The sequence below is a fragment of the Pempheris klunzingeri genome, chromosome 6 (genome assembly GCF_042242105.1).
Source record: "Pempheris klunzingeri isolate RE-2024b chromosome 6, fPemKlu1.hap1, whole genome shotgun sequence".
Lineage (NCBI taxonomy): Eukaryota > Metazoa > Chordata > Actinopteri > Acropomatiformes > Pempheridae > Pempheris > Pempheris klunzingeri.
Window position 1 is genome coordinate 3,740,138 of NC_092017.1, and position 144,179 is coordinate 3,884,316.

General features: G+C 45.1%; 3 protein-coding genes across 4 annotated transcripts; 2 read left to right on the top strand and 1 right to left on the bottom strand.

Annotated features, from left to right (window-relative positions):
- The first annotated feature begins 2,592 nt into the window (after positions 1-2,592).
- On the top strand, positions 2,593-9,069 carry hyi (hydroxypyruvate isomerase). Of its 2 annotated transcripts, none has more exons than XM_070832410.1 (8): positions 2,593-2,839; positions 2,991-3,102; positions 5,786-5,900; positions 6,426-6,504; positions 6,930-6,979; positions 7,062-7,131; positions 7,484-7,618; positions 7,697-9,069. In XM_070832410.1, exons 1-8 carry the CDS (start codon positions 2,641-2,643, stop codon positions 7,750-7,752), a joined length of 816 nt encoding a protein of 271 aa, XP_070688511.1. In that variant the 5' UTR covers positions 2,593-2,640; the 3' UTR covers positions 7,753-9,069. The 2 variants fall into 2 exon arrangements, with proteins under 2 accessions (XP_070688511.1, XP_070688512.1); XM_070832411.1 differs by having other exon boundaries at positions 7,484-7,600.
- A 1,000-nt stretch (positions 9,070-10,069) lies between these two features.
- On the bottom strand, positions 10,070-111,673 carry szt2 (SZT2 subunit of KICSTOR complex). The gene is made up of 74 exons (XM_070831567.1): positions 111,592-111,673; positions 110,781-110,906; positions 109,561-109,734; positions 105,371-105,541; positions 104,991-105,113; positions 104,108-104,270; positions 103,608-103,714; positions 103,055-103,265; positions 101,705-101,875; positions 101,351-101,582; positions 101,061-101,190; positions 100,045-100,190; positions 99,732-99,884; positions 99,050-99,164; positions 97,540-97,745; positions 97,000-97,236; positions 96,110-96,188; positions 95,897-95,982; positions 92,605-92,773; positions 92,383-92,500; positions 91,687-91,800; positions 91,385-91,588; positions 91,095-91,192; positions 87,256-87,394; positions 86,849-87,160; positions 86,462-86,669; positions 83,083-83,210; positions 81,653-81,911; positions 81,268-81,439; positions 81,054-81,146; positions 80,627-80,705; positions 80,054-80,344; positions 79,681-79,816; positions 78,759-78,875; positions 78,599-78,668; positions 77,673-77,858; positions 75,989-76,234; positions 75,491-75,731; positions 74,183-74,257; positions 73,444-73,582; positions 72,772-72,907; positions 72,549-72,669; positions 72,251-72,403; positions 71,390-71,492; positions 70,440-70,554; positions 69,357-69,444; positions 65,515-65,633; positions 65,196-65,360; positions 64,316-64,400; positions 55,099-55,272; positions 52,836-53,027; positions 51,917-52,116; positions 49,926-50,092; positions 48,664-48,761; positions 48,367-48,499; positions 46,647-46,777; positions 45,424-45,471; positions 44,031-44,152; positions 43,392-43,577; positions 38,904-39,159; positions 38,718-38,797; positions 37,369-37,494; positions 34,922-35,124; positions 34,262-34,358; positions 32,198-32,278; positions 30,676-30,750; positions 23,496-23,561; positions 20,963-21,176; positions 19,304-19,481; positions 19,090-19,212; positions 17,556-18,072; positions 16,355-16,465; positions 11,997-12,065; positions 10,070-11,908 (listed from the first exon to the last, which is right to left on the bottom strand). The coding sequence occupies exons 1-74, from the start codon at positions 111,613-111,615 to the stop codon at positions 11,765-11,767; spliced, it is 11,124 nt and encodes a 3,707-aa protein (XP_070687668.1). The 5' UTR covers positions 111,616-111,673; the 3' UTR covers positions 10,070-11,764.
- Positions 111,674-114,240: 2,567 nt separating this feature from the next.
- ddx10 (DEAD (Asp-Glu-Ala-Asp) box polypeptide 10) lies at positions 114,241-118,234 on the top strand. The gene is made up of 2 exons (XM_070832855.1): positions 114,241-115,628; positions 116,377-118,234. The coding sequence occupies exons 1-2, from the start codon at positions 114,294-114,296 to the stop codon at positions 117,538-117,540; spliced, it is 2,499 nt and encodes an 832-aa protein (XP_070688956.1). The 5' UTR covers positions 114,241-114,293; the 3' UTR covers positions 117,541-118,234.
- The last annotated feature ends 25,945 nt before the right edge of the window (positions 118,235-144,179 follow it).

The window sequence follows — 144,179 nt, forward strand, 5'->3', positions numbered from 1 at the left end:
GAAAAAAAGTCTATGGCGGCATGTGGAAAGACATTGATGAGGTGACAGTGGATGAATGTCTTGTCCCTTTCCAAGGAAAATGCCCCTTCTGGCAATACATACCCAGTAAGCCAGGGAAGCATGGCATAAAAATCTGGGCAGCCTGTGATGCAAAAACTAGCTATGCCTGGAATATACAGATTTACACAGGCAAAGCTGAGAGTGGCATCCCTGAGAAAAACCAAGGAAAACATGTGGTCTTCGATATGACTACTGGACTGCAGGGTTGTTTGTTTGACCTTGCAAATCTATATTTTTTTATATTTATGTTATATATATATGTATATATTTGTTCTGCTTTTCATTTTGTCTTTGTACTAAACTTCTATTGCTGAAAAAGAAAATTACTTTTTTGCCTTTTTCTTGAAGTAATGGGTCGAAATTGACCCGTAACACCATAGATGCTACTATCGTTAATAATATTAAAATGAAAAAATAAACAAAACAAATTTATTTAAGAGATGTGTTCTAAATCCCCTCAGTAATACTCAGGTAACACAGCAACCTTCTATTTATTTATATGATTCTCTTGAGGTTCATTTTACATTTTTTTAGAATTGAAATCGAGGGGTATACTGACAAAAAAAAAGGCCCAGGGGCCCACACCAAAAATATTAAAACCAATATTTTCATGGATAAGGAAGCCTAACAAGGTAACCAAGAGATGAGAAACAAATTGGATGATAGATAGTTGTTTTTAGTGTATTTTACAGCTGATTTAAGACATGGGTCAAAACCGACCCGTTAACATAAGAGATGGTAACAGGAAACTAACACAAGAGGAAGGTTAAATGCAGTATATTATGATCAGCTCTGCCTAGTGGAGGTAGAGCTGTGGCGCTGTATGCATCCTTGACATTAGCATACAGAAGGTCTATTGTTTTGTTGTCTCTGGTTTTACAGTCCACAAACTGCTTGAAAGTGGGCAGTGCTGATGACAGGGTGACATGATTAAAATCCCCAGAAATGGCAATGAAAGCACTGGGGTACATAGCCTGTTAGTAAACTGATTGATCATATCCAGTAAGGACGTGTTAATTAGGGGCAGGACTTCCTTAAGTAGTCCAGTAGGAATGGGGTCTAGGAGACAAGTTGACAGTTTGGATGAGGAGACTATTGAAGTTAATTCAGAAAGATCAATGGGAGAAAAACAGTCCAAATACACATCAGGTCTAACAGCTGTTCTCATGATTCCTAAGTTTGAGGTTGGATCAGACCCTGTTGAGGGCAGGAGGTGATGAATTTAGTCTCTAATAGTTAGAATTTTATCATTAAAGAATCTCATGAAGTCGTTGCTACTGAGCTCTAAGGGATCACAAGGATCAGTGGAGTTCTGGCTCTTAGCCTGGCTAACATGTGACTAACGACAACAAACAATCTGGATATTTGCTGTTGTTTAGCTGATCCTCACTGGTATAAATGGGATGGACAAAATAATAGAAACACCTGCCAGTGTAACAGCACAACAGACTACATCATCCAAAATGACCACAGAGCTGAATCTCCACTTCTCTAACATTAGAACCTGATGAAGGAGGATCTATTGTAGGGCTGTTTTATTTGACTGCATTAGTTTAGCAAAGTGGACATAATAATCTGGTAAGTGAGCATATATTGAATACCTTTTCCACAAAGTATAGAAGATCAGAATAACTTTACTGCAGCGAATGTAACGTATTTTAAAGCATTTCTGATACATCTGTTAGAGTGTGGTTTATTTTCCATATCAGGATGGCCAATAACCTACAGTTAGTCATAAGATCACAGTCCCTTGCAAACTAAAGAAAACCTCAGTGAAGTACATTGAAAATAATCACATTCGTTAGCAGAGACTGGTCCTCTACATTGTTCAGAGAAAAACAACATTAACAAAATGAAAAACTTTCTGATTGATTGACTGGTTGATTGTTTCTTTTGTAAAGCATTGAATCACATTAATACTGACTGCGTAGCTTTGGTTAAGGCACTGCCCCCCCCGACTCTTCCAGTACTGTCCTACAGCCTCATGCGCCTGCGCGTCTCACTACCCAGGAAGCACGTCGCCAGTCACGTGACAACAACAAGCCTCTCAGAGTGGTCAGGTCAGGCACGTAAAACGGGCGACTTCAGATTTTCAAAATAAAACGGGGATTTTACGATGCAAAGCGCAACCATGACATTCAACAGTGCTAGAAGAATGTATAAATAAATCGTTTCAACGAAGGAGCTATGTCGTGCTGGCCTCCAGTCTATAGATAGTGTTGTGCGTTTTCATAACACATTTAGATAGAAATGGCTATACATTAATCTGACCATATTTCATAGTTTCTATCTGACGTAGCTGTGCAACAGAACCGCAATTTTCTTAAATGTCAAGACATATGCACCACAGTTTGTCTGGGAACTTCCCATGCCAGTTTCCGCTGTGACACCAGCTTATCGCAGCTAGTTTACCGCAGCTAACATACCGCAGCTAGCTTACCGCAGCTAGTTTACCGCAGCTATCATACCGCAGCTAACATACCGCAGCTAGTTTACCGCAGCTAACATACCGCAGCTAGTTTACCGCAGCTAGCTTACCGCCGCTGACCGCACGGCCGTCGGCTCTGACCTGAGACCACGATGGCGCCGCTTAAGTTTTGTGCCAATATCTCTTGGCTGTTCTCGGAGCTTCCAGACTTCAGTCAGAGGATGTACGCGGCTGCCTCGGCTGGTTTCCAGGCTGTGGAGGCAGCCTGGCTCTACGAATCCGACCTGCAGGAGCTTCAGAAGGCCAGAGAGGCTACAGGAGTGGAGGTGGTCCTCATCAACACCCCTCCGGGTACACACACACACACACACACACACACACACACACACACACACACACACACACACACACACACACACACACACACACACACACACACACACACACCACTACTCTGCCATATAATTACTTATACCACTTCGTGTGTGTGTGTGTGTCGCAGGAGACCTGGGGGCAGGTGATCTGGGCCTCGGGGCAGTCCCAGGACGGGAGGCAGAGTTCAGACAGGGTCTGGATGTGGCCTTGAAGTATGCCAAAGCTCTGGACTGCAAAAGGTTAGGTTTGGTGCTGTGTGTGTGTGTGTGTGTGTGTGTGTGTGTGTGGACGCCCCTCTGAAGAACAAAATGAACTCTTCAGTGACTTTTCTTTTCCATCCCACTGATTTGTCGATGTCTTCAGAGACATGAGTGTACAGAGGCATTGTGGGTGTCTGTGTCTGTTGAACACTGCTAACGCCACTGAGTCTGTTCTAAATGTTCTTGTTGTCCTTGTGATATTTGGATCAAGTGTCGTTGCTGATCTGATATGTGTACCTCCATCCAACCTCTAAGGGAAACATCCGGTCGGAGGAGTGTGTGAACACACACGCAGCCGTCACACATCTGTTCCCACCGTCGATCATGTTTGTGATTAAAGGCTACAGCATATACGAGTGGAGGTAACATGTCACCAACATGTTTGGGGGGGTGGTTTGGACAAGGGTAGTCAGGGACAGAGGAAACATTAGACCTCCTCACTATAGACACACACACACACACACCACTCTATCATCTGCTGTCTGGTCATAGAAACTAGAGACCAGCCCACGCTGGAGTCACACTGTCAGTCACTGCGAGCACTAACTGGTAAACAGGCTCCTGAAATTTGACTGAGCTGTGGTGTTAAACCAGTACTGGAACCACACTGCTGGTCCCGTTCATGTCTCTGTCACTGGGGGTGATGATGCTGACTGGTCAAAAGTACAAATTTGTGAGAAGTGTCACAGTGTGTGAGGTGAAGTGTGCAAAGTAAGTGAAACTGTACAGAATAGACTTTAACAATTAAATAAGATATGTGCAATGTGCAAACGAATGACAGCAGCCTGTGCTGACTGAGCCTGCAGGGAAGCTAGCCTGGACACATCTAACTTAGGAGGAGATTAACAACACATCATTCAGCCATGACTGATAACTTGTCAGCCCATTGATCTGCCTGTGGGGGCTCTCGTGTGATTTAATATGAACCATGAAAACCCACATCATGGTATTGAACAGTGTTCCGTGGACAGCAACACCGTGCCGGCTCTTAATCACTCCAGTGAGCCCCTTTGGAAACATAAGGACAAGGTGCAGAACATTAACCTGGATGTTGTTTTCTCTCTCTGCCTGAGGAGCACGCTGCAGACAGAGAAGCCTTTAAACGAAGGCCTACAAGGGGCTCATTGCTTGAACACAAAAAACTTCCCAGCATTGCACAGAAACGAGCTTGAATGTTACATTAGAGACCAGAGACGCTTTTGTGAGGATTTTCTTTACTCCTACATCAAAAATACCAGTCCTGAGATCGCCACGGCAACCACAGCCTCATCAGAAGACTATCACCAGTTAATTCAAAGTCCACTTCATCCGTTCATGTTCCTCTACTCCAAAGCTGACGCGTGGCCAATGCTGAGGATCTGATGCTGGAGGGTCTGAGGCAGAACATACAGCCAGTGTTTCTGAGGTTCTGTTGAAATCTTCTGATCCCACACTTGGCTCACATTTCAGATTGTGAAGCTTTACATGTTACTGTCAACGCTGAACCTTCAGTCTTCATGATGCAACGATACTAAGGCAGTCAATAGTATTACGGAGGTACTTCTAGCGATCAGCGGTTCGACTCCAGCACGGCCTGTTTGGTTGTCTGCACGACACCAGACACCAGACACCAGACACCAGACACCAGAGCGAATAATATTTTCCTTTTGAAGAGATCTGACATTTTTATGTTCCAGCAAACCGTTCCTATCGTCTTAAAACATACATTATAGTGTCGCGGAGAAGCAAAATGATCTGCATGTTTATTTCCTGGTTAGCCGGTAAGGGGCCCTCAGGAGCCCCCCGCGACACGTCTGTCTGACGCACATCAGTTAGTCCACCAGCAGGTAAACCGTCACTCTGCAGCAGAGTGCAGGTCAGTGGGTGACTGCTGCTTTGTGTTCACTGAAGCCTGCAGAGTTAAGATACTATCATAAGTGATACACGTGCATTCCGTCCATCTACTGCTCAGCACTTAGTGTTTCAATCAATCAATCAATCAATCAATCAATCAATCTTTATTTATAGAGCGCCAATTCACAACAGCGTTATCTCAAGACTCTTTCCATAAAGAGCAGGTCTAGACCAAACTCTTTAATTAGAGAGAGACCCAACGATTCAGGAATTCAACATTAAGGATTCAAGAATCCCCACATGAGCAGCATCAGATATTAGATTAGGAAACAGTGGAGGAAGAACTCCCCTCCAACAGACCCAGGCTCAATGTGGGGGGCTTCTGTAGGGATCCGCGTTGGGTGGAGGTTCCTGCTCTGTGTGCAGTAAAACAGACCCAAAGGATCCGCAGGAATGAATTTGCACTGAGATTCATAAATATGTTTCCATTTTAAAATGCTTGACATACACACGAGATGTGTGTCAGAGATAGAAGCACATTTCATTTAGTTTACTTTTAAATCCCCACAAATCTCCTCCCTGGAAACTTCAGTGTGCTGTGTAACACGTTTGTTTGTGCAGACTACAGCTCCTTTCAGGGGGCTTTACACCTGATCTGACGGACGGTTAGAAAGTAATGGACAAAGGAACGTAGAAATGGGATTTAAGAATGGAACAAGGCTCGATTAATTCAACTCTCTTGCCATTGTACAGAGTGCAAGTGCTGAGACAATGAAATGCAGTAAGAATGAAACCTTTGTGCATCAAGTGTTTCCCTTGGATTCATCAGGATCCACCTGATGGCAGGGAGGCTTCCTATTGGCTCTCACAGAATGGAGGTTGCCAAGGAGATGGAGGCCGTCTTTGTGCAGAACCTGAACTACGCTGCTGATATCCTGTCAAAGGTGGGTGACCTTTCCTGTCCAGCACAGCAATGTGACGGCAGGACAACACCATGCCATGGGACACTGTGATCACAGTATTTATGTCCCCCCCACTCGGCATCAGGATACCCACTAATTGGAGTTTTGCCATTTTCTGTTACGTCCAGCTCTATAAAAGCAGATATGAGCTCTTGATGTCTCATCATGGTTTTTTGAGTGTATGGAACCCAGGAGACACACCGGCTACCTGAGCAGAATCTGTTAACAGGCCTGAGCAGCCACAGCCTGCGTGGGCAGCACTGCTCAGCTGCTGCTCAGCACCAGATCATTTCTGCAACACACACAGCGAAAACAGATTGTATAGCCTACTAGTGACATTATATGTCTATCACTACAGTTTCAATGTCTCTGTCTGTCTGTCTGTCTGTCTGTGAGTGACAGAGACAGACAGACCCTGTATGTATAATGTATGAGTCACTCACTGTTGGTGAGTCAGGGAATAATGGGATGCTAATGGTACTGTGATGTCACTGCTCCTCCTCACAGGAAGGAATCACCGGTCTGATTGAACCAATCAACTCGAGGATCACAGATCCCAGGTATTTTCTGGACTGTCCTCATCAGGGTAAGACACTGTGGCCGCTCACCTGCATGTTCCTCCCTCTCCGATCAGTTGCTGCTGTCCAACAAGGCAAATGCTGCAAAACCGCTGCTGTTAGGAAAGGATAAACAACCGTTGCTTTTAAAACACAAGTGTGGTTTGGTCCAGCGAGGCTGTGGGATAACTGTGAACAGCAAAAGCAGCGTTTAAATGTAGTAGTTCGTATTGGTCTGTTAGTAATGTTGCAGTGGTGTGAGCAGCTGTTCAAGTAGAAGAAAAGACAGGTGGTGTCCGTCACCTTGTAACCCTTTGACCAACAGGCATTATGTTGGATGTTAGTGAGTGAATGAATGACTGTAGTGACTCAGACAGAACAAGGTGTCCTGTCCTGTGATTTGACCTCCTGCCGTGAGTTACGTTTCAGCTGATTTCCATGTTTGTGTCTGCAGCGGCTGGAATAGTGGAGCAGGTTGGAAAGCACAATATCAAGCTGCAAATGGTGAGTGTTCTGGGAACGTGTCTTAGAATAAAAGAGCGATATGATGAAGCTCCTGACTGACCAGATGTCTGAACTGTTTCAGGACGTCTTTCACTGGCAGATCATGGATGGAAACCTGACTCAGAACATGCACAAGTATTTCCCCATAATTGGTGAGTAAGATTTAACAGAATCTAACCTCGTGAGGTTTGATCTTGCTATTGTCACCCCCCCCCCCGTAGCTCAATGCTGACTGGTTCAAACCGCAATAAGTCAGATAAGAGGTGTGGCATCCACACACACTGGGGTTTATGGGTTGAACTTGGACTTCATTCTGGAAGAAAGAAGATGACTGCAAGTTCTCTTATTGCACAAAATTTGGATTTTCAAGAATCGGAGGCTAAAAATGCCCATGTGTACATGTAGGTTCAGAGTGTGGAAATGCTTTAGGCAGCTTTAATACAGCTGGCTAAGGAGCAGCTGGAGGCAACAAAGACACAGAAGAAGCCTTGTGTTGTTCATCAGGTCACGTTCAGATCGCTCAGGTCCCACATAGGAACGAGCCCGACAGTCCTGGAGAGCTCAGCTACAGCTACCTGTTCACCACACTGGAGAAGCTGGGCTATCAGGGATACGTCGGCTGTGAGTACAGGCCAGCGGGTGAGTGCTCTCTGGGTTTCATTCATTATGGAATCCACTCAGAAAAACTCTGTTAATGATCATCTCTGGTCACTTTAGGTTCCACTAAGGAGGGACTAGACTGGATCAAAGATTACTGCACACACAGCAAGTGAAAAGCTGTCAGTGTCCACACCAACGACGCCTTCCTGGAGAAGCACTTTGTTCTTTTTCCTTTGAAGAAATTCCAGCGGCCTTTTATTTATCGTACAATACACTCAGTTGTCAGTTTCCTTGGTCCATCTAGCCAAACCAATGCAGTCCAGTCCAACAGCCCTGCAATAAATCCTCTTCCATGAAGGTCTGAATGTTCAGATTGCGTTGAAACTGTCACAGGATGTAGTTTGTGGTGCTGAACTGGCAAATCAGTCTATTTAGAATGTTCACATATCCAAAGTTACATCGGCTTTTTCCCCCCATTAACAGCTCAGCCAAACCATTCCCTCTGTGTTCAGTTGTACCAAAGAAGTTGTTCAGTGTATCTGAGGCCTGATGTTCCTGCTGTCCAGCACAGCAGCACTGACTGGCCCCCGGGTAGAGTTACTGCAGGGCTGTCACACGCGCTGGCCCCCACTAGATGTCTCTGCCTGTGGCTACGTGCTCTAATGTGAGTCCTGTGTAGCTGTTAGCTACCTAAACCTAAAGATACTGACTCACTAACCCTGATGACAGAATCTTAGGCTCAGGCTGAACTGGCACCCCAGCTGCCTCCCCCTCAATGAATATATCCTCCTGGAGCTCCGTATCCTCAGCAGCACTTCACTAAATAAATTCAAGAACACAATCAGCAGTGAGACACACCTTTGTTTTGGGCTGAAATTCTGAGAAATCTAATAGCGAACATTGAAGTGGTGTGTGAACTATAAAACATGCACATACCTCATATGTAAACCCATGTTTACCTTCTCCAACTGAAACCAGAACCAAAAACCAAGAACCATCCCAGGTCGAGGCCCAGAGGGCTACGTACTCGATGACTGTGATACTCTCCCCCTATAGAATTAAATTGTGCTCATTTGTTCAATGTATTTCTCTTTTCCAGGCTAGTAACGTGGGAAGCAAGGCACTATTAGTCAATGATAAAACAACAAATTACTTTGCCATTGTCATTTTGTGAATTTTGGAAAGGAATGTTAGAAAGCTGCTGCAGTGGCCGGCTGTCTTCATGCTCACCAGCAGCCTGCTGGGAGTCGTCCTCCTGCTGCTCCGGGCACAGAGGAGCTGATAGCGGCCCTTCTGCGGCCCCGTCCAGCTCTCCTCGGGTCTCCCTGTTTCCTTTCATTTGCACCTAAACAGGTGAAAGTGATTCACAATCGCTTTGCTTCCTGAGTGGACGGACTGAGATCCCTGAGGTTTAATGGACTTGGTTTTATACTGGGATGATTAAGTGTTTTTGAGCTGTGTAGATATAACTAATGAATAATTCTATTAAATTATCCTGATGATTTCTCGACCTTTTTAATGTCCTCATGTTTGTTGAATGAAAATATGAAAAAAAATAACACTAAAAACAAGACTAAACAAATGGGACTTCCAACATTTACACGGTTGAATTAATATCTAATTAATGGCTTACAGTCAGAAACAGCACAAAACGCTGCCCACACTTCCACTTAGCGTCCTGTCCTGACTACTGTGTGTCAGTGTGTGTGAAGCTCCTGCACGTGTTAAACACCTGTAGAGTGAATGGTAAATTCTAGATATTTCAACTACTCAAAGCGTTTTACATCACATCCTCATTCACACATCATTCATACAGGAGGGATCTTAGCTGGAGGAGACTGTTCTTTCACACTCATTCACACACTGAAGTTGCTTCAGGAGCAAGTTAGGGTTCAGTGTCTTGCCCAAGGACACTTCGACATGTTGACCCATAGGAGCTGGGGATCGAACCCCCGACCTTCTGATTGAGGGACGACCTACTGTACCACGGACCACTGTGGAGCAACATGTTTAGTTACAACATGCCTGCATTAACAAAACTTAAAAAGGTTTAAACATGTTTCTCCGTTTTAAATGTAAAGAAAAGCTGTGAACGTGGTGTCAGAGTAGGTTAGTGCTGCTGGGGGGCTGTGGGGGAGAGCAGCATTTGGCAACTATGTACATGCCACAAATGGTAGATTTCACCATTTTACAAAAAACACATCTAATTTTTTTAGATTTAGATGAAAATTACAAATGAACTTCTTCCAAATACTTTCACTGTTTTCTTGACAGCATCAGCAGCTGAAGCTCCTCAGTGTAACCTCAGTGCCCCTGCCGTAGAAGGGAAACATGGACTTTCTGTCACCGTCTTTCATGGCTCATACTCACACTAGAGGACCACAGTCCTTCCTTTTGGTAGTCAAGAAATTAAGTTGACGTGTTTTTGAACAGTTTTGGATAAGTGCAGCTTTAATTATCACACTGTAATAATGATTCAACACCTTCTCATTTGTTTTGCTGATTTATTTAGCATTTCACATCCTGTAAAAAGTGTTCTGTATATACATAATATACATTATACAGTTAAAGGCAGTGCAGTGTTCAGGGCTAATGTGTTACACTTCACAGTTTGCACATCCAGTGTTTGAGACGGAGTTCTCTGAGCAGCCGTAACATTTCCTCACAGCAAAGACGCTAAAACAAGGATTTGGTTTCCTTCCAGTGAACGTGTGTCGAACTCTAAGGCCGTCGATGAAGCCTTCGTGGTTGCTGTGATGTCACTCTTGGGTCAGCCTAGTTTTTCCCGCCCTGTTGTAAGCTGAGGTACGATTACCAGCTGTGCTCAGAGTCATCACCCTGACGTGATCTGGAAAGACTTGGCGCTCATGACAAGCTGCTATGCAAAGCATCAAAGTTAATATGACCCATTTTCTTCCACATGAAAGAGCATTTCTGTCACATCCCCCGAACCGACTGAGGCACTTTCACTGCAGAGCATCAGGGTGTGTGTTCTAAAGACTTTCCATGCACGGCTGAGAGAACGACAACAGTACACTTCAAAGGTTTGGGAGTTTAAGAAAAAACAGAGAATGGCACTTCAGGGCACCCGGTGCGGCAGTGGGGTTCAAGTGACAAACAGCTTTGAAAGCCTTCCCACTGTGCTCAGCGGCATCCCAGCTGTCTGTCACTCACAGGAAACACTGATGTGGTATGAAGAGCCAGCAAAAAGCTACCAGAAGGCACAAGATCTGAGGAAAGTCAGACGCTTCACTGACCAGCAGAGCCACAGTCAGGCCGATTCTCAGCTCAAGATGAAGAAGATGAAGTTCAGCTGCGTCTCCACTGTTTCCTTAACCATCAGGTCATCGGTCAAATTTCTGCTGAACCGTTTGGTTGGTTTAGTTGAGCTGCTGTTAGAAGCTCCTCACGGACTGTGGTGAGCTCGCTGGAATCTTACTGCAGAAGGACGTTACAGGCTGCTGTCCTGCTGCAGGATGGATCTAATGTTCCCTGGAGTGTGAGAACATGTTTCAGAAACGTGTATGTATCCCTTCTGACAGTGGCAGAGCCATGGTGCTGTGCCCCCCCTCCCCATAGTGCACTCAGGGAGACTCTGGTCTTTTTCCTGTCTCAGTGGACTTCACTCAGGCAGTTTTATCCCTATACTTGTGCTTCATATGTGCACAGAGGTTTCACGTGTGATGTGCTGTCACTGAGTGCTCTGCCTGCTGCGGCTCTGTGTAGCTGCTGGGTTCAAAAGTCCTCCACTGGGGGGGCCGATCCTCACTGGCTGACATGCTGGAGTATTTCCACATAACAAGGTGACACATATACACTGCTTCCATCTTTTATGGGTTGAATTCCATGTTGCGTTAATCCCTGCACACAAACACTGCGCTGGTCGTCATGCACACGTGAATTCAAGTATATCAGAGGATGAAGGACTCTGAAGCAGCTGAAGGAGGTTTCCACACATTGGTTAGCAGCCACTTCGTTTTTAATCAGATCTGTTAGCAACTGCTTTGGGGGCTGGTAGGCTGACTGATAGTGACAGTCCTCCATGTGTCCTGGGGGTGGGGGCATTGCTTCCAAATAGTAGCTACACTGTCCAGTGGGAGCCTTTTCTTAATGCTGCCTCACCTTAGTGGGTGGAGGCTTTTTCCTAGATGAACTCCTTTGTTTCCCTCCACTGCTGCTTCCTCTCTACAGCAGCCCTGTCCAGAGGTTATAGCAGGCCGTGTTGATCACTGACTCCAGGTGATGATACATGGACACCAGCTGAGGGGGGGGGCTGCTGCTGGCCTGCTGCTGTGATGGCAGCGGTTCCCGAAACACAACCTTTAGACTCTGAGAGGAAGATCATGGAAAGGAAACATTGCTGAGATGCTCAACAATCGCATACTAATACAATGAATGTGACGGTAAAAGAACTCACCGTTTTTCCAGCTTGGGTGTCCAGAAAGACCAAAACAAAGCAGTCAGTGAACTTCTGGTTCAGAACCGCCTGAAAGAAGATGTCAGATGTGAGTAAAGATGAGATGGACGAGTTTTAAAGTGAAGCTTTTCTCTAAGAACTGCAGTGTTCCACAGAGACAGACAGACAGACAGCTGACTACGTCTTCACTCAGGACTGTACATAGATACATACAGGGACGTTTATCTTGGGGGGGGTCAGTAAGAACACTCCAAAGGTGCCAAAAGGTGCTCATATTACTATCAAGGAGTGCATCTGCAGCCCGGACATTGAACTGTTTGCTGTTGGTCTTCGTCCACGTTGCCTGCCACGGGAGTTTTCACATGTCGTCATGGTGACTGTTTACATTCCTCCTTCTGCCAACCCGACTTCAGCGTGTGACGTCATCCACTACGCCACAGCCCGGGTACAGACTCTACACCAGAGTGCATTCACTGCTATCTCTGTCTTCAACCATGTCACCATGGCAAAGGCACTGCCCAACTTCACCCCATACGGGAACTGTTTCACCAGAGAGGAGAGGACCCTGGACTCTGGACTCACCTGATTATTATTATTGTTATTGTTGTTATTATTATTATTATTATTATATAATACAGCTCCTCACTCAGAGTGTATATGTTGTTATATATCATTATTATTAGTAGTGGTATTATTTGTATCATTATTATTATTATTATCATTTTATTACTTTTGTGTTTGAAGTTTATTCTTATTCTTTTGGAGCTGTGTGTAACAAAAAGCTATTTCCCCCTGGGGATTATTAAAGGAATTCTTTGTGTGACAGAAGAGTCGAGTGATGCATCAAACGCTCAGAGCCTGAACGGCCTGGCTGGAACAAGTCCCGTTCAGTCGAAACAGTGCTGCGACCAACTCATGACAGAACGTGGCACTTCAGGCAGTAGCTGGTACGGTAACATCATTTTTTAAATGAAGTAACTCAATTAGTCATACTGACAGCCTTCTTACTTTGTTTCTATTTTATGTAGCTCTAGCTGCAGAGATGTGTAGACTACACTAGTTTAGGCTCAATGATCTGCTCTGGCATGGAAATGTTTAAGGACGTCAAATCAAGTTTCTTCACGTGGAGATATTCTCACTACTTATCTTTAGTCAAGCAGAAAGAATAGAATATTTCAGTGAAATGAAACTTGTGCCCTGGCTCAGTAGATCTGAGCTCTGACTCTTGATGCAGCCTCCCTCTATGGTCGAGTCGCCTGCTTTGAGGCAGCTAGTTGGTTAAACACCATCTCCAGGAAGCCTGCAAATGGCCAGCAAAACGTTTTCCAACTAAAAAAAATAGAAAAATGAGCAACATCTCCATGAGTAGATGAGTACAGCTCCACTGCAGCAGACATCTGGCCTGCTCCCAACAGCAGCTTCCTGGACAAAGCCCACGACTTTGGGAGGCCAGAAAGCTGCACTGGCCTGTGAAAGGGTCAGGGGTTAAGGACACGTAGGATGCCGCTGCTGGTGACATTCATTCTTTGTATGGACTGTGGGCAAACAGAACAGCACTGATAATGGTTCCAACTTTATAAAAGCCTTTCAAAAATATCAGCTGGCGGAACTGCACAGTAACGATGATGCCAACAGTGCTGACGTGCTAACACCATCGTGGAGAAGTCATTTCCTTCACGTCCGCACCAGAGATGTGTCTCTTATACACTAAGCCAGGTCCCCAAGAAATTAGGGGCCTCGACAAGGGGCCTCAGAGACGGTGGACAATGTGTGCCATGCACTACGAGATGCGATTTATTCTATGATGCTCTGGCAAGAATTGTTGAAATAACCTACGAATACTATGAACTGAGCGCCGTCCTGTGATCGGCCGGTGACCAGTCCAGGGTGACCCCTCCTCTCACACAAAGACAGCTGGGTTTACTACATAATGTGTTCTTCACAGTTCTCATGTCTGCAGTATTAATCTACACTGTAGAAAATAATACAGATAAAGAAAAGCCATAGAATGGGAGGGTGTGTCCAAACTTTCAGCTAGTGTACGTACTGCAGGTGACAACTATGATGTGATGCTGGCTGCTGTCATGCTGCCCAAGTTCAAGTTACAGCGGTTTCAGAGCAGAAGAAGAAAGACATGGTCAAAGGGCTCCTAGCAGTAGAGTGTCAGAAGCTTGTCCTTGTCCCTCACCACACACAGCAGCACGCCAGCGCCGGTGGTCAAAGAGCAGCACATTTTGTCCTTTGAAGAGGACGACACCTAGATCACAGTGAAACCAAGGTAATGGCCGACTAGGAAACAGCAGACATGGGCAGCAGAGCCTCAAACTATTTTCCACCATAAAAGAAATATCTCTGAAGCAAAAACAGTTACTCTGTCCGGTGCGCCAAGTCTGGTAATGTCTCCAAAGAGGAACGAGCTGTCCGACCAAAGGTCTGAGAAGCTTTTCTTAATGAGAAAGCCATTGATTTCAAGCCATCATGCTGTGTGTGTGTGTGTGTGTCTCCCCAGTTGTGAATAAATGACTAACTTGTTTTGATATTTGAATCTGTCCACTTTGCTTCTGAATAATGTACTCAGCTTGTTCTTCAGTTTTTTTAGAATTCCTGGACAGAACTAAAAGTCTTTTGTGGTCAGGCTATGTTCTGTGTGCACTGTGCTGCAGCTAATGGCGCTTTTCCACTAGTACCTACTCGCCTCGCCTCGGTTGGTTTTCCATTACAATTGAGTACCACCTCAACGTGGGTGGGGTTGTCATAGCAACGCTGGCTGAAACTCTGACGTCATTTGTATGCGACACAACACACAACACAACTAAGAACTCGTTGGACCATGGTGTTGGTTTACCTGCAGCCATTTTCCACCTTTCACTTGTCGCTAAATGATAAAAACGCCCAGTCTGTTTACAGGGTTTTAAAAATGGCGGGCTTGATTTTTGTGAACGAGTCGCTCTCATGACTCCCTGGCCAATCAGTGGCCTGCAGTCTGTATTTCAGTAGTATTTTCAGCTCAACTCAGCTCGCTTGGAACCCCGGCTGAGGAGGTACTAAAATAGTACCTGGTACTATCGCTAGTGGAAAACCAAAAAGACAGAGTTGAGTCGAGCCCAGTAGGTACTAGTGGAAAAGCGCCATAACAGACGGCGGCTAGGCTTAATCTGTGTTTTTAGCATAGATGTCCTGGTATACAGGAATCTGACTGCATTGTGAATGATTCATACTTCCAGTTGGTTTTGATGAACTTAAATGTGACTGTGTAGCCTACATTGCCTAGTAAAGTTCAGTGATGTGAATGTGATTACAAATGAAAAGTCACAAGTGGATCAACAGTGTCATCATTATTCCTTACTACTGGTTTAGGTCTGTTCGTGGGATTTGCTGAAAATAATAAGAAAAAAAACACACCAGCCTTTCCTATTACACACTGACTCTGAGAAATCATGTTCTGAAGGATCACGCCACTTGGTTTGGGACACAACAGCACAAGTGAGAAAACAAATGACTTTCTGTTCACTGTGGCACAACTCAGGCAAGTCCCTAGTGTGCTTGTAGAGTGCATATTGTATGGAAATAAATGGAAGCCAATGGCTGCAGAGGAGAAATCGTATATTCAGCGTTTGCATGTAAAGTATGCAAGTGATTTGACCGGCACGAGATACGAGTCTGCCAGTGATTCTCAGGAGAGATTCTGTTTTGCAGCTTTGGTGAGGAATGAACGCTACACCGGAGTGACGAGAGCCACAACACTGATTACATCATGCCCAGTCTTTTTTAATACAGAACTGTATAAAAACATTTGCAGTTGATAGATAATGATGGACATTAGCAAAATTCTTCTGATCCCCAGCTTTCTCATTTACAGAGCAGCTGAATAGTTGAGTAGTGTCATAAACTCTGACAGACACCCCAGTGACCCCCCCCCCCTTAGAGTCCTGTTTTATATTCACATCTCTCACATTTTCAAACTGACCTTTCAGTAAAATTATTCTTCCCGTGTTTTATATCAAGCTACTTGGTGGAAGTGACACTTTGCAAACTTCCAATAAAAACAACCCACTAGAAACCAGACTAGTTCCACATCACATCACATCACAGGCCCCACCTGACCTGACCTGACCACCTTCTTTTACTGCAAACCATCCAAAATATTTCACGCTAGAAGTGAAATGGAAAAAGTGTGATCCAGACCACGACCACCTCTTGTTGTCAGACCACGGTTCAGCCGTTTGGTCAAGGCCGCAGTCTGGGGGAGGTTTCACAGGGAGGTTTCTCTTATTTTGGTTCGGAACAAAGTGAAAAATCCAAATGCTGGGACCAAACGAGGTAGATGTGAAAGGGCCCTGAAGGAGAACGGTTCTCACCAGATACTGGATGCCGTTGTCATCGAAGTGTCTGCAGCTCTGAGGGAAGCGGTTCAGGAGGACCTTGATCAGACTCTGGTACCAGGCTGGACTCATGGTCAGGAAACAGTCCTGCAGAAACACATCACACACTGCAACATCAACAACCTGCCCATCGTTTACCACAAGACAGTGTTTCTTTCTCCTCCAACTGCACAGTCAGTTAAAGTAGAATTCACAGCTGATCTCTATACAAACTTATGTTAACACCTCCGTCTCTATCAGCATCAGCTCACACTGTCACTAAGATGCTGGATCTACATTCTCTACAGCAGCCTGCACAATGCTGAATCAATACAATATCCCACTGTGTGAGAGAAGTGTTGACCTAACTCTGCGAACATTTATGAGGCCATAGACTGTGGTGGCTCTCGTTATATCGGCCTTTATCTACATCAGCTGGACTGATACACTATTTTGAAAGGATTAGTTCTTCCTCTCATGGATCAGTGGATCCATACTGTGTGACTTTATCACGTGTCATGTATCCTGTACTGTCAACAGACAGCAAAGCTCTGTAACAGTATGCACTTATATAAGTGTTTAACCCTGTCACTCGCTGTCTGTACTGAGTATAGTTTAGTTCATTTTATTCTGATCAATTAAGTGTCTGATTTTCTGTTTGTACTACTAGCAATACTACGGCCGCTGTGGCTCAGAGGTAGAGTGGCTTGTCCCTCAATCACTGGTTCGATCCTAGACTCCTATGAGTCAGCATGTCGAAGTGTCTTTGGGCAAGACACTGAACCCCCACTTGCTCCTGAAGCAGCTTCAGTGTGTGTGTACCAAGGTACCATTAGCACAACATTTTTGGTGCCGCCGTATGAGGCAGAGTATTAATTGTGCACACATTTTTGGAACCCCTACATTTACTGGTGCCGCCGTGTGAGATGAACCACTGAGCACCACATGTATGAATGAATGATGTGTGAATGGGTGAATGAGGATGTGAGGATGTGTAAAAGCGCTTTGAATAGTTGAAATAACTAGAAAGGAGCTGTACAAATAGAGACCATTTATCAGGGAGGGAGAACAGAATGAAAAGGAAATGACTGAAGAGGTGCTGGATTATTGCTCTGTATTGTCGTATGTGTTTTAATATTTCATGTTTGAACTATCACGGTTGTACGGGCGTAGAGTGACACCTGTAGCTGAATCTTACCAGCTGTGGGTCGATCTCCCCCACTGAGCGGCTCTGCACAGCCTCCAGCAGCTCCTCCAGCTCGCTGAAGGACAGTTTGGTCAGCTTGAGTTTGTCCAGGGCCAGGTGGTCTCCGTGGAACAGCCTCCTCCACAGGTTATCCCTGCGGCAGTGCCCCATGGCCTGCTCCACACTGGCCTGGATCTGTCTGCGGGCTGAAGCCACCTCATTGTTGAGCAGAGGGAACAGCGGGGAGGGGTAGAGCAGCCCCTGAGCCTCTGGTCCACCCCCTGCCAGAGGGTAAAACTCATTGCCGTCGCTGGGGGCACAGGCAGCTGCAGCTTCAGATGTCGTCTCCTCCCAGAGGTCCTGCTCGGCGCCGCGTGACCCGCCGGCCTCTGCTCGATCCGGGGGGAGGCGGCCACCCAGCTCACCAGGATCACGGTGGATCTGAGGGAGCTTCTTAAAGCGGCGCATGTCAGCAGTGAGACGGGGGAAGAGCTCTCTCTGGCTGGTCATGATCACATAGAACCGTAACCTGCCCATAAAGGTATGATGTCAGTCGATTAACACCTGTGTGACTGCACATGTTGGCCGCTGTGGAACAACCACCTGCAGTAAAGTGAATCCTGACCTGACTGGCTGGACTTTAAAGCAGGACTATGGAACTTTGGCTGAACAATGTCCACTGTGGCCCCACCTGAGAACTGTATAATGTTGGACCTGATTTCCTTTCCTGAGCTACCTCTGCATCAGTTACTTTAAAGACATTTCCTGGATGAGAGGCAGAACAGGTTATTTAAAGTCCCACTTTAAAGTTCAGAATGCTTACCATCACAGTATTTAGTCTTTTTTACAGTCTTTGTTTGAGGCTGATACCTATGATGGTGTTCTAGAGTTTAAAAAGCGTTCACACAAAAAATAAGCAAACAATATTATTAAGGATCCCAAACTTGTCAGCACTCTCGGGTAGACATACATATCTATACATACATAGTAGACCTTCCTTAGGAGTTGAGCAAAAGTCAACTGGACTTGTTGAAGGTACTTGAAGACGCTTCTTCAGTTCAGTTCAGTTCACTTCAGAACTGAAGAAGCGTCTTCAAGTACCTTCAACAAGTCCAGTTGATTTTGCTCAACTCCTAAGGAATAAGTATGACCTGGATGACTAAGAATCTTCACAGTAAATCACAATACAATAATATGGAGGTGCGTCCAATGTGAACAATTACTCCTCAAGTTTAATGGGTTTTTTGAGTTATTAATGTCCTGCTCAGAGCAAGTCTTCAGTAACCTTTATCAAAATATAAATATTTGTATGTGTTTCTGTAAAAAAAACTACTCAATATTCAGTTAAATGTCGATAATCTAGGATCATTCAGGCTCTACTTTAGATCAGGTATGAAAATAGTAAGACCAGTGTGAAAGATTCCCCATAGCATGTGCAAAGAGTCCTGGAGCTCCAGCTGTGCCCTGTTCTGGTCGCATCACGTGTTATTATTAGTTATCAGTTTACACGGTGTCTTCTTTAATCTGTTCTTTCACATCTCTGTACCTCAGCAAATGCCTCTCCCCGTCTGACTGCTCCTCAAATGGAGCGGCGTGATGACACACCACCAGGGACACATCAAAGTCATCATGGTGGTGCAGGCCCTCCAGATCCTTGTATGTGCCCGAACTAAGGCCAGAGAGAGGAGAAAGAGAAGGTTGAAACGAAGCCGTGTTTGTGAGGAGAATGTATTCATTCTGTCATTTGGATGGATTTTCACCTGTTCCACAGTGCCACTAGAGCGTACTCGTGCAGGTCAGGCGTCCCTTTCTTGTTGTCAGGGGCGACTGTAGCCTTGGACATGCGAAGCGGCTTCATGCCATAGGTGCTAGCGTGGTCAGTGATGTAGTTGTACAGCTGGTGAGCCGTTATCATTCCCGTGGAAATGGAGAAGCTGCCTGATGTACAGTCAGAGACTCTCAGTAAGATTATCACTAGATACCCCAGTCCTTCCTGCCAACCCACATCCAGCTTTAAAGCCCTTCATTGTAACCAAGATGCAAACAACAGCTGCTGATGAGGCCTAAGCCAGGATAATACACTAGTACATGATGCACAGAGAAAAACAAATGAACGCAGTTAGGATGGATCTCATCTCTTTTTGGCGGCAGGGAAACAATATTACATATGTTGTTCTCTCTCTTCTCTTTTGGCCTGTGATGAGCTGAAGGAGATGCCTGACATGCAGCACACATTCATAACTACCATCACACTCACAAATAAGGCACATATACACAGTATATATACACTGTCTATACTATAGAGAATGTTACAGTAGAGTAAAATATAGAGTTGAACAGCGACCAAAACAGCCAGAGGATTTAAAGTAACGCTGAATTATCCTGTAAGTTCTGAAACAGTTAAAGAGAAACGTGACCTCTGTAGGTTGAGCACTGTGCTGCACTTGTGCCCCCACCAGTCTACCATGTTGCACTGTACAATAGTATCTTGTGAAGTGTTGTACTGCAGAGGGTGGAGACGGAGCACGTGGCAACCACTAGATGGTAGCGCAAGCAGGCAAAGCTAACCACAATGTTACGTTTACCTCCCTCTAGTCCTGGGGAGCCAACCTAAGTGCTCTCTGGGGACCAACCCTAAAATGGTTGCACCAAGAACCGAAAAGTGTCAAGCATTTAGAGGTGTTTTGTTCATGTATTAGCTGATCAGACAGTTCTCTATATAAAAGCAATAGCTACCTCGGCCCTCTTTATCCGCTGTGAGTGAGTCACATGGTGTGGATGTAATGATGTGGACCGTTCACACCTTTGGTGAAGATTTGGTGAAGACACACCTTTTCTGCCTGTTGCTGGAGAGTCTACGTGTCCAGCACAGCAAGGTAGGAAGGCAGGGAGGAAAAAGCTTGTCACAGTGAGTGATGACGCCTCTCTGGACATGACCTGAATCATCATGTGGGCTTCAAAGCTAACAATGCTAGTGCTAGCGTAGAGGCCCTCACAGCAGAAGTGAGCGCCCTACACAGGAGGAGAGGCTGATCCCCGTCTTGGAGCTTTTAAGAGGCCAGACACCCAGAAGGCAGCAGGACCAGACGGCACGTGGACAAGTCCTCATGAGCCGTGCTGACCAGCAAGCACCGTCTTCATCCTCTCCCTGGCCCAGTCTGTTACCCCACATGCCTCAAAAAGCCCCCCATCGTCCCTGTGCCCTAGACTGCTCTCCCAGCCGGCCTGAATGACTACAGTGGCTCTCACCTGTGTGGTCATGAAGGGCTTTGCTGCCAAAACACTGTTGCTTATATTATACTGGAGTTAGAATGTAGAATATTTAATACGTTAAGCAGAGACAACTAAGCCTTTCACTGCAGAGATATGTTCAGCATGTGACCTGGGGCACTTGAAATATTTATCTACACCAAAGTCACCTTGGAAGACGTGGTTGCGGCCAAACTTGGGAATGTCTGGGTGATGGGAGATGAAGTCGTCCAGGAAGTCGGTGAGCTGGTAGCCCTGGCGTAGCGTCATGTGGCAGCCGACCAAGTACTGGTGAACCACTCGCAGGTGGAAGTCGTAGCTGAATGAGTGAACGTGCATCAGGTCCCGCACCTTATCACACTCCTCAGTGAAGAGCATGGAGAGCTAAAACAGAGGGATGGACACAGTCAGTACAGGCACAGAATGACTCGTACAGTAACATGGCAAAGGAACTCCCTACCAAACGCTACCAAACAAGCGTTTTCTCAATAGCTAAAGGTACTCTAACTCCAAAACCATGTCTGCCTGATTCTGTTCCTTTTCTGGAGTGATCCATGTAATGACAGTGGCCAGACACCACTCTCTCTGAATGATTATCTGTGTAATCATCCACTGGCGAACCTGCTTTGCATCTGAAGGGGAACACCCTACCATTCCAGCGGCTCCCAGCTTTGAATGCTTTGTGCTGTGCACCATTAGGCCCTGCTGCTCCGTGACTCCCACTTCTCCCTGAGAGCCTTTTATAAGCAACTTTGATATCAATCAGATTCATAATAGCATCTTATTTCATTAAATCCCACATCAAATGGGGGTTGACAAAAGCATTAATTAATTAATTAAAATGGCTGCAGTGAGGGGCTCCGGTGTGCAGTTAATTAAAGCACAGGAAGAGTTCAGCGCAGAGCCAAATGTTGCTCCTGCATTTACTTTCATCTGGACCATTTGCCGGGAATGTAGACAAATAGGCTTCATCAAATCAAAGAGGCTTGAAAAAGTGCACAGCTCTCTTCAGCTAGAGGAACCGTTTATCTCTGTGTCAGTGTCTGGAACCTTTCAACACCTTTTGTCAGTTTCTGAACAAATGCTGAGGCAGCAAAAGGACAGGAGCCTTTCACCGTCATCACTACCCTCAGCGCAGAGTTAGGAAAGGAGAATATTGTTTCGGGACGGAGGAATGAAGAGATGAACACATGAACTTTTCTCTCCCCGGTGGTGTTCTCAGTGTCTAGCAGGCAAATTAAGTGTGACCCCTTAGCCTGCTGTGGAGCCAGGAAGCCTCTGGGACCACAGAGATCCCTTTATCTCAGAGGTGGTACATCTCCTGTGTCCTCTGGACTATCAGGCTATCAACAGTTATTATTTCCTATCCTGTCATCCCAAACGGTTCATGTTCTAGCTAATTAAACACCCTTTGTGACTTTGACGAGAACAAATGGTTAGGTTGAGTCCCAGGTTGTCTCCTGTCAGCCTCACCCAGTAGAAGTGAGGTTAATGACAACGGCTCTGTTCATGAGAAACATCTAGTCATACAAGAAGAGGAGAATACACAAAGTAAGTTGCCTGAGGAAAAGACAAAAACAAACATGATGAAAGCTTAAAAACATCCACTGGCATTTCACTTTGAGGTTATACTCCATTTTCTGAAATATTTTAGCATGTAGTTTACCCATAGTTAGCTGAGACCCAGAAGGATATGATGCTGTCAGAACTGAGGGGAGAAGACACCTCCTGACTCTATAGAATATTTAGTCTAAAAACATTGGACTCATCCTGTAAAAGTCTTACTTCTTTTTAGCTTTGCCTAATTTAAGTTAGTAGAACCATGTAGTCTGATGAGAAGAGGCCACAGAAATGAACACTGGGCAACTCCACATCTCTCCATTTATTTTTGGCTCAGCTTGGTCTTGACTCGCTCTTATGAAAAGTGTCTTGAGATAATGTTTTTTATGAACTGGCACTATATAGAATAAAGATTGATTGATTGATTGATAAATGTTGCTGTAGGCTCAAATTAATCTATTATTTGAATAGCGGTTGAACCAGTTCAATGCCGTGATCATCTATAGCGAGCTGAGAAGAAGCAGTTTTCAGCCCTGTGCTGATCATTGATTCACCCTTTAAACACAAAGAGATACTAGAACTGATAGTGGAAGTAGGCCTGGAATAAAGTCCATGTTCCAGTCAAACTCCCCCACCTCCACCCGCCCCTGACCCAGCTTCCAAAGATGCAAGAGGAAATATAGTAAGATTATCAGAGAAAGGCAGAGAGGAGAATAGTGGCACACAAATTTAGAAAATCACAAGCCGAGACGCCCATGAAACCCAAACCAGCAAGCACAGAGAAGGCCAGCCTGTTGAAATTCAAGGTAGAAAAGCAAATCATGGGAGTTTGAGTCAGACCTCAACAAAAAGAAGACATTTAGTACGTGACCTTTGCCCTCGTGAAACCAGTCTCTGAGCTCCGACCTACAGTTAACACTGGTACTTGCTTTACAGTCAACATGTAGGTTGTAGCAATTGTAGCTCCCACAGGTATGAAAACACGTCATTAAACACTGAACCCCACTCATTCCTGAAGAGACAACAACACACATATGTAGATTTGGAAAGGAGGACACCAGTACTGATGGCAGCAAGCAGAGCGAGGGAGGGTGAAGCCTGATTGTAGTGAGACACCCCCCCTTGAGAAAGGCTGGGACATACCGCACAGTCAGATACTGGGGTGGCATCTGGGAACGGCTTGCAACGGGGTTTGGTGAGGAGGCTGCCCTGATGGAGAGATGACATGAGGTGGGACTAGGCAGACACACAGACAGATGGATGGAAGGGAAGACTGAGATACCACGAGAAGACAGAAGAACATGGTTTCTCAAAACTTTTCCATACTACAAAAATGCAATGAGACACAATAACATACACACATTAGAGCTGGGACCTCCATCTGAAAGACCAGTGCTCTGAGGTCAGCATGGGAAAATTATCTGTTTGGAAGATTTTGAACCAACTGCTTGACTAGTCGTAAACTCCACTGCTAAAAGCACTCCTCAGTGCTGTGGGCACAGTACCCACAGTCGTCAATGTGGAAAACAGACATGCATATAATGTATATCTTTGAACTGGTTTACCAAAAGTTTTTATATCTGCACACAGAGCTGACCTAGGTCTCAGAACTATGTCTACACTATATAAGCTCAAGAGCCAAGCAAGGTGAACACATCCAGCTTGTGGGTCACAGCCCCCAGTGCTCTGATCACCTCTGGCACCACTGATGCCTTTACTCTCCACATCTTTTTCAGCTCCTCTTTTAGCCCTTGGTACTTTTCAAGCGTCTCATGTTCCTTCCCCCTGATGTTGCTGTCACTTGAGATTGTTACATCTTTCCCCACTGCCTTCTTCTGTTTATCAATCAGCATGAGGTTAGCCATCACCAGTTTGTCAGTCTGGATCTGGAAGTCTCACAGGATCTTAGCTTGGTCAGTTTTAACCACTTTGGGTACTCGTACTCTGACCGTGGGACCACACTCAGTGTAGATGTTCCTGTACACTATGCCAGCCACTTGGTTATGGCGTACCATGTACGTTTTCCTGCCTGCATCTTACACCCTGCTATTATGTGCTGAATTATTACAGGAACATCTTTGCACAGCCTGCACCTGAGGTCCTGTCTAGTGTGGTAGACCCTCTGGGGTCCTGTCTAGTGTGGTAGACATCCACCTTTATTGATCTTGTGCTAAGTGCCTGCTTGGTGCTTCTGTGCTGTCTTTTAACAGCTTTTTCCAGCCACTGGCAGGATTTCTTGATATCAACCACTTCTTCTATCTGTTGGTGGTAATGGTGTGTAGTCCCTCCAGGAAGGTTCATCAGGTTTCTGCTGCCTGAGGTATTCACTTAGCATCTCATCTCCAGAGGCCATCATTCTGATGTATTTCTGCATCTTGGTCATTTCATCCTGGACAGTGGCTTTGACGCTCACCTCGCACCGCTTAGTACAGTCTCAGGGTGTAGGACTTGGGATGAAACCCTCAATGCATCCTGAGGAGCTTCCTTGTATTAACATCAGTGGTCTCTCTCTCCTCCTTTGGACAGCTTATTATACCAGCGGCGTACGTGTTGATGGGTCGCACCTTGTTCTTCCCATTCAGCCGACTCTTCAGGACCTGCCTTACTCTGTGGAGGTATTTGGCTGTGGCTGACTTCCATGCAGCCTCCTCATGGTTACCAAAAGCTTGCGGGATCCCAAGGTATTTGTAGCTGTCCTGATCATCTGCAATGCTGCTTTCTGGTGATTCAACCCCCTCGGTTCTGATCATCTTCCCTTTCTTCGATACCATCCGACCACAATGACATTCTGATGTGGTTGCGGTAGATCCTGGTGATATGGATCAGTGAGTCGATTTCTCACTCATTCCTGGCACTTCCCTTCCCTAATTCCCTGTATTGGTGTGTGCACCCCGCCAGGAGAGGTCTCCTGCCATTTCAGTCATTCACATCAGCATAGATTGCCAAATCAAATGTGGTGTTCCACAAAGTAAAATGCAATGCAAACGCTAGTGGATGCTGCCAGGATTCTACTATCTCGTTTTCTCAAGGATCCTATGCTCAGCTGCCATTTCCAGACTCCAGACTCCTAAAGGTCCACTGTCTTGTTTGTTCAGTGCCTATAACCAACATACAGTACTCTTTGATCCAAAGGAGCCAAATGAATCATGACTTTTGCCTTCAGGAACAAAGTCGAAAGTCGTGACACTGTGATAGAGCTACAACACTCTGTAGCAAGGAGGTCGGACTGGGCACATACGGAAAGCCGAAAGTGTCGCCCCGATCATTTCAAACATGTTTGATATTAAGGATTCAAAATCTGGATCATAACATCACTGCTCTCTGAGCCGGACCACAGCAGCCAATGAGAGAGAGACGAAGGAGACTGAAGTCCTGGAGCAGCTGATGATGTTACCAGCAGCAGTAAACATCCTAGCACTTGAGGCTACCGTGAGCTAGCGTTAGTATAGCACTGTTGACAGATACTAAAACTGTCAGTTAGAATTTCACCTCCAGTTCTCTGAAGAACAGATGGCCCATGTTGACTGTGTCTTCCTAACCAGGTTTCCGCCCACGTTTGATATTATAGAGTATGTGTGTGATACAACTAAGTTCTATATTGGTTAAAACTCATTGAGTGTGAGCTCGACATTACCTACTGAGCTATCTGTATTTCTAACAAGAAGTCATGAAAACACAACCACACTGTTGTGGGGAGACAGAGGATATCTGTGCTTCTAAATTCCAACTGCATTGCACTCAGAGTTAAGCACATTCTTTTATTTTACAGGTAGTTTTTTACAGTTTAACATTACAGGCTAAGGAGAAATTAAGTTCTTCTAAAGTTAAATTAGTAGTTTTGAAATACTGTTTATTGAACACACAGCGTATAGGTTTGATATTTCAAGTACTTAGTTGTTCTATGAACTTTCAACCAAAAAACTTTTTTATGATATGAATTAATTGAAAATTTGCAGTAAGATTTATGTAATCGCAGAAATGATTTATCCTTTAATTGAGTGAAAATCTTAACACTCACTTACTTTGTCATAGTCTTGCCATGACTGGGTCCTAAACCAATGACAGGTGTTTTATTTATGACGCCACAGAGCACAGCTACCAATATGATACCGGGTAGCGTTTCCCGTTCGTCAGACACTGGGGAAACGAATTGTGACCCTTTCAGCTTTCCACTAATGGATGGGTTAACAAAGTGTGTAACTGACTTGGGAGACTGCAGTATGCTTCCTGTTTCTTACCAATGGTCAAAACCACAACCACACTCGTTCCTTACCTTAGCAAAGGGTTATTTTAACATAAACCATGACATCTACCTAACCATTACGCATTTCTATGAACCCAACCACATCGTATCAAGCAAGGGGAGGTCAGAAAACTAAATACTCAGTCTGAATAGTGATTTGTAACTGGTTTTGGAAGACACTGACAGATGATGCTTACAGAATGTAAGCCGTTTTGACCAGCCATTACAGACATATTTTGGAGGACTTTGTCAAGGTGGAAAGAGGATGTCTGCACATCAGCAGTTTGAGTCAACAATTTTATATTTTAGAAAATGCTAAAACTAACAATTACTGACTTCTAGACATTTGATTTTTTTTTCCCAATTGTGGTTCTAAGTAAGGAGTATTGTCAAAGAGATGTAAATGACAGAAATATGAACTTCTGTGTTTCCTCTATTTTCTCTGCTGTACTGAGAATGTACAGAACAATGACCCCCACACTGAGGTACGTGTAGAATTGTGGCTTCATTGCGCCTACCTGATTTTGTTACGGCTGTTGGTAAGAAATGGCAGAAGGAAAACTAGGGATGCACCCATATCAGACTGTTACTGACTCAAATAGTTGGATCGGTGACAATGTGGCTGATCAATTCAATTCCATGTTTACATCTATGAGCGTGTACCATAGATGCATTCTATGAACTGCATACCGAAGGCAAAGATGGCACCAATTCTGTCTAATGAGAAATGCTTGCCTGTCACATGTGTGTCTTCTGGGTAAGACGGCCCTCTTAATAAGTGCAGTAGTGTTCATCCAATCACGCCTCTGGCCCCGCTGCCCTAGTCTAAGGCTCGTACTACAGCAATTAATGACTTTTCTGGTCTTTGCAAAAGTTTTCCAAAACTTTTAAAAAGCCACATGTGTATTACAAATATACAACACAAAGAGTGATAATAATACATGACGTATACTGCATCATGCATAGGCAGCATATGACAATGCAACAGAAACATCCCCACACTACTCTGAATTTTTAGCATACTTGACTTCAAACAAGAATAAGGCCCTTTTCAGGATCGAGAAGCTGTGATTTAACAGCTTGTTCCAACAGAGACCTACCTAGTGGCAGTAGCTCCGTGCTTACTCACGAGTTAGTTCAACTGGCTCTGTGTTGGCTAATGCTAACTTTACTTAGCATGGCTCCAAATGAGTACACAAATTACCGGTGCAGCTGCCAAAACCACTGCGGCTACACCTAGGTGCCAGACAGAACCAGCTGTAACCACAACTACCAGCCAGATGGCCCCCACCTACGCATCTGTGAGCAAAGCTGGACGGGGAACAAACGGGGAGAAGAACTCCTGCCGCTGCTGTCCAGAACCACGATATGAGCCATCATGCTTAGACTTAAGTCAAGCCTGGCATTACCTTCAGAATAAAAGAATGGACCCAGTCTCAGCGGACTGTCAGCTGCTCACACTTTATTATTCATATATGAACTATTGTCATGTTGTTCACTGTTACCATATTGCTCATTATTAGTCATATTCCTATTGTCAGCACTATAGTTGCCGTTATTATTATAGTTGTTGTTTGTTGTGCATCCCTAGACCTGCTCTTTATGGAAAGCGTCTTGAGATAACATTTGTTATGAAGTAGGCCTACTCGGTATCAGCCGATACCCCAAACCCACATATCAGCATTGACACTGACAACATTGGATGGGTGCATCCCTATGGACAACTACACGGTGTGAATCATCCCACACTGACAAACATGCAGAGCAGTCACTTCACATATTTACACTTCATTTGCCCAGCCAACCTGGCCTCAGTTCAGCTTCAATATACAAAGGGGAGGAGTGAAAGAATGAGAGAGGTAGACGAGTCAATCAGCTGAACCCTGGAGAACAGAGAGAGCTCTGGGAAATATGTGTGGGGTGGCTGCTGTCACGGCTTCATTATGATCAACAACACCTGTTCAGGACGCTGAATTATACTGGTAAGGATTTAACATATTTACTGTGGTGTGCTGTGACACGTTTATCCAGATTACATGCATATTGCTCTCTTCTTTTTGTTGACCAGCTGGATGCAAACAGACATGAAAGACGAGGTCAGTATTTAAACTGGCTTTGCCAAGAGCAAACTAACTACAGTTAATTCAGCATCCAGCAGGGTTAAACCAGTCTGCATTGATCTCCACATGAATGTCAGTGACTCTTTCAGTATCTGGTACTAATGAATGAAGTTTCTCTCTCTCAGTTCACGTTACCGGAGCTCATTAGTCCTGTGCATCACAACCTCCTTTCCAGATTGAAACACCAAAATTCAGCAGTTGATTCCCACTTACAACATGAGATACATTATGGCTGAAACAGTCTCACATATATCTCTTTACCAAGCTTTTTTTTCTTCGCTACAATTGTACTGTGTAGCTGTGGTAATGTGTGTTCACATCATGTTACTGTGCATCATCACATACATTTTAAGTACCGAGGTCACTCACAGAAACCTAAATGTGACTGCACTTTAAACTGTACGCATCCAGGAGCCAAAACAACTGAGAGACGCCCAAGACCTCCTGCTGTGCACTCATGCTCGTACCTACATCATTAAAAAGGGCCATAAATGAGGATTCATCTGCTGCTGAAAGCTGTTTTGAAAGATTCATGTCTTCCACAGGATCCACTGGGCTTGGAGCTGACAGCCATCGACAGTGCTTCTCTGAATACTTTCTGACTTCTGTGATGAACTCTCTCACCCTGCCTGTCTGTTTGCCTTGCAGATCTTGGGAGCTGGCTGGTGGGTGGAGTTGGGAGGGTTACTTACCCTCACCTGCCCATCTGGTGTCTATAAGTGGGCATAAAGGACTGCCTGCCTCTCCCTCACCCTCTCTCTCTCTCTCTCACGCCGGATGCCTCTTCTACGCACACACTCCGTTAGTTATTTGTTATGTTTATCAGTTTAAGTTGAGTAAAGTACTTTTAGTTTGGATCCATCTTTGTGAGGCCTCTCTTTGTGTTGCTCTCCTTGAGCCAGATGGGAACAGTTCCCTAATGTCACACATTGTTTCAGCATTTTTCAGCAGTAACACAAACACAGTCAGCTTCATCCTTGGATAACTGTAGTTTCTATGAGCAAAAACCTCCATCATGGATGAGCAGACAAAGCACAGGGCACCAGCTACACATATGTCATCAATAAATAACTCAAGGAACGGAACATCACTAACTGCTAACCATACGGTTTGTCTGACCAGGAACCTCCTTTAAGTTCAGTGGAAAACACCATGGCAGTAAACTACCAAAAAGAACTGTGACAGTGGTGTTTACTTAGAGCAGATTATGATTCCAATGGTTTCACATTAGGTTTGGCAATGCAGACAGACATTTTGAACTGCTGCTCACATGCTCACATTATCATGACCAGCTTCTGTCAGGGACAAACACTGATAATCAGTCCTCAAGGCAAATGTTTGCAGTATCTGAGGGACTGATGGTATACAGCGGGGCCTCAACATTCTTGAACCATGGACCCTAAGTATTACATTTAAGACTGACATTTAGTAGGATTTATCCCCATACAAGGACAGGTAAGGCGGCCTTTGGCACCAATTTGTAGAGATGTTCACTTTACATAAGAAGATTACAGTGAGTTACATCAGGGGAGAATGTCATTTTTAATTGTAATAGCTTCTCTTTAATACATTCAGTGAAATTACACTCCACTGTTGCAGGGAAGCCCTAGAAACCCCTAAAGAGAGTGCTAGAACATCCACACTTTCAATCTCACTGAACCCTGAAACCTGCTCCAAAACCCCCTGAAGGCCAAACACTGGCCCTGGAACATTCTTAAGAACCCAATTCAGGACCCTAAAACCTCCCCATGGGTCCCCAAACATTTCTGGATCCTAAACCACTGTTAGAAAAGGAGATCAGTACGACTGGCAGTTAAAGTATTTTGTACTCAATTTTCTGCTAGTCTTGCCATCCTCTCTCTTTCATGCTTTCAATCACCACACACCATCCCAAAGAAGGAAGGCAACATCTTACCGCTGTGCATCAACACAGCAGAGCAGGTTTCTGTCAAGCATTTACCTGGGAGTTGACGGTCTGACCCATGGGAATGCGGGAACACTCCAATGCATACTGCTTCACACAGAAGTAGCACCCCTGGAGGGGGAGAAGGCCCACAGAGAACACATGGTTATTCATAAGAAAGACATTATTATGAGTACTGGAAGAAGGGTTAATGAAAACTGGAGCAGAGGAAGTTTAATTTATTGTTGATCGGGCAAGCTGCAGATTTGGGATGATCTTAATAACTTTTAAATAGCCTTCAATGGAAATTCAGTCTAATTTAGCTCCCCAAGCTCAGCAATACCTGTTGTCATAAATAAATAAAAAAGAAGGAAAATAATTATAATGTCTATCTGGAAATAATAAGGTGGCAATAGCAAACAATGCATATGGAATATCTTGTGGTGAAAGTGAACCTCATTGTTTCAGCTTGTGGAAACAGTTGTAATGTGTCCTTGATGGCTCTACAGCAGCTTTGTTAAGTCTGGGAAAATATCGCTCACTCATCAGCTCACATTTCAGCTTGGGCTTCAAACACAAGTTGTTAACAGACGTTCTTCTAACCAAACTGGGTTTGAAAGGAGGTCTGATGACAGACATCTAGTAGTATGTCGGACGTCGTGCCTTTGCTAGAGACTGACCGTCAGGATATCACTACCTCTGCTGCTTTAATTCACATGTAGCTTTCTGTAGACATTTGTGGTCCCCAGAGGATGAGCCCCCTGACATCTAGCATCACCAGGAGGTCGATACTTGGTTCAGAGTAAAATATCTACTAATAGCAACTATTGGGCGGATTACTATGACGATTGGCTTGGACATTCATGCTCCCCTCAGAATGAATTATAATACCGTCGATTCTCTGACTTTTCCTCTAGCGCCATCATCAGGTCAACATGTTAATGTATCCAATACTTTGGCCAAGGACCAAGCACCTACAGAATTAATGATATTCCCATCAGCCTCAGCCGCACTTTGCATTTAGTGCTACTCAGCAGATGTGAGCATGCTTTCAGTCCAAACTATGAGGGTCTCCTGCTAAACATTAGCAGTGCTAATGTTAGCATGCTGTGTATGATAGCATGACTGTAGACTTCGAGCCTCGTTCAGACATTCTCAGACTGATTTCCTGAATTGCAGGGATACACTGGTTTACACTAGTTTCATGCAACAGGAACATCAACTAAAGAGATTTGAAACTTTCCTGAGGATTGTAATCCATCATGTTTTACCTCTTTATTTTATTATAAAGTAAATATATTATCATTTACAGTCAAATGGTGCAATACTTTAAGCATTTTTCAAACTACTGTCCATTTTGAGTCTGATCTTCATACTGCGCTGCTGCACACTGACACCAGTGTGTCTGGAGGCACTCGTATCTATGGTTTGCTCCAGGGAATAAATGGCATTACATTTACACAAATAATCAATTGTGCTAAACAATAAAAGGGACCAAATGATTTATAGCATTGTGATATTAACAAATACATTAGTGAAGCATAGTAATTCTGAGTACCCTACATGATCCTCGTCTCACCTGAAAAGCCAGTTCCATCAACACGATCCCCCCTGGCAGCGCCCTCTGGAGGTGATATGCTGTAGTGCCAGATGCTGATGTCTGCAAAGACCATTTACAAAACATCCTTGTGATCAGTTAGTCTGATATAAGTGTCTGAAGGCAGACACGGCTGGTTTTCAAGCCATGGTATTTTGTGCAATTACTTGATTTCTTTAAAGGGTAACCTTCGACCACTTTACTGAGGAGGGATGGGTTAGGATTAGGATTTTGTAGGTTAAATATACAAGTGTTCTGTCAAAGTTCTTCTTCTTCTTCTTCTTCTTGAACCCATCCTTCACCCCAACCAGCTGTCATCTGCAATACCTGACCCCAACTGGTTCTCTCTGCTACGCCTGTCTTTAACCTAAATTACACCCCAAGCCCAGCTGCAGAGGGCAACGCTACGGGAAAACACTATTCTAACGGGACACAACACTACTCAGCATTTTGCCCTGCTGTCCCTTCTATGGCTGTGCAGACAGACACAGAGAGCAGGAGACAGAAAGACTCTGCTCTGCTAATCTAAAGTACCAGTAAAAAAAATGTAGAACCAGTTCCAATTCAAAACGGGGTTTCGGGGGGGCATTCCTGATCGAAGCTGTAATCTGTGTGCCTGAGCTTCCCGCTCACTAATGTTAGCAGCAATGAAAAGGTTACCACTACCTGACAAAAATACATTGTGCTCCTTGAATGGCCTGCAGGGAACTGAGCACTGCAGTCTTTTTGCACTCTTTCTTACAAGCCCACTGACACTGACAGCAATACTGGAGACATAAATCCCGTTTTCTGGCAAAAATACAGAAAAATATAGGAAACTATATACAGTGAACAGCAATGTACCAGTTTCAATGCATACGGTCAAAGCTTGAAAAACTATAGCAAGTTTCCTCGCCCAGTTTTTGGCTTTGGCTCACCGCACTGCCTTCAGTCCATCCAATCTACGGCACCACAACTTGTGGCAGCACTTCAGTCAGAACGAGAGCCTGATGTTCCTGTGGAGGGGGCCAGCTATGCTTTACTGCTGTCATATTTGGTATTTGGTGTTGGCTTCCTGCTGCAGTATGGGTATTAGCCTCTAGATTATACATGTACTACCAGTGTCTAACATAACTGTTACATATATTCACATATTGAATGTGGTTCATGCATAGGTACCAAGAAGGGAATTAATGCAAATGAAATTAGAAAGTAGAACATTTCCCAGTGGTGCAAATCCCAGGAGTGCTGGTGTTGCAAAAGGTTGTGTATGCATGTGTGTGTGAGAGAGAGAGATACAGAACTAGGTTTGAATTGTGAATGACACCTGTAACAGCTGAAAATTTGAATTGTATTCACAGTTACAAAGGGTAGGGCTCCAACTACTACATCACTCCACCAATCACAACAGAGGAACAAACTGCTGAAGGTCTAATCAGCTAATCAGCATCAACTGTGTGTAACTGTATCTAGGCAGATGTGCTGATAACACAGAAAGCCTGCCACGGTCCAATCATTCACTGTGGGTTTTAAAAATCCCACATTTTTGTGTTTGATCAAAGGTGTCAGAGCCAACATGACATGAGAGTGAATGAGACAGCTGAAGGGACCTCTTGTTGCTTTGCTGCCATAGTTACAATGTGTGAATTACATTTCTGTACGTTTTGATGTCTAAATTATGTTTGTGAAAATTGTGGGAGTGAAAGCAAGAAGGAGATTGTTTACACCCACTCTAGCCCCATACACACTAATGGAAGAATCTAAACCTCCATTCAGATGAAACTGGTCATTGTTAATGGCGATTGCTCGAAAACGATGAGGTCAATCTCTGAGAAAAGTATAGCACACCAATCCTGATTGACCCCCCCCCCCCCCCCCCCACACACACACACACACACACACACACTAATAGACCATTACAGAGAATGAAGGGAAGAATGTTGCACTGTTTCTGGGGAACAACTCGATACATGGACTTTATTTTAATGAGACGATTGAAATGTATGGGGTCAGTGTGTGTGTGTGTGTGTGTTTGGAGAATCAGATTTCTGTGTAGTGAACACTAACCTTAGGGCTGTCCTCGCTCTTCTGCTTTACATAAGAGAAAGACATCCTCCCCTCTGAGGACATTGAGCTCAGCATGGCAGCACGAGCCCGGGCGATGCTGTAAGAGATGGAGAGGATGGAGGATGGGGTGATTTAGGGTCTGCTTAAACCAGAGAGGTCAGGGCCCAAGGGCTGATGAACCACCCACAGCCAGCCCATAATAATTCAGAGAGAGCTACACGGTCTGAGCCTAGAAAGTGACAGGCAGGCAGGACGGGCATCTGTCCTGCAGCTGCTCTGTCACCCCGGCCATGGGGCAGCAGTGCTGGGAGATCAGAGGTCAGACGAGGCACAGATGATAACTAATGGTGGAGAAGGAGAGGAGACTTTGGGCCAGAAGAGAGGCACTAAGGAAGTGATGACAAGAGGAAAAGCACTTTGTGATCCCGGCTGTTTGAAAAACTTTACACTTCAAAATGTGTGATATGTAAAACACACACGTAACATTTCATCTATGGTATGTACTGCTATTAAGCAGTGTGTGTCCTGCACATAAAACCCTGACAGTGTATTGCAGGATAGTGCCACATTAATTGGAGCCTATTTTGATGAAGAGAAAAGCCTCAAATCATGATAACACATACCAAGCACAAAAAATAAACCATTCTTGCACATACGGACCTGCGAGCTGGAGACTGCGGCCGGACCTGGACCAGAATGAAGCCCATGCTCTGCAGGTACTGAACGTACTGCTGGAGGAAGGTGCTAGAAATCTCAAGCAGCCAGGGTTCTTCCTTCAGTCGGCTGGGCAGCATGTCAGCTGAGTCACTGCTGTAGCTTCGGTCCCGACCTGATGCTGTTGAGTCGCTGGAGCGATGCCGTTTCTGGAAAACACGTGTCACAGTTTCAGACATTTACAGAACAGTGAACATCACTTAAAGCACAAAGGAAACTCTCTCGCTCAACCATGAAGACCTGATTTGGTGTCCCACTAAGGCTAGTAGCCATGAGGTTGTAATTTGTCCTCTCTGTGGTTCAAACGGGGGCAGCAGTTCTTACTTACTACTCCCCCCTGCAGCAAATCAAACTGATCATATAGCATGAATGGATGTGTTTTGATTGAGGAACTAACTAACAAACTAACCTGGGACCTTCCTCCTGCACACTCACACTGCCTCTCTGCCAAGAGAGAGAGCCAACAGCCTTTGTGTCTGCTTACCTTCAGTTAGGCACATTTACTTAGATTGGTTGTACGTTTTGACTTTGCCATGTTTTGATAAATGTTTTTAGTATACATGCGGTCCTTTTTAATGTTGTACACTGCCGACCTCTACGCTGCCAAGAACTTCTAAATCTTTCAACTAGCTGTCAATATGGTGATTTTGGTTGTAATTATTATTTTTTGATTATTAATCAGAATTCCAAATTGATAGTTTCTTATATCTTAATGAAACTGAATCTGTTAAATTGGCTGTCTTTTTCTTCTTTTTTTAAAGAAATGGTGTCCCGAGGTGCCAAATTGAACCAAAATGCCCCAGAAATGGTGCAACCCCAACATTAGTGTCTCTAAAAGGAAATGGACTAAACAATCACATCATGTGCAGGAGATTGAAACACAATCCTGAACCTTAGGTTGGACACAACTAATAAGACAAGGAAGAAGGGCTATCTGATGTATGAGCCTGAATAGACAAGACCTTAACTCCACTTTTCCCTCTGCTTGGCATCATTTCCATTCAAGGAATGACTATTTCCTCATGTAATGAATTAGGCACTGTGGAACTGATCAGTGGATCTGGACTATACTGCCTGGGTACACACTCAGACTGTGCTTCAAACTGAATTCTGTGGAGTTTAAACTCAGATATGTTGAATAGTGGCACATTTTGAGCTGAAACATCAGAGGAACTGAAGGTTTACCTAGAGTACAATAGTAATGGGGAAGTAAATGGTAATGGTAAATGACTGTACTTGTATAGAGCCTCTCTTTTTGACCACTCCCATTAACCCATTCACACACCATTCATAGACTGATGACAGGTACCACACACGGTGTTCTGCTCATCAGGGAACTAACCATTCACACACACTCACATCTTCATCTTGTATGTATGTTTTGCCCGAGGATACCTCAGCATGCGCACTGAAGGAGCCAGGAATCAAACCTCTGATTTGTGGATGACCCGCTCTACCACTGATCCGGCGAAAAACTCCAGACGTCAACTTACATTATACTACTTTTGTGAGATGCAGCAAAAGCTTTCATTAGAGGCAAAACCACAGCTCAGACAGCCCTCTCAAAAAAGATCTACAAGATCAAATTACAAAACAGATCACAGATCAGTTCTACCAATGACCCACGGGTTGTCATACAAATGAGACCTACAAAACTTCACAGTGATGAGATTTAGAATAGAATGGGTGTATGAGGCAAAGATACTATGAAGCAAGCAGAAAATACAATTGATAAAATGAGAGACCCTTTAATAAGTAGAATAACTACATTTAGAGAGCATTAAACCTCTACACACTCAACCAGGAAAAGACAGCAAGCAAATAATTGAATTGAAAGTCATTAAAACTTCCTTCTCTTGGAGAGGAACACAACAACAATCTAATTTCTGACATTTCAGTTGAGGAAATAGATAAAGCAGTTATTATCTATGTGCTCAGTTAAGCTTGCCAGTGCTCTGCTAACTGCTAACAGACTGCTGTGGCTCGCCCTCGTGTCTCTGCAGAGTCTTCGTTGGGCTGCGACCTCAAGCTCAGCGTGAAGGAGTCACTTTATCTCGCTAAGTGGACTGGCATGGTGATGTCATGGGGAATTTGGACCCCCTGCTATTTCATTTTAGGTTTATGTTTCAGGGACGATTTACACTGTTCAGCATCACTGTAAATGTCCCTTTGTCCACTGGCCAGATGTTTAATTAGCCATTAAAAATGATAAATATCAACTAAAAGACTGCACCAAGAGAGAAGAAGCTAAATGAGTGACTGTCTCAGCTTTTAATATAGTTTGTGTTGCTGGTGATTAGCAGGATGAGAAGAGCAGGTTAAAGTCTTCATAACTGAATCATTACGTCACCAATTCATCAGACAGCCTCCTTTGAGTCAGACGGCAAACATACCTTCACTGGAGGCTGAACGATCTGTTCCTCTTGGATCTGCTTGCGAAAGGTGGGGTCAAAGAGGAGAGGGGTGGCACAGTAATGGACCAGCCTGGACGACTGCTTCAGGGTCTCCAGATCGGTCCCCTGTTGAGACATTCATGCTTATTATCACTTACTAAGAGGTTAAGATAAGGATGAGATGGTGACAATGCAGAGGGCAAACTTTGTATTGAGGAATGAAGTCTACAGTGCTCAGTAATGTAGCTCATCAGTCACACCCAGCAGTGTTCATGGGCAGCTGGACATCAAGGATGGACACTAAACTTGATGCAGTGACAACCAGCTCCAAAGTTAACCATGAGTTAATTTAGTTCATTGACTGGCAGGAAAATTGGCCTAAAACTGTATGGGAATGGAGGCGGCTGTGGAGCCTGGTGGAGCCTGGTGGAGCCTGGATGTGCTCGAGTTAGAGTGCTCTGTGGGTGTCGGTTGAAATATCAGATTTGTAAATGTATTGCCACCATGTAACCTCTCTTGAGAGGTCACTGTGGCACACAGAAACTTTTTTAATTAGCCTGGATAGTCCCCACTATGAAACAAGGCAATACTAAGTGATTTCCCTGAGGAATGAACTGTAATTGTAGCTCCTCAAAGCCATAAAGTGGTGAGAGGCACCATTCCCCCTGGTTTTGTCAAGTCCCATTAGCTACATTTGATATTAAGGTACTTTCACAGTACAGGGGTTTAATACTCAATTCTGACTTACTTGTCAGATCCAATTTGCTATTCAATTGTTCACATTCTGTTTCTTAGTGTGTCCAATATCTTACAGCACTTTGAACTTGTCACATTTATCAAATAACCCCATGAGCAGAAGCACAATATCACACCACATTTCAATGCCTTTGATGTTCATGCATGAGCATAAACGCATCATTGAGCCTGCGCTTAGCAATCACATATGGTACAGTCATGTACAGTATGTACACAGGCTCGTACCTGGCTGAAGCTCTCAAATATGCAAACAGCTAAGTATGTGGTAACAGTATTTTGTTTTCCTTGTAATGAACACTTCCAGAGCAGCTGTCTCCTTCTGTCCCAATAAACAGAGATACGCTAAAGTGAAACAACAACTTCAAATTAGAATTGTATCAGGGTAAGAGCCACAAATCAGAAAATATAATATAGATATTTACATGATCTGATGTGATAAAGCTGCCATTAAAAACACTGCTCTGCACCTGAAGGAAATAAACAACAGGTCTTGTCCACTCTCCCCTGTGAACATATCCTTCAACTGCTGTTATCAAGGTACAAATACTGAAGTTTTATTTTGATCTCTCAGAACTATGCCTTGGATTACTTACTGAAATGGGCATGTTGGACTGAGCTGACCTCTGCTGCCAAGTCACAAACAGGTTCTCTATCTTCATCTGTTTCTCCAGTTCTGTGGGCACAAAGATAAAGCCATTAGCCCTCCTGTCCGGTGTGGGGCTTCATAGGCTCATAGGACAACATTTAGCATCATTCTGAGTATTAGTAGCAGTATTAACCTCTCCGCTCAGCAGCTTTGATCTCCAAGAGTTGGCTGCCATGTCGGGCCACCACATCGCCCTCAGTTAAGGGTCGGATGGTGCAGACATCCCTCAGAGCCTCATCAAAGGGAAGCAGCTCAGAGGGGAAATGGAGCGGAGCAAGACTTCGACCTGAGCTACCCAGCCTGCCCTGCTCTTTACTGGGCAAAGGAGGAACTGCACTACGCAGCAGTGCATCAGGCTCCATGGAGGGGCTTAGGAATGGGTTGGGATCCTGGAAAATAGGAAAGAAAGAAATCAGTGAAAAAAGGACATCAATTGTACAGTTTGTCTTTGTGGTCGTTTTCAGAATGCCTTAAATCACCAGAAGCACAGATGATGGGTGACAGGAGCATCCAGGAACGTTTTGAGGAATATCCAAGGAGAATTATATCAGTGACCAGGCCACCTTCATCCCACTGACAACTAGGAATTAGCTGAAATGCCATATGCATTCAACCTTGGGTGGCTAAAGCATTAATGTTATGGTCAGCTACACACCCCACACTGAGTCACTGTGGTGGCCTGTGGCAATGACCAAGGGCGGTCTCACTGAACATATGGTACGTGCTATATTCAGTGCACTGTATTTTCCTGTTGATGGGCATCACTATTATTTATTACTATCAATGTATACAGTGCATGTACGTATTTCCAGAGTAGTGTCCGTGTGACCTGGTTGCTGTTGAGAGGAACTTTTGGGCGAGTTTGCTCAGTGGAGCAGCTGAGCAGATGCCCCAGCGAGGCAGAGCTGGCTGCACCATGCCCACAGGCTGGTGGGTCAAACTGTGCACTGGTGCTCCCTCTGCTTCTCATCAGGACCATGACAGATGAAGCTCTGTTCAGGCAAATTTTCTGCTGCTCTGACTCTGCCTTCTGTCCGGACTCATTAGTAACGCAGTGATGAAGAGCAGGGCCATCGAAGGGAAAGGAAAAGTTTGGTTCTTTCTATTCTTTGAGCATGTTTAGTAACTGACTGCAGGGGGAATCTAAAGGGGCATTTGGTGTCTTTCTTTGCTGTAAAATGCTGCTCTCTACTGCAGTCTGTAGTCCGGCCAACACTGTGCCTGATGTCTTCCCGTTTTGTTTTTTTTATCCTGTTTTAATGTAATCTCAAGAACATTGCATGCTTTATATCAATATCACCATGGCCAGATTGACTTGTTAGAGGGGCTTGGAGCAAAAAGGAGCTGTATATTACTGTATGTTATTCCTCTGCTGAAAAACTAGCTGGATTACTTTTTCTTTGTGCTAATTCAACAGTGAGCATCATGTAATCACCCAGCTGCACACACATGAACCAACCACCGTCAACAGTCTGCATCCAACACCTACCACTTGGCCCTTATCACATTAGGTTATATTAGTTGACACTGTGTACGTTACTGGACAAATTCTCATTCAATCAACGGACAGGCCAACCTTGTTTAACACTCTTCCACAGTCACCGTGATGGGCTGGATGCACATCATATCAGCTGTCTTGCAGTACTTTGGGGCTAAGTCTAAGTACTACGTATTAATGGCTAAGTATTGATCTAATTGCATTTCTTAGTACTATGTTCAGTTTTCCCAATACCGCTTCAAGTTCCTGTAAGTTAAACACTGAAAAAGATTGCCTGCACTATGGTATTTCCTCATACAATTATGGTGAGGGGAAAAGAATCATACTATAGATTACATATCTTAAATGTGTCATTTAAAAGGATCATAATTACGCTTTATCTTGATTAAAGCAGCAGCGTGTCTCTGCCATCTGGTGTTAATGGCGTTTCCCTTTTCTTTCTCCCATTTCTTCCTGTGATAAGGAGCCTGCACCTTGGTAGCCTTAGAGCACAACAGTCTTCCGTCCATGTAACGTTTAGTCTCCTTACCCACATTTGCCCAACTTGTTCCAAGACAGCAACCTTTTAGTCAAAAACCAAATTCACGTCCATCTCTGACCATCTGTCAGAATCTAAATGCATATGCTCCCATGTTCCACACCACACTGGGCTCTCCAGCTTCTGAGCAGTGGCTGTGGAAATGAGTCTTTCTGCACCACTGTCTTCTTACTCACCAGTGGGACCAGTGAGTTTGATGCGACAGCTGATGCGAGGGTGGAGGAGAGCAGGAGTATGAGTGGGAAGGAATACGGGTTATTAAATCTGCTTAGCCAGCACTTTTGTGACTGACAGCCCACTCAGAAGAACTACCAACTGTTAAAACTTCCCCATTCAGACGTCTCTCTGTGAGAGCTGATCAGAAATAATCCTGGAGGATAAATGCAAACTGACAAGGACTAAATTGCATTGAGGTAGTTAAATGTTTCATTTTGAGAAACAAGGCTGCTGATGTGATCACGACAGCATAAGAAGGCAGGAAGGATGGAGAGGGAATAATCAAGAAGAATACAAATGCTTTGTCACCTGGCTGAGAAATGTCCTTTTGGTTTGTCAAGCTGAGACCATCAGTCACTTATTGATCTGCAGCTTCATTTTTAATACAGCAGCTTTGCTGAGATCCTCAAAACAGAACACACGTCTGGATAAAGCAGCGACGAGCTGAGACAGAGCGCAGGTGACAGGAATATGGGAGTGAATGTAGTGACAGCCACTGGCAGTCAACTTCAGTCCTGTGTGGAGAGGACTGCAGTGTGTGCGGGGCAGTGGGAGGGGATACTACTACCTACCAAGGGGAAGTGATAGCACTTTCAATATTAGCCTGACATTTGTAATGAGCTTACTAAACAGAGTGTTAACAGTCAGTGTGATGGAGGTCACTCATAGCGACTAACCCACAGATCAACAGATCAACTCTACAGAGTGGTTTCAGTTGCTTTGGTGTTAAGACCCCCGTCTCACAGCTCTCATCTCCAGCAGCAGCAGCATTTCACAGTGAAAAAGCTCTGATGAACTCACTGTTTATCTGCCAGCAGCACACAGACACAATCAGAGAGCAGCTAGAGAGCACGTTTCCATCAGGAGGAGGTGGAGACCAAACAGAGCTACAAGGAGACTTGGATTCATCAGGGGACGCAGGCGCCTGGGGGAGGACACCTCCAAATCAATGATCACGTTGCTCCGTATATGTACAAACAAGTTTGCTAATACGTTAGCTTTATTAAATGTGTATGACGACAATATGTCAGTTGTTTGTTGCACTGCCCCCAGGTGATCAAAACCACTTACTGCAGATTCAGAGAACAGATGCATTTTACACGTTTTGGTAGCTGAGTGTTTACAGCACACGCCACATGGCTGCACCCGTTTGGTTTCTTTGTCACATGTCAAAGCCATCTCCCAGCCCTTTCCCATTTGCCTCTCACTTTACAAAAATCTGTTCAACAGCATTTATAAAACACCATTTTTATTAAGCCAAAGATCCAAAACACGCCTGTCAAATGGTGACAAGTTGCAGGTCACATGTTACCAGAAGCATAGAGCAAAGGCAAAGTGAAGGAAAACAAAGGACATGTATAAGCATATATGAACTATTGTCATGTTTCTCAATATTACCATATTGCTAATTATTAGTCACATTCCTTATTGTCAGTGCTATAGTTGTTATTATTTTGGTTGCTGTTTGTTTTCTCTCTCTTTCTCTCTCCCCCTCTCTCTCCCACCCCACACAGCCCCCGACAGCTTCTCTCAGACATGATATGATGGTATGAGAAGAGAGAACACACAGAGCATTCTCCCTCCCTCACTGGCAGAGTAACAGGTACAGACATTAGCACTGGTGGAGCTCACCAGAGTCCCTACCCAGGATACAACAGCTGTATGACGCGTGCTCCCGGACACGCCACCTCCTGCGACTGTGCGAATCCAGTTGCTGCCCTGACAGGCTGATTCCACCTGAACTAGCAGACCATTTCAAGCAGAAGGCTGCAGAAGCTTTTTAGTGACAGCTTTGTCAATGTAGTGTGTCAGATGTTCCACTACTTTTCCAGACACACTGTGAGGAAACCTTTATTTTATCCTAAAACTGCTGCTAAGGCCTGTTTGTTGCATTTGATTCGTCTGGTGCCAGAACAAGAGGGAAATGACTGGCAAAGCTGGAAAACTCTAATCCTCGTGTATCAAAAACAGCTGGAGGCAGCGGCAGGACTACAACCACATCTGACTGGGTCGTTTATGTTAAACAGTCTTTATGCTTTGAGAGGAACAACACGGTGATGTTCCACAAGAACACACAGGAGCCAACACACACTCATCTGCCATCTGAGCATTCCCAGCATTACACCATGTCATGACTGGAATCATGGATAACCTACTGTCTACAGTACACAGTCACTGTAGTTTAGTTCCACAGGTTTAGAGTTGTAAATCTGTTGTAAATGAGAGCACTAACTCTCAGTGGACTGGACAAACAAGTGGTGTCCTCTGAAATTGTTGCAAACTGTTGCTGTGACAACCAGTTTTCACCATTTGTCCTCCTGTTCTGGCGGTGACCTGCTCCACATTAGGAACCATGTCAGCGTCTTTACCTGCTTGGAGTCCATTTCATGGATGGGTGCATCAGAGAAGCAGTAGTGATGGAAGAGGCCCATCTTCTGGTTGAGCAGGCAGTGAACAACATGAGCCCTCGCGTTCTGCCACTTCACAAGACGGACCAGCTCCCGGTTCAGAGAGGCGCCCAGGTCCACGGACCAGTTATAGCTGTACAGAGTCACCTGAAGCAAGGATGGTTAGCAGATGACGTGTGACAAGTCAGAAACACCCAGAAGATGCTTGCACTTAGAATTCAGGACAAGTTCCATCCGTTGTTTTTAAGCCTTTGTTTTAGTTACAAGTAATGCCCTGCTTCTCTTCAGGGACAGTTTTAGTGAAGCAATGCAGACTGTGAGGGCACTGTAAGCCTGAGCATTACATGTTGTTAACTGAATTAATTGCATTCTTGTTGTATTTGCACAAAATCATTGGTTAATTTCACATTTTATATCCTTATGAAGCAGGATTTACATACATTATTTATACACACACATATATCTTCCTGTTTAATAAGCTGTGCTGTTGATCTGCCCAGTGCTGTGCTAAGGTATGGTGGTCTGTCGGTCACCTCTGTCTTTTCCTCTGCTAGGCTGGAGGTATATTCACAATACAGAAGCTTCCATATGCCAAGTCACCTTTTTGTCCAGGATACTGATGAAGAGGAATCTCTGGCGGGGGGCCAGTCCTGCCCAGGCCTGGCTAGGGCTGAACCAATCACTCTGCTCCAGAGCCTCGAAGCGTTGGAAGCCCTTATGAGCTGTGCAGAGGAGAGAGAAACTCAGTGAGACAGAAAAGCAATATGAATAAAGGCAAGACAGCACAGCATGGTCCTTTAACACGGCCTCCCTATCATTCCTTCAAGTGTTCTCCTATCTGGACAGCACCATACATCCTCACTTCAAATCAGCTTCTTACATGCAACGCATTTTCATTTGTACATTTACTGGGCAGCTACTCAGTGAATTACCCAGGGTCCTCCCCCAGGTTTACCAGGTTTGGCTGAAAAATGGGTGAAAGCTTTACCCGTTAGAAGAAACAGTGGTCTGGAAATTCCAGCCTTTAGAAGGAGAAGAAAAATGTGCTGAACATGATCAGTGAAAGAGGAAACACGTGTTCGCTCTTAAGAGACAGACTTCAGATTTCAATGCATGTGTGGACACTATCTGAGCAGGTGGGAAATGATGGAGTGAATGTCATCAGAGAAGGTCATATCATATTTCAGCTCCCTCCCATTTATATTTGAATCATCTTGTCAGTGTCTTTTTTCTTTCATTGCATCCTTATTTGATCTATTTTATTTTCCTTTTCATTGGACTCTATTTTGTGTGTGTGACATGCTTTGGCTCTAACTTACCCATTAAAATAGTGAAATAAGATATAAACATGTCACCATGAGACGTGAAATGTTGAGTACTTGTACCGGACACGCTGGAACAAAATGTGCAGCCCACTGACGCTTGTTTTTCACCACATGTTTCATCCAATCTTAGTCTAACAGCTTAGATTACTGATATGTTATGAATGACATTATTAGCGGGACATTCTGACCCCTGAAGCTGACAGGGCGTTCTTCTGTGGTGTGCACAGTCTACCTCACTAATGGTCACCGGCCTGCAGACAGCAGGTTAACTCAGCGACGGCCTTACTTAGTGAGCAACGTACTCATTTTACCTGCTGAAAGCGATGGTCAGTGCAACATTCATTACACAAACCACGTTTACACACTCCAGTCTTCACTTGCCCATAAGAGTCGAACGCTCATGTGTGCAAGTGGCTCTACGCACTCTCCGAAATCACAGCAGCAGCTTTTAGTCGCTTGACTTGCTGCGGCCCTCCACGCACTACAACGGGGCCCAAAGTGTGTTTCACGTAAAGGTGTGAGGACATCTGAATGGCCTCTGTGTTTGAAAGCTACTTGCCTTTTGTGACCTAAGTTGAGTTGTTTGTTAATTGATGCAGACATTTAATCAAGAAAACATTTCAGACATCCCATCAGCACCAACGTGTTAAGCTGAAAGGCAAACTTACGTGTGAACCTATTTAGCACTGGGGTGTTTTCCTCATCTGAACTGTCTTCTGTAGGCAGACAGAGATGGTACAAACAGCAAGGCGGCATGGACAGTGAAACACACAGCTGGGCACAAACTGATGTAAGCAGACATGTTTATGTACAGTTCTGTTAGACAGCCGCTAGCATGGACAGAGAAACACAGAATCAAAGAGCAGCAGCAAGGACAGCGTGTTGAAAGCTTGGACACATAACACTCATGCTTGGGCCTCTTCCTCCACACTACACATGAAGTTCAAACAGGTGTTAGAACATGCTGCTGAGAACCTTTACACACCTGCATTAACATCAGCCCATCGTTGTGCCTGATGCCTGATGGTCACCCCCTCATCCTGAGCTACATTACACTCCAACACAAGTGCACTGTAAATTCTTTTTAATGTCTTTTCTTTAATATCAGTGTCCCTCTTCAGTTTAATGTCTCTTTGTCCACTCCCCTCATAGTTATGGTCCCTTATTACAGAATATTCTCAAACAGGTTACTGGCTGCCAGTGGAGTCCAGTGGACTAGGGGGATAAAAGTGAACTACAGTTCCCAGAATACACTGTAAAAAACAAACGTCCAATTACTATAAGGGCAGGGACAAGTAGAACTCATTTGATAAACTCAGCAATTGTAAATACCTATTTTTTTGGATATGAGTCTGCTTTTCAATCCATTTTGCAGCAGTGGGTTGGAGTTTTATTTCACCTCCACAGCAAAGTGTTCTGAAGAAATTAGCAGGTGTTCAAACCGTTGTTACACAGCGGTTTGTAACAACTCTGAAAGTTGTACGTAGCTGCAATCTTTTGGAAATGACGTAATAACGATCAGTCATGTTCATGTGTAACACGCTAATGTTACACTGTGTGGTCGCCTGCATCGGCTCAGCTCATCTGTTACCATGGTGATGACAGACAGAAAGTGTGTAGAGGTCAATATCATGCTAAAATTATTTGTTAGCTACTCACTCACCTCAAGGTTCTAAAACAGTTTATTTTAAATCAGTACTTTTAATACTTTCAGTCACTTCTGAGGACTTTGCTTCTACATGCAATTTACAAACTGGACAGAAGCAGCAGTCCTGGGGGAGTGCTTGAAGACCTAACTGGCTGGCAATGATCACGTTGCACCATGGATTACTAATCCTTTGTACAGATAAGTAGGCAGTGCAGGGGCACTGAGGTGGTCAGTGACTCTTACCTTGTTCGGTGCTACAGTGCCACTGGTGGAAGTTGCGACCAATGAGAATGAAGCTCCTGGTAGCACCTGGAGGCTGGCTGAAGTTCTGGACAAGAGGGAATGGAACAAATGTGTCTCCAGATGGGGGGCAGCTGGAAAGGTTTCAGAAAACAGACAAAACTATCAGTGTGGTGTGTAGGGCGTAGCTGTAACACCATGCTGCAGTGAGACATGAGGCCACTCAGACGTCCATGAGCAAGACTGAAGGGCTGTCAGACAGTCGGGGTCCCTCCCCACTTCAGAAACGGTTTTTGTGACAGTTTTATTCCTTTTTTCTGGACACTGCAAACATGCTGCCTGAACCAACCAGTAGGAGTCACCAGTGCAGGACGTACTCCCTCACTGACCCTCACTTCCCACAACCTGGAGCCTAACCCTGGAAATGGAGTGCACCTCTGTAGCGCCTTTCTATTCTTGCGCCCACTACAAGCCCACTTAAACCACTTCACTCACACATTCTCACACTGATGGCAGAGGCTAGCATGGAACTACGAATATGCCAACCATCTTATCAGGGGGATCATTCATTCACCCAAAGGCACAGCTTCACAGCTGGGGACACTTCAGCATGCCGTCTGGAGGAGTCGGGTATCGAACCACCGGTTAGTGGATGACCCGCTCAGCCCACAGCTGCCCCGTGTCTCTGTGCTAGCGCTGCCCACACCACCTGTATGTGCATTAACTTCTTATCTTGCTTGCATTCCCAGTTGTTTTTGCTGTTGTCTGTCTGTCAGGGAGAGAGGAGCCAAAGTGGGCCGAGTGGTTAAAAGGAGTAAGCCAAGAGACGCAAAAAACCATGTGGTCTGACGTGTTTATCCAGTCTGTGGGAAGGACGCAGACGTAGCAATAAAATGTTGCACATTTGCACATCTTTACTCTGTTTCTCTTTATTTGAGCCACCGGTGAAGGTACCATACTACAATCAGTGCTCCCTGATATTCATGTGGCTGAGGACAGTATGACAGTAAAAACACAGAAGGAAGCCTTAAAACCTTGAAATGCACTTCAGGCTGATTTTCTCTGAAAGTAACTTCACTTTGCACAGCTTATTTAAAAGGAAGTTAAATACTTTTTAAAGCCATTTTATGCAGCTAGGCACTGTAACAACATGTGTGAAGGAGAGGATCAAGATTGTATCTTCTACTTCTCTGGCCTCCACCATCACAGATATAAGCTACCTGATAGCTTGTGAATGTTGACACGGCCACAGTGATGAGCTGCCAGTGGGTCTTCAACGAACAAGATGAAAGCAGTTGAAATGATTTATAAAAGGATTGAAGCCATTCATACTTCAGCAGTTAGTCAATGTCAGTTAGCAAGAGTGAAGCAATACATACAGACTGAAAGCAGTATGTAGCTGAATTGGAAATGATAAAAACAATCAAAACTTCAGTTGAAGCTGAAGCCACCAAGATAGCTGAAGTGTGCGTACTGTGAATAGCTAGAGTGTCGGTCAGTATGGAGGCTGTGACTGCAGTTAAAATGTCGGCTGAAGTTCTTCTGGAAGAGGAACAATGATCAAAGCCTGAGTGTTATAGTGTGAGCAGTGTCACTTTGCCATGATTCTCAGAAAGGACAGAGGAAGATATGCACCGTCACGTTTTGCTATTCAGAACGCTAAAAGTATTCATTATAATTTTGAAAAGTGATCATCGTTTCATAGTGGGCACAAATGACTCACCTCCTCTTCTCAAATGCCTTCACTGTTGTGTCACTGGCCAGAGAACTGACCAAAGAGACGATCTCTGCCAAGATGGAGGGCAGAAGGAAGTGTGACGCAATCTCAGCCGTGCACTGCTGAATGGAGGGGCAGCCTGTTTCCCAGCAGCCAGGCCCCCAAGACAGAGACAGGGAGGGAGAGGTATGTCAGCTGACCCAGTATTAAACTCCCCAAAATCACAACATGATGGAAAACTGCCTTTGTGATGGAGGTTTTCCCACTGGTGCAGAGGAAACGGGAGAATTAAACAATGCTTACCGAGGTTAGCCATGAAAGTGATCCATGGCTGGCAGGTAGCCTGGTAGATGGGGTGCAGAGTGCCCACATCTCCCTCCTCCAACTGAGACAGCTGCCTCCTACACAGACACAAGACACGAGGAGTGCATTAGGACATTTTACAGCCAAACTTTTCTGGAGGAAATTCCTACAACCAACTGCACTGTGAAGGTACTGTGCTTGGCTGTGAATGTGACTTGAAAACACAAACCAGATTAGCTTTCTAGCAGACGTTTGGTTTGTCTTGTGTTGACTTTTTTAGTTTGATGGTGAGAATGTTGAAAAAAATGCAGCTGCAGAATGAAATAACATCTCTTATAGACTTTAGAAATAGCAGAACATAAGTCATATGGACCCAATTGTACAGTGCACGTGGTTAAAAGTTAAAAAAGTTTGATATCTTATTAGCTCATCAGCTGTAACTTGCTGTGGCTAACATGTTAGCACATAGCATTAATCTACTGGCACATCCAGCAACACCGTCATTCATTTTGAGTGGTGTTTTCATCCACCTGATGAATCCAAGTCAAATATTCACTCTCCTTTTAGCTCAGGTTTGGTCTCCACCACCTCCTATTATTAGACAGGTTATTCATTAATCCTGTTATCATTAATATACTTTTTTTCTGGGGTGTTTCCTGTCACTGCCTCCTGGCTCTTGTTCATGTGGGGATGCTTGAATCCTTGATATTGAATTCTTAACTCATTGGCTGTCTCTTAATCAAAGAGTTTGGTCTCGACCTAATCTTCATGAAAAGTGTCTTGAGATGATCTTTGTTAGGAAGTGGTGCTGTTTAATGATTTATCTGCTTAAATGCTGCAGCATGTTCACCTGCTAGTCTGAGTGTGTCTGCCTGCTGTGTGCTGCTGAGCCACTAGTGGAGGTTTAGTATGTTCCTATAGCTTTCACAGTGAAAACAGCACTATAGGAGCTGGGAGAGGAAACCAGAGCAGTACAGCTGTGGGCTGTAAAACCAAAACAAGGAGCTGACACTAAAAAGCTCCATGAGGCAAAGTGGAGTAATGATCCTTGCAGCTTTAACGTACCGTTCTGTCAGTCCTTGGCTTGTGAGCTACAGTTACCAGGACATGGTTGTTTGTTCTTTCACTAATAAAGATATTAGCATTCAGGCTAGAAAACCCATTCACACAACTTTTGACTGCAAAATAGTGATGATTTTTCTGTGATTTCATTCAAACGGCAGTTTTAGTACTCTTTGGAGAGCCCTTCAGTCATAGCCCACCTCTGAGCCTGTTCCAGCTCCACAGCCATAGCTTTCTCCTGGCTCCACTGCTGCTTTACATTCTCTGTCTTGTGTCTTCGTCGTGCTGCTCGGCCCTCGTCTCCTTTTTCTTGCACTATGTCGTCGGTCGTCTTTGGGCTCCCAAGCTCTGATGAGTCTGGCTTACTCTGCATGGGTCGAAAGGACAAAACGCTAAATATAAGCAGGTGAGCTGATCAGGTGAAGAGACGGGACTTCTCTGACACATCTGCAGCAAAGCTCAGTTTAGACAGGAGGAGTTTCTTTCCAATGATATGAAGTTCATAATGGGGTGCTGAAGCCAGAACCATGTGAGACTGACAGCTGCTTCATCAGGTCTGCCGTCAGGAGGTGGCTGGTAATGTGAATGCACCTCAGGATTCACCTCAATCATGTGACCTGTTCACCGCAAGTCCTGTCTTCTTATGTCTGCTGACTTCCTCATTAGCCAGCACAATGATTTCAATAAAGAGAATCACACACTGTTTTTTTACTGTTATAAGGCAGAGAAGCTTGTAACCCCCCTGCTGATGAGGCATAATGGCTAATGTTAGTGTTAGCATTATTTTGCTTAAAGCTACCACATGAGCTATGCCATCTCTCCCCTCTGATTGGTGACCTCAGTTCACCACCGTTAGAACCCTGAAGTGTAGTTACAGCTTGGTGTTGGGAGATGCTGCAGCAATGAAGGGACAGATGGACCTACAGCCAGTCCTGCAGGGTTCATAGTCCCTGAACAAGAGGCTTTCTGTCTTCTGGCTCCTCCGCCACCATCTGTGCTTCACTGTGGCTCACAGTGTGCCCTCCAGCCTTTCCATCAGTCATCAGGTGGTGTAACTTTACTTTTCTGTCACGGCATTAGCCGAGCATCTTCTACAGCAAACAGATCCACTCCATTTACAAAATGCCATTCTTATTATTATCGTCATTTCCAGATCCTGCCAGAAGATGACCGAGGAGGAGGCAGTGGGCCTGTAGCATTACAGTGAAGCCAGCACACATGTTCAGGTTGAGATCTCCATGAGTCAGAGGAGGTCAAATCACTTCTACAATTGTCAGTGAACTTCAAGTTCAAGTCCCATCTCAGTTTACATTTGTATTGAAGAACCTTGTTATTTGAACAGTGATGATGACTAGAAGAATACAATAAGAGCTGGTAGTGAAACGGGCATGTTTGTTATTATCCTTAGGCTGCTATAGCAGGAAGGCCTAATCTGTTGCTATGGTATATATGGTGAATGGACTGTACTAGTGTAGCACCTATCTAGTCTTTTCAACCACTCAAGGTGCTTCAACACTACATTCACACACTGTTCATACAGACAGCATTTCATTTCAGCGATGGAGACGATTCGTTCACACATAGTCACACTGAAGCTGTGCTTTGGGAGCAACTCAGGGCTCAGTGTCTGGGCCAAGAACACTCTGCCATGCAGACTGGAGGGGCCAGGGTTTTATGTGCTCTACCTAAGCCCCAGCTGCCCAATACTCCGTACCTGGTTCAGACTAAAAATGTTTTTGGAACATTATGACCCTCTGACCCCTCGCCTAAATGATGCCATCCAAACCCCCCCGTTTTTGGAAACTGCCTGCTGATGGCAGACACAAGACATGAGGGTAAGGCCTTCCTTATGTGACAACCCACAATGGCAAAGTCCCAGTGGACAACCTCCTTGTAAGCTGTGTAGCTGTAGTGCCTGGAGACGGGAACATTATCTCTACAGTCAAACCTGAGGAAGTGTGGAGAGGAAAATGTTTATGCAGCAGTCCACATCCTGGATGCTTCACTGGTTTGGTTAAGGGCGTGGGCCTAACTGGATTTATTATAACTAACACTAACTTCCTGTATGTAGTACCAGTGCAAGTCAGCAGCCAAGTAGATTAGAAGAGATCCAGTCATACAACATGTCTGTCAGTATTGTAATAAATACTATTGCTGCTGGTGAAAGACTTCAACCCCCGGATGAACTCACCAGTATGTCCCAGAAACTCCGGCGGGTGCTCTTGCTGGTGGGTGTGGTGGACTCTGGCGTGCTGGTCCCGGTCATGGGGCTGCTCCCCATAGGTTGGGTTAAAGTGATGGGAGAGGGGCTGCTTTTGAAGACCCGTGAGCCACTGCGCTGCCGGGGGCTGTCCTTCACTTCTCTCAACTCAGGCAAAGGAATCAACATTCCTGAGAACATATTTTGGAAAGAGATGACAACAAGCAGGTAACAGGGTCTGAATTACACCTCTATGGCTCAACGTCACAGGTCCCCACAAGTTACACTCAACTCTAGCTTGGACTGATACATTTGTCCAACTAGTACTCTGCTGTTTATCTTTTCCATGAGATGGACAAGTGACAAATATACTCTGGGGGTGTGGATCGTCTGGTTAAGTCACTGAAGACAAAGAAAACTTCAGGGGTTTTGGAAAGGCAAATGCATTCCCTGGCAAGCTTATTTAAACTTCGATTAAACATTTCACAATCAGACAACTTTTATATTGTTATTATTTTAAATAAAGAATTAAATTATTGCCACCATACTGTGACCGACAGTAGCAGACTTAACATCGTGAGCACCACGGCAACACGGAGCCATCCAATACAAACCAGATCCACTTCTGTGTGGCTGTGCACTGGATTCCAACATATTGCAGGGTGGTGCTTTTTACTGGACTGCTTAATGCTACATTGATGTAAATGGTAATGGTCTGTACTTGTAAAGCACCTTTCTACCTTTTTGACCACTCAAAGCACTTTAACAATGCATTCACATACACCCATTCACACAGCAGGCATACACTGATGGGGGGCTACCAACCTGCCATTAGGAGGGAACTAAGGAGGGACCATTCACACACACACACTCAACACATAGTGTCTATATAGTGTTCCAATGAGCTCACCTTTAGCATCTTCTTTCTGAGCTTTGGCTGATGGACAGCATAAACCCAGACAAAGAGGATTCGGTAGGACTCTCAGCTCCATGACAACATCACAGAGTGCGTGACGCAGCGCCCCCTGCAGTTTATCACTGAGCTGTAAGGGGCTGACGTTGCCTTGTTCCCAGATGTCAAATCGCACATACAGCAGTGGCTCTGTTAGAAGACAGTGACAGCTGTGTTTGAACTCTGTCTTTGACTCAGCACTTCCTGACACTGACATAGGCTTGGAGGTCAGGGTCAGTATTCTAGAGTGAGAGAGGCAAGAACCCATATTCAGTTTGTCCACGAGAGCAGCAGGGTTTATGGGAAATGTTGTCTTAATATTGGGTCAGCAGTACTAGCAGTACCCCCGACTTGTGGTAGAGAGGCTAAAGGCTAGAGATCATCTCCACCATTTGTTTCAGATGCTGATTCTGGCTATGATATGTTGATGTGGAAAAATTGTACCGGGGGCGTAGTCTTCTGGAAACACCTGACATTCCAAACCACATACAGTTCGAGGTACCTACTATCCACATCTCCTTCTGTCAGGCTTTGCTATAGGCTCAGACATCACATACACCTTTGTACAGGCTGATCTCTAGAGGGATGACACAAAGAATGTGTATGTGCAGCATAATGGAGATGTTTTAAGTGACTGCTGTTAAGTTGTAGCACCTATGCAAACATTGTCCTGCCATCTGTCCTCTGCTGCTTCCCTCATACACTCCACTGATGCCACCAGTGTTTCATCAAAATTCACATAATACGTTCTTCATATTTTGGGAAACCTTTTATGAACATGCCTTCAAATATATAACACATAATACATGTATTCAAAACGCAGAAGCAGTAGAATGCTGCCCATGAAAACGGCTGTATGTTGTCCTGAGGCTTTGCATGAGCTCTGTAGGAGCTAGGAGGACATTTCATGACCATATGGCCACTTGCTATTAACACGCGACCTGTACCTGGATCAGGAAAAACACATTAATGCAGGTGTAAATACACACAGAAGAGTGCAATCAGAATCACCCAGATCCCATCTGAAGGTGATGTAGCACTGTGATCTGATCTCAGACATGTTTTATCTGAGTTGTTTATGGAAAATAATGATTTCAAAGCTTCTTTTATAACTTGCTAATAAAATGACATATTACTTGTTTTTCTGTGAGTAGAGTGAAAGAAAGGGATTTCAGAATCAATATCCAACTCAACGAAGGATCAGGATTCCTGATGTATCAACCAACAGCCACCTGCTTCTAAACAACTAGTGTCACCATGTTATTTGTCCATCGATTCTTCATCTCATGCTGTCATTTACCAGCTTGGGTCCAGTGTTATTCAGCACCAGCTGTTACCTTGATAAACTGTAGCCTACTGTTTGAGGCAGAGTCAGGACATGATTTGAGACTCAAAGTTAGAGAAGTGATTATTTGCCCTAACGATGAAGCCCTTTTCAGCTTTAATTAAAAGCAAACATTGTATTTCTTTGTTCGGTTGGAACAAACACAAAGCAGTTGAATATAAGGTAGTATTTTAATAAGCTGTCTAGCTCCACTGCTCATGTGTGATCAGTGATGATAGCGCTGTGGAGACCTGGCATCACATGGTTGATCTCTCTGAACTAATCAGCTCACCTGGGGCTCCTGCTAACTAGCTCATGTTGCTAGCTCCCTCTACCTCCCCCAGCCACGGCCAGCTGGCCGCAGGGTGCCTCTCTCTCTTGCTCTGCATGTTATGTGCTAATTTTCTAAATGTTACTCTTCAGCCGTCTTTGTACATTTCTACTGCTGAGACACTTTGATTTCCTTCAATAAAGTTTACTTCCAGTATCTCACCTTGTCATTAGGGATGGTAACTGCATTCACATGTGAATATGTAGCAAGTCAATGAAAACAAGTGCACACAGGGTGAAGAAGACGATGACGACTCTTAAGTAGTGGATCTTGCATATTCTGGCATTAAAATGCATCACCGCTTCAAGGCCCCATTCATTCATGACCCTTCTGTTATCAGTTAACTGAACATGTTCTCATTTATCAGCTTGTCCGATGTGTTTAGCTTTACATCATTTTTCTTGGGATGCAGCTTGTTTCTCACTTTGCAGAACACTTCACATGCATTTGATTTTTCTTACCTTTGTCTGATCACTTTCTATGTGTGATCAACTCCTTATCTGACACTTAGCTTTATGCTCTAGCCCCCCCAAGAAATCAGCTCTCAGTGTTGTGTTCACTTGTACCTGAGCTCACGTTGTTGGAGTACACTTTACCCACGGTGGTCAGCTCAACAAAATGGTCTGGATCAAGGGGGAGGCTGCAGGTCTCTGATCTCTGTGTTGCGACACCGTCCTGAGCTGGAACCTGAAGGGGGCATCCATGGGCATCAACAAATGAGAGGGCGATGCAAGCGATGCCTGAAAGAGCAGGGGGATATATTCAGGTGAACCTGTGAGAAGCCTTAAAAACTGAAACCCAGCCTACTCATTTGGTTTTCCATTGTCACAAATGATTAGCTTTTTTCCAGAGTCTGTGTATGTCTTGTCCTTACAGGCAGCAGAGGCAGGAGGCACAGGGGCACTTCACTAATACCATTTCGAACTAAACATGCTTCATATGGTCACAGAGCGGCACAAAGGAAACAAGTCAAGTTCAATATCAATATATACATTTGCTCACCAAACCCAGTGTTACTATGAACACTGAAATGAACATATGACGTATCCAATGACAACGACGGGTCATTCGTCACATACACTTGTCACCAAAGGAAGCTTTTGAATGAATGTACCCAACACAGAAATATGCCAATGATGGGCATTTATAAGCATGAAAAGCAGCGCAAATCATTTTAAGTATGGACAATAAAGTGAACTGGGTCGCTTGCATACAAATTTACATTCAAGAGGAAAAACAGAAAATGTAACAGTGCCAACGTGGGGACACAAAAGCAAATGCTAGAATTCAACACAGACGTATATCACTTCTAAACATTACATCAGTGTGCTGGGGGCCCATAATTACAAGAGGCTAAACTAGGTTAGTGATAAAACGGATTACACGAGTGGCTCCACAGACCCACTGATCACACTGACTGCTTACAGTGGAGGCTCGCGATCCTGTACTTCTATGTGGCGAGAATGAGACAAAATCCTCTGTACTCCGATAAGGAACTTGTTGGTGCCACAACTTCATTTGAATCTGCATCTCAAAAGTGTGTGTGTGTTTTCTGCTGTTGAAAATCTAGCTACCATGGTTACTTCTTTTGACAGTTTAGTTGATGTGGCTACAGCAGAGCAGGCCTCATCCATCCCATGGCGCCTCAGTGACTGGCTGCTTACGATGGCCGACTGTGATGCGACCTGGGAAATGAAGCTGATATTTGCAAAAACAGCCTCAATGAGCAGACTGCAAGCAACAGAGCTCAATATGTGACTCCAGTGTCACTCTGAGCAGCTTCCCCTGCCTAGTCCTGTTCACTATGTGAACACAGAGGGACACTTTCAGAATAGGGTCATGACTTGTGTGTGCCAAAAATCATGAGCTGCTACCTTTACTACTAGTACTACTCTACTAATCTAAATGTAAAGGCAACCATTTGGGTTCTTTAGGATGTGAGCAGATGTAAGACCTGCATTATCATTCAACAAGTGGAATGACGAGTGCAAAGCAGCAGGCGTTGGCACACGGACTGTGTGGGTATGTCCAAGTGCATCTGCTTTTTTAGTTGATGCATGAGCAGCAGTGCGAGGTGTGACAGGGCTGGGTGAAGGTGAATGTAGGTCAGAGGGGGTGGTGAGGAATTGGCACACTCTCAGCCAGCCAGCGGTCCCATCTGAAACAGCTGAGCCAATCACACTGAAGCATGACGACAGCTGCACAAAGGGAAAGAGCCTCTCCAGGACATCGTGTCGGTGTCACACACAGCATCACACATCTGGAGCCAGGTGTGTGGGTTCCTTAAGCAATCTGTACACGATCACACAAATAACTGAAGTTTGATGAAGCCGTTTACATGATCGCATCAAACTGAAGCTGTGTCAATCTTAATTTTATTGCTTTCACATTGTTACTGTAAAGGCTGCTGTGTCACATTTTAAGATATGATGTAACTATTAACAAAGAGCAGAGCCAGTGACACACAGGATTAATGAGCTGCAGTAACCGGACGTCTCCTGCATAAATAGGCAAACTACTGAGTTCCTCCGGCCCAGTCTGAAGTAGGTAGAGGTGTTTGTGATCATTCTGTAGCAGCCTGCTGTCCTCTGCGTGTCATTTAATGAAAGTAAACACAGCGGACAGCTGTACAGAATGGCACTGAGCTCTGGCACTGCCCTTCTCCAAATACAGGCTGCAGATTTCTCAACATGTGCGTCCTGCTGCCTTCAGCTGGCAGCAGAGATTTAATGAACTGAAGGAGAAACCTGGTTCAGTAGAAACAGAAAGTAGAGGAGGAACTCCTTTTCATTTAGACATCAGTGCTGTAACCACATCAAATGAATACATTTGATTTCTCTAACTGACCCTTTGTGAAGTCCCACCCCTTGAATGCAGACTGGCCAATCAGAGCATAGCATGAGCCAGCACCAACTAGGTCCCAACAGGTCTGATTGTCACTCATGCAACCGTTCCAGATTTCCCTCACGGTCAGGCTGGTTGTGTGGATTTGGAGCTTGTCCTGCTTAAACGCTGTGTGCAGGAAGGGTTTATAGTTCACCTCTGTGCTACACTAACTACTCAGGTTATACTGGATGGACACGATGCTGCTCTAACATTGGTGCATGTTTACAGCACCATTGAGAGGGCTGGATGGGGGGCAGTCAGATGGACACACACATGGAGAACAAACTCCAGTGTTTGCACCAGGCTGACAAGTTAAAGGGCAGAAAGAGACAAATATCCTTGTGAGCAACAGTTCAGTAAGAATAGATGGCATCACCAGCCACTTCCCAAAGAAGCTGAACACATGGCATTAAAGCCTGTACAGAGTTTAACGTCTTTCCACCATAAACATGTGCACCCTCAGACTCCGAGAAAACACCATCTTCTCTCTTCCTCTGTGGCTCCACTTTTAGTGAATGTGTGTTGCTTCATTTAGATTTGGCCCTGTGTGTCACCTGTCATCATGTGACCTCCTTCAGAAGCAGCTGATTTCACCTCACTGTCACCGTGTGAGAAGATATGAAAAGGTACAAGCGAAGCAGCAGATTGTTCTGCTGTTGTATTGTGTGTGTATTGTATGCAGAATGCACAATAATGTGTCTTACACATTCCAATGTAAACACATTCTAGTAAGACGATGTAAATACGTTATATTTCTATACTGATGTTCATCAGCGTGTTCTGTCCCTATCAAATAAATAAAGTATGAACTTGAACGTGAGCAGAATATGCTTCCTTTGAACAGGACACGTTCCTGTTTCAGTGTCAAGTACACAGTAACCTCTTTCTGCTGGGACGCCCTGCTAGCTCAACCTGTGCGTGGCAGCTGCTTCACTGTGTGGCTGCACCCACCTGTTCATGTGGGTGCAAAAATAAAACACAGGCTCTGAGACACATGCACCCTCAGACAGCTCAGACAGGCAGCGTGGCCCGTACTTTAGCAGAGCCGCTCTTAAGACTTCAAAATGGAAGTAGAAGTTTAGACTTGGGTTCGCACTACTGGAACTGGATCACAGACCGTCAGCTGAGCATAATGTGGACTCACAAATCGACTGCAGAGGACCCAAAGAAAAGCGGGGTCCCGACATATCTGGAGCACAGGTCAGGTCACCTACACTTTTCTAGACAGACAACAAATTCACATCGAAGGTATCAGGGGAAAATGTGGTTCCAACAATATTCTCCCTTCATCATTCAACACTTTGAGGACACCGAGGTTCTCAACAACAAAGTCCCAGTTTCCACCAACATACCAACACCTGTCTTTGTTCTGCCTCATCTGTTCCTTTAATAACTACAGTCAGCTTATAGAATTCCTGAGCTGATGTTCTACTTTGTGTTAGGAGTCAAAAGTGTGACCAAGGCCAGTTTAGAACAAGTAAACTCAGCAGGGAAACACTCGCTCACACATCAGGAACACCACACTTCATGCAGCTCGGAGATCCGTGCCAAATCCAAGGGCAACTAAGATATGAATAGAGTTTTTAATAAAAATGCATACGCTGCAGGAAGCCTGAACTGAAGGAGACAGCACTGCAAAGAAAAAACGGCCAGGAGCAGAGCACACGGCAGCACAAGCTTCAGTCAAAACGGTTGGTGGGAAAGGTTGGAGACATGTGCTGGTACCTTTAAACTGAGAAGGTGGTAAGAGTTGCTGAACCAGCTCCGACATGGTACCTGGGCCAACATTAGAAAAACCCAGAGAAGGGCATTAGGGATGTACCAATATCATTTATTCATCTCCAATCCAAATGAACATCAGTAAGTTCCAAGTGCTGTTGCTTCACAGCAAGAAGATCATTGATTCATCTCACTGTGAAATAACAACAAGGACACGTGATCCATGACTCTGCACTGAGGAGTGGAAGAAAACAGAAAGTCTGGTTACACATGGTTTGTGTGGGATATTTAAAGACAGCACATAGACGATGTTTGTATGATTACAACTATGTCAAATGATTGTGATGGCCTGTGTTTTGCTCATGGGGAGGACGGCTGCAGTCAGTGTGTTGCATTCGGCACATTCTTCCCAGTGTCATTTTGCATTTAGTACTTTCAAAGGATGTGTTAGGATTCCTTCCTCACATGAACACAAGTAAACAGAAAAGGGATAAATCCAGTCACTGTGTCATGCAAGAATGCAATGTCAGGGTCAGCCAAAGTTAACATGGGGCTCTAGTGTTTCAGTCTGTTTGGTACTACAGGGTCTTCCCCTCCCTCAAGACCCTCAACCTAATCCTACCTAACCTTACTGTTTAGTCCAAGACACAAGACAGGAGAGGGGCGTGAAGGACAATAAAGGAAAGAACTGGAGTCCAAAGAAAGCCTGAAACCAGTCTCTCAGTACACGCTGCCCTCTCCACAGCCAAGCACACTCAGTGGACATTACTAGCTAGCTGACAGCTGACCGGACCGTACGGTCACATGGACGAAGACAGTCCACTGGTCAGTTTTGTGTAAAATTGAGGTGAAAATTGGCACATTTAGTCCGACTGCGAATGCTGAAGCATCACGTCCAGTTCAGCTGACTGTCAGAATGTGTTCCTGCATGCAGTGACTCTGTGGATGAGGTCTCCAGCTGGAGCACAATCACTTCACAGGCAGAGCAGGACGGAGGAAAGGTGACAGCAGTCAGCAACTACTCCAGCGTACACTCCTGTCACGAAGCATGAATGTCACCATTACAACACAAGAGGAGCAACACGAGGAGCATGACACACTGATCTGGTGAGCAACAGGACAAACGTCCAGCAGGTATCTGAGCGGTGCCACGGTCCAATGAGCTAGTCAGCTGCAGCACAGTGGACACGATCCACACGGAACTGCAAAGGTGAGCGTGAGTCAGCATAGATGCTTGGACACTGATGACTGACTGTCTGAAGCCTAAGGGCTGTTTCTGTTGTCTGACATTAAATTAAAAAATAAATACAATTCAAAGATGAGATGACTAGCTGTAACAGTTTGCACTGGTCTTTTTAGTATAATCCACCCTCACTACACTGACAGTAAGCCTCCCGTTCAGCTTCCCAGAGCACTCAGTCCTTCCATTATTTGATGGCGGTGGAGCTTTCCATCATGCCCGTAGGGATCGTGAGGAAAACTCTGACTGTTGTCACACACAAACACATGGTCATCATATATTATATGTTGTCCTGTAAATGATATTGCTCTGATAAAAAAAAAGCGTTATCAGTCTAAACGTTGCGCTGGTATGTCTGTTGGGATTCAGCTGGCATATGTAAGTCTGACACACGGGGCAGGGAGCAGGTAGCACCACATATCTTCAACATCTTGTTATTAAACTAATGACATGAGTCACAACTTCTCCACACATCAGGTAAAAAGTAGGTAGACAGCAAGTGGAATGAGTACAGGAGCAAGGAACGAACTCCTCTTCTATTCCATGTGTGGGATGTAACAGGAGCACAGCCAGGAACTCCCATCTTACACGCATTTATGTTACATTTCAATTTCTTCGTTTGGAGAACCTTGTTATGGGAGCTGCTGCCGCTTTTATTAATATGCCTTCATCCAGGAATAGTTTATTGGGAACCCATTCTCTCAGTTCACAGCACACTTTGATGCTGTCACATCCACATTTGGTAGCAAACCACAGTCCTGATCTACTTTAAAGCTAAAGTGAAAACTCAGGCAGTCATGTGGTAAATAGCCGTTTGCCATAACAGTATTATTCGCATGATGAACGTTTAGTAGAGCTGTCCACTCCGGTCCACAGCTTTGTCTAATAAACCACAGCCTGGTTGTAACTGCTGTCTCTGCCAGCCCACCCAGGGTGATGTGTTCTGCACAAGCACTGTGATTAAATGTTAAGTTAAAAAGGCAACGCAGGGTAGCAAATTTCAAAAATATTACCAATTATAACATTTGGCATCATCATTTAGACCCTTTAGAGTCCAGAGTTTAGACCCTCAGCTGCCCTTTGCTGGAGCTGCTGAAGGACGCCACACTTTATCCACTTTCCACAGTCGCATTTTTCGTTGGACACCTTTCAGTCACAGAGCAGCAGCTCTCCCCTTAAAACTGACTTCAACTGCCAGCAGGCGACATGAGCGCATTGTTCAATCAGAAAGTACTGCAACATGACTGTGAGGGAAATCCATGGAGAGGGAAGGTGAGTAAACCGAGAGCTTAGCTGAACTTCATTTCATCTGAATTGCATAGAAGCATGCAGCTTGACAAGAAGGTGTCAAGACCAAGCAAACTAACCTCCTCACATTCATGAGTGAGCAAGCGCTCTGTGGGACTGGTAACCCGAGGCAGACAGTCTCACATGCAGTCTCTCTGCAGATGTACACAACACTGCTGTGTCAACAAACCACATATATATGAACAAGCCAGCTGAGATGCTCCGCTGCAGGAGGCAGGACATCTCTAAGTGCAAACACATACCAGAAAATATCACTGCTGCTGGGACAAAAAAGGCCAAGAAATGTGTCAAGTGTCTGGTTAGAAGCCTGAGCATGAGGTTTGGCACACAGTGGGGAAAAAACAGCTCAGGAAAATAAGAAGCTATGTGTGCATAGTAAAGAGAGGAAGATTGTGTTACTTTCTGACATGCTAGACAAGAGGAGAAAGTGCTCTGAATTCAGTGTGTGAGTTATTAATAGGAAAAGAAACTCAGCACATCCCCAGATATAGTACTGACTCCAGATCAGCAGCTCCGCAGCAGAGGAGAGAGGAGCCAATAAAAAAACTCTACAAGTGAACCAAAAGCTGGGCTTCAACGCAGCAACGCTTCTAGCCAATGATTTGCACATTGTGAGTGAGGAGAGTCTCCTCTCAACATCTCTGTTGTCGAGTAGACGAAGAAAACGTATGAAAACCAAACCCTGAAGACGAGTCAGAACACATCCAGATTAGAGGACCATGGCACAGGCGAGGGGCCTGGACACCTCTCTGCTGGGGAACCTCAGGCAGCCAAACTCATTGTCCTCTTTCAAATCACTACTCAACACACTTTTCTCATGTGGCTTTTTCTTAACTTTATATCTGAAGTCAGCCCATGAATCGGCCCCATTGTCACCGATCCCAGATCCAGCTATGGGAGTCAGTATGGGCCATATATTGGTGCATCCCTAATATAAATAAAGTTATTAGGGCCCGAGCACTAAAATGCCAGGGGCCCAATGGTTTCTGGCACTGAAAGAGCCAGGAACCTGTGGAGATGATCATTTTTCTCCTGCAGCATTGCTTTTTTGAGGGGCTTAGGATGCTCAAAAATGGCAAAAATAGCACACACATCAGAAAATTGCAAAGTTCTGCAGTGACTGGGCTCTGTTATGAAGAGCAGGCCATAGCGCCCCAAAGTGATTTGATCTTCATGAAATGGGATTCATGACTTTTCAATGAAATTTTCTTCTTTTTTTTTTTAACACATTTGAGGCCTGAACGATGCGCAAAAAGTCCCAAAAACTTTGAAATCCTTAGTAGTTCCAACATGTGTGCAATTGATATTGCATTTGGGCTTCGGCATGGCATGTTGGCCCTATAGTGCCCCCCAAATTACTTGTAGCATTTTTGAGGTGGTTGAAAATTCACGTTGCACATGTGGCCAAACTTAGTACATGATGTGGGTCTTTGGTCTTTTTGAGTCACTGCTGCCAGCAAACCCCTCCTAGCAAATCAAGTATATCCACCTCAACAGTGTACAGGAACAGGAACAGTGTTTCATGTTTCATCATGAGGCAGTGACTGTGTATTAGTCCACCAGTAGAGAGCAGTGCTGCCTTCTTAATGGACATAGATCTCCTTTGAAGAGGCTGTAGAAGCTTCCTAAAGCCATTTCTCTGCTTATGTTCAGTTTGCACAAGACTGCAGTGTAATCTGCCTATGTGTCATTTAAACTGTATGATCATGAGTGGTATGATCACTGGACACATTTTTTGTGGGATTTATCCAGTATGCACAGAGCCTCTGATTCTTCTGATTCAGTAACAATACAGACAAAAAACACAAGACTCCTGACCTGGACACCTACATGCCCATACTGAGTCATAGTCGTAGCAACAGGAAGTCAGCCTCATGTGACAGAGATCATCTGATTTACATGCTGTCGTCAACACATGATCGACACAGCAAAACATGTGGACATGTGGCACCAACCAACATGTCCAGGTCCGCGTTCACATGGAAAGCTGAGTCAGCACGGCAAAAGCAAGGTGCAAGGTGGACAAGAAGGACTGCCAGCGTCCGATGAAACATGAAGGTCCACAGTGCCCACAGTGTAGTAACCAAACAGACTGCTTCAACACTTTGGGGTTTTAGGGTTAAGGCTGTCTTCTTGTCAAGGTGAAGGGAAAATGTAATTGACGGGGAACAGCAGCAGTGCCCTCAATTTTCCTCTGATGTGTTAACTTCCATCCCACGTCCACTTAACTGAAAGAAAATGTGTCTTTGTCCCACAATCATTCCCACAGCTCAATTTTTGCCTTTTCCAAAATGTTTCAGCTTGTACAACACAGCAGAAACACATGGAAGGACCTGGGACCAGTAGAAGTTCTGGTTATGGATAGAGCCAGTTTGCAGGTTGTTAGGGTCAGTTAGTTCCTCATTATTGTAATTGTTTTAAAGGTCCGTCAATACTTTTTCATTAACTATTAAAAGTCTGATAAAATTGTGATAAATAAAAACAGGTAGTGCAAAGGAGTCGTCTTATGTCCGGGCCAACACGGTAACTCAACACTGTGGGCATGTTTGTCTTTGTACACACACACACACACACACACACACACACACACACAGGACTGAGGGCATGCTGGGGCTGGGGAATGTGATTACCTTTGCCTCCCGTCCCCTGGCCTCCAGGCTTGTTGTAGAGGTAGATGTCACCATCAGCCAAGTCACTGCTTAAATGAAAGTAGTGCTGCAGACAGAACAGGACAGCAAATCAGCCCCCGGGAGCTCAAACCACACAAGTCAGCATTTATTTCATACATCACAATGAGACTTGTCAAAATGGGTTTAGACTGTGCCACAGCGCAGAGGAGCAGCCTCACACATCCAGGATTTCTTCATTTGTGATCCAGACCACTTTAAACAGAGCTGTTTGTGGTGCACTTGCGTATGCCAGTCTGTCATCTATCAGTGCAGGGAGGCAGCTGGGATCTTATTACAAGTCATTCAATCCTTCAAAGCACTTGGAGGAAGAGTCAGATCCTGTTCACTTTGGTTTTATTACTCACACTGTGCACACTGCAGGAGCTTCTAGGATTCTCTGAGTTAGAGCCATCACATATTTTCTCGTTAGGAGTCAGTCAAAGCTGCCCAATAAATTGGCACAAATTTGACATTTTTCTTTCTTTTCAATTACAAAATCTTGGAACTTACAGAATGGCACACTGGGTAGGTGGACGGCTTTTTTAGTGAGAGCATTAGCCTAAAATGAAAAGTAAAGCACGCTATGGTTTTGAAGCAAACTGACTCGCAGGTGAGCCAGCCGGGACCGTCCAGGCTGGCTATTGTGTTCAGTTGTCACTACACCACCAAGCTTCAAGCACCACTGAAGCTACAAAACTGCAACATAAGCTGTAATAAAGCTGAACTCTCCTGTACTTTCACTTGGCAACCATTTCTGTACCTCAAAGAAAGAATTTGAGCCTTTTGCTTCCCCAGGCATCATGGTCCACATTATGGTCCATGATGTGATAGCGGCCAGTACCTTGAAGTGGTGAGCTGTGTTGCTGTCGGTGTATTTGGGTACATGTAGGAAGATGAGCAGGTTCTGCCTGAGGTAGTGAGCGACAGCCGGCAGCCAGGGAAGACAGAATGGTGGAAGGCTGAAGTTCATCACCTCTGTGGCTGGAGACCCTGAGGGCTGGATGAACTGACACACAACATTTAGTTAAGGCTTTTATTCAAAGTGGGAATAAATCCCATAATTAGCTCACTGAACAATATGGCTCCATGTCCGAGGAACTACAGATTAGCCGAACCACCAAATTCCTTCTATATGCAGTTTCTAAAACAGAGAGATTTACCTCCACATCAGCTGGCGTCAGCTTGCAGTTCCTGACCAGCATGACGGTGATGATGTCCAAGGTGGTCTCATCCAGGCGCTTGCGCAGCACTTTGACTAATTCGTCTGTGATCTCTGGACCTGAACAGAAAGTGAAGAAAACAGGTCTCAGAGTGCTTCACACAAAGTGCTGGTTGGATGGGGGGGTCACACCTCCCCAATGGCACAATCCACAAGACCTGCACATGATACCAGGTGGTTTCTACTCACGGAGGCAGCGGCTGGAAAAGGTTTGGGAAAAGGCTAGCAGTAGTAGACCTTGAGTTTTTAAACAAATCTAAGGTCCACCTTGCATTTTATGTTACTTTCAACTGCGCCTCACAGGCCTCCTCAGCAGAATTTGCGCCATTGTTACTGAGATCATTCTATTGTCAAATCATTTTTTAAATATGACGACAAAGCTTCCCCCATGTCAGCCTGTGTCACTGCATGCAATTTTTTCAGCTGTGAGATGCAGTTGAAAGCTCTGGAAAAAGCTAGTAGATGGACTGTAGGTTAATAACACTTTAGTTTTTTCTCCAGTCAAGTGTGAACGTTCCTGCCAGTAATGAAAAACTGATTAAAAAACACACACACAGTTCAACGAGTTTCAACAAAGCAACCCCATGATGTTACAAAAAAGACAGAGTTCAAAGATATATGTCAGCCTGTCTGACACTAGGGAGCATTCCCAGGGCAACAGTGCCACCAAGGCATGCACAGAGGAACAGCAGCCTGCTCAGTAAAGGCTGGACAGCACAGGTACCACCCCCCAGCACATGGCAGCAAAGTATAGCAACATGAACAAGGTGAGAAAAAAATATCATAATACAACAACACCGGCGAAAGCCCATCCTGAACCTGACAGCTACACCCACCGGGGCTGGACGGAGACAGAGCTGGCTCTGACTGTCTGGGACCAGTGGCTTAATGAACACACACACACGAACAGACACGAACAGACACACACACAGAGTTACTGATCAGCTGGTCAGCTGCTGTATGAGCACAGGAGAATGAATAAAGAGAATCTAGAGAAGAATGGACAAACAATGAGTTTGTCATCTTCCAGCTCACGATGATGAGAATGTAGCATGTCACTGATTGACAGTGGCAACCTGTTGTCATGGTGGACAGGCTGTGTCCCCCTCCAACACACACACACACACACACTCACTCACTGAGCCGGACCAGCAGCATCTCCTGCCAGTTGTCCTCTCCAGAGGTCCTGCTCAACACTTTTGAGCCGGACCTCCTGTGGGTATCCCTGGTGAGCACTTTGACACGAGCACCAGCTCTTCTCCAGTGGCACAGCCTCCTGGAACACAGGGATGAATCCCAGTGGGGTGCCGCATCAGTGGGCTGAGGACCTTCCCTCTGTCCCTGTACTGGTCCTGACCAGCACTGAAAGCAGGCTCCAGTTATTCAATGTGTTGCAGTTGTCATGTAGATGGGATGAGCCTGAGCCAGAGCCGCCCTTGCTCGTGTAGAAGCGTTCTCCAGAGCAACCCATGGGGGGTTCGGCCCCAGATAGGAGAGCGCAATACACACACCTGGTCTGTTGCTCTCTGTGCATACACACATGTTGTACACACGACTTCATCAAACCGTGGCCATGAATCATACCTCTCACAATAGCACTGAGCGCTCAGCAGAGTAAAATGCAGCCCCACTCAGTAATTTAGGATGTGACTGAGCCTTTCTCACAAATAAACCTCATGTTGAATTAGAATTTAATATGACCATAGAATGTTTCAGGCCTTCTCAAATAAAGTTACTCTCTCCTCATGAGAGTGAACAGAATATGTCAATCTGACCTCCACAGACGTGGCTTCTTCTGTATTGTTTTGTTAAGAAGATAGACAGAATGTACCAGACGGACCTTGATTGTAATAATTTTGTTGTGCTAATCATACTCTAAAGTTATGATTAGAGATACACGCCTACGCAAACAACATCCACAAGTGTTTGAATATTATATGACCACACCAGGGATGCACTATCTGTGACGCACACACCGAAATGGCCAGTTAGAGACAGTCACGTATAGTACTCGGTCCAGCCAACCCTTTAAAAAGCATATGCATGAAAGAGTCGGGGCTCACTGCCAGAGATCCATGAGGCCTCTGTCACTCCGAGCCCAGCGTTGTATGTACTTTACCTGTGACTTCTGTGACTTGAATAAAACTGCTATTGAGAAGTGCAGAACTCTCCGGCTGAAATCCTTGGACTGTCAATAAAGGAACCGGGAGATCTAACACTCATGTCTTCATGTCTTCAGTAGGAACCAATGAGCTCGGAGCTGAGCACCGCAGATGGAGCAGAGAAGACAGGAGGTACTGAGAGATGGCCTCATCCTTGAAAGTCACAAGAACTGAAGTGTTGGCCAGGATCTAGTATTCAGCTGGAGAAACCAGTCCAGATTCAAGGCTTCCAGACTCTTAGAAGTCCTGCTTTATTTCATTCCTTATGAAAATGAAGGAGAAAATTAAGAGCATTTAAACAGTTTCAGCTCAGTCGAGAGGGAACCATGAGGCTGAGAGTTATTTCACCCCCCCCCCCCCCCCATCACTATACTGTCAGTGCAGTGGAGCGGCATCAGTCCCCAGCCCATTCCACTGAGGACTGCTGAGCGGCGCTTCAGGCCCTCCGCTGTGTTGACAGCCATCCAGCTCCAAAATGCCTCATCCCATAACACCACAAGCAACACGATTAGCTGAAGGCATTTAGGAGTTATGGAGAACTATGTTGCCATTTCTGCATGATCTGCTCATCTTTCTCCCTCTGCTGCAGCCCAGAAGACAAGGTTTACACATTATCCACAGATGGAGCGGGACTGTGTAAATACCACAGTGAAATGTCAATTTGTGAATTAATCACATGCAAAGCTACAGTGATTATGTATGCATTTCATCTTCATAATGCTGCATTTATCTAAACTCCTGCCAGCACCCCAATCTCTCCCTCGGCCATTCTACAGCCAGGCAAGTGGCTCTGTGAGACTCTACTGCTGTTTTTAAAAACCAAATGCATGATGGATCTCGAGGGTCTTCACGGTCCTACTAGCACGTTAAATGAGGCACAAAGATGCAAGAGGGGAAAATGTGGAAACGAGGGAACTGAATGAACTAATGGTCGGATTAAACAACCAACAGCCACGCTAAAGTTAGCATAGCAACATGTTCACATTGACAATGTAAACATTCCAAAGCTTAATACAATAATGTTTGTTGCTTTATGAAAATCTGATAAATTGAAGGGAAAAGGGCAAAAGAAGCATCCAAATACAATTCTTTTTTCTTCACATAAAAGCACAGTTGGTGATCTTCATCTTAGCCTTGAGCAATGCATCTCTGACATTTCAATTTAGCCTTTGCTTTCTCCTCAAAACTCTGTGTAGTTTATCTACTGCGTCTAGGTTTTTGGATAGTCCGTTTGCACAGAATATTCCAGACAGACAGAGAAAGGTCTGGACCCAGTGTGCCAAGTGCAGCAAGTATGCATGCAAAGTACACATGACAGCGATCTGCAGGTCCTGCTCCACTGAGCGATCTCTCTCACTGACTGTCATTTGTCAATATATTCCCAAAATGCCATTAAAGGGTTAAAATTAATTAATAAATACATGTAAATGTAATAGTTATGATCAGGACTGAGGTTGTTCAAAATATTTAATGCATTCAACGTGAAGAAAAATATTCATATATAATATCTTATAGCACTTTTTAGGAACAGAACATTTTTTGCACGAAGGATAAAAGGAGGCATATTTTTACAATTTGTGATTTAATTTGTGATCAGCCTGTGAGATTTCCCAGCTCTTACCTGCATTTCCCACTCCATGCACCAGCAGCAGGATGTGCTTGTCTACTTGTCCCACTGGCCGAGAGCTGTCCAAAGAAGACCTGGAGCCCTGAGGGACGAGATGTCAAACATGACTACACCGCTTATCCAGACTGACAATGATTACAGGAACATCTCTGTGTGAAGCATTGAGACAGCGAGTTCCTCTGTGTGTATGTAACCATACATTCTGGCATTACTCTTGCTTTTTCACCAATGAACCCTTGTACTTTGTTGGAAAGACGAAAAGCAGGTCAACATTCTAAATGTCACATCAACCTCTGTCTCTGCAGACACTCAGCCAGAGAAATTCAATTTCACAGACTGCCCTTCATGTTAGCATGCACACAGTAAGCCGGTGCCAGCCTGCTGCAGGCACAGGATGGAGAGGATTTACTTCTGCTGTTTTATACGTGCATGCAGAACGGCCCATCACCCCTGTTAGAAAGAATCTGAGTGGGATACAGGGGAAAACGGTTCCATACTGCAACTGGCAGGCAATAGTTCTAAATCCACCTCAGTGCATCAAATAAGCTGCAGGGAAGCACAGGGGTTCCTGTCATGGAACTAAAACATTCCTGTAATCCTCTGCACCATTGCTTACAGACCACTTCTGAAAACTACTACATGTAAAAAAAGAAACTTACATTAGAAGTCCCTATTCATCTGTTTTCTTCATCAGTTTAAGTAATAAGGTTCTCATGAACACACTCTGCATGTAGATATAGCAAATATCTATATATTCCTTCATTTAGATTCTGGTTGGGTTGAATCTAATGTCCACTTCAGGGCTGCGGGATTCCTCTGTTTTACACCGTGTACCATGGTTGTGTGATCTGAACAAAGCACAGCATTTCTATTATTTCTTATTCTGAGGACAAGTCCCCTTAGTTTTTTTCCTGCAAGTCTCAAGTCATGTCTCATAGCAGAAGAGTCCCAATTAGTCACCGGTCCTCAATTTGCAACTGGAGTACGAACCAGAATTTGATGAGTGATTTTCTTATTGGACTGCAAACCAGAGTTCACATAGTAATATCAATGCTTTCACTGTACCTGTTCACTTACCACAGGGTCCTCAGAAAACAAGGGCTCCTGACTTCTGGCAAGTCCTACAGAGCGAGTCATGTGGAGGTTTCCATCCACATCGGAGTATTTCCCTGTTAGTGGCGTTTCACAAAGTCTGGACAGGTGAACACAAAGAAAAGGTGTGGGAGGTGATAACAGGATGGTAACAATTCCACTTTCTGCTAAAGGTCAAAGGTCATCCCTGACCACCCTAAACTTTTCTCATTCATTCTACCTGTAAGCCACTCTCACTCATGTCCACCTGTTTCCAAGAGAGTGCTGGAAAGAACTCCATCCAACACTCAGTAGATAAAGACAGCGTAACACAACTAAATACAAAGTGTCCGGTTTGGTCAAAGAACAGTTCTATAAGGGCTTTAATCAGCACACCAGCATTTGAAGACAAAGCTGCAGCGTTCTCAGCCACTAAGTTGCTTCACAGTGTGGCTTTATGAAACAGCCCCGTCAGATCTAACAGAACTGTGGCTGAAAAAGGCACACAATGTTACATCTTTACAGTTAACAGCCTCTCTTTCCTCTTTGCTCTCCTCACTCCCAAGATGGGGCCAGCTGAGACCGGTCTTGCTGAAGTTGTGTGTGTGTGAGCAGAGACTGAGAGGACTCAGACCTGCTCCCTCTAATCCACCATCTGCCTTGTCACAGAATGACAGCAGCTACATTTCCTACTCTACTCTAATCTAATGGTGCATTAAGAGAAAAATCTTCCCCTAAACTCAGTGTGGCTCAGTGAGGGAAAGAGTTCAGAGGTCTGTCACAGTGCTCCAAAAGCCCTTCGTGTAAACGAGGGTCAGTTTGTGTATTGGTGAATTAGGGGCTGAAAATAGTAAGAAAAAAGACAAAACCTTTGAATAACAATGTGTAGGCTAGTAAAGACAAGTTCAAATCCAGCGAAGGAGTGAAAAAGACTGAATAATGATGGGACAGTGTACCTGAGGTAGAAGACTGATTTGGTTGTACGCTCCTGGTAGACAAACATGTTCTTCCTGTTGACTACACAGAAGGAGTTGAGCACAGAGCGCAGGGCCTGGATCGCTGCGACAGGGACACAGACAACAGATTGCCGGCTTTAGCTAAATAAGTACATCATCGTCACTATATTACCAACACAATAAACTGTCAACTGTCATCAATGTGAACATGAAAACAAAAGCTATGTGGGTAAACTGCTTGGACATAATGACGACTGGGCGCTGTGAGAGCTTAGTCAAAGCGCTTTTCCATCACATGCTCATTCACACATCATTCATGCAGGAGGAGAGTATTCATTCACACACTGAAGCTTCTTCAGGAGCATGTTGGGGTTCAGTGTCTTTCCCAAGGACACTTTGACATGTCCCACATAGAGCAAATTGATGGATTGTTGTATTGACGCTCGGCTGGTTGTTACATGTCAGTTAGCAAAATATGTCGTAGAGTTTGTGTTCTTCACTCCCCAGAATCAGAAAATACCTTTCAACGGACAAAATTACGTCTCCGGTCATGTGGTCCACTGCACCACCCGCACTGACTGACTGCTGTGATCCCATCCTACATGCTCTCTAGCTTTCTCTCTTTTCACCACCTTCATTTTGTAGATGTGTTACTTATTCCTTTCTCTCCTTTGAATCTATAACTGTCAGAACAAGATAAGGAATATAGAGTATTTGTGATTCTCCTCCTGTAAACTGAAAAACAAAGAGCAGATTCCTCCCACAAATGCCAGCCATCCTGAGCACTTCAGCAGAGTAGATCACTAACACCGTCTAATAACCAGCACCCTGCACAGATTGGAGCAAAGATTGAGCACTCACCCCTGGACACCCCCATGTTGGGTCCCATCTTGAGGCGTGGGTGAATGTGGATGACCGTGTTCCACACCACATCACAGGCAAAATGTCCAGGGATGAACTGCATGGTGGCTGCCAGGTAGTCTCTGGCCTGGTAGCTTTCCTCTGAGCTGTAATCTGTGAGGTCAGGGTCAAGCACCCAAGTATTTACAGACACAAAGGCAGAGAGCTGACATCAAAGTGTGAACGCAGGAGAAATGAAAGGGTCTAGCTTGTACTGGGTGGCACACAAACAACATAGAAACACGTTCCTCTGACTTACCATCAGAGGTGTTGAGCCTCTGCCTGTACAGAGACTCGTTCTTCCAGATGTCTTCCTCACTCTCAGCCACCAGCAGGGAGTTACACACATGGCTGTCATGGAGGTCCTGAAGCAGCATACGCTACACACACACACACACACAAACGCAGAAAGCAACTTTCATCATGTCTGTTACGTTTTGCTGCTATCTGAGCTGTAGTGTGTTCAGTGCTGCAGAAGCTACCTGATTGACCACTCTGCACATTTCACCGATCTTCCTGACTACCATTTGGTGCAGCTGTAGGTATTCAGGCAGGTCCTGGTCGTCTTCCTTCTTCTCCAGCTCCTCAGCACTGACCTCCTTTCCTTCTGTGAAGCACCTGCAAAAACATGACAGAGCCATAGGCTGCAAATAAGAAGCTGTTGGTTTGTGGACCGCCGTTTAGAGAGAGACTTCATTTATCCCACAGTGGGGAAATTCACTTGTTACAGAGGAGACAGAAAAGGCGCAGAAACAAAGTGTCTAAACATATGTCAATATATGTAAATATGTGATAAGTATATACATGTGTGTCTTGCAAGTATCGCACAGCAGTAAAAAAACATCAGGTTTGGCATTTGGCCATTCTGGTCACCAGCTGTGATCAAACACCTGAGATTCCATTACTTCACTCTGCTGAGACGTTTAATGAAGTTTCACCACTTTGCACAATGTTTCAAACTAAATTACTGATGAGGTTGAGGATGTTTTCTATCATGTCACAGAATGTAGGGCCACTTTCCAGGAGACTTGTTATAGTTCTTTTACTTTTCCCTCCAGTTAGACAAGACAGTGACTGCAGGCTGCTTAGTACATGTGAAACAAAGAGAGCAGGGGTCAGCTGGGCTGTACAGCTTTCCCTCAGGCTCGTCTGACCTGGAATGGGAGAACACCTTCACTCGGTCCTGGTGGATCTGAACAATCAGCCAGAAGTTGGGCATCAGTGGCGGCTGACACTCCTGTTCATCCAGGGTGGGGCTCTCACACTCAGAGTCACTGCTGCCGCCATCATAACCTTCAAGCACACAGAGGCAGGGACACAGTTTGACATTGTTCAAGTGACAGTTTAGTTTTGTATTGTACAGTCTGAGCTGGCTCTCTGAGGGCTGCAGCCATCAGGCTTCATCACTGCCCTACTGAGCTTCATCATTCATGCACACAGTGGACTACAGATGGTTTTCACATAGATATGAACTGCACATTGCTGCGTGATCTGAGGGTTAGATCTACAGGATCATACCTGAGCACTGCCAGGTCAGACATTAGTAATGTTCATAGCTGTGCGTATGATTTTGTGTTGTTGAATATCTGAACCTTTTGCTGAAGAGCTTCAGAAGAGGGGGGCATGTTCTGCATTAGATCTTTCTCTTTAGGTCATGATACTCTTATGATCACATGCTTCATTTTCTGTTTTGCCAGAATCATACAACACATACTCCACTGTCTGATCTTCCACTTGATCATGTCAATCAGCCTACTGTATTTTAGGTGGCTCAACATCTTTCCATGTTTTTGCACAAAGTGCACTGATGAAAGTGTCCACAGGAAGGAGCTGTCATACACAGCCCTCAGTGTTCACAGCTCTCTGGCAGTGACCGTGCTGGCCAACACTTACCCTGCATGTCTGAGTCCAGACTGCCCTGGCTGGACACGACGCTCTGCACTCGACTTGGCCTGAGCTTGCCACAGCCTGAAAGAAGACGATTTGACAGAGATTCAGTGTCAGCGCATCACTAACAAGTCACAGTCAAGATCACACCCCCTCAGAGGCGTTCTCCTGCCTGTCCTGAGGAAACTACACAGCCGCTTGTAAAACCTCAGTGTTACTGTTACCTGTCATGTTAGAGACGAGGACACAATCTAGAGGCAGGTGTGTGATCAACCTCAGCTGAAACCAGTATCTCAATGATACATTTGCCTCGGCAACAATGAATGAATGAATCAGGCCTTAATAAATGCAGCCATGTCATCATAGCAGAGCTGTTGGTAACTGTTACATTTTCTAGTTTTAACAAACGGATCCATGACTAAAACAGGCTCCAACATCTACAGCGACAGGAAAAGTAAGCCACATTAGAACCAGATTTGAATAAACATTTCTGTAGCTTCTGTTATCTCATTGTTCCACCAGGTGGAGGTTTTAGGGCATGAAGGAAAAACACGTGAACTCCACTGGGGCTGCAGCTGTAGCTCAAAGAGCTCAATGAGCCCGTCACACTCATGGCAGACTGCTGAGCGGACTCTGCTCCCACCTCTCCAGCATTACAGTTGTTTTGTCCGTGTGTCAGAGTGAGACTAGACACTCATGATTAAAAACAGTCTGCAAGGTGACTGACACACAGCGAACTCTGATTGCTTGTTCATTTTGGCCACCTGTATGGAGAGTCATAATGTCACTGGTAGTAACCTTTAGGTGAACTGATTACACATCTAATCCTGGGCCTTGGCAGTTAGACATTCATGATAGATTCTGTCAGGTGTCTGCTCTGGTTTGTCTGATAGTAATCAAGCTGGAGAAGAGCTCCAATGTACAAATGCATATCAACATTAAAGGGACTGCTTGATAACTAGTGCACAGTAAGGGTTCCTGAATCTACGGCACGTGTGGCATGATTTACACGTTTCTAATCCATTATAACACAAGTCAAACGAAGCCCAAAGGTACCAAAGGCCACAATGAAATCTTTAAATAGCTTAATTGTTGTTATGAATCTACTACCAGAAGTGGTGTGTTTGACTATGTGATTAGGTCGTACACAATGAATCACTTCAGCAGTATGTAGAAGCTCATGATACAGGTCTAAGCGGTAGTGACACAGACCTGTTTCAGTCAGAGCACACAGTGAGCTGATACTGAGGCTTGGTGGCAGGCTGTTTTCCCACTGTGGTACCTGACCTGATGCAGAGTGTCTGCTGGACTCACTGTGAGAGGCTGAATGTGTGGACTCAGCCAGGCTGACACTGGATGGCGTCTTAGGGGGCGAGGTGGCTTCCGTGCAGCGTTCAGTCTGGAGTTGGGGGGTACTGGGCTGACCTCTGTCCCCCACCATGCTAGCTGAGCTCTGAGGAACGGTGTCAACGGAGGCTCTGATTGGTTCACCGGCTTCAGCAGTTGTGTCCCCTGGAGCATCAGCAGCTACACTGACAGACTTCTTGTCTTCACTCTGCAGCTGGACAGAGTTCAATAAAAAGGAGTGTAATTCAACAAAGGACATGACATGACATGCACACACTGAATACACACACACAGAATCAGGCGGGGATGTGTGAAACTATCCAGTTTCCTTTGAGGAATTCATTGTTTATATGGTAGTACATTTGAACATTTGATCCCAGGAGGTGTCTGCTAGGTTCACCATCAAGAATCACAGGACACCTCACTGAAAACAACACAGAGTGATTACACAAAAGCAGATCTTACGTGTTCTGTTCTGACCTCGCTGTCTGCCTCTGCTGCCTGACCCTCCGCTTCAACTTCCAGCATCACCTCCTCCACCTGTGCTCCAGCACTGCAGGGGCTGGTGTGTTGTGGGGGGTCTGCTGTGCTCTCAGACAGCCTCTTAGAGGCGTGGATCCTCTGAGGGTGCAGTCTGCTCAGGGACATGTAATAGAAGCTGTCCTGTTCTCCATTCAACACATAGCCAGAAAATGCCATTCTGCGGAACTCCTGCAGGATAATAATCATACAGAAACATAGTGAGCTCAGGCCCTGATACACACATATGTTCTACTATACACAAGTATGGAGTTTTCTTATACTGCACCAAGAAAAGAGGAGTCTTTTTTAAGTGGCCAAGCAGGATTAAAGAGGATACACCACAAGGTAAAACACAATTGGTCCTGAAAATAATAAAATTCATGGCATTTAATCCATGTAATGTGCTGCATCAGTATTATATCAGATACAAAAAAAATCCCCTTCTCACTGCACTGTGTCTTCTCAAAGCTCTGGTTCTGCTGCACCAAAAATTGTTCAGGTGTATTGGAAAAAGTTACAAACTTGACAAGTCAGCTCCAATATGCTGGAAACGATATAAGGCACAGAAGTTTGGGAATTCTGTTCTGCAATGAAACAAAACTAGAACTTTTCAGGTCTGTGGATCAGCAGTATGTCTGGAGGAGGAAAAATTAGGCAGACGCTGAAAACAACACCCTGTCTACAGTGAAGCATGGCGGTGGCTCAGTGATGTTCTGGGGCTGCTTTGCTTCTTCTGGCTCTGGAAACCTGCAGCGTTTGGAGGGCAACATGGATTCAATCACGTGTCAGGAAAGCCAGGAGAAAGCACCAGGTCGTCTGTGAGGAAGCTGAAGCTTGGGCGTCACTGGACCTTCAAACAGGACAATGATCCCAAACATACCTCAAAGTCCACCAAGACTTGGCTTCAGAAAAAGTCCTGGAAGATACTAGACTGGCCGTCACAGTCGCCTGACCTCAATCCCATAGAAAATCTCTGGTGGGGTTTGAAGAAGGCTGTTCTTGGGCAGCACACAAGCCCAAGAACACTAGAGAGCTGGAGGCTGTTGTCCATGAGGAATGGGAGAAGATTCCTCAGGAACGCTGTCAGAACCTGGTGTCTGAATATTCATCACGTTTGCAGCAGGTCAGAACAGCAAAAGGTGCTCTACTGAGTACTAAGGATGCTTATGAAGAAGGGGTGAATAATTCTGAGACTGCAGCAGTTATTAAAAGTGGCATTTTGTGTTCAATTTGGAGAAACCACCTGTAATATTAGTTGTGTCAAGCTATTTCAAGTGTTCTTGTTTGAGTTGTTCATTGAACACAACTGAAAGTTTGTACATTTTACCAATACACCCAATCTGCAATGCCCAGGTGCTGGACAGGAGGCACCGGTCGACTGTTGAACCTCAGATTGCACCAATTCCATCAGTACAAAAGCACGTCATACTCAGCACTCACAGCTGGAAACACGCTCTCTAACAGATGTCGAGGTTAAGGTCCACCGGGACCAGGATGTTAATAGTAGGTGTTCGGTCCGGCCATTCATTACAACATGTTCAGCTGAGTTCAGCTTTCTTTGGCTCTATTCATTCAAAACAATACATGCCAGTGTATAAGTGCGTCTGTGTGTGTGTGTGTTGCTTGCCTCTCTGAATTTTTCCAAAGACTGCTCAGGCCCGAAGACAAACTGCAGTGGGACATCTTCACAGTGACAGTGCGGTCGACCGCTGGAGCGTAGAACGTGCTCGGCGACTTTATGCAGTGTGGCCGAGCCGATGACCCGAGAGTGACGCAGAGCAGATACAATCTCATCCTCCAGCAGCCAGCGGATCTGACACACACAGAGCAAAAGCAAGAAATGCTCATCCCTATTTGGGATGTACAATAAGCACAGAAATACATGACGACATCCACATGCGTACAACCCTAAAGCTTCTGAGCAGCTCCTAAAAGCTGTAGCTCTCATAACAAAGATGCATTTCCAGGATCAGTCAACAGAAAACTGGAGCATTTAGGTACTTTTACCAGCAGTGAACATTACATGCTGAACATGTTTGTATTTAGGTCAGTAAGAAAACATGGTCCTAAAGGAGGTGCTAAAGGAAAGCTTGTAGAATGTTCAGAATGTGAGAAGTGGACATGCTCACTAAATGTCATGGTAACCTCATCATTTCATACGTACAGGTGGAAATCAGTCAGCAAATGGCTTCAAGATAGGAAGCTTCCACATTCCCTATTTTGTAATCTGATTAAAAATTACAAGAAAAATGTCCCTCTGTTGTGTTACACCACCTAAATGAGTTAAACCACTGTCCTGTTCAGAGAACGTTCATGTCCCTCTGTGAAGACAACATACTGTATGTGACACTGACATCAGTAAACACATCTGGGGAAATATACACATTAGATCTGATGCCCTTCTGTCTGAACATGTATCTGAGAACTGTGTGAATGACTGTGATATGTGGGTAAAGCTAATAAGTGATGCTCCTCTCTTCTAGATGTTGGATTAATGGTTTGGTGTATTGTGCTGCAGCCTCGATAGCTCACGTGTGGGAGAATAAGACTCACCTCGTCCATTGTGGCCAGAATTGCTAACTTATGAGGAAGTGGGAGTTTGGCTAAAGGATCACCAGAGACCCTGATGGAAGGCAAGACAGATATCAGAAAGACAGACACCTCTGCTGATTGACAGAGTCAGAATCTGTATTGTCCTGTAGAACAAACTCACCCATCAGCACTGCCCCCCCTCAGACTGTCCAACACAGCCATCAGCTCCTCGTCCGAGTGATAGGAGGACGGCTGTCCTGGTGACCGATTCAGGGACACACTGCTCTCTGAGGTGTACCTGCACACAGAGAGGAGCCCTGACGTGCCACACCATGGTTTCATCACCCACACACACAGCATGGAGCCGCATCATCATCATCACATCACATCACAACACAAGACGTTCACTGTGGGTCCAGGGAGGTCACAGCTTCCTGTGCATGTCTTCTGCTTTTCCTAACCTTACTGTGTAGAGGATTTCTCTGTGGAGCCCTGTTCCGTTTCTCATGCACAGCACCCAAATCCAGCCTGTGGTTAATGACTTTCACTATCAACTAATCTGACAAAATTAATCTTTGCATTTTCTCAATCAATCAATTCATCTCTTAAAACACTCACTTGAAACAGTGAAAAAAGTTTCCATTGTAGTTTCTCAGAGCATGTTCATGTTCAGTCTGCTTGTTCTATCTAACCAACAGTCCAAAGATATTCAGTTTCCAACGGCAACCAGAGCAAAGCAGCAAACCTTCACAGTGGGGAAGCTTCTACCACTGAATTATTGGCAATTTCATTGATAAAATGTATCGATTATCAAAATATTTTCCAATCAATTTTTTGATTGTTGTTCACTTGTAATGTGCCAAAAAACGTAGCTGTTAAACATGTTAAAAAATACCAGACAGAGAAAGACTTCAGGTCTGCCTCCAGGTTTAGAGTCATCTTTGATGATGTTTTATGAGAAAAGAAACACATCCAGCATGTGTTCAGGCTCAGTGGTACTCCACAAAGAAACTTTAATACCGCTGTGTGATCAGCAAGCTTAAAAAAATCTGAAATCAAACACAAAATGCCCAAAAACCCTTCTAGGTCATGCTTTGACTCACCTGTTGTGATGGAAATCCGCCATGACTTCGATCTCCAGAGGTAGCGTCAGGACAAAAATATCTAATGTGACTGAGAGCTCATTCAAATCCACACACTGTAAGGCTTCAGCATTCTCCAGGCAGGAAATAATCTCACCTGCCATCAAAAAACTGAAGTAAGCACTGCAGCAGAAGCAAAGGTTCACCAATCACTTTTATAGAGGGGGGATGGAAACACAGCAGCTGTTTAAATGAAAGAATGAAGGCTGACACTTCTTGAAACATCTTTAGAATATGGGAAAGCCTTCTTTAATATGGGAGGAACCTGACCTGTCACGTGTTAACTTTGTGTCCCCATTCTGGGAAGGGAGGATGTGATCAAGGCTGCACTCACCAAGGCAGGTTGGCAGAGTCCGTATGGGCGTGGAGCCGTGGCAGCTCCTCATATTGACAGAGCAGGTGACATGAACAAACAGCGGGGGCATGTCCAGCTGAGGTGCCTCGGGCTCCAGCAGGGAGTCTCCCTCCAGGATGCTGAAGGAGTCCTGGTCCTGGTTGACAGTGTTGGAGTCTGACAGGGACTGGTCTTCACCCTCTCCGTGGAAGCCGGTGCCTGGATGCCTCTCATACTCCACCACCAGATCTGTGTCGCTCTCCGTCATGATGCAGCAGCCCGACATGTTTTCTACAAGAGAAGCCCAAGTTGATTCCTCTTGGCTGAGGAGTATTTCACACAGCATTATCAGCAGCATGGCCAGAAAACCATTCTAACCCTCGTCTTTTGCCAAGCTGACCTTACTTCCTCCTTCTGGTGTGATGAAGTCTCAGCTAACATAAAATGAGATCTTTTCTCTGTACTGAACGTGAATGTCTTGTCAGCTTAAACAATATAATGGACCCTAGCTACTATGAAATAGTTCAAAAGTACAGAAATAATTTAAGCGTGACATTGTGGAACACGTCTCACCGTCCTCAGTAGCTGGCTCAGCCTCTGACACCAGCTCCTCACTGGCTCTCCTCCCAGTGTCACCGTCCTCTGAGTCCTCCTGAGGAGACAGGCCACAGAGCAAAGCTTCATCCAGGCTCACCAACAGCAGCAGTCATGTGGGGATAATAGATGGTTTCTCTTTCTAAGCCAGCATTCATTTTAATTGAATGATGTCAGAGGCTGACTTGTGCATGTGATAACCGTTCATCTTTTAGTGTTTCTTTAGACAAGAACCAGCGAAGTGCAATCTAAGGCAGCCAGTGTGACTCTAGAGCCTCTTCCTTCTTCTCAATATAATGCCTGATACACATGTTTACCGTGAACGAGTTCTGAAAGCAAAGCAAAGTCAGTCTGGCTGAAACACAAGATAACAGCAGGAGATGAAAACCAAACTTAGTTCACTCACGTCTCTCTTGGATGACGGCGGGCAGTAGAAGTAGTAGTGTGGATTGGAGGGCACAGCTTTGAAATACTGAGACAGGATCTCCATGAATTTATCCTGTCAAGTGATTATATGTTTCAGCTTGAATTAAATCAGTTTCACCTTGTTAGCTTAAGAGTCTGTGTTGACATGGGATTCTAGGCATGAACTTGTTGGGCCAGAAGAAGTGAAACATTACCTGGATTATTTTGTGCAGAGCTGGATACACTTCACACTTGGGCTGAGTCTGCAGCAGTGTCAGAGGGAACTCTGGGATCTTGGCAGTCTTGGGCTCCTCCATGACCAGTGGAAATGTAGGAGCGGAGGACTTCCCTCTAGACTCAGCTTCACTGGCATCCTCCATTTCAATACTGTTGCCAGAAATATCACAACCTCACAACCGGCTCACAACTCAAACTGGCTGAATTCAAAGCATTGATTGATTGAATTTAAGAACTCCTTACATTAGCAATCAGTTTATCACAAACAGACAGCAAATGTACATCACGCAGACACTTGCGGACCCTCGCAATTATGTAGACAGATGTACAAGTTGCTTATGCTTCATATAGATCTGTACACACCTGGACGAGGAGGCCACAGCAGCCCTGTGATTTGGTCGATCCGCCTCAACCTCACCAATGATAAAGGTGGCAGGACTCCTTGAAGGTTTTGAATTTGCTCCAGCCTCACCACGCTCCCTGAAGACCCTGATGTGCCCACAGAGGGTCTGCAGGAAAGAGGTGATGTCGATCTCCTGCAGGGATTCTTCACAGTAGTCCATGGCCATCAGGACATCCTGGGAGCTGATTTTGTAGGACTGCTGCAGGCTGCGGTACACACCTGAGGACCACAGCGCTCTGTCACACACACTTTACTTCTTTGTTTTTTGTTTTTTTTTTAAAGAATAGCTTTGCTTTAACTGTCCAATCCTCCCATTTTTAAGCATGGATGTTTTCCAGTCAAGGTTTCAACCAGACCACAGCACATTGGTTGATATTATTAGATCTCAAACAAGTATAGCCAAGGCTGATGGGAAGGTCATCATTGCCAGGTCATAAACAAAAGTCCATCCATCCATTATCCTTCACTTTCAATGAGAAGGAGCAGCGGCTCTACTCCGAGCTCCTCAACCTGTCTCTAAGGCTGAGCCCAGACACCCTACGGAGCGGAGGAAACTCATTTCGGCCACTTGTATCCGCAATCTCGTTCTTTCAGTTATCGCCCAGAGCTCATGACCATAGGTGAGGGTTGGAACATAGATCGACTGGTAAATCAAGAGCTTTGCCTTCCAGCTCAGCTCCCTCTTCACCACAACAGACCTGACATTACTGCTGACACTGCACCAATCTGTTTGTCTATCTACAAGACCCCGAGATACTTAAACTCCCCCACTTCCCAACCGCTTCACACTCAGCGCATGCTGAAGGTCTGAGGAAGCCAACAGAACCACATCATCTGCAAAAAGCAGAGATGCAATTCTGAGGTCTCCAAAGCGGACGCTTTCCTCACCTCAGCTGACCATGAATATCACAAACAGGATCGGTGACAAGAGGCAGTCCAACACTGAGAACGTGCTTGGCATTGTGCAGTGAATAAACAAAAGTGCTGGAAATAAAATTCTATTCATTACAATTCATCCTCTTAGGACCAAGACTGTGTGAACCAAAACCCAATCTATAGTTGGATAGTTGTTCAGATATTTTAATAAAGATATATGAAGTCAACATCATGCTGGAGCTAGAAGAAAAGTCCAGGAATGTTTGTATTAAATTTAACGGCAACCAATCTCATGGGTATCCAGATATTTCAGTCTGGATCAAAGTACGCCACGTTTTCAGTAGGAACCACGGAGCTACGAGCTGAGAGCCAGACAGAGAAGAGAAGTCAGGAGATACTGAGAGATGGACCAACACGTTGATGATGGTGACTGATAGAGTTTGAATTTTCTCTTTGTAACTGCTCTTGGACAAACATAATTTCTTCTGAGTGGTTGTTGGTGGAGGGGGTTCACCTTTGACGTAGCTCTGGTGGTAATGCTCTTGCAGCAGGCTGCAGTAGTTGGCCAGCTCCTTGTGTTTGTGAGGCTGAGCCTGGAGGTCAGTCCAAGGGGACGAACTGCTGCGGTCCTGAGACAGCGACCTGCCAGAAGATGACAGCACAACAAAGTCAATGACTCAAGAGATACACATGCTCAGAAAGCCTCCTGAAAGATCTGCTGAGCCCAGGAGGACTGTAACTTCACTTCACACTGTCTAATACATTTCTGTTCAATCATTTCCTTAATTTCCTTAACATGATGAGAAATATAATGCCACTTAAAAAATACACACAATTGCATTCCATGTAATTTTGTGTAAGTGCTTAGATAGCTTTGGACCAGATCTCCACTTCAGTAAACAAAGTCAAAGAAGCCAACAAGCCTGTGAGGGACAGCTGAACCTCCACAGCATGCCTTAGAAGCATCATATGAAAAGAATTATTCATCAGGACAACAGGAAGGGAGAGATTTGAAATGGGTGAAAAAAGACCTTGATGGCCAAAGATGGTGCATTTGCAGCCAAGTGTTGTGAGGTGTCAAAGGTCAGTGAGGACAAACTGCTGCAGCACACACACATTCAGCTGCAAAGCTGCAGCGGGCACAGCGCTCCGCTCGACACTTGCAATACTTTCACAACAAGCCTCCTTAACCCAAACAGAAACATGTACAGATGTATGGAGTGTGCTACCAGATCAAATGTAGTCTTACAGCACACCTTAGAACACTAAAATCATTTAATATGAATTTGCATTTAAATGTAAAACTCAAAGTAAACTAAGAATATTTTTTAAAATCCTTACATTTGCCAAATCGTAAGTGCTCAGTTTCATACTCAGTTTGCTCAGTATTTAAAAGATTAATTCATATGAATTAAAATTTCTTAATGACATTGCAAAATTCATTTTAAATGAGATTTTATTATTCCATCTACTATGTGCCTGTGTTGTCTACTGACCACATTTCATTTGTCTCCTTTTTTTAACATTACGACTTGACCTCATGGTGACTTTGATTTAAGAAGGTTTTCTTTAAAAGACAACAAGTCCAATTTATGAGCCTTCTTGATATTGATCAAATTACACAATATTAAAGTCTAAAATCCCTCTGGTGGCTCACTCCAGACTCCACACGGCTGATCTGCCAGAGAGCCGAGCAGATGTGTCCAGAGAGGACAGGGATGCTGTGATGCGATGCTGCTGCAGGTGTGACAGAATGCATTATGTAATATAATTCATCATTCTGAGCGACTTCTGTGTGACCAATACTACACAATCATCATGTAGTGTTATGAGATTTAACAGGCAGAAAAAGATAAAGGCCCCACACAAACAAATAGCCCTCCTCACTATCAGCCAGCACAAAGCAAAGCACAAACACAGCCATCCTTCCATCAAAATGTTCCTTCATGTTTAGCATTGCTTCTTCTTTGGTGTGACATAGAAAAGCTCTTTCTTATTTCCTGACCTCCTGGTGATGATGACTAATTGTTGCAGCAGCGTCAGGAAAACGTTTTGGAGGGAAACTATGTGTAAACTCGTGACTGTTGCATGTTGCACAGAAGCCTGAGGAGGAGGCCCAGACAAGCCGGGAAGGGAAGGCGGCTTTGGAGCCTACAGTAGTAGAGAAGCAACCTTTTCCCACCATACACAAACAAACACCTGAGAGGCATCCAATGAAAGCTGGGCAGCACCTCAGAGAGGGGAGGAGAGCAGACAAACAGAACCAAACAGTTCTACCTGAACTTCATCTGCTGATTTATCTCCCAGGGTTCAGCATCTTGAGCTCTATTCTCACACATGAAGACAATCAAAGACACACATGTTAACTGCAGCTTACTTCTGACAACATTCATGGGAACGTGATGTCATACATTTCGTGGATAACCCATGTTTATTACAGCTTGGCCCTTCTTCGTCTAACTTTGTCTGCTATCAGTTTTGACAAAACTGGACTTACCAAAGTAACAGAAGTAACAGATGATATGTGGCAGCTTGGCCCAGTCTGACAGGCTGTAAACCTACAGTCTGAATGAAACTCATGTGGTTCAACCATCAATACAAAACATGTTCTGATGGATTAGGGAGCATCTGGATCTTGATGTCAAGATGTCAAAAGCATAAATCTGTGGATACAAAAACTGAAGGAGAGACATCATCTACGACTCCCAAGATGCATTTGGTACTAAACCACAGTACTTTCAATTCTGCTCCATGGACAATGGATGCTCATGTTGTTCTGAGCAGAGCAACTGGCTGGCATCACCAGCAGTTCAGTGTGAAAGAGACGGAGCTGAAGGTCCATTCAGATCATCCATTTTGAGATATCACTGAGACTGGCTGAGACCCACGTTGAGACAAATACCCAACCGCCGAGAAGGACGAATAGCGCTTGGTATCATCGGCAGAGAAACGCCAAGAGAAACCAAGTGAGTGGATAATCAGACCAAAGGAGATGGTGTAGAGAAGGGACCAAGCACAGATCCATGCCATACAAATGGAGAGAGGATAAAAAGGGATGCTTGGACTTCAGCTCACAACTCCATCACCACTGGTTGAATTGGTCCATTATGGATGTTGTAAGTCAATAAGCACATAGGCAAATTATCTACATTACCCAATCCTAGCATGCACACATATTAAGTGAAGACTATCAGCTAGTGCAGGCGGTCTGCCACTACACTGACATGCCATGCTCCTCTCACTGCAATACATATCCTACACAACCATTTAATCATGGTGGTGAAGTACAGCAGTCAGTGCTATGGATCATTCTTTCGGTGCTAATCTGCTGCCACAGCACTCTCCCGAAGTTATGCTGTCTCTAGCTGCAACTACTGCTGCCATTCAAACAGCATTTCTACTGATCCACATCCACTTCAACATTAACCTGTACACTCAAAGTCCGTCTCCCCCAGTGGGAAGATGTTTGACATTAAATATAATGCTGCAAATATTCTTCATTCACTTACTATCTACTCTACATGGGTTGGCTACTTGTTAGTGACATCATTGTAGTCCCAGATCTCATAAATGACCTTGGCAAGTACAATATCATTATTAGTGAATTTTGGCAAAAACCCAAAAAACAAGACCCAAGTTGTAATAAATCAAAAGAAAGTCTTTTAAGAATTTTCCCATGTTGTCAACACAAGAAGTCAGTTAATAAAAACTGCAAAGATTTAGTCACTGTCTCACTTTTTGCTGATTAGCTGATAGCCAGATCAAAATCTAAAATCCATTATCTGGATCACCGTTGTCTTTCCTGAAAGGTTTTTCACGTGTATAACACCACTCTCTCCCTTTCACTGTTTGGATCCTGCCTTTGACTGCATTCCTGCAGGTGAGCACAGTACCTGAAGAAGATGTCCCTAGGTTGGCGGCTGGAGTGGGGATGTACAAGCTGCTCCTTCAGGTGCTCCAAGGAGCAGTTGTAGACATAGACTGGACATCTTAATTGGCTGCTCTCACTGGTACTCTGCTGAGAAAGCTGCCTACTAAAGCTGATGTGGAAATCAGCTGTCTGAGGTTCAGTGAACTGGACTCCCTCTTTTTCTCCCAGGTCTGGAAAAGTTAGAAAAGCTGTTATTTTCCCTAAATGGTTCAGCCATACGTGTTATGTGAAGTACATGTGTGTAATGTGGTTACAGTTAAGTGTGTGGTGTTGTTTAACTTTGACCCCTCACCCATTTTTGACTAATATACACTAATCTGTTGACTCTGGACAAGAGCATCAGACTGACCTGAACCTGGTGTCCCGGTTTCTGTCTCAGACACTCTGCTGTCCCAGCTGTCCTGCTGGTCAGCGGGTCCCGTCTGGCTCTCGGACCGTGGTGAGAGCACAGGGGACCTGGCAGTGAAGTGTCCACTGCTGGAGCTCCTCCGCAGTTTGCTTGGCAGACTGAGGCCAGATTCAGACCGCTCCAGGCCACCGGTGGAGCCAGACAGGGAGTCAGCCTGAGATTTGTTGCTGGGAGTGAGAGTGTCTTCCTCCTGTGCGCTGATGTTACTCTGAGGCTCTGTCTCCATCCCCGACGCCATCAACATCAGAACATCTGCACAATAAACATCCACATCTCACGCTTCTGCATTATGAGAATGTGGTTGACAACATAAAGGCCACATTACAGTAAACAAATTCAAGGTGTACCCGTGAAGGAAGAAGGGAGGAAGGTGAGGAGGATCTGCTGAGAGCTGATGTATTTGGCATAGCACCTCCACTGTGGCACAGAGCAGCTCCTCTCCCCCAGCAAGGGCTCTTCATCGACAAGGTCTGCATTACTGAAGCTCTGCCACGGACATAGAGGAAATGTTTACCACTGTGCTTGTAAGGAATCATTAACAGAGATGTACATTTACATGATGCTTCCCTTGATCCCAACCTGTTTCCTGTGTGATGCCAACTGTAGACTTCATCCATATTTACCTGTTGCCTTGATAAATTCAGTGTAATATACTTTTCCATAGCTCAAAGTGCATTATACCCTTCTTTCCTGGTAGGCTCCTAATGTGAACTAGAAACACTGCCTCTGCCAACCCCTCAAGTTATAGTTTACACCCATGTCCATCCAGGCTCAGATAATATATGTAGTGAAGACTTTGAAAGAATTGTTCTAGGATCCAAGGATAGAGAAGGTTGTTATCTGCAAAGACTGAGAAGCCACTTGAGGCAAATGTTTGATTTGCAATGTATGGATGTAGACGTAAAACTCATTTGATGTTCTTGTTCTGCTGCATGTCTGTTTGCGTGTAAGTTCATTAAGAGAAACAAAAAAATAGTCAAATTCCTTGTGTGTGTTCACATGTTTGCCAATTACGCTGATTGAAGCATCGTCTCCTATCAGGGCTACATCTCTGCAGCAACATCCATATTTGTGATTGGACACAAAGAAGCTACAAACTATACAGTGAATGCGTCACACACGCCAGCAAGAAGTATGGTGACAATCTCCTTTCTGTTCCTGAGTGATGGTGATGAATAACTGCCAGAAAGGTCTTCTATTCAAAACCAAATGATGTCACAGTGAAGTTGACCATTGGCCTTTTGGATAGAAAATGTCATCATTAGATTTTTTTTGGACATTTGTGTAAAATGTCATACCGTATTTTCCGCACTATAAGGCGCACCGGATTATAAAGCACACCTTCAATGAATGGCCTATTTTAGAACTGTTTTCATATATAGGGCGCACTGGATTATAAGGCGCATAGAATAGAAGATACTGCAGTCAAACGTTTGACTGGGGTTGCGTTGTGCATCCACTAGATGGAGCTGTGCTAAAAGGAATGTCAACAAAACAGTCAGATAAAGTCAAACTTTATTAAGCGTTCTGACAACTCCGTTCACTCCCATGGTAACGTTGTTCAAATGTTAATGTGCATATTAAACAATATCTCCCAGTCTTGCTCACTCTTCTCCCAAACGTGGAGGGGAACTTTTCCCTGGTTCAGTAAACACGTAGTAAAAGAAACAGTCTGATACCACTAAATCAAACGTTAGTGCATAACTCAACATTGTTCAGTTACGTATAACACGTAAAGCTCACTTTTTCAGTTCAATCCTCGTCCACGAATCCCTCGAATTCTTCTTCTTCAGTGTCCGAATTAAACAGTTGGGCGAGTACGGCATCCAACCTGCCCGGCTCCCTCTCGTCATTATCCAAGTCAGTGTCGCTGCTGTTGCCTGGCAGTTCAGAGATTATTCCTGCCTTCGTGAAAGCTCGGACCACAGTTGAGACTGATATATCAGCCCAGGCATCCACGATCCATTGGCAGATAGTGGCGTAACTCGCCCGGCGCTGTCTCCCCGTCTTGGTGAACGTGTGTTCGCCTTCTGTCATCCACTGCTCCCACGCAGTCCGCAGTCTAGCTTTGAACGCCCTGTTGACACCAATATCTAGCGGCTGGAGTTCTTTAGTTAATCCACCCGGAATGACGGCAAGCTCCGAATTAGTTCGCTTCACTTGTTTTTTGACAGCATCGGTGATATGGGCGCGCATGGAGTCGTAGACCAATAGGGACGGAGCTGTGTGGAAAAAGCCATCCGGTCTCCTAACGTAAATTTCTCTCAGCCACTCACTCATCTTTTCCTCATTCATCCATCCCTTCGGGTTAGCTTTGATGACGACGCCGGCTGGAAAGTTTTCTTTTGGCAAGGTCTTCCTCTTGAAAATAACCATGGGTGGAAGTTTCTGGCCATTAGCCTGGCAGGCGAGAACTACAGTGAAGGATGACTTCTCATTCCCTGTGGTGCGTACAGACACCGTACTGGTCCCCGTTTTTTCCACAGTGCGGTTCACGGGAATATCAAAGGTGAGTGGAACCTCGTCCATGTTGGTGATGTGCTCTGGCCGGATCTTCTTTTCAGTGATCTTCTTTTTGCAGTATGCGCGGAAAGTGACCAGCTTTTCTTGGTAATCTTTTGGCAGTTGCTGCGAGACAGTAGTTCGTGTGCGGATGGAGAGATTACGTCTTTTCATGAAACGAAAGCACCAAGAAGGACCGCCTCGAAATTCATCGATGTTCATGTCCCGTGCTAGCGCTGTTGCCTTCATTCGAATAGTGACTGTAGAGACGCTTCTACTTGCTGCTCTCTGTTCAACAACCCACTGTTCGAGTTTGTCCTCTAGCTATGGCCATCTCGCTTTGTTCCCTCGGAAACTCTGTGTAGTTTTCTTAACTTGGCGCAGGTCATCTTCTTGCTTCCTCCACTTCCGTACCATTGATTCATTAATGTTGAATTCTCTCGCTGCTGCTCTGTTCCCATATTCTACTGCGTGACCGATAGCCTTGAGCTTGAACTCTGCGTCGTAAGCGTGTCTCTTGGAAGGTGCCATTTTGGGGCCGTGTACAACCAGTATGGATCAACCAATTAACCAATTGGTCCATATATAAGGCGCTCCGGATTACAAGGCGCACTGTCGTTTTTTGAGAAAATTAAAGGCTTTTAAGTGCGCCTTATAGTGCGGAAAATACGGTAATTGGCATAAATAGGTGCTAATTCACCCCTGGACCCAGCTTTACAGCCACCATTGGCCAGGGAGGGGCACATGACCCTACAACCTCAGACCACAAAACCAGATAACCCCCACTAAACTTGACCCTCTGAGGGTCATCTGAGCTAAGCTCAGTGCTCTCTTTCTGCTCGGCTCTTTCTGCCTGCTCATCTGGAGGAGATCTCTCCTGCCAGAGGTCTCTCACATTCCTGAGGGCCTCTGCCTCAGTGTAGCCTGTACCAGAGCAGACCACCTTTTTCATGGCAGCGACACAAAGTCCTGCCTGAACCAAGCTTATCAGTGCCAGCAGGTATGACCCAAAGTCTACCAGCTGATCACCAGAGCAACAGGAGCACACCAGCAAGTTAGCACTGAGCTGTTAACTATCAAGGAACAAAGGAGCGACTAGATTCCTCCAGCCTGCAACCAGGACAGCAAGGACAAAGAAGCACACCCTTCTTCCAGCCTGGTTCATCAACAGGCTGAGAAAGCAGCAGACTGAAGGACCTTCTTCTTCCCTTCTGAGGACTGGTAACAAACTCTAACTGGGCATATATAGCATAGCATTACTGTATACATCACACCAGGGGATCTGGTGGCCATTTTGTAGGGAGTCATCATTTGGGTTCTCCCACCTTTTATTGTCCTCATGTTGCATCCCTTTGCTTAGTCACATGTACACACCCCCTCACACACACACTCTCCCATTTGTTTGTTAGCTAATCACAGTTCATTTGTTCATCATTGGGGCCGCCGTGAGAGGCAAGGTACCAAATCCCTACAATACCCAGGAGGCAATCAGAATCAAGCATTCATCCAGACCATAGTATAAGCTCAGGTAATGTGTTCATTCTAACACGGTCATGTGGATGGTATATGGAAAACCCACCACGACTCTTGATATTTCATTCAATCTCCCTTTAGTCTGTTAATGGCAGCTGTATGAGTCTAATATTAAAAATGTATAAGTAGATTTTGTTATGGACAGGATTACCTGTAAAGTGCTGGTGGATCCCATCACCTCTTTGCTGCTGCCAGTGGTGTGGAATGATGTCATCGTGTCCTGCCTGTCTGGAGGCTTCACACACTCCTCTGAAAGAACAGAAAAAACAAAACAAAAGAGGCAGAAATTATGATAAATGAGAAGAGACGGTGAGTTACCAGGAAGCTCCTCCTGTATCTGATAAACAGCACAAAGTACACTGGAGTTCTGTTAAGGTGGAAGTGAACCTTTCAGAAAGTCACATGGTAGCTACAAGGTGGCATGCAGAGTCATGTACTGACCTTTAATGACAGGTAAGGCGAATGGAGCAACGTGGCCATCTCGCTCTCGCTCTAAGATGTGGTGCATGAAGGTGACATGGTCGCTGTCAGCTAATGGAATCTCTCTGTCACTGAGCTCGTGCTCCAGGCTGCCGTGGAAGAGGCTGAGCAGGAGCTCGTTGGGCAGACAGGGGGAGCTGCGAACCTGCTCCTCATTCTCCACTGCTGCACACAAAAAAACAACAACACCCATGACAATAAGGAACACTTAGGGTTTCCACTGGATCTAAATTGTCCTCATTGCTGAAGTGTGACTACAATACCTGTACTGAATGTGAGGAAGAACAGCTCGACCTGCTGGCATTTTGGGAGCAGATGAATGAGGTCAAACTGGAAAGGAATCATGTGAATGCTGTCCTCAGAGGCCATGGCTTCTTCTGCACGATAACACAGAGGAAACCCAACCATCAGTGTACAAAGACGGCCTTTTACACAGAGCATTACACACAATGCGCAATTTTGATAGAGCCAGCAGCTGGAGGGGATAGGTATGACTACAAATACATTCCACTGGCACATTAAGCTACCTCTAATAAAGCTCAATGATTCCTGCACAGAGGCTTTACATTAAAAATTAAAACATTAAAAGACTAATCCAAATAACATCTGAACCCATCCCTCCTACTATTAACTTTTCCATTGTATCCTTGACTTATTTAGCAAACAAATGCTAGCTGCTCAAACCCCATAATGCTGGTGGTTTAAACATTAGTAGAAGCGTTTAGAGTGAATCAGTGAACAGTGTTTCTGCTACAGAGGAGAAACTCGGAGCAGCAGCACGTGCTGTGACAGATTCCTCCGCATTTTTAGAAGTGACCAGATGTGACTTGTGGTGGCCATGCCCCCGGTTACGTTTGAGACTTAATTTTTTGAAAACTGGTTTTACTCTATGGTATTTATTGTATTAAAATGGTGTCATATTCACCCCATTTAATGTAATGTTTTCTTAGTCTTATTACCTCTCACATCCTTGAGTCCAGCTGGCAGTGAGCAGACCTGGTCCTTATTCTGACACAGTTGGCTCAAATACTCAAAGGTCATCATGGTTGACATACAGGCCAGATCCCTTGGGAAGATCTGTAACACAGCAGATCCCCATTAAACACAACCTTAGGCTTCTTAAATACAAATAACCTTTCATACAGACTCTATTTCAAAATGAATGGCAGTGGAATACGCACTGCAAGAGGGATCTCCTGATACTTGAGGCCTTGGAAGTGGCGATGCTGGTCCATGCAGTTCATCACGGTGCCGCTCTGTGGTTCTACCCAGCACTCTGTCACCAGGTTCAGCTCTGTGTCCACGTCTACAGCCTCCACTTCAGTGTCATTGTCATCATCAGTGGAGAAGCTAGAGTCCCATGAAAGACAACAGGTTGTGAAAAGTACCGCTCAGTCAAACTGCCCAAAATATCTATTATAAAACATCTAGAAGGGGATTTGGTTAATTCCTCAAAGAGTTCGGATGTCAGGCCAATGCAGGCTTGGTGCCAGGACTCATGAAGGAGCGTCAGCATGATGGTGAGGTATGCAGACCGTACCTTGTTGGCCGCGTTGCTCTTTCTTTGGCACCATCTTATGGTAGTATCAAAAACAATACCCTGGCAGACAGCAATGCATACGGCTTAGTCCACACCTCTCTGACTTGTTCAGAGACACAAACAGTTCTCTGAACAAGTCAGAGAAATCGTCCTCATTACTGTCTGTTCCTGCTGGTTGGAGAAACAATGGACCAATTGGAAATAAAAGTCTATCTATGTCTATGTAGCTGTGAATAAAAGTTTCTTTTATTATGCTCACTGCTTCCCTAAGGAGTCTCACATCCTTCATATAGTAAAAACCTAAAGAAAAACAAACTTGCTGCAAACTGTCAGGGCAGCTTGGCGGTCTTATAATTCCCAACATGATGATGTCTCCCAACATTCACACATAGGCTTTGCCAGACCTGTTGAAAAATAGAGTTCTAACACTTTGGTAAACTTCTTCTGTAACTGATAAAGTCAGCCAGTGTTTTGCTTCCCTGGCCAGTAGATGGAGGGCCAACATGCTGGAAGGAATGGGCACCAAAGACTGATCCAACTGTTTGTATCTTTCATCATTGCTCCAGCCATTACAATGCCGTTTCCAGGTTGAAGCAGGTGGTATTTGAAGGTGTTGATGGCAAACTTAATGGCCAACAATCAAACAAGCTCCACTGCGGAGTGCCTGATCCTCCTAGCAAACGCTGTTCTGTTAATGTATGCCACTGGTTTCCTTTCTTCACTCCACCTACCCTCCAGTGAGAAGCATCTGTCTGAACTGTGATGGGTAAGTTGAAGTTTTGGCACTGCACCACGAGCTCCCGGTACAAGTCTGGAAGGACTTTTCCTGCTCCACACTCTGCACAACCTTGGTTTTTGCAGTGTCTCTGGGATCAGATGAGACCTGACAGAGTCCTGGATGAAGCACCTATGCCAGGGGTCCAATGATGTAGCTATTCTGCTGAATAGAACATCAATAATTGGATGTGCAGTGGGAATTGGGGAACCTTCCTCTGCTCTGCTCGGTGTCAGATTGAACAGACAATAGCTCTGCACCTCTGTGTTCTGGCCTGGCAAGTAAAAACTGCTTCCAATTCTTTTGAGACTTTGAGACTTTCTTTATTTGATCCCCCATAGGGGGAAATTTTCTTGTTACAGCAGCAACAATATAAGCAGGGAGAGTGAAAAAAACAGAGCAATAGAAAAGACAAAATAGCAAAAATAAATATAAATATATGGTTGTGATGAAATGAAATAAATATTTACACCATTTTCAAAGTTGTTTCAGTCCCTAGATGATATTGATATCCTTGACACTGCTCTAACCATGCCGGTCATTTTTCTTACCCTGTCTGCCTCCTGATTTATCTCAACAATACTATCAAGACAAGCTCATAAAGTTCATTACAGTAGGGTAAATCCGAGAGAATCTTGGTCTGGACCTTGAAACTCTGGATAGACCTGAGCACTAGACTAGCACTAACTCCTCTGGATTCTGAGCATTTTGCAGGTGGTCCTACCTGGTCCCTCCTCCCCCAATCCCTAGGTCTGTCTCTGCAACCTTGTGACAAGGTTGACTGGCTTAATAAGCTGGATAAATACCAAACAAAAGCCAAATTTAACAAAAAGATACTCTACCAGCTCCTCTCTCTCTTACTCAACTGCTTGGCCTAACAAGGTAACTGATATCTGCTGGAATCCTCTGCTTGCATTCTTACCTGTACTGTCCAATAAAACACACCCCCAGAAGTAGGCTTCAAAGGGAGAATGATTAGTAATGACAGCATTGCATACACATTAACTTCCTGTGTTGGTCTATTTTGTCCAGCTTTGCAGTTACACTTATGTACTGTAAACTGAATATAAGTAGCAATCAACTACTACTTGATGCTGCTCTGTCCTGCTGTCCAACAAGTTGACAGAGAGAACTGCTGAGAGCTGCATGAACCACATGACCATGTGGTTTGTCCAACATGCCTTTTTAACTGGGTCTCGTCTTGCCATCTAGACAACTTGAGGTAAAATATGATACCAGTATCTGTTCCAGGCTCTCCCACATCAAAGCACACACAAGTTGTCTTCGTATGACAAGCACTCAGTAGGATATACAGTAAGCTGCAAGGACCTTTTAATTAACCGTTTCAGTATTAACTTCTTAGGTTCTAAGCCACCGCACCTAGCTACGCCCAGGGAACAGGAGACATAAAAATTCCTGCAGAAATAGGGATAAGCGAGAACAAGGTGGTCACAGCTGTTCAGGTTGTTAGAAGTCGACTTACAGAATAAAAACTTAAATTGGATAGCTCTTCAAATGTTCTGACAAATGTTTACTGTTGCCACGTCTTCCATGACAACTGAAAATGACACTGGCAGGATTGATCACTTGCTACTGATTGGTCTGGTTAGACGGAATTAATGAAGCAAGATCTCAATCATATTGCTGGGCTGTGGTCAGTGGTAGAGTGGGCTGTCCCTCAATCAGAAGGTCGGGGGTTCGATCCCCAGCTCCTATGGGTCAACATGTCAAAGTGTCCTTGGGCAAGACACTGAACCCCAACTTGCCCCCCCCCCCCCCCAGAATTGTTTCACTTTACACCTGGCAGCGTTCAGTCTGAAGATAGCACTACATGAAAACATGTGGCTGTGTTTTCAGGACCAGCTGTGATGGAACAGATCCATGGGTTTGAAAGCTTACAAGACGCCAAAACACTACCACAGCTTACAACTCTGGAATATTTACATGGCGGAATTCTGCTGTCCATTTTATGAAGTAATCAAAAGGGAATATCTGATTATTCAAATTTGACTGGCCTTTGCAGTTTGTTGCTACATGAAATCACCTTGTTTTGCCTCAAAAGCTGAGCCAAGTTCAAACTGCCCTCAGCACCAGCCAGCACCCTGCTTGTCTGTCGTTAAGATAAGGTGTTCTTCACAGGTGAACAGCACGGTCTTACCTGTCCTTAGTTGTAGAGTGAGGTGGAAACAGGATGTATTGAACAATACAAGAATGACTCTCTCTGTCCGTGTCCCCTGATATACCCTGAGGACAGAAATTAAATTAGTACTACAGTAACAACACACACGGTTGTAGGTAAGCATTACTTAAGATAAAACCAAAGGAAAACTTCATTATTTAGTGAAGGGTGTGGTGTCCTTCTGTCTGTTACCTTCATTGGCAGCTCTATCACCATGTTAACGATGCCCTCTCCACTAGCAGCAAAGTGAAAGCCTTCTGAAATGCGGATCCTGCACAGACATCAAGACAGATTTTCAGGGAACGCATTCCACAGAGCTGCAAACCCCCGCTGTTGTGTTTTTAAGCATGTAGGAGCCAGTTTCGTTGACAGTTTTATCATTTGTAAAAGAGGCTAAATGGAACATGGCGCAAGCCTGGAGGGGATCATGCATTTGTTTGTGTTTAGTCGTGTGTGTGTGTGTGTGTGGACCCATCAGCTTCATATTCTTTGTGCATATTTCTGCCTGTAAACTGAACGACCTCTTGTGGTTGCAGTGATTCACAATGTTTGGAAAACCTGTTTTATTTCTTGTTTTATCCTGTCACAACCTACTGACTCCCCTCCCCTCTGAACCGGCCGGTCAGGGCTGAGCTAAAGACATTTCCTGCAGTTGGCAAGGCTGAAAGCAGCCTCACCTCGTCAGGTCAGGGCACACAGTGGCTTCCGTCGAGGCTCAAAAACTGACACCCAGAGTAAAGTTTGGTCTGGTTTTGTCTATTCTCTGTGGCTTTTTTTCATAAACTTTATTGAAACAGTTGCATTCTACAGTGTCATAAAAAATGAATGCTAATAAATATTGAGTAATGCTTACAGTGCTTATAGGTTTAGAGGCTTAGGTTAGGTTATGCTTAGGCACAGCAGAGATCGTCTGGTGGAGGTCTGCACTTTACTTTGCATTTTTCTTTTTTGTGAATTAAGAAAAAATGTTGTAAATTCTTTTCATCTTCTTGACAATTCAACTTCAATGATTAAAAATATGACTTGAATATTGGCACAAGCAATAAAACATGTCACAAGACAAATAAAGTGCGTGGACTCACTCGGAGAGCATGGACAGGATGTGAGCGACCGCCTGCATGGCCACAGTCAGTCCGTGGCTGCTCTGCACGGCCCACACCCAGCGCTGGTGCAGGAAGTACCGGGACAGAGAGGCCAGGGTGGAGGAGGCTGTCCGGTTGGCTGCCATGCTGAGGGGGCCTGCAGGGTTGGAGGGCTGGGGAAAGTTCTCCATGTTGAAAATGAAAGGAGACCTGAAGTCCAGCGGCAGCTTTTCATACCTGCAAAGCAACGTTCATTCCAGTAAAATGGGACCAGGGGAGGGAACTGTGTCACAGCTTCTCTTTACACATCACAGCCAGACTCACTTGTAGTCACAGTGGTAACCAAGACTATTCATTTAGGAACAGTAACAATGCTAGCTAATTAAAATGGAGAAACGGCACATACTTTGACAGCGTGTCAAGGCCTCGTAAAGCAAAATTACAAAAATGCTCCAAACATTGCAGTTACAAATGTGTGTGGCTGGCCCTATATCTGCTTCCTGTTTTGTGGCACGATGACCTGCTACCATATACACTGACCTTATGAGCAGCTTCTCCAGAGGCTTGTTGAGGACCACCACACAGGGTCGGTCTGACAGCGCAGGCTTGGGGGCCGGGATGGAGGGAGATTTGGATGGTGATGGATGGCCAACAACCTTCCTCTTGGTCTTGGGTGTTGCCTCTTTATTCTGAACACGATGAGGGAAGCGAAGTTTGAGGATCTGCTCCCGGAGCTCATCCACAATCTGATAAAAAACACAAATGTCATGAAGGGTCACCACAGAGAACATACAACACATGTGCACAGTGTTTTCAATGATCCAATAGTGTTTTCCAAATTAAGAAAAGGGAAAGGATCTAATTAACGTGGCTGCTGGTTTACATTTCATACTACTTACTGTTAAGCTTGTTATCAACTTTCAAACAACAGTGATCTCAAAGACGAGGTGGAAGTTAAGTAAATGTCTTGGCAGGGGGACGGAGAAGACAACAAACAATGAACAAAGAACCTGAAAAGTGCTCCAACACTTACATATTTTAAACCAGGTGGGACTTTATGGGCTCAAAGACATGACTGTACAGGCTTTGTCTTTCTACTGATCATAGTGTTTGACCATTATTTCATGGCCGAGTCAAATATGGATTCATGTGTTATAAAATCAAACAATCTGAATAAATGAAATTAAAATACAATGTTAATAACTTGGATAACCTAAGGTGCACTTTCCCAAATCTAGTAAGTCAGACTGTTTCATCAAATTACAAACTACAAGATTTATTCATTTATCTTATTCTACAACACACGGTGCACAATGAGATTCAAACTGAAGTCCCATTGGCTTCATAAGAAAAACCTGTTATTTAAGGTGGGGAGTGGAGGGTGGGGTGAGGTGAGGTGAGGGGTCTGATACTCAATGCTTCATACATGGGTGCTAATAATGGGTTTCATTTATTACCTTTATTACAAGTTGTTCATGTAATTATTAATGTGTTTTCCCATTTCAGGGTCATATCCCCACATGTACGTCTACTGTTTTATCATTTATATACAGTTTACTATATCTACTGAACAGGGCAATGTGCACCTGTGGGGCTCATTAATACAAACACAAAGCACATAAAGTTGTAGAAACGCCTCACAGTAGCATACAGTGGCACTCAAAATGACTCAACACCCATTGTAAATTAGGCGACATTTACAAACTTTTAGCTGTGTTCAATGAACAACTCAAACAAGAACAATTGAAATATCTCAACACAGCTAATGTTACAGGTAGTTTCCCCAAATTCAACACTAAATGCCACTTTTAATGACTACTGCAGTCTCAGAATGATTCAACCCCCTGAACAGAATCCCTCATAAGGGCACTCATTTGTAAATCAGGTGTTGTTCTCAAGTGCAGCTGATGTAACTAATCAAGGGCCTCATTAGTTGCATCAGATGTGCTTGAGATAGAACACATCAAACACCCGGACTGGCCGGGGGTTTGTTCACACTGACGTTTGGATGCATGTTAGAAATCTGAGAAAGAGAATGAACCCACAATACCTTGTTTCTGACATGGGCTGGTGTACCAATAGGGAAGCCCAGACGCAGCACCATACAGGGCGTCTTGGAGATGAGCCGGACCAGGTAGAAAGAGGTGGGGGGCTGGTCAGGCCCACTGTGAAGACAGAATTCACTCAATCTTTCTTTGTGTTCAGGAACAAAATGTATGTCAGAACAGGTGTAACATAGTTTCTGCATTCTAAAGAGCAAAATGTGACGTGGTCTCAGCCACTGTTCCCCAACCTTTTTGCTATTTAAACCAGTTATATACTTGCAACATCTTGACTTTACTGTGGACTTGAGTTGTGAGCACTTCAACAGAAGGGACATTTTCTGAAGATGCTACATATTAGCATTAATATCAAGCTCCCACCCAAAAATACTGATATTACCACAGAATCTTAGTGCCAGTATCCAGTACAGCAGTGTTTCCCAGTCCTGGAGGCCACCCGCACTGCATGTTTTAGTTATTTCCTACTCCAACACACCGGATTCAAATGGGTCATTCTCAGGCTTCTGCAAAGCTGATGAGTGGATCTTATGAATTGGATGTGCTGGAGCAGGGAAAGACTTAAAACATGGAGGACAGAGATCCCCCAGGACCAGGACTGGGAAACACTACAGTATACAAAACAACAGTGTATTTCCAACTGCAAATGAACGACCGCATCCACCGTCTCACCTGTATATGAGTTTCACATACGAGTAACCCTCCACCAGCACGAAGCTGCTCCAGTCCCTCAGCAGGGATGTGAGGGCTGAGTGGGAGATACGACACTGAATGGTGCTGTAACGGCCGTTGTTTCCAGCGGTGTGCAGATGTTTGGGGACAGGCCTGGAGGGCACAGTTAGTATTATTAGTGATGAAAGGCAGATGAACGTGTAGGGAACACACAGACCTACATCCACACACATAAATATCCCTCTTCTATCTGTCTACCTGTGATCCAGGCTGGCCAGTTTGGCTTTGAATACTATAAGAACATATTTCTCACATGTCGTGTTCAAGGATGATTGTAATGCGATGCATGTGCAGCCATCTCTGCCAGAAGTTGGCGTCCATGGAGAGGATGGGCTTCCAATAGGAAGCAAACTGGGACTGAGAGGAGTCTTTGGAGCCACTGTGCTGCAGCGACAGGACCTGGAAGAAGAGGAGCACAAACAGAAGAAGGGCTGAGAAGATGCAGGGTCCAACTTCATCACCATGAACCAGGGGAGGCAGATCTGGACTATGCGGGAGCCATTAATCATTTAATTATTCTATTTATAACTATTTGGTGTTGAATTCATTCTCTCTTTTCATTGTCAACAAATCCCATGAAAACACCAAGTTTTAACCTGGATTTAAAAAGATTTTCAATTTCTAGTATCTGGGATTTGATTCCAGCTCCATGGACTACAGTGTTCTGCTTGTCTGGGGTTACTTTGGAAACAGTGAGCAGCCTAATGACCTGACAACTGGAGATAGGGGTGTCATATTCATTAACAGCAGCCTTGGCGTTACACAATCTGCTTGGTTGTGGTGGAGGCAGATGATGTGGCAGTTACTTAAAAGCCAGCATTAAGGAGTGACGCCATTTTAACGAGTGAATCCCAAAAGAGGTGAGGAAGGGGAGACGGGAGAGTGAAGTGAGAAGAAAGTGGAAGACTGATCCATTATATGGTTAAGAGCATGTTGACAGAGTCTGTGATGCCGAGCTGATGGGTGTCACAGGCTGCAGTCAGTTCTTTAACTCCAGATCTGCATGGGTGGAGGTCATCGGTCTTGAAAAGATGCCTGCATCCCCAGAGCAGTATGGGCAGTAGTACAAAATGTTCATGTGCATACAATTACTTACTTGCACTACATATGCTCTCATATACAAAGTGGGGGGGTTGTCCACTAATCAGAACATAGCCATTTAGGGAAGACAATCAATAAATCAATAGTATCCTCTTGGACCATGTCTAGAGCTTCTACTGTCCAGAGGTCACACTGGTTACATGTGATCAGTGGACGTCTGCACTGTACCGGAGTAGTAGAGCCGGGAGGGATGTAGAAAAGAGGAACTCCGTTTTTGGTGCTCTCAGGAATCATGTAGTTCTCAGGAATGGAGTTGAACGACTGGAGGTGCACCAGCATCTGATCAGTCTGGTTGATGCTGGAAGGACACACAGTACAAGTAGTTGGCAAACAACCCATCCAGCCCTGACCAGCGCTCAGTCTCTCTCAAAAGTATCTGCATGTTGATGGACCTGCAGACTCTATTTTGGGTTGGGTTTTTACTGTATATCACACTTTCCTTGTACAGACAGGTGTACCTCTGCAGAGTGTTCCAGAAGCGTCGGATGACGGAGGTACGGTACGGGCTGGTGATGGGCTTCCTCTGGGTGCAGCTAATGTCGTGCAGGATGTCATAGCTTCCCTCCATTGTCACCTCCACCCTGGTGGTTCTCTTGGCGGGGTCCAGCGGCCAGGAGGCGGCTGCCAGGTACTCGATATGCATGTTGTGTTTCCATAACAGCACCAGCTTCACTTCCAGCTGAGTCCCACCTTCAGAAACCAGCAGCTTCATTCTCAGCATAGAGGATAACAGTCTAACACAGCACTATCTTGTTGAGCCATTTGCTGAAGGACTTTTCAGATATCTAAACTGTCAGAGGGAAGGCATTTACCTTTGGTGAGGCTGATCTCTCTGATGGTGTAGCCCTCTCTCAGCCGCACAGACACCACACTGATTAAATGAGCATGGACTTCCTTCTCTGTGTGCTTCTTCCTCCTCATGACCAGGGCGGGGTTACCGCTGGCTGACACAAGGTGCTCATTGAACAGTTTGTGCTGAGAAACTATGAAACAGTGAAGTAGTTAGTATGTAGTAGGGCTGTAGTCAACTAAACATCATTTTACCACTATGCAAATTCAGTCACTGCACTCAACTCCATTGACATCCTTTTACAGACAAACAGCCATGTAATGTAGATGTATGATCATTGATGATGACTAAAATGAAGAGAAAAGTAAGTAGGCCTAGATACTAGGGTTTATGTCTTCTGGTCAGGTGGCCGATGTGCTCCTCCAAGACCAAATCCTCATTGATGGACATTGATTGATCTCTGGTGTTACTTTCAAAAGGAGGAAAAACCTTCTTGCTTTCTCATTTTCCTGCATGGAACGAGCTGTGACACTGACAGTCCTCCACTGGCGCTGGTTTGAAGGGAGTGATTGATACGAGTGAGTGCAAGAAGAGTAACAAAGCAGAGGAGGTGTCAGCACACAGTTGTTCCTCTGCAGTACATCCACGGTGGGTGGATGATGATTTTGGGGGGGCAGATGACTATTACAGCTCCACGCTGTGAAGAAAGCACGTGTGCAGTTCACCTAGTATCTAGGTCTATTTATTTCCTTCCTTACCTTAACCATCATAGTCATCACCATCAATACATCTTTGCTGCATGACTTCATTTGGAAAATAATGTCAATGAGCCCTCAAGGAAATTCTTTAAGGCCATAAAACAGAACTCCAACAGGAATGGGACAATCGGATTTGACAAAACCTTTAAATTTCAAACAGCCTCCCGGGTGGGATTTTAATTATAGCAATAAATAACCACTAACGCGAACTGTAATTCATTTCTGGCAGTGTGTTTAATAATAGGCTGTGGGGCTCCCAAAGGCTCCGTGTTAGGCCCGTCATAGTTTATGTTGGACATAAAATGAAATCCGTTATCCATTAAAATGTGCTTCATCTGCAGATGATAGCATTCATAAAGTACAATATAGTGGGGGTGTATTGTTTCTACTACTGTTTTGTTGTTTTTGTTTGCCTTTTGAGGCCACTTTGATTTAATAAAGAACTCTTCTGACAAACTCCCTCATAGGAGCAAAATGACACTGATGTTTTTTTATAGCGCTTTATGCTAACATTAAATGAAGGGGGCTATAATTCAATATTGAGATAAATAGTGTCTGTAAAGTAATAACCTACAGACAGACTACACTGGACTCAAAATAGACAGCTGTCTCACCACAGAAGTACTCGGAGTTCATAGACTCAGGGGTCTTGAGGAAGGAGTAGGTTAAAAAGGCTTTATGGTAGGCGTTCATCTCCTGGCTGTTCAGGTCCACTTCAGGACAGCTCGGCAGGTACGAGCCAAAGGTGGCTAACGAGATGAACTTCATCAGCTCCACGTTGGGGATGTAGCCAAAGCTGCAGTCGTAGGAGTACGCACCGCCAACCTCGGAGGGGACAAACACACTTCAGCAGTCACAGGGATGTTCATGAGCTCTCTCTGGTGGTCCCCTACAACTACCCTCTGTATGCTTTCACCATAAAAAACTAAAGAAATGTGCTGCTGCCACTTCACATCACTCACACACTGGATACAGGTACATACACCATGATTAAAAATGGATCACTGGTGTGCATGTACTCCTTTTTAACAATTGGTACAATGTCAAAACAGAAACACTGCATACACCTCAACAGACATCAGTGTCTCAGGAATATTTTCCTTTTGGAAAATGAAAGAAAGGCTCTATGAGTAACAAACAACGAAGTAAAGAGGTTTTCTTCTTTACCTGCACGAAGGAGCAGGAAATGGTTCCACTCCTGAGCTGGTTCAGCAGGGTTTCACACACGGCTACATCAGGAACACTAGTCACTCCATCTGTGATTATAATGATACCTGGAACACACACAAGTTCCATTCTCATCATCTTCTCATAATGAAATGTGCCATGATGTGCTTCCATTTCTCCCAGTTATGATAAACTCTACCCACAGTGACACAGTACACTTCTCCCAGCTCTATTTTTTTTATTATTCTTCACACAACCACTTCTGTCACTTTGTCCCACTTTTCTTTCTTCACGTCCTCTTTCTGTCCCGTACAACTTTTATTTCAAAGTGATTCTGTTTGACCTGCCATAAGTTGTCTTTGTGTGGGATTTAGCTTCCTCGCTCTCCTGCACAGCATCTTGTTTATTTTGGAGTCATTTATACTTACATATATGGACGTAAAAGTGAAAATTGAAAGTGAAAACCCCACCCTCTACCCTGGAACTGAGGACAAATCTACCTGCACTGGAGTTGGGGGGCAGCAGCTGAAGGGCCAGGATGCCCTGGCGTACCATGCTGACCAGACCCATGTCAGCAGACACCATGGAAATGCCCTGCTTCCTGTGGGGCTGGTCATCCACGCTGTTGCTAAGGAGACCTGAGCTTTGGACTGGCTCCACGCACTAAAATGGCACAGGAGGAAATAAAACATCAGTGTAGGCCGGCCATGATGGCTTTTTGTGAGAACTTGCACTCCAGCATTGTGGACTGAGACACACAAAAAACATGGCCGACATCAAAACCTCTTCACAAGGCTGTGCTGAGCAGGAAGTCGGCCATAACTCATTAACCATTTGTCCAATCACCACGATTTTTGGTCGACGGCTTCAAAATGTGTTTGTGAACAGGCCTACTGAAGCCTTTTGCACAAATATGTACCTCAAAACCTGGTGAACAGAATTTCACCAGTGTTGGTGCATGTGCTCTGGGGCCATTAACTTCATCAAACAGCTCATACTGACTGGTGCAGTGGGCAAGGCCTCACACATATCTGCTCATCACTCAAGTCGCCATGGAGACATCCTGATGAAACTGACTGGAGTGCTGCCTCATGGCATCCTGAAAGTAATCAGCAAGATTCCTTCACAACCAATTTAGAGGGGCCAAATGGCTGCACTTATTAAGATACAAGTGTGTGAGAGGTCTCACTCCTCCTTCAAAGAGTCAGAGCAGCTGAAGTGGCTGCTTGAACTGCTTCCTTCAGCTGAGCCAGGCTGACACTGACACTTCCTCCTTATATCAGTATGAGGAAGAAGGATTCATATCAAAGCGTTTCCGTTCATTTTGATAAAAAGTGGTAGTTTGTTTCAATGAGATCTGGACCCCTGTTAGTAAGCACTTGCCTGTTCATGCTGCTGATGCAGAACTTGTGCGATGCTGCTCTCCACCGCTCTGAGCTGCTGATAGATGTGATGCAGGAACTGACCGAGGTCCGTTCTATCGAGCTGACAGCCCTGTACCAAAACCTGTGGGGGGGAGGGAGGGGGCTGTCAGAGGACCACAATGACATCTACAGCAGCTCTATGCATCCCAGGAAGCAGATCAGGACTCTGCTTTGCACCGACATTTCATTTAGAGTGACAGGCTGCATGCATGTTAACAGTACATGGACAGTGTGTACAGACTGCATGCATGTTAACAGTACATGGACAGTGTGTACAGGCTGCAGGCATGTTAACAGTACATGGACAGTGTGTACAGGTATGTAAGCTGCTGTAATGACCTGGTGGGAGGTGAGGCCAATAATGGACGAATACGCCAAGATGGTGATGAAGATCTTCGGCTTAAAAAGTTGATCAGTTCCAGGGACTTGAAATGGTTGAGCCAGACCAGCCAGACACCTCGACAAGGCGTTAAACACCTCGTCAAAGATCATTTCTCCCGTGCTGTCATCCTGCAGAACACACAACACACACTTAGCAGAGATGCCTTCCTTTGGGTTATTACAGCTGCACCACTCATTGTTTGCCACTTGGGGGCAGACGTTCCCAACAAATACACCTCCAAAAACAGACTTACTGGGTTTCTCCAGTGGACAAACTATGTAATTCAACACATTCAGCCCTTTAATTAGCTCAAACAGATCACAGCTTATCTGCCCACATACACACACACCCTGATATACTTAGTAACATCAGCCATGCTAATGTGTGTCAGCTCTAGTCTGCAGGGCGGGCTGTGCTACGGTAAGTGCCCTCAGTGTCAGTCCTCTGTCAGTGCCCCTCAGTGTCAGTGCCCTCAGTGTCAGTCCTCTGTCAGTGCCCTCAGTGTCAGTGCCCTCAGTGTCTGTACTCAGTCAGTCCTCAGTCAGTGCCAGTGCCCTCAGTGTCTGTACTCAGTCAGTCCTCAGTCAGTGCCCTCAGTGTCTGTACTCAGTCAGTCCTCAGTCAGTGCCCTAAGTGTCAGTCCTCTGTCAGTGCCCTCAGTGTCAGTGCCCTCAGTGTCAGTGCCCTCAGTGTCAGTGCCCTCAGTCAGTCCTCAGTCAGTGCCCTCAGTGTCAGTCCTCAGTCAGTGCCCTCAGTGTCTGTGCCCTCAGTGTCTGTACTCCGTCAGTCCTCTGTCAGTGCCCTCAGTGTCAGTCCTCTGTCAGTGCCCTCAGTGTCAGTCCTCTGTCAGTGCCCTCAGTGTCAGTCCTCTGTCAGTCCTCTGTCAGTGCCCTCAGTATCAGTCCTCTGTCAGTGCCCTCAGTGTCAGTGCCCTCAGTGTCAGTACTCCGTCAGTGTCCTCAGTGTCAGTGACCTCAGTGTTTGTACTCCATCAGTACTCTGTCAGTGCCCTCAGTGTCAGTCCTCTGTCAGGCCCTCAGTGTCAGTACTCCGTCAGTGCCCTCATTGTCAGTGCACTCAGTGTTTGTACTCCATCAGTCCTCTTTCAGTGCCCTCAGTGTCAGTCCTCTGTCAGGCCCTCAGTGTCAGTCCTCTGTCAGGCCCTCAGTGTCAGTACTCCGTCAGTGTCAGTGCCCTCAGTGTTTGTACTTCGTCAGTACTCTGTCACTGAGTACTCTGCCCTCAGTGTCACTCCTCTGTCAGGCCCTCAGTGTCAGTACTCCGTCAGTGCCCTCAGTGTCAGTGACCTCAGTGTTCGTACTCCGTCAGTACTCTGTCAGTGCTCTCAGTGTTTGTACTCCGTCAGTGCCCTCAGTGTCAGTACTCCGTCAGTGCCCTCAGTGTCAGTACTCCATCAGTACTCTGTCAGTGCCCTCAGTGTTTGTACTCCGTCAGTGCCCTCAGTGTCAGTACTCCATCAGTACTCTGTCAGTGCCCTCAGTGTCAGTCCTCAGTCAGTGCCCTCAGTGTCTGTACTCAGTCAGTCCTCAGTCAGTGCCCTAAGTGTCAGTCCTCTGTCAGTGCCCTCAGTGTCAGTGCCCTCAGTGTCAGTGCCCTCAGTGTCAGTGCCCTCAGTCAGTCCTCAGTCAGTGCCCTCAGTGTCAGTCCTCAGTCAGTGCCCTCAGTGTCTGTGCCCTCAGTGTCTGTACTCCGTCAGTCCTCTGTCAGTGCCCTCAGTGTCAGTCCTCTGTCAGTGCCCTCAGTGTCAGTCCTCTGTCAGTGCCCTCAGTGTCAGTCCTCTGTCAGTCCTCTGTCAGTGCCCTCAGTATCAGTCCTCTGTCAGTGCCCTCAGTGTCAGTGCCCTCAGTGTCAGTACTCCGTCAGTGTCCTCAGTGTCAGTGACCTCAGTGTTTGTACTCCATCAGTACTCTGTCAGTGCCCTCAGTGTCAGTCCTCTGTCAGGCCCTCAGTGTCAGTACTCCGTCAGTGCCCTCATTGTCAGTGCACTCAGTGTTTGTACTCCATCAGTCCTCTTTCAGTGCCCTCAGTGTCAGTCCTCTGTCAGGCCCTCAGTGTCAGTCCTCTGTCAGGCCCTCAGTGTCAGTACTCCGTCAGTGTCAGTGCCCTCAGTGTTTGTACTTCGTCAGTACTCTGTCACTGAGTACTCTGCCCTCAGTGTCACTCCTCTGTCAGGCCCTCAGTGTCAGTACTCCGTCAGTGCCCTCAGTGTCAGTGACCTCAGTGTTCGTACTCCGTCAGTACTCTGTCAGTGCTCTCAGTGTTTGTACTCCGTCAGTGCCCTCAGTGTCAGTACTCCGTCAGTGCCCTCAGTGTCAGTACTCCATCAGTACTCTGTCAGTGCCCTCAGTGTTTGTACTCCGTCAGTGCCCTCAGTGTCAGTACTCCATCAGTACTCTGTCAGTGCCCTCAGTGTCAGTCCTCTGTCAGGCCCTCAATGTCAGTACTCCGTCAGTGCCCTCAGTGTCAGTGACCTCAGTGTCAGTACTCCGTCAGTGACCTCAGTGTTTGTACTCCATCAGTACTCTGTCAGTGCCCTCAGTGTCAGTCCTCTGTCAGGCCCTCAGTGTCAGTCCTCTGTCAGGCCCTCAGTGTTAGTACTCCGTCAGTGCCCTCAGTGTCAGTCCTCTGTCGGGCCCTCAGTGTCACTCCTCTGTCAGGCCCTCAGTGTCAGTACTCCGTCAGTGCCCTCAGTGTCAGTGACCTCAGTGTTCGTACTCCGTCAGTACTCTGTCACTGAGTACTCTGCCCTCAGTGTCACTCCTCTGTCAGGCCCTCAGTGTCAGTACTCCGTCAGTGCCCTCAGTGTCAGTGACCTCAGTGTCAGTGCCCTCAGTGTTTGTACTTCGTCAATGCCCTCAGCGTCAGTACTCCGTCAGTGCCCTCAGTGTCAGTCCTCCGTCAGTGCCCTCAGTGTCAGTCCTCTGTCAGTGCCCTCAGTGTCAGTCCTCTGTCAGGCCCTCAGTGTCAGTACTCCGTCAGTGCCCTCAGTGTCAGTACTCCGTCAGTGCCCTCAGTGTCAGTGCCCTCAGTGTCAGTACTCAGTCAGTGACCTCCGTGTTTGTACTCCATCAGTACTCTGTCAGTGACCTCAGTGTCAGTCCTCTGTCAGGCCCTCAGTGTTAGTACTCCGTCAGTGCCCTCAGTGTCAGTGCCCTCAGTGTTTGTACTCCATCAGTACTCTGTCAGTGCCCTCAGTGTCAGTGCCCTCAGTGTTTGTACTCCGTCAGTACTCTGTCAGTGCCCTCAGTGTCAGTCCTCTGTCAGGCCCTCAGTGTCAGTCCTCTGTCAGGCCCTCAGTGTCAGTACTCTGTCAGTGTCAGTGCCCTCAGTGTTTGTGTTCCATCAGTACTCTGTCACTGAGTACTCTGCCCTCAGTGTCACTCCTCTGTCAGGCCCTCAGTGTCAGTACTCCGTCAGTGCCCTCAGTGTCAGTGCCCTCAGTGTCAGTGACCTCAGTGTCAGTACTCCGTCAGTACTCTGTCAGTGCCCTCAGTGTTTGCACTCCGTCAGTGCCCTCAGTGTCAGTACTCCGTCAGTGCCCTCAGTGTCAGTACTCCGTCAGTACTCTGTCAGTGCCCTCAGTGTCAGTCCTCTGTCAGGCCCTCCGTGTCAGTACTCCGTCAGTGTCCTCAGTGTCAGTGACCTCAGTGTCCTCAGTGTCAGTGCCCTCAGTGTCAGTACTCCGTCAGTGCCCTCAGTGTCAGTGCCCTCAGGACTATCTGAGGAAATGAACTCTGGTCCGGTTAAAGCGGACCAAACAGCTCTGGTGTGAAAACGACCTACATTTCCCCAACAGGCTTCTGTACATGTCCACAGACTGTGGACTCTGGTGGGTGTTTGGACAGCAGTGCTGTTGTCAGACTGCTCACAGAGGGTCTGGGGGGGTGGGGCACTGAACAGAGAGGACTCTGTTCTCTGCTCTGGTCTCAGCTCCTGGGTCTGGAGTGGGTCTCTGGGGCTCATTTAAGGACTGAAGAGTTGCTGATCAGTAGTGTCTGTCTGTCTGTCCAACATGCCACAGTCTGTGCATCATGTATTTATCAAATGAAAATCAGACAAAAAACTGCTGAATAGATTTGTTGTCTAACCACAACAGGCTCCATTCAACACACTGCTGGCATCTTACCACAATCCCTGTGGAGGGGCTCAGGTCCAGCTCGATGATGAAGCGGTACCTCCGGGCCAGGAAGGTGGCCCGAGTGGACGGCATCAACATGTAGGGGTACATGGTGGGGGGCAAATCTGGCTGCCATCCTTTAGGTAAGATGCTGAGCAAGTCCAGTTCGTTCTCGGAGTTCAGCTGGAAATGAAGTGAGACATGAATCATTTATCATTCACAGCATCTGTGGGCTTCAGGAACATGTTTCAGCCTCCAGCTGATCATTCCTTTGAAAGGAGTCTTTCCACTCAGTCTTGATGACCTTAATATTATCTCTGAATACATGGCTCATAGAAATACTGAAGCACCTACACTGAACTTGAGGACTCCACATGGTGCCCCTATGGAGAGAATTCATTATAAACTATAAAACGTGTTTTGCTTTTTATTGTTGAATTGAATGTGGCAAACAGGCCAGCCTGACAAAACTCTTTACTCTACTGTCACACCACAGGTATTAGGCCTGATTTATGCTCGCGTGGGTCACGAGTGTCTGCACAACCACAGTGACATCACACCATCACTACCACCCCCTTGTGGAGGGGCCTGTGCACAATGTTTTTATCCCACTCCTACCCTGCCTCTGACTGGACTGGCCCTGATATTCTTACCCTAACCATGCCACTCCCCATGCCTAAACCTAACCAGTGCACTGTGCACAGAAAACCTGCAGGATGTGTGTATGCCAGCAGCATAGGCTGATCCCTGCTGGCGTACGGCATCACAGTCCTCTGACAGTGTTCTTCATATAAAACTTGTACATTACACAATAAAATGATAGTGGAAGAGGACTACTCCACATCAGCTGTCACAGACGTGATGAACCCTTCAGCTGGCAGAAAGCTGAAGCTACACATTAGCCGTGTATCAGTTTAAACATTAAGCACAACATGTCATGTGTTTAGGTCTCTGAACACAAGAGACATATTACAGGCATGTTACATGTCACACAGCAGCAGAGCAGCCGTGGATTACTGCCTGTATCCACACACACTCTCCACATGACAGTGGAGGACAGGTGACAAGCTGCAGCACCATACCATAATAAGCAGTGAGACGTGCCAGCAGGAGTGTGGATGTGTCCGTGGGGAGGGGGATACGTCTACAGTGACAAACTATAGCCCTTCAAACAGTTCAAACGGTGATGTCGGTGCTGCTGGGCCGTCTGCAGGGCAGGATCCACTCACCAGTTCAGGCTTTGAGGCCGGCCAGATGGCCTGGTTAAGTTTACCGAGGAACCAGGCCAGACGCACATTCCTGGAGATCCGATACTCCTCCTTCATGAGCAGGTAGATCTGGTCAGCCTCCTCCACCTCATGATGACAAAGACACAGCACATGAGGTTAGTACATGGGTTTGCTCCCTGATCTGACCTAGCTGCTGGGCTCAGTAAGCTCCACTAGATCTAGTATGTTTTTAGGACCAAACTCCACTTCCAATCTCTTAGCTTGCCAAACTAAATCAAAGAACTAAAATTTAAGATGTTTAATGAATGTTATGCCCCCCCCCCTCACAGACTTCCTGGTAGCTCCGTTAGCCCATGTGGAAGCTGGCATCACTGTGTCATTTCAACATCTCACTCCTCACACTCAGCGCTCGTGCCACCTGTGCGCACACTTCAGTACAAACACAGGCAGCACCGCGTCCCTTCACAGCTCTAGTAAACTGTTCACAGGCACTGCTGGGTCAGCCCCCTGCCACCCCTGCCCCCCTGCGCTGGTCGGGCCACGAACAGACAGACTCCTGGTGGCCCGTGTTTACCGTCCGCCGCTGCTCCAGCTAGCTGCTGAGCTAACGCAGAGCTAACCCGGACCAGCAGCGCAGACGTCTACACAGCTCTACTGGGGGGGCTCTGGTCCTACTGCTGCTCCACCTCCAACATGACTGTGTGGAGCTGAGACCGTTTGGACCAACCGAAAGCAGAATGTGCGCTGTTCTTCCAACCAGAGGAAGCCGGGGGCGCTGCCCGCGGCTGCCGCGGACCGGCGCGGTGGTTACCTCGGTGTCCTGTCTCTCTGCCATGCCGAGTGCAGCATAGGGCCCGCGGGGCTGTTGGGAGCTCAGGTCAACAGCGGGCACTTCGCTCTGCTCACCGAGGCCCCCCCTGTACGTGTTTATCACCTGTGTCGTCTATTGGTCACGTGTTCTCTGAGCGCCGTCAGCCCGAACCACTACGTCACCGTGCTGCGTTCACAACCAGTAGGGACTTTGGTGCTTCCCTGTGGGACTCATCCTAGTGTTTTTTGATGGTCTGCAGTAACTAAGCAGTTAACTGGAAGAAGTGAAATTGTGTTCACTGTTTTCAAATAAACCATATTCTTCCTAACTTGTTGTCATCTCTAGAATTATTTCAAACAATACCTATTTAAATGAAGTAGTATTTTGCTACACACAGCACATATACTACTGTTCCTTCCAGATAAACAAAGTAAGTAAGGTTTACCACCCACATGTCTGACAATCGGAAACCCACACAGACACTGTTGTAACAAAGAGCTCACTCTTTCAAACCTCTTCACACAGATAGCCAGCAGAAGTCACTGTGCTCATTACTGGGGATTCATTACTTTGACACCTAAAGCATTCAATGAGTATCTTTCAAAATGAACAAAATGTTTCCTCACTCAAGGTTGACCATCGAAAAAAAGAGGCAGAGGAGAGGGCAGAAGGTGTGATGCTGATGAAAAATGTGGTTCTCACCAAGTTTAGTTCTTGTGGCTGCATCATTTCTAACAGGGTCGGACTCAAAGGTCATGTGATGCTACGTCAGTGCTCTTAAAGAACAAATGGTACCGGGGCCACTACAGAAGTTTGCAGATGAACATTTAATACCCATGAATTCACATTATACACACGACCACTGACAGTCTGTGTTACAGTTTGGCCCCACTTTAGTGACCATATGCAGACGGCATATGTTTGTTAGCGGAGTAGGAAACCAACCCATGAAATACAAAGTCAGCAGAACGAGAGCACAGTCTTTCTCCTGTTGCCTCACACATGTCCAGTCAAAGTCAGAGACCTTCAGTTATCTCATTTAGTTCAGTTTGTTACTCAGTTAACTTTACTTCCTCTCTGTCTCTGTGAATTCATGAAATGGTGAGATGTTAATAATGAACAGATATTCAATAATCTGTCTGTCTGTCTGTCTGTCTGTCTACAGAGGACTGAGGGAACCAGAATTGTTGAACAGGTAAAACCAGAGTAGTTAGTATTAAACTATACTGATCAATATAAAAATACTGCTGCTAAACTCAGATAAAACTGAAGTTATTCTGCTCGGCCCCAAACACCTCAGAGACACCTTTTCTACCAACATAACTGCTCTGGATGGCATTCCTCTGGCCTCCAGCTCCACTGTGAGGAATCTGGGAGTCTTATTTGATCAAGATTTGTCCTTTAACTCCCACATTAAACAGATTTCTAGAACTGCCTTTTTCCATCTACATAATTTTGCTAAATAAAAGTAAGTCGTTAAAGACTCTCCAGCTGGTGCAGAACACTGCTGCTCGTGTTCTGATGAGAACTAAGAGAAGAGACCATATTTCTCCTGTACTGGCTTCTCTTCACTGGCTTCCAGTAAAATCTAGAATAGAGTTTAAAATCCTTCTCCTCACCTACAAGGTTCTTAATGGTCAGGCTCCATCATATCTTAAAGAACTCATAGTACCGTACTACCCCACTAGAGCACTGTGCTCCCAGAATGCAGGCCTACTGGTGGTTCCTAAAGTCCTCTAAAGTAGTGATGGAGCCAGAGCTTTCAGCTATCAGGCTCCTCTCCTGTGGAACCTCCTTCCAGTTTGGGTTGGGGGGGCAGACACCCTCTCTACATTTAAGAGTAGACTAAAAACCTTCCTTAGTGATAAAGCCTATAGTTTAGGGCTGGATCAGGCCTTGGACCAGCCTCTAGTTATGCTGCTATAGGCTCAGACTGCCAGGGGACTCCCATGATGCACTGGGCTCCTCTCTCCTCCTCTTCCTCTCCATCCTGAAGCTTCATGTCTCTGTAATGTCTGTTACTAACTTGCTATCTTCCCCGGAGCCTTTCTGTGCTTTTCTCATCTCTCAGGTTCCTGTGGATCCTGGTCCTGGTTCTCCTGCTGTGGTTCTCTGGTTCCTGTGGATCCTGGTCCTGGTTCTCCTGTGGTTCTCAGGTTTCTGTGGATCCTGGTCCTGGTTCTCCTGCTGTGGTTCTCTGGTTCCTGTGGATCCTGGTCCTGGTTCTCCTGTGGTTCTCAGGTTCCTATGGATCCTGGTCCTGGTCCTGCTGCTGTGGTTCTCTGGCTTCATGAATCACTGCTGCGGATCGTCACCCACCGACACTTTACTGATATTAGTCCTGTTATTATTATTCATATATGAACTATTGTCAGCACTATAGCTACTGTTACTGAATGTTGAATTCCTGAATCGTTGGGTCTCTTAATTAAAGAGTTTGGTCTGAGCTGCTCTTTATTGAAAGTGTCTTGAGATAACATAAATATAAATAAAGATTGATTGCTTGATTGATTTCTAAGTAACTGGCCGCTGCAGCTGATCTCTTTTGCTGCACTTTTTCTAGTAGGAAGTTTGGCTTTCCGAGTCGTCCAGAACGCAGCGGGCTGTCGTGTGTTGATGACGTCACGCTACATGCGCCGAGGAGTCGCCGTCTTCCCCACGCTGTTGGCAGAAGTCAGAGCCTCACTGTCATTACTTCAGGCATGGAGAAGAAAGAGAAGAAACGGAAGCCCGTGAAGACGATAGACGGCGTCGACCCCGTGAAAAACTTCGAGAAATGGAAGAAAAAATACAACAAGACGAAAGTCCGAGTGAAGCGAGAGAGAGCGCAGAGCAGGAAGCCGGAGTGGCAGGTCGAACGGGAAGACATCGACAGGCTGGTCCGCAGGTACGGCGACATCAACACCAAGCAGGCGGTCAAGTTCTCAGACTTCCCCATCTCAAAGAAAACCTTGCTGGGTTTGCAGGAGGCTCAGTACAGACAGCCCACAGAGATCCAGAGGCAGACGGTCGGCTTCGCCCTGAAAGGGAAAGATGTCCTCGGCGCCGCTAAGACCGGCTCCGGGAAGACTTTAGCCTTCCTTATCCCGGTGCTGGAGTGTCTGTACCGCCAGCAGTGGAGCTCCATGGATGGCCTTGGTGCTCTCATCATATCACCCACCAGAGAGCTCGCCTACCAGACCTTCGAAGTCCTCCGCAAGGTGGGCAAGAACCACGAGTTCTCCGCGGGGCTCATAATCGGTGGGAAGGACCTGAAGAGCGAATCAGAAAAGATCCACCGCACCAACATCGTCATCTGCACCCCAGGCCGGCTGCTCCAGCACATGGACGAGACGGCCGCCTTCCATGCCTCTAACCTTCAGATGCTGGTCCTGGACGAAGCCGACCGCATCCTGGACATGGGCTTCGCCGACACACTCAACGCCATCGTGGAGAACCTTCCTCAGTCGCGGCAGACGCTGCTGTTCTCTGCCACGCAGACCAAGTCGGTGAAAGACCTGGCACGGCTCAGCCTCAAAGACCCAGAGTACGTGTGGGTTCATGAGAAGGCCAAGTTCAGCACGCCGGCCACGCTGGAGCAGAGCTACGTGGTGTGTGAGCTCCACCAGAAGGTCAACATGCTCTACTCGTTCATCAGGAGCCACCTGAAGAAGAAGATCATTGTCTTCTTTGCCAGCTGCAAAGAGGTGCAATACCTGTTCCGGGTCCTCTGCCGCCTCAGGCCCGGAATGCCAGTCCTGGCTCTGCACGGCAAGCAGCAGCAGATGAAGAGAGTGGAGGTCTACAATGACTTTGTCAGGAAGCAGAACGCCGTGCTCTTTGCCACTGACATCGCTGCCAGAGGCCTGGACTTCCCCGCCGTCAACTGGGTGCTGCAGTTTGACTGTCCGGAGGACGCGGACACCTACATCCACAGGGTGGGCCGGACTGCCAGGTACAAGGAGGGGGGAGAGGCCCTCCTGCTGCTGCTCCCCTCGGAGGAGAAGGGCATGGTCGGCCAGCTGCAGGATAAAAAGGTTCCCATCAATAAGATCCAGGTGAGCCAGCATCACAGTGCACGTAGGAAGCAATGGCAAGCCTCCAGTACAGCACAACTTGTACCGGACTCTGATGTCCAGTCACATATGAAACCAAAGACATCCAGTGTCACAGCAGGCAGGCAGCACAGAGTCCTGCTGTGAAACACTGAACCCTCAGGGTGCATTACATCACACACACACCAAGAGGAGGAACAAGCAGACAGCCCTCATAAAACCAGACCCAGTGAGTCTGAGAACATATGCTAATGATTTAATCATGTGGCCAGCACTCCATCTCTACAGTGATCACGTTACAACAAAAAAAACTTGTTTTATTTCTACAGTTGAACTGCCATTATCACCATCTTTAGATTCTCTCACACGCATCAAAGAAACCTCCCCTCCTCTCAATTTCGATGTGACTTAGTTACCAGTACTGTTGTAGACAGAAGTGTAGCCATTCATCATGCACACAACATCTTAGACCAGTTTTATTCAAATGTATTTCAGATTTTAAAAAGCCCACAGAGCTGACAGATGAGCACCTTTCAGTCGCTTCAGTCGAGTGGAGTTTGGTACAAAAGAGAAGAATGGTGTCTTAAAGGAATGGGTTGACAGTTTTGTGTGGAAAAAAATAGAGCCTGAGATATTAATGGAATAAGAAGCCCCTCATGAAAATATTACTCCACAGCACTACTGTTGGTCAGAAGCAGGTTGAAGTGTGAGACAACATCTGTGATTAATTTCATTGTCTGATTGATTCCAGGTGAATGCAGACAAACTGCAGAATGTGCAGCAGAAGCTGGAGGCCTTCCTGGCCCAGGAGAAGGAGCAGAAGGACCGAGCTCAGAGGTGCTTTGTGTCCTACCTGCGCTCCGTCTACCTGATGAAGAACAAAGAGGTGTTTGATGTCTTCAAACTGCAGATCGAGGAGTATGCACTTTCTCTGGGCCTTGCCGTGGCTCCGAGGGTGCGTTTCTTAAATAAAGCTCGGACACAGAGAGCAGAGAAAGAAGGCCAGAGAGGGGAGGAGGAGTGGTGTGAGGAAGAGGAAGAGCTGAGGAGCTTTAAGGCCCAGCTGAGAGGGAAGGTCCAGAGCTCCCAGTCAGAAGATTCTGCTGCTGATGATGATGAACAAGAGGTAGATGTGTCCAAGACACTACTTGTGTGTGCAGATGACGACGAGGACAGCGAGGATGACGATGATCAAAGAGATTTGGACCTGCTGACAGTTAAAAGAAAAGATGTCTTCAATCTGACGGAGGACCAGGACAGTTCAGAGGAACCCACCAACGACTCCAAAAAGAAAATGGATAAAGAGACAAAGTTCAAAGACGCTAAAAAGGCCCTCAAGAAAAACTTCAAACTCAACACCAAGGTCACTTTTAATGAAGAAGGACAGGCTGTGCAGCAGTGGCCACCAGTCCAACGGGCAGTGACTGAGGAGGAGGAGGAGGAGGTTTCAGGCATCAACGTGGAGAAGGCCAGGGAGAGGCTGAGACGTGAGGACCAGGAGTTTGACAAGCAGGAGTACAGCCGCAAAGTGAAAGCCAAACACAGAGAGCAGAGGCTGAAGGCGAAGGCAGCCAGGAGGGAGGCCAGCAAGCAGCACACACACAGGTCAGACGAGGACGAGGAGGATGAGGTGGTGGCCTACCTGGCCAATCACAGCGAAGACGAGTTTGACCCCAGCACACTGCCAGACCCTGATGAACTGCACTCTGAGGAGGAGCGGCAGGAGGAGGGTCAGATATGCTCAGCGAAACGCCAGCACAGCAGTGAAAGCATTGATGAGGATGAGAAGGAGTTCACAGCGGGGGCGAGGAAGAGAGCGAGGCAGCAGGATGACGAGCACACAGCCCTGGACACCGGCCTGTCTCTGGCTGAGGACGAGGAGCTAGTCCTGCAGCTGCTGGGAGGACGGAGGTAGAGGAGGCAGGAACACGGTGCTCAACTCCTAATTCAAGACTGCGTGTTGTTGTGTTCATATGGGAAACGTTCTGACCCCTAGTCTAGCATGGGTCAGGCTCCAAATACTGGGTCCTACAACTCCCAGAATGCCACTGTTGTCATTACAGCTCCTGAACACTTGGCTTCAAATCTTTGTTATCTTTAACATTAAATGTTCAGGACAAAATAAAGAAGTTAAAAAGCTAAAGTAGCTCTGTAATATTTGTCAGGACTGTGTTTGGTCAGATCGATAATCACAGCTGTCACTAGATTCTCATTCAGATGTTGATTCATAAAAGTAGGGGTCATCCCCCTCCGGTCGGCCGCCCCCTGCAGACCAGCGAGGGAGGGACACAGACGGACTCCTGTAGTGAACAGGAAGCAGTGCGGTCATGTGGGAGCTCAGCACTCATAGCAAGGTGGAGATGAAATAAACATGGTTAATCCTTGGAAAGTCCAGTTTAGTTCAAAAGCCAGGTGTGGTTCCACATTCAACATTGTCACAGGGTTAGAGGTAACAGTGTTAAAGGTCTTTCAGTTTAAAGTGAGGACTGACTTAGTGTGGATGGTGTGAGTGAGCAGCAGGTGCTGTTAAAGGGTTCCAGTGAGTGCTACCCTGTACGCCATGTGTGTCTCTGAGCTCTGACATGAGATGACTGCATGTCCTTCCTCATACATTAGTAAAGCTCATTTTGCTAAAAATGTTTGAATCCTGTGTTGTTTATGGTCATGTTGACTAGCAAGAAGCCAGCAAATGATTTCATGTCAGACGGCATCGTTTAGGATCGATGCGAAGGATTTTCATCACATGAAGCCTGGACCTCTCCTTCATAGCAGCTGCATTCTGTTTTTGGGGAGGTTTGTAGGATTAGGATTATCAGCAGTTAACAGTGCCATGTAGCTCTGAGGGGTGGCACCGGAAGGGTTATCCCCCTTGGCCTCCCGGGTGTCCAGCTCTGCGTGCTGTGTCGTCGTTCTGACATTATGTGCGCACGCCGATACCTTCTCTCCTCAGGTGGACCCTGTCAGTCCAAACCCTGCCTGGCTTCACTCCACACAGCTGACCAATCACTGCTCAGTGGGCCTGATTGTTTTGGAAGTTAAGTGTTGGATGGATGCGGTCCCCACTCGATTATTTGTTCTAAGCTCATAGATCCACGAGAATCAGACAGACAGTAATGGAACATTTTGGCCACTAACTGCCAGCACACACATCGCAGAGGCAGCAGAGATCTTAACTCTCAATCACACAATGAAATAGCAGCAGCAGCAGGAACTGGAACAATGACCAAATCTGAGAAAACGATATAATCAATGATAAATATCTTGATGCCAAAATAAGTAAGGCACAAAGTAAATAGTATTTTCAAACACAAACCAACACGTGACCAGTGATTAAAAAATGGCCTCATTTCCTCAGCATTGTAAATGAATATCTAGAAAAGCATGTAGAGCAGGGTTATTCAACTAAACTCAACTCAAATAGTTTTTGAATAACTGTGCGTATTAAAATAAAGTTCATAACTTGAGAGAAATAAAGTTTGGCAGCAGCTTTTCCCTTTTATTTTAACTGTCACATCTTGACTGAACAGTCAACCAACTTTACAATAAACCTCAAACCCACATAGCGTCATGTGGGATGGCTTAACTCAAATGCAGTTGGTCTGTGTGTTTCCTGATCTGCTCCACCAACGCTGTAAACACTAGAAAAGCTGCGCCGGTTAAAATAGAAGCGTCTCGTCAAATTTAAAATCCCCTTATAATTTATTGATAATAGGTCCGGGTCCTTACACTGTGTTCCAAATTATTATGCAAGTAGGATTTCAGTTAAATAAACTTTTGTTTTTTTGTTTTTCAATGAAATGTTTTGCTTGTGTTGTTTCTCCTGTCTGTTTAAAACACTGACATCAATTTCAGAAAGGTTTCATCATTTATTTGGCAGGTGAGCCTAATTAAAGGGAAACTACTTAAGGAGGTTGTTCCACATTATTATGCAAGTCACAGGTTTCATGCAATCTGGTGAGAAAGAAAGATCTTTCTGCAGATGAAAAGAGTGAAATATTGCAATGCCTTGCAAAAGGTATGAAAACACTGGAAATTTCACAAAAACTTAAGAGAGATCATCGTACTGTGAAAAGATATGTGTGTGATTCAGAGCGCAGACGGGTTCCTTTAGATAAAGGTGTATTGAGGAAGCTTTCTGTCAAGCAAATACATCGTATTAAGACAGCAGCTGTTAAGAAGCCACTGCTGAGCAGCAAACAGGTATTTGAAGCTGCTGGTGCCTCTGGAGTCCCAAGAACCTCTCCATGCAGGATCCTTCAGAGGCTTGCAGTTGTGCATAAAGCTGTATTTCGGCCACCCCTAACCAATGCTAACAAGAAGAAACGTTTGCAATGGGCTCGGAAATACATGAAGACCAATTTTCAAACAGTTTTATTCACTGATGAATGCCGTGCTACACTGGATGGTCCAGATGGATGGAGTTCTGGGTGGCTGGTGGATGGCCACCATGTCCCAACAAGGCTGCGACGTCAGCAAGGAGGTGGTGGAGTGATGTTCTGGGCTGGAATAATGGGGAGTGAGCTGGTAGGCCCCTTCAGGGTGCCCGAAGGCGTCAAAATGACCTCTGCAAAATATGTGGAGTTCCTAACGGATCATTTCCTGCCTTGGTATAAAAAGAAGAACCATGCCTTCCGGAGTAAAATCATTTTCATGCAAGACAATGCACCATCCCATGCTGCAAAAAATACCATTGAGACCTTAGCTGCTATGGGCATAAATGGAGAGAAGATCATGGTGTGTCCACCATCATCCCCTGACCTCAACCCTATTGAGAACTGTGGAGCATCCTTACAAGGAAGATCTATGAGGGTGGGCGGCAGTATACCTCAAAACAGCAGCTCTGGGAGGCAATTCTGGTATACGCAAATGAAATCCAGGCAGAAACTATACATGGACTCACAAGTTCAATGGATGGGAGAGTTGTGAAGGTGATGTTCAAGAAGGGCTCCTATGTTAACATGTAACTTGACCTGTAAAGATGTTTTTGATTGAAACAGCATTTATTTTGAGAAAAAAATATCTCCTAATGCAGAGAATACAATTTTCAATTGTTTCAATTCTTTATAACCTATTGAATGCTTTGAAAGTCTGTTGTACATAATAATTTGAAACATTGTATTTTGAGTTATTTAAAAAAATATATAGTTGTCATCATCTGACAACTGTTTTGTTTAATAAAATCCTGATTATAATATAATAGTTGAGGACTTAAAAATTCGTACCAATTCGTACCATTCGTCATTTGTATTGACTATTTAGGAAAAACTAACAAAAACAGCATATGCGTAATAATTTGGAACACAGTGTATAGGAAGGTGTCTGGGTCCGGACCTGGACCGCGGTCCACCAGTTAGTGACCTATGATGTAGAAGGAACGATGCAAAGTTCCTTCCCCAATGATCCCTTTCTTAATTAAAAGCTTCCTTGAGCTTGGGAAGGGCCTGACAGACGGGCGCCCTGATCCCTCAGTGCTCACAGACCTGAAACACCATGTATGAGGGTACCTTTAGCAAACAACTGTGAGTCACCACCAAGCATGCACCATCCCTCAGAGACAACCACAGGGCCACTTTTACATCTAAAACCAGCAAATCTGGAAGGGGGGGTTAGTTCTTGGCCCCCTGACTTGCAGGTCAAGAGGAGTGAAACCACACTTTCACTGCTGTCCTACAAATGTGTAATGGAAAACTACCTTTGACCAGTGATTCCTTCACAGCCCAGGGAGTCAGAGGAGAAGCTCCATCCTGTGTGAGCCATCAGCAGGGGGTGTTTCATGTGTGCATCATTTAATAAACACTATGAGCAGAGGTCAGCGCTCTGTGACAAACGTAGCGTTGGCCATGAAGGCCTGCAGTGGCACACTGTCACACATCTCCCACTCATACATATCCTAAGAAAATAACGTACGAATCGAAATGTGTATTCTGTCTTAGCTAATCACTGAGCGCCCGCCTTTATCCCCCCACCCCCCCTAAAATAACCCCTGACCCTGACCTAGCGGCCTCAGCTCCAGGGGCCTGGAGAGACAGGTGGCTGAACCTTCGCCCCCCAAGACTGCAGCCTTTAACATTTCAACACGAGCGTGTTCCTTTGGAGAAAATGACACCAAATTCAAAATCTGGCAGACGTCCCCGTTTCTCCAGCAGAGACTGTGAATGCTAACGGTAGTTAGCCTAGCTACGGTTAAACCTGCTCCAAACAAAACAAAGACACAAAAATCAGGGTTTCCGAGTGACGTAACTAAACCCTTTGACTCGTTGACTTGGCTAACGCTAGTGTTAGCTAACTCTACCTTATGGGCTACCTACCGCTAGCTAACGGCTAACGGCGGTGTTCGAACAGCCTTCAGTCCCGCGAAGCAGCTCCACACCTGCAGCTCCACTCACACTACGTGGGTCTACGTTGTTACAGCAGTTGGAACACAGAAGAACTCTTGCTTTGGCATCCATGTGTTGTGTTGTGTGTAAAGCCAGGCTGTTCTCCCTTCAGAAATAACCATGGCCACAAACAAGGCGCTAACGGAAGGCCACGGGCCGGAGCCCCGGGGGCCACCAGGGGACGCTGACACCTCTGTTCAAGTGAAGATCTTACAGGTCCCAGCCAGACGTGAACCCATCACTGCTGTGCCTCCCCCAGTTACTGCTGTAGGCGCCCCAAAGGGTGACTGTGTCTCTGCTCCACCTAAAGCCACCCCCGCTGGCCAGGGCCCCCAACCCACCGCCTCTACAGGTGCAGTCCCAGGGCCTCAGCCCTCCTCTCCCTCTGTTATGGTGATAGCAAGTGTGCCCCCCCCAGGAGGAGTGAGCGCTAATGGTCAGCTGGTAACAAAAGCGGCTTTGAGCCAGGCTGCCACCCCAGGAAGGACGGTTGTGATAACCGTGCCAAGGGCAGCAGCTCCACAGCCAGTAGCTGTGCCCCCCCGGCTGCCACAGACGGCTTCCCCGCAGCTCCCAGCCAACATCCACCTCCCAGCAGGTGAGCTGCACCACGCCACAGTTCGTCTGCTGTCAGTCCTGATGGGAGGTGTCCTCATTTGTATTTGTACATTTGACCACCAATAATCTCACTGTGTTCTTTCTCTTCAGTGAACTCTGTTTAGTCTGTTAAAGGTCTGCCACCAGCTGTGTCTGTCCCCGGTCTGGTCCCTGATGCACACCCACATACACATTACCAACCTGATTACAGACGTACGTGACTTTGGACTGTAATCCTGGCAGGCATGATGTTGATCCGCAGTGACAGTGGCCAGCTGATGCTGGTATCCCAGCAGGCTTTGGCACAGGCTCAGCAGGGATCTAGAGGCGTCAGTGTTCAAGTGCCCAGGATATTGGCCCCACAGGTGTGTGTGTGTGTGTGTGTGTGTTAAAGTGGAAAAATGTAGTACCGTTTTATTGGTACTGCTGTGTTTTAAACTAGTTGCCATAACTTGAATTCAGGTATCTGCAGCAGCTGGAAATAAAAGTAATGAGAAGGTGACAGTGATCAGGATGGCGCCCCCCCCCACACTCCAACCAGCACCAGTCCAGAAGACAGCTGTGGTAAAGGTACAGGAGCTGGGTTATGCTGATCAGTCACTGGGAACAGGTCATGTAGTGTTTGGTCATAGGCTCTGTTACTGCTAATGGTGATGATGACACATGAATAAAGAATGTGGTTGATGCTGATCGTTTATTTAAGAAACGGAGAGATGTGATCATTTTATGCCTTTATTTGCCAGAGGGCTGAGGGAACAATGGAGAGAGAGGGAGAGCAAAGGGCTCCAGCTGGGAGTCACAGTCAGCAACTTCATCCCTATGTCATGATGGCTCCGTGACATTTCACTACCTTTTGAATTAGTTATGCAGCACCTCATGACACCTGTTAATGTTCACAGGTGGTCACAACAAGAGCTGTTGAGCAGGTGGTTGGTTATGACCATTGTTACTTTAGTCATAAATAATGATGATAATGATGGAAAACCTGCTGTACGACCACTTTTTTTGGATTACGAGGAGCTGTCAAACTACATGGAGCAGTAGAGCACAGTTTTGTACTGATAATTGGCAAAGTTCCTCACAGCACTGGACAAATGAATAACTAAATAGATAAAGAGGTAGCTTTGCTTGACAGTTTTCACGGTCAGCAGACGAGTCATGTGGTTTAAACTGGCACAGGGTTTTTCATGGTCACGTGGCCCTCTTGCTTGTCCACAATGCTTTCTCACTATAAATGACCAGCAGTAGAGCTCACTGGGACCCGACGCATAGATGCTCCAGGGCCAGCACCCAGACAGACGAGACTGTCCCATCCCATCCTAGCACCCTGCTGCACACACCACTACCCCACACACACCCTGCTGCTCCCACACACCACTACCCCACACACACCCTGCTGCTCCCACACACCACTACCTCCACACACTCTGTTAGCGTAATGTTGGTCATTTATCTGTGCTGAGGTTTGGAGTGACTGTTTATACTGTGTCGTTCAGGTGATCGGTGTTGCTCCGAAACAGGCTGTGGTCCAGAACCTCAGTGCTGTGTCTGAGCCAGGGAGCCAGCCTCGCATTCAGGCTGTCAACACAGAGGCCAGAAAGGAGCTGGCAGCCACATTTAGTCAGGTGGGTTAAACCTGTCCCAGCTCTGACCTGCATCCTCACTTTGGATGTGTAGTTATGATTTGTAGTTTTTCCTTGCACCATTACATGATTACAGGGATTAGGCAGTGACTACTGTCAAATTAAATTAGTCATTAGCTTATGTAACAGTTAGCAGAATGTGTCAGCTTTAATGGAATTCTGACCATCATCAATTATTTTTCTTCTAATTCATCTTCTGAAGTTTTCATGGTGACATAAGATAACTCACAGTGACACATAGAATCCAGATAGTCACTGCAGACCAAGAGTGTGTCACAAATGGACAAAGTTGACCTTTTCTCAAGATGCCTGACTGCCTGATTTCTCCAACAGGAGATGCTGGAAAGTGTGAAGAAGTGCAAGAACTTCCTGGTGACTCTGATCAAGCTGGCCTCCAGTGACTCCAGGTCTGCCAGCATTGCTAACAACGTCAGAGGACTGGTCAGGAGTCTGCTGGTTCGTCTCCCTTCTTCACTTCTTCATCACTGGAGCTGCTTACACTTCGTAGAGAAGAGTAATGCAGTCTACTAATGCCTAAAATGCATAAAAGTTATGTCGAGTTAAAGCTTGAAAAGTACTACAGTGTCTTAAATCCACACTACAGGAGCTTCAGGCGCATTTGTCCCTGATTCAGGCCTCCCAACAATTGGAGGAGAAAACTGCTGTGGTACCTCGGTTGGTACCAATGTTGGCTGCCCCGATCATTTCAAACATAACTGGATCATAATGTCACTGCTCTCCGAGCCAGACCACAGAGTGAGCTAGCATTAGTATAGCACTGTTGACAGATATTAAAACTGTCGGTTATCAATCAATCAATCAATCAATCAATCAATCTTTATTTATATAGCGCCAATTCATATCAGCGTTATCTCAAGACGCTTTCCATAAAGAGCAGGTCTAGACCAAACTCTTTAATTAGAGAGAGACCCAACGATTCAGGAATTCAACATTAAGGATTCAAGAATCCCCACATGAGCAGCATCAGATATTATATTAGGAAACAGTGGAGGAAGAACTCCCCTTTAACAGGAAGAAACCTGGAACAGAACCAGGCTCAATGTGGGCGGCTTCTGTCAGGGTCTGTGTTGGGTGGGAGAGAGAGAGAGACAGAGAGAGAGAGAGACCAGTGCTGTCTCTGTGCTATCGTTTGAAAACCTGACTGAAAATCCTCGAATAGACTATTGGAATTTAGAAAATTACACAGCTGATTGGCTACAACTTTCTCGAGGATCTTGGAGAGAAAGGGAAGTTTGGATATAGGTCTATAGTTGGCTAATACACCTGAATCAAGAGTAGGCTTTTTCAGGAGAGGCTTAATTACTGCTACTTTAAAGGACTGTGGTACATAGCCTCCAAATACACATCAGGTCTAACAGCTGTTCTCATGATTCCTAAGTTTGAGGTTGAGTCAGAGCCTGTTGAGGGCAGGAGGTGATGAATTTTGTCTCTAATAGTTAGAATTTTATCATTAAAGAAGCTCATGAAGTCGTTGCTACTGAGCTCTAAAGGAACACAAGGATCAATAGAGTTCTGGCTCTTTGTCAGCCTGGCTATTGTGCTGAACAGAAATCTAGGGTTGCTTTTATTTTCTTCTATAAATGAGGAGTAGTAGGCTGCTCTGGCATTACAGAGGGCCTTTCTATAGGTTTTCAGTCTTGCCAGATTAAGCGTGAGTCTTCCAATTTGGTGGCACATCATATCCTTTCCAGTTTCCGCGAATATTGCTTAAGCTCCCGAGTCTGAGAATATACCAGGGAGCTTGTCTCTTTTCTTTAATTCTCTTCTTTTTTAGAGGGGCGATAGAGTCTAGTGTCATTTGCAGGGAGCCTGAAGTACTATCGACCAGATAATCAATTTGGGAGGGGCTAAGATTAGCATAGTCCAGTTAGAATTTCACCTCCAGCTCTCTGAAGAACAGACGGCCCATGTTGACCGTGTCTTCCTCACCAGGTGTCCGCCCAGACCTCTTTAGTCTCTGCTTCTGTTTTTCTCACTACAAAGTGGAAGCAAGCTGCACCACATCAGTCTCCATTTTGTTAACATCTGCTTCCCCATGAGATCCCATGAGATCATGCGATATGGTCCTCTGCTCCCTTCGGTCCGGCAATCTTTATCACATCCTGTAGTGTGTGATGTGCCATTACTTTCAGATCTTATAGTGTGAGCATGTTTAAGATTATAGAGAAGGACGTCTGTGAAGATTCTCCGTATGTGTGTGATACAACCCGGTTTTAAAAGTCCTGCAATTTGAGCCCAACGTTAACTGTCTCATTGTTGTCACCTCTTACGAATTCTGTACTTGGCTTGTCTCTCTTGGATTAGAGGAGTGTTAGTTCTACATGTATCAGATCTAGAATTTGTTGACTTTAAAAAAGGATCTTGTTAGTAAGTAGAACCAAAAGAAGCTACTAGAAGATTATTTTGTAGTTGCACAATATTCATCAGGTATTTTAACATGCAGCTTTCCAGCTTGCTTTATGTTGTTTTAAAAATAATTTTTCAGATAAAATAATAATGCATTAGATTTTACTTCCTTCATTTGTACATTTGTTCCCCCGCAGGAAGGGAAGCTAGAAGCAGAGGAGTTCACAGAACAGCTCTATCATGAGTTGAAATCCACTCCACAGCCCTGTTTGGTGCCTTTCCTCAAGGTAACAGCACATTATTAGCCACATTTCAATGCATGGTACAGCTCGGCTTGCCTCGACTAGCTTTTGCTACCAGGCACTTTTTTCAGTTTTGTTTTCCATGGCACGTAGCACCCCCTCACTGGAGGTGGGATTTTTAGCTGATTGACAGGAAAAAACAGGAACCCTGGAGGACATTGAAATGGTGGTGTTCTCGACTTGACCGTCCATAATCCAACATCATAACTTCACATGTCTTTGATTCAAACATCCATCCATCCATTATCTATACCGCTTATCCGTAAGGGTCGCGGGGGGGCTGGAGCCAATCCCAGCTGACTTTGGGCGAAAGGCGGGGTCACCCTGAGCTGGTCTGCATTCAAAGATGAACTGATAAAAGTTTGGTGGTCAAAGGTTCAACTTACTCACTAAATGGACACAGAGCAGAACAAGAGCAACAAAGCTAACTCAGAAAGCCAACAGAGACGTGGTGGAGGAGTTGGACTGCGTAGAAGGACAACCTGGAGGTGGGAGTGAGGATGCAAAATGAAATTAATATACAATGGTGGCTGCCAAAACCAGGTAAGCCCTCTAACAAATTTGAGAGCATGAGTTTGTTTAATTCTGACCTGAAGATATGTAAGCTTTTAGCAAAATGTTTACAAAACCTATTGCCAACTATCATTAATCAGTAATCAGTTTTTTGTATCAGGATGAGCAGCATGCAGCATTTAAACTAAGGGACTTACAATGATCGCTTTATTTGACACACACTGATATTATGGCGTCTTTTAATAAGCCATGTTCTAATTCCAACCTCAGTAGAAAATGTTTCTTTAAGTACCCCCAGCTTAGTGTTGTTAAAGTAAATTGAAATAATGCGCTTAACAGGCCCTGGAAATCAACTTAGGAAAAAACGATGCTAAAGGACAATTTGAGAGAGGGCACCATATCAGAGTTTTACAATTTGCTGACATCTTAGTCATCTGAAAATTCACAGTATAAGTTGAATGCTTGGAGGTGAAACTTCAAATGAAGATTGGAAAGCAGCTTGTGCTGGTGCTCATACTAGGTTAAATTAATACTGTATAGATAGTTAATATGAACTTATGTGACACTGGTGGAATTAAAGTGATACAACAAAAACATATAGCATATGCATGAAATGTACGGAAACTAGACAAACATTGTTTCAGTGCTTTATGCTGAAACATATATTTCACTATTGTGAAAAAAGGTTCAGACCAAGCACCATTCAGTGGTTAAGACAGATGTTGCCTTCTGTTAGTGATAACAGAAACAAGACAAGAAGTCGTCATGCCAACACACAAGATCACCTTTTGGTAGTGACCCAATCACAGTGCAGCAATGGCCCCCTTTTGACTTTTGCTGCTATAAAGTCTATAAAGTCTTTGTTGACACATTGCTGAGACCCAGGAACTGAATACAGAGGATTGGAGATATCTAGAGAATTCCTTTTAACCCTGCTGATGACATCACGAGAAGTGAAACGCTCTTGGAATTGACACAACCACATAGGTTAGGATGCCTCACTTCCCCAGGCTGTGTATGCAAGCAGCCATCTGAAAAGATGCTGGCACCATACTCAAATCCTGGTTGATGACTTCTGGGCAAGCTTTAACAGGCACTGACCTTCCAGACCTGCAATCAAGACAAAAATGGAGCAGGACATGGAGAACCTTTTAAACAGGACAAATCATTATGATCATCGATACAACTTTCTCGCTCCCAATGGCCTATTGGAATGGTGACCCAGACCTCTCCTGGACGGCCATGTGAGGACAGCTGAGATCAAAATAAAAGATCAAACTTACCTCTGTCCAGTTGTGCAGCTAGCACCTCTCCCTGAGGTCGAGGACGATGATGAGGGACGTTTCTGTGTTTCAAAACCTCTATTCTGGATCTGCCGTCAAGAAGTCCCCATCTAGGAGTCACATTATGGAACCTCAGGCAGGGAGGATAGCACAAACACCCCTACATGGAGAGGAACTGTAATCTCTTCACCTGAATGAGTGGCCATATATATTATTATATATATATAGCCATGTTGTGTGCGTCCTAGCTTAAACCACACATATAAAATGAGAGGAAATCTATAAAGACATGAAAATTTTTTTAAAAGTGCTCTGCATTCTGAAAATAGATTCCAAAATAAATCAGTGTTACTAAAAGTATTAGGTCAGGATTAGCACCCAGAGACAGTATTAAAGGACTTCAGGGTCGGGGTAGAGGCTTACACAAACTTGGTCAGGACATCTTTACTCCATGCATGCTGTGTGTTTAATTAAATATGTTGTGGCCATAGTTGCTCATAGCCTGACCGTGCTGTTCACTTTTTCCTTTACAGACTGGTTTTACCAGAGCTCTCTCTTTCATGAGAGCTCTCTCTTTCATTGTTTGGCTGAATAAGATGAAATACATTTTTACTCCAAGAAACTCATATAAAAACCCGTCAAGCATTCTGATGGCAAAATGGATTTTGGCCAATGACACTGACGTCTTTCCACTAATCTTTTCCTTATTGCTACCAGAAAAGTCTTCCTGCAGTGCGCCACCTTACTGCAGACCCTCAGTTATTTATTCAGCAGGCATCAACTTCTACCCACAACCCCAACACTCTGTCTTCCACCATGAAGCAGTCCAGCACTGACGCAGGACGAAACTTCAGTACCAGCCAGCAGGTAAAGAAATGTTGTCTGGCTAGTGTGGTGTTTATGTTACTGTAGAAAAACATGTCATTATCAATAAATGTGAGGAATGTTCAGCATGGGGGGCTTCCACACACCAGCAGAGCAGCTGCCCCACTCTAAAGCCCTATGTCTGCCTGCATTCTGAGACCCTGATGACTTGATGTGTTGTCCTTAGGCTGAGATGTTGAGTTGAAGTACAAATGCAGGGCTCAGTGTCATCTGTGCCATCTGTGTTACGAGATGCCACATTCTGGACTGATGCTTAATAATTGCCCTTAAATGCAGGTGATCCAGCAACCTCGAGGAGTCGCTCTTCGACCTGGGTTGATGACATTAGGCCAGTCCAGAAATTACATATCTAAGAGCAGCAGACCCACCCCCAAACACATAGTGGTCCAGTCAGGAAAACACTTGACAGGTAACTGTTGTGGAAACTGCAAGGGGGGAGTCTTTTGTCATGATTTGATTAAATCAATTGTTGGTGTCAGGAATCAGTTCTCGATTCTTGATTGAATAAATAATGGGGTTCATCCACTGTGTGAAAACCACTCACAGTGTCCTTAGTCCACTCATATGCAATTTGGAAAATAACTAGCAGTTAAGCTAATTGGTCCCCACGAAGGTAAGTGTGTTTGATGTAAGAAGGTTTGCTAAGGTCTTCAGTGTGTGTAAGGATAGATAGATAGATAGATAGATAGATAGATAGAAAGAAATACTTTATTGATCCCTGAGGGGAAATTCTGGTGCTACAGCAGTTAAAGAGCAAAAGCGAGTAAAAGTGACCACCACTATGAATACAACAATAAATAAGCAGATAAATTGATAAAAAGATTCAAACCAAAGTGCGAGTTAAATAAAATAAAATGAATTAAAAACTATAGTGCACGTTAAAGAACAGAAATACATATTTGTTAAATAGCAGAGGGTGCTGAAAGCTCTCTGCCAGCCAGAGTAGACTTGTTAAAAAGTGTTATGGCAGTTGATCCACCAGCTCTGCCTCCCTGAGATTCAAACAATGGATGCAGAATTGAAGTAGTGAGATGGCTTGTTATTACGTGTAGATACAATGGCCCCATGATCAGATATCATTCAATAAAGATGACAGACAGTAATACCAGGTTTTAGTTGTAGTTATCCCTCCACAGTAGCCTGTAGACACAAATGTGATTTTCTTAGTCTTAAAAGTAGTGTTACATGACCAAACTCTATCCACAAACTCAGTCACAGATTTTGCTAAATGAAAGATAAATGTGAAAGATAACTATGTTTCTCTTTCTTAAAGGATCTTTTTCAGTGATGCAGCCTTTCACTCAGGATCCACCTCGTTCTACCAAATTTATCTTGTAAGGATCTTACAAGTCATACACACAACTGATATCTTGAGACTCAAATGTAAGTGTGAACAATTCTGTAAATCTCACTAGCTGTGTGTGTGTGTGTGTGTGTGTGTGTGTGACTCCCAGAGAGGATGATGACATTAACGATGTAGCCTCCATGGCTGGAGTCAACCTGAGAGAGGAGAATACGCAGATCTTGAACACCATGGTTGGCTCTGTGGTACAGTCATGCCAGGATCAGCCCTTCCTCTCGCATAACCTGGTGCTGAGACGAATCCTTCACACAGGTACAAGAGACACACTGAAGCTCAGCTCGGCCAGCCCACCAGACTTCACATCACATTCAACATTTTGTACGTAAAGCAGTAATAACCACAGTGTTACTGCAGGCATCTTTCATTCCAGGCAAAGTAGTTAAACAGCCACAAACAGCAGCATGACGCTGAACTGTAGCTCTCTCTTCTCTCTACACATAGAGACAGCCAAAGTAGTCCTAATAATGATGTATTTATGGAAACGTTTCCAGGATACATTTAAAATGGCTCCTTGATAAAATCTTTTGAACATTTTTTCAGGCTTGTACTACCATTTAATTAGCTATTGAGTAAATGACACTTCAAGTAAATATAATTTTTTTAACTTGAAATACCCAACACAGGCTGTGTCTTTGTGCTGGATTCCTCTTGTGATCCTACTGTCAGATGTTGTGTGTGTCCTGTGTAGGACGGGCACTGGGAGTAACTGATGTTGGTCCGGAGGTGGTAGCTCTGGTTTCTCATGCTACACAAGAGTGTCTCCGTGGGCTGCTGGAGAAGCTCAGTGTAATGGCAGAACACCGCAAGGCAGCCTTGAAGGTACAGCAGTCTGACCCTGACCCCAAAGCAGTGGCAGTGAACTGAGGTCAAAGTAGTCATACAAGTTATACATGTCAGCTACGACCAACAAACAGCTCTGCTCAGTTCTTTGTTGCTACAGCAAAATGTATATATGTGAGTGTATATGAGTGTTGGGGTTGTGGGTAGAAGTTATATATATATATATATATATATATATATATATATACACACACACACACATGTATATACATAAAACAGCAATACATTCACATCCTTAAGACAACTGACACAAACATGAGACACAAGTACATTCATATTGCACTCATTCATTTTGCTTGTAACACATGTACCTGTTCAAGTTCAACGTGGTACAGAGAGTTTGATTTTATTCCTTTAGTTCTATTTAAGCAAGCTGCAAATGATAAATGAACTAAGAAAGTGACACTTTTATTTTACATATTTGTTTTGGAAAACAAATGCACAACATGACTTTAATCACCCGATTTTAGGAAACATTTGGAAGCATATTTATTCTGAGCTGAGACCAGAAACTTTCATCTGCTACTGGTTCCAATATTCCAACATAGATTTAGCCAGAGTAACAAACCTGTGTAAGACAGTGAAAAGAGTTCCAGTCAACCAGTCCAACCAGTCTCCCTTACAGTCAACATGGCGGCGAATGATCATAACGTATCACATGTGGAATTAATCTGCAGATAATCCAGCTCAAAAGCCCAGTTCTATGGATGTCGTCCAGAGTCCCTCCTTCCCTTCCCAGCCATCCCACAAATAGTTTTTAGATCTTATAGTGCTTCATAAATGAACTTCCCTACCTCACTGAATTGCTTAGTTTTGTTATATTTTATCTTCTATGTGTTATAAATCCTTTTATGGAAAATACATGATTTCTTTCCAATACTTTCCATGTAATGGAACACGAGACTCTACCAGTCATGTAAAAGTTAAAGAAAAGATGAGTACAGATGGGAGGTGTGATGATTACTAAATCCACTGCTATCCAGTCACATCACGTTTCTTCATGACATCCTGTTTTCTGTAGGGTGGCACCACATGAACCCCAAAATCTCAATCTGACACTATTTCAGTTGTTCTACTGTATCTCACAGGATCATGGGTCACATGTTGCCACGGAGCCCAACAGAAAGCCTAGTATAATATCTGATGCTGCTCATGTGGGGAATCTCTCTTGATTAAAGAGTTTGGTCTAGACCTGTTCTGACCTGAAAGCGTCTTGAAATAACTGTATAAATAAAGATTGATTGATGGCAAATCATGTGGCAAAACAACTTTTTCACCATGATATATCTCAAGAATATAAAATATGACACGATGATTCTGCTTAACAGACAGAAGGTTTTGAACACATCTGCTGGTTGTGTGTTTATTCTTTTTAAGCATTAATCTGACATTGCTGCACATTTGCTCCAAATATTTAGCTTGCTAAAGTGGAGTGGAAGCTGAGTGACGTTGCACCATAACAGAGGTGGCTCTGAGATGTCTGTTCTCAACGTAAAGTCTAGTGGGGAATCCACTCAGAAGGTGTTTTAGATAAGATCACTCAGATAAGCTTCCATAGTATTAAATCAATCAGTCCACACTGTTTGCTTGAGGTGCGCATGTGTGACTCACAGAGACCCTCCAGCCTCCCAGCCTGCCTATCAACACCTTTCTTTGTGTGTGTGTGTGTGTGTGTGTGGCAATAGGAGGACCTGTGGCATGCCAAAGTGAGTGATGTACGCTCCCAGCTTCGCTTCCTTGAGGAATTGGAGAGTTTGAAGAAGAAGAGAAAAGATGAAGAGGAGAGAGAGAGACTGCTGCGGTTTGCCAGAGTACGCAGGTTATGACAGAAAGTGTTGCTGCTCTTCTTTTACTGAAAAGAGCCTTAAACAACATTTTCTCTCCATTACAAGTAGGGAAACAGTACATTTGTACTCAGGCGAGTTTGTTTTATGATATGAAGTTTGCCTTTCAAAAGGTAATAGTTTTTTCCTTTTTCTGTCTGCCTGTGATGACAGAGTCGCTCACACACTGAGGACCCACAGCGTCAGCAGCTCAAGCAAAGAGCCAAACAGGTGTGTATGTGTTTGACTGGACAAAGCTGTGGGACTCAACTAAAGTCCCACTAAACCAGAATAAATGCTGTAGAGACATCTTTTTCTCAGACGTCATTTTCTCACTGCTATACTGTATCTAAGATGGAAGCATCTACAGTCAGGTGTCAAACTGACGACACGCTGCTGAGAAAGTCAATGGTAAATGGTCTGTATTTGTACAGCTCCTTTCTAGTTATTAGATTACTACTCAAAGCGCTTTACATCACATCCTCATTCACCCATTCACACATCATTCATACAGGAGGGATCTAATTTGGAGGAGACTATTCTTTCACACTCATTCACACACTGAAGCTGCTTCAGGAGCAAGTTAGGGTTCAGTGTCTTGCCCAAGGACACTTCGACATGTTGACCCATAGGAGCTGGGGATCGAACCCCCGACCTTCTGATTGAGGGACGACCCACTCTACCACTGACCACAGCCGCCCCATTGTGAACTGTGTCAGTGAATTAACTATAGTGCTCTTATTATAGTTATTATTGGAAAAGAAAACATGAAGTCATGTTCATAATGGGGTGTTTGAGCTCAGCTTGCTCTATGTTTTACCATGGTGAACCAGTCTTACACAGTGTACGCGGTTACCCCCCCCCCCCATGGTGGTGAAAAGCTCCTGATTTTTCTCCCAAGAGGTGTTGTTACCTTGTTAAATCCTTGCTATTTTTCATGCTAATTGTTCATTTAGTACTGCAGTAGTGCTCTCAGGGAGACCGATAGCTCTGTAGCTTTTCAAGGAGGCAGCAACACCACGTAGGCTGCTGTGTAGCCCCCAGAGGCCTCTCCACGGCAAAATAATCACTTCATTTACATGTGCTGCTTCCTCCTGCACCACACACTCACTATAGTTTGCCAGGTCTCTACCTACCTACACACGCACACGCACACACACACTCCCAAAGCTTGAGTCGGTGTGATGTTAATAGGCGGTGACTTTAATGGAGGCTGTTTGTCAGGTTGGATTTGAAGCTAGTAGTGAATACAGTGTGTTTGGTGACAGAGAACCAGCTTAACAAACATGTTGTGAATATTATTAGTAAAGTATTGATTTGTGGTTCAGTTAACTCTAATTGTTTTGAATAATATTCATTCATATGAAATGCCTATTATATAATGTTTCTAAATGTACAGGTTTAAAGAATCATTCTGGTTTCTTATCACTTTGGTGTAATTGTCTTGGTTCTGGGCATCACTTTACATTACATTCTGCTTTATGGATGGAGCAGAGCAAGGGGTTTTTCACATAAAGGTCATGACTTCAAAACTGGTCCGAGCCAAAAAGAGTCTGGTACATAAGCAAGCTGTTGTAGAGGAGTTTGATCCATGCCGGCTGTTTCTTTGTTTGCAGTCTTTGTGTGAAGCTAAGCTAATTAGCTGCTGGCTGTAGCTCCGTATTTACTGTACAGACATGATAAGCTTATTTCCCCACATTTTGAACTGTTCCTTTAACTTGCACAGTGTGCTCAGCATGGCACTGTAGGGGCCTAATAGATGCGGTGCTCACTCAAGTTGATTGTAAGTATGAGTGCAGGAACAGAGTGTGAATAGCTGTCTAACTCTTTATTGTCTCCTTTCCTTTCAGTTACAGCAAATAGAAGAGGCTCAGCTGCAGCAGAGAGAGGCCAACCTCACCGCTCTGGCTGCCATCGGGCCTCGCAAGAAGAGACCTCTGGAGCAGACAGACAGCCAGGTTGGTCTGCGTCTCCAGTCTGTGTTGGAAGCTCAACATTTCCCGCAGATATTTCACATGGAAGGCCTGCCAGGAGATGGTAGATTCACAGTGCTGTGAAAAAGTATTTCTTCTGTTTTTGCTTTATTGTCACACTTACACTACTCACAATAAGTTAGGGATATTGTAATTTACATGAGTGCTTTTCCTATTTGGTCTGAATTTTAATGAAATAAGTAAAAGTTCCCTTTGATATTACTAATAATGAATGAGAAGAAACACAATTTTCATTAGTTTAATATTTATTACCCCAAAAATTTAGACAATAACAAGGATAGCTCCAAATAACAAAAATTAACAATGTCAGTAGCGGGTGTTTCCACCATTTGCCACAATGACAGCTTGACAGCGACGTCTCATGCTCCTCACTAGCCTCATGATGTTGTTCTGAGGCAATGCGCTCCACTCTTCCACAAGTGCTACACGCAGTTCTGCCAGGTCACGTGGGGGTGGGGTACGATCATCCATCTCTGCTTCAGCTGGTCCCAGACGTGCTCTATGGGGTTCAGGTCAGGGGACATTGCTGGCCATACCATATGAGGCACTCCGACTTCCTGAAGTCGAGCTGTGACAATTCTGGCACGATGTGGTGGAGCATTATCATCCATGCACAGAAAGTTGGGGGTGTGCTGGCGGAATTGGGGGATGATAATGGGTTCTATGATGTCTCTGAGGTAAGAACGTGCAGTGACTGAGCCATCTACAATAACCAAATCTGTTTTGCGCTGACTGGTGATGCCTGCCCAGACTGTTGCACCTCCTCCACCAAAGCGAACCCTGGGGACCATGTTGACCTCGGCGTATCGCTCACCTCGCCTTCTCCAGCAACGCTGACGACCATCATTTCTGTGCAAGGTGACCCGACACTCATCAGTGAACAGGACGGTAGACCACTGCTGCATTGTCCAGGTCACATGGTCTTGTGCCCACTGCAAACGTTCACAGCGGTGTCTTGGTGTCAGTGGAGTCACCTGCAACGGTCGTCTGGCATTCAAGCAAAAGCGGTGGAGCCGGTTGCGAATGGTTTGTCTGGAAACCCTAGTACCCCTCACATCTCATAAACAGGCCTGCAGCTGTGTGGCAGTTGCATAACGATCTCTGAGTGCATAGGTCCTTAGGTACTGGTCATCGTTGCGGTCTGTCACTCATGGGGCTCCACTCCTGGGTCTGTCACGAACTCTGCCAGTAGTTCTGTGTCTTGATGCAAGTCTGCTGATGACACTTTGAGACACACCAAGTTCACGAGCAACATCTGACTGCCTGCCACCGACCGGAAGGCGCGCTGTGGCCAGGTGGCGCTGCTCGTCCGTTAAGTGACGTCGTGTGTTCATGGCTGTTTGAATGATGAACTTGGAATGTCTTACTGTGACAATACCAGCTTTTTATACCCACAGAATGTTGAAATTGATGCCACATTGAAAAGGGTTGTCTTTTAGTATTTTTTGGTATTGACCCCAATATGTAAGGCACACTGTACACAGTGAGACCATTACGTGGAAAACACAAAATGAGGTGTGTCTATCACCCCAATACAATTGCCTCCCTATCCCAAAAATCTCTGAAGTGAAACAAACACCGTATGTATGACATCCACTGAGTCTCTCACAATATCCCTAACTTATTGTGAGTAGTGTACATGTTTCAGATCAAACACAAAGATAACCTGAGTAAATACAAAGTGCAGTTTTTAAATGATGATTTCATTTATTAAGGGAAAAAAGCTATCCAAACCAACCTGACATTTGATGACCTGAAACATGTAAGTGTGACAAAAAAGCAAAAACAGAAGAAATCTGTAAGAAAAAAGACTTTTTCACAGCACTGCATGCTATCTGAAATGCTGGAAAGCTTTTAATGTGAAACATCGAAAGTGTTGTTTCATTGACCTGAACCCATAACTGAACAAAACCATGGCAAAGCAGAACTGGGGAGTAAATCTGAATGAATTGTAGTAGCAATTGTTGTAGCCTCACATTTGTTGAGCTTCGGTCAGGCTGTCTGCATTCCTTCAAACAAAGACTATAAAAACGCTGTATCGAAATAGTCTGGGGTTTCAGGCAGTTTGACAACCACCAAGGCTCATGTAGCTTGACTGTTTAAATGTTGAGTCCTGATGAATGAATGAAAAGCTGTGTTCTGTCTTCATCCTGAGGACAGTAAAGGCACCACTATGACTAAGCGCCAAGCAGACACACCAAATGTAAAACAGCACACACACCAAAGAAGGAAACACAATCAAACTGTGACTGTGTAGCATCCTTGATGGATAGAAAATCAAAGAAAGCAACACTCTTTTAACACTTTAAACTTACACTATAACTTACTCAGACCTCAGGATTTGGAGTTAGAATTGGAGCGGCAGCTTTCACCAAAAAAGGGGCGGGGCATGACGCAGGGGCAAAGTGCCCAGGTGGGCTGCTCTCACCTTTGGTTCATATTAGCACAATTTAATTGACTGACTGTCTCAGCTAACGCAGACACACAGGCAGCCTGCAGCTGAACACAGTTAACATGTGTGAGACTGTTGCTTAAGCTCATTGAGTCTTTAATGCTCTGTGTGTTTAAGCTGGGGCCCTGCAGGCTGTAGGTTTAAAGACGAGGATGCTCTGTTAACTGCACACACTTCCCACTGCCTTTGAACTCCATTACCCAGCGGAGCCAGCTGCCTGCCTTCTCTCTCCCTCTTTCCTCTCACAGCCACAGGGCTTCCTTCACCTCCTCACACGCTTTACCTCAGCTGGCACGGCACACTGATGACAGGAACTGTGGAGCAGTGCTGGCAGGAGGAGCTGTCTTTGTACAGATGTTCTCTTTAGCATGTGTCACTGTGCACCTACTGCTCACACTGGAGCTCAGGCAGAGAACTACTGGCTTACTGTGAAACAGCAGCACTTTTGTCAAGACTTCAGCTAAAATTACATAAATAACCACACTAATCTTACTTTAATAAGCAGAAACACAACACAGCTCCACTTGCTAGCCTTTTCCAGAGCTTTTAACCACATCTCCCTCAGCAGATACAGTTTCCACAGTTGTTATGGAGACAGATAACTTGTCATCACATGAGCATGGATGTTGGCTGTGGGGTTCTGAGATGGAGCCAGCTCTGTGTTAAGATGTGGGCACTGACAGTCTCTGGTGTTTCATCATCATGAAAACATGAAACACAGTTGAATGTTCAGGAACAACAACAGTAAGTGGATCTTCTGTCAAACTGCTGTTTCCAAGGTCAATAATTAACTTTCACACTCACAGTAGCCAACAACTAATGTGTTCCAGCCTTCTAATAAAACAACTGTGTGTACTGTATCATTATTATCATGTGTCAGGCACTGGCCGGAAGACCAGCAGGTTCATGTCCGTTCATGTAGATTATTGCTCATTGATTAGTGTGTGTGTGTGTGTGTGTGTGTGTGTGTGGCAGGTGACTCTGCTGCCCAGACAGGGTATTCAGAGGGTGACTCGGGTCATGCTGAGGGATCTGCTGGTGTGTATGGAGCAGGACCACTTCCTCCGTCGCTCTCTCACTCTGTACAAAGCCATGCTCTGACCACCATCACTTCTACTGTCAACCACTGAAGTGGTCTAATAATAATCTGTAGTCTGTGTCGTTTCTGGAATCTTTACTTTACCTCATGTTTTCAGTTGGTCTACTCTTTATGTGGAGTGCTGTGTGGAGGATGTTGCTGGGTCAGTGCTGGGAATGGCCCTAAAAGCACTGCTTTTGGCTTTAATGTTCCTTTTGAAAAGAGCTATGAATAGAAGTGCCTCTGGGAAGCGTGTTGTGTGTTCAGTGGTGAAAAATTGCACCAAATTGAATTGACTTCCCAGGTGATGTTGAGGTTTTCATTATTTGTTTATTGTTTGACCATTAAAAAACATCATGGCATTTACTGTGTCTTTGGTTGTTTGTTCATTTTTGAACACTATTTCGACTGGACTGTCTGAGTCACCATGTTTGGTCCCTCTGTGGAGGGGAAAATATAGAATAGCATTTGTATAAACCATTTACACCTCAGTGTAAATGAGCAGTTGTATTAAATCAAAAACTACCAAGTGTGTGAGAGAGAAAACTCCACTCAACCCTGTCAACTGCCTTTGAGCATCAATCGACATTACTTTTCCTGGGGATGAGTACCACGTCTATTATAGGTGATATGAAATAGTCTGTCTGCCATGAATATTATTCAGGAGCACTTTACCATCACAGTTCGTCAAACTATTCGTTCCATAGTGGATCAAGTGGATCCTTATTTTTCTTTAACAACAGCATAAGAGATACCTGGTGATTCTGAGGGGTGGGAGAATGTTATTTTCAAGTGCTTCTGTATAAAGCATAAGAAGGAGATGTGCAACTTTATCTTTATTATTTAATGAAACTGTTCTTCACTCTTAAAGGACATTATTACTGTGCCAATTTCCTATAATCCAAGATTCTGTTCCAATTCCACTTTGGAGTCAATCAATTACAGGCATGTGCAAATTAGAGTGGTTTTGAACTGGTGTGAAATCTGAATAATATGTACAACAAAGTATAACTTTTTAAATTGCATTGTACCTACAGCATGGTCAGAGATCAAAATGGGATTGTATTTACAGTTGGTGTAAATGGGGGTCAACCAGAAAAAGAAATCTCTCCTAGAAAATGACCTGTGTACATTAGAGAAGAAAGTACTCCCTTTTGTTGAGGTTTTTAAACCTGCATAGGTCTATGAGTTTAGGCATGTCCAATGCCTGGATCACTTGTACTGATTTAGATGACCAACATGGACAGAGAGGAATGATCCAAAACACAAGATTCTATCACAAGATTGTAATCAGCAGAAGGAATCAAGTGATGCCCATCCAAATTATGCCCCCCCACCACCAGTGGTGAGCACGAGAAAACGCGGACAGAACAACCCAGTCACTAACGTCACCGTCTCCCTCCCCATGTTGGACCGTGGAGAGGCTGGCCGATGGAGTCGTTGTTGCTGATATATTTGGGTGCCTCTGCAGGGTCTGTAAATGTAAATCTTGTTGTGACTGAACTGCTCAGATGGTACAGACTGAACATGATCATTGTGCTGTGGAGCTTCTGTTTCCACCCCCCTGTGCTAACTGAGTGCTGGAGGCAGATTAAAGACTGTCAGAACCCTGTGGTGATTAAAGTGTCATCTTTGAAACTCAACAATTGGACTCCAACCTTCAAGTCTTTTGTCTTTTTAAAACCACAACCCCAACAAGTGTTTTACTAGCCCATGATGGTTTTCGACAGGACAGAATTCAAGGGATGGAAGCTGACATACTGATAAATGTCAAAAATGGTAGAACTGTATTTTAATGTATTTTAAATTGTATTTTTGATGAACCATGAACCTCAAAAGTTTTTTAATCATTTCATTGGCATTTTAAAACAATGTGACTGCAACAAAGAACTGCTCCTGCTGACCTCAACTTAGAGAGGCCTGATAAAAATGCACAATAGAAATTTAAAGACACTGCAAACACATTTAACCAGTAACCCTATGACCTGTGAGCATTGCTTTTACCCTACAACTGATCAAAGGACTACAAAATGTAGCCAAAAATAACTAGATCAAATTTTTAAACCATCTGAAGTCAAAAGGTGGTTTCGCTTCTTAGTCCCTTGCAAGTTAGCCGCTCAGTGCTAATTTGCTTTATGTTTTTACATTCAAGCAGGACTATGAAAAAAAAAAGTGTCCTCTTTGAGAAGGACACATCGAGCAGAGAGCTGAACAGCTGAGGGCCCGCTGGGCTGTAGACCAGGAGAAGATTCCAGGAGAAGAGAGTTCAATATTGACCAATGGCAGCTGAAAACTGGGTTCAGGCCTGGAGTTCACAGGACTATGAGGACTCAAAAAGCAGACCCCAAAACACTCCTCGGAATTGTTAAAAAGAAAATACAGTTGAAAACAGCAGTTGGAGGAAGTCACCCTTCAAACCTTGGAGAACTGTTAGTAGAAGAGGAGTGGGTCAAACTGCCAGTATAGAGGTGAAGGAATCTCACTGAAGTCTATAGGAAGTGTTAGGAAGAGTTATTTTCTCTCTTAGACCGTGCTGCCAAAATCTTAAATTTAGGATGTCAATAGTAGTGTCAGTGCCATTTCTTATGGCGTAGATATAAATGATTTATGGTTCAAATTATCTTAAAAGGACATGGTAATTTCTGAAACAAAAACAAAGTTCCTATACTATTAACAATAAAATAGAGAATTGTGAATACCAAATATTGTTGTCAGTTACAACGTATTTTAGAGATAAATGTGAGGTTTTTTAAATGTGCAAGGGAGCCAGTGTTTTCAGGCTTGGCTTGGTGTATTTTAAGATGGATTGCCATTGCAGTTTGAACATAATCTTCACTAACAAAGACCACGCCAATAAAGTTGTCAATTTTGGGTTTATTAAATGGTGAGGAACTATGGCTGAGTTGAAGTAGGTAGGATTGATTGAGGGTTGAGGGATGAGGGGGAGAGGGTTGAGGAGTTGGATGGAGTAAGTACATGGAGCGTGTCTGCTGGCAACATGAAGACCGGAGTGAAAATGGATGTCGAGACTCTGGGTGGGGGAGCCGTCTCTTCTTGTTGTCTAGGAATTCAGATCCCCAAAATAAATGCTTCAGATGGTGAGATGCATATGAGCGTTTCGGGTTGTTCAGGTTGTTGCGGATGTAAGGAGGTATGCAGGTGAAGACCAGCGATCAAGGATTTTGATTATGTGGTCTGGAACTCCCTGCCTAAAAGCAGATACAAAACGAATGCCCAGAGTTAAGTTCAGGAGATATTCTGGATTGGAAAAGGATTGGAAAAAAGTGATGGTGGAACCAGAATCATGTTGCTACTTTACCCGTTTCTGAGATAAACAGAGGGTCTTGGGGGGAGGCTCGACTGGTTAGTCTTGTAGTCTGGTATGGGTTCGTAAGAGTCGAGCTGAAACAGGTAGATGGGTTGAGGCGCACCTGACTGGTTAGTCTTGCTGCGTTTAAGGTGGAAGATGAGTGTGTTGGAGGAATCAATGGAAATATCTGATCCGGATGGCGAAATGGATCGTAGTTGAGGGTTGAAGTGGTGAAATCTGAGCAGCGCAGGAAACCGAAGGCCAGGAGGAACATGGATTCTAGGACTTTGTCTGTGAAAGGAGACAAATATTCCGAACGGAGAGTTCTGATGCAGAGAGAGAGGAGGTCCAATGTGAGGGGCAAAAAAAAAAAAAAGGGCAGGGCTTCACATGTTGTGGCTGGATGGGAAGCAACACCATATAGATCACAGCTCAGAGAAGATCTAGCTGGCAAAACACAACAATATAGCTCAGAATCTAGAGCTCCCCAATATATGCCTTGGTTGAACTGCTGCAAGCGTCTGGCAGCTTGGGATGCGAAGAGAACGTGATATGTGTAGAAGCCATTGCCACCGAACTGCAAGGCCAGATCAAGAACCAAGGACATATAACCGTCCAGCTCCGCTCTAGGCTGTTGTAGTGGGTGTGGTCAGTGCTGCTGAGAAGCCTGGTGTGGTGCTGGCAGCCACAGCTGAAGTGCCGACGGAAGAAGGGATAGGAAGAATACTTAATTTCCCCAGGGGAAATGTGTATTAAGTTAAGGGAGTATGATTATAAAGCCCAGTCAAGTCATGTAAGATCTGAGCAGTTTGATTGCCACTGGCAGGAATGACCTCCCTACTTTGAGGGTCTTTGGCTAAAAACAGCATCTTGTTGCAGATGTTGAAGCCTCTGGCCCTTCTTGTAGAAAGCACCTGTGTTCCCGGCACACTGGAGCCTATCGTCCAGGTGCTCTTTTGAGCACTAAATGCACAGCAACATTATATACACATTCACTGATTCATATACTTGGAGGGAGAATCTAGAGGAGGATCCTTTTGGATTACAACACACACACAGTGTGACAGTCATCCTCATACTCATACTCCACTATGTCTTCACATAGCAAATAGTTGTTAATGCAGTATTAATGTTGTGAATGTTGTACAGAGAACTGTTGAAGCCCAGAGTGACAAGTAAGTATGCCTGTGCTGTGTTGGCTTCACCAGAAAATGGTGAGGACTACATGTTTCTGTTTTTTGAACAAAGGGCTCCCTCTCTGAACTCAGTTTCCCAGAGTCCTTAAGTTTTCACACCTAGGTGCTAAATAACCCCTGGACCCAGCTTTACAGCCACAATTTGTTATGCAGAAGGGAACTGGCTGAACCCATAATACATACAGACACTGAGACAATGGTTAGGAGACTGGAACGTTTATTCACTACTGGGCAGGAGGTAGAAACCGGGAAGGGCAGGCTGGCGGAGTGAGAGACTGGACCGGGGTGGAGACCGGGGGGAGCAGGCTGGAGAGGAGGGAACAGGGCCAGAGGGGAGACCAGGGGGGAGCAGGCTGGAGAGGAGGGAACAGGGCCAGAGGGGAGACCAGGAGGGAGCAGGCTGGAGATGAGGGAATTTGACTCCGTTGCAACTTCTCTCTTTATGTACAGTAAAAAGTAAGAAATAAACTACAATAAGAATATGAACAATATCAGCACTCATAACAACAGTGAGGGGGAGACCAGGAGGGA

Excerpts from the sequence above, each read along its gene's own strand:
- szt2 (XM_070831567.1), bottom strand. The coding sequence starts at position 111,615 with ATGGCAGAGAGACAGGACACCGAG. Across the intron at positions 103,715-104,107 it reads GCCCCCCAACTCCAGTGCAG|GTATCATTATAATCACAGAT; the intron begins GTAGATTTGTCC and ends TGTGTGTTCCAG. Across the intron at positions 78,876-79,680 it reads GCGGATTTCCATCACAACAG|GTACACCTCAGAGAGCAGTG; the intron begins GTGAGTCAAAGC and ends CTCTGTGTGCAG.
- ddx10 (XM_070832855.1), top strand. The coding sequence starts at position 114,294 with ATGGAGAAGAAAGAGAAGAAACGGAAGCCCGTGAAGACGATAGACGGC. Across the intron at positions 115,629-116,376 it reads TTCCCATCAATAAGATCCAG|GTGAATGCAGACAAACTGCA; the intron begins GTGAGCCAGCAT and ends GATTGATTCCAG.
- hyi (XM_070832410.1), top strand. The coding sequence starts at position 2,641 with ATGGCGCCGCTTAAGTTTTGTGCCAATATCTCTTGGCTGTTCTCGGAG. Across the intron at positions 3,103-5,785 it reads AAAGCTCTGGACTGCAAAAG|GATCCACCTGATGGCAGGGA; the intron begins GTTAGGTTTGGT and ends TGGATTCATCAG. Across the intron at positions 5,901-6,425 it reads CTGCTGATATCCTGTCAAAG|GAAGGAATCACCGGTCTGAT; the intron begins GTGGGTGACCTT and ends TCCTCCTCACAG.